The 122,722-nt window shown below is 42.7% G+C and overlaps 4 protein-coding genes across 12 annotated transcripts in view; all 4 read left to right on the top strand.

Moving 5' to 3' along the window:
• The first annotated feature begins 2,686 nt into the window (after positions 1-2,686).
• On the top strand, positions 2,687-52,244 carry cpt1a2b (carnitine palmitoyltransferase 1A2b). Its single transcript, XM_083780993.1, has 19 exons — positions 2,687-2,808; positions 9,360-9,502; positions 11,890-12,029; positions 16,997-17,174; positions 18,811-18,912; positions 19,094-19,231; positions 19,347-19,424; positions 20,856-20,963; positions 21,521-21,608; positions 23,462-23,657; positions 27,477-27,665; positions 27,999-28,104; positions 28,557-28,673; positions 38,854-39,018; positions 40,737-40,865; positions 44,889-45,044; positions 47,207-47,320; positions 47,792-47,884; positions 48,804-52,244. The coding sequence occupies exons 2-19, from the start codon at positions 9,362-9,364 to the stop codon at positions 48,924-48,926; spliced, it is 2,361 nt and encodes a 786-aa protein (XP_083637119.1). The 5' UTR covers positions 2,687-2,808; positions 9,360-9,361; the 3' UTR covers positions 48,927-52,244.
• Positions 52,245-52,951: 707 nt separating this feature from the next.
• Positions 52,952-77,064, top strand: LOC310869997 (uncharacterized protein). 2 transcript variants are annotated; one of them, XM_083780995.1, is made up of 14 exons: positions 52,952-53,086; positions 62,494-62,560; positions 65,412-65,492; positions 67,165-67,230; positions 67,333-67,431; positions 67,897-68,017; positions 68,698-68,721; positions 69,213-69,251; positions 70,819-71,019; positions 72,028-72,228; positions 73,539-73,604; positions 74,006-74,094; positions 74,315-74,345; positions 74,707-77,064. In XM_083780995.1, the coding sequence occupies exons 2-14, from the start codon at positions 62,522-62,524 to the stop codon at positions 74,718-74,720; spliced, it is 1,071 nt and encodes a 356-aa protein (XP_083637121.1). In that variant the 5' UTR covers positions 52,952-53,086; positions 62,494-62,521; the 3' UTR covers positions 74,721-77,064. The 2 variants fall into 2 exon arrangements, with proteins under 2 accessions (XP_083637121.1, XP_083637122.1); XM_083780996.1 differs by lacking the exons at positions 70,819-71,019; positions 72,028-72,228.
• Positions 77,065-92,123: 15,059 nt separating this feature from the next.
• On the top strand, positions 92,124-107,447 carry pih1d1 (PIH1 domain containing 1). 5 transcript variants are annotated; one of them, XM_083780997.1, is made up of 12 exons: positions 92,153-92,188; positions 93,134-93,266; positions 94,461-94,518; positions 95,559-95,747; positions 98,067-98,128; positions 98,591-98,672; positions 99,910-100,006; positions 103,432-103,458; positions 103,570-103,648; positions 104,316-104,459; positions 105,180-105,239; positions 107,419-107,447. In XM_083780997.1, exons 1-11 carry the CDS (start codon positions 92,178-92,180, stop codon positions 105,213-105,215), a joined length of 918 nt encoding a protein of 305 aa, XP_083637123.1. In that variant the 5' UTR covers positions 92,153-92,177; the 3' UTR covers positions 105,216-105,239; positions 107,419-107,447. The 5 variants fall into 5 exon arrangements, with proteins under 5 accessions (XP_083637127.1, XP_083637123.1, XP_083637126.1 ...); XM_083781000.1 differs by having other exon boundaries at positions 104,347-104,459; positions 105,180-105,216; positions 107,419-107,442; XM_083780998.1 differs by having other exon boundaries at positions 105,180-105,216; positions 107,419-107,437.
• An 8,511-nt stretch (positions 107,448-115,958) lies between these two features.
• tnnt1 (troponin T type 1 (skeletal, slow)) overlaps positions 115,959-122,722 on the top strand; it is a 10,662-nt gene continuing 3,898 nt past the window's right edge. Inside the window, exons 1-7 of one of the 4 annotated variants that reach the window (XM_083779880.1) lie at positions 115,959-115,966; positions 116,541-116,606; positions 117,173-117,190; positions 118,952-118,972; positions 119,718-119,738; positions 120,736-120,757; positions 121,694-121,745. The gene's annotated coding sequence lies outside the window, so the exon portion shown is untranslated. Of the gene's footprint in view, positions 115,967-116,540; positions 116,607-117,172; positions 117,191-118,951; positions 118,973-119,717; positions 119,739-120,735; positions 120,758-121,693; positions 121,746-122,722 lie in introns of those variants that run through there. The other 3 variants (XM_083779881.1, XM_083779882.1, XM_083779883.1) reach the window with 3 other exon arrangements.

Here is a 122,722-nt window from a genome sequence, read left to right as displayed (position 1 = left end):
AGAGAGGTGTGAAGTGCGTGCACAGGAAAGAAGGCAGGAGGAAGGAAGGAAGGAAGGAAGGAAGGGAAGAAGGAAAGAAAGAAAGGCAGAAAATAATAACAATAAAACAAATCTAGCAACAATTGATTCTGCTCAAGAATCTGTTCATCAACTCAACAGTAGTCTTGAAAACACAACAGCCATAATGCTCCCCGTTCACACCCACTGTGGCCCATGAGTCCCATTCCCCAGCCTCTCCTTGTACAAAGAAAATCTCTCTTGTCCCTCCCTCCCTCTCTCTCCAGCCATGCCTGCTTTGCAGCCAGTATCTCCCAAGCCATTCAAATGAATTCTCTGCCCCCCACCCGCGAAAACACGTGCACACAGCCTTCCATTCACTCTTTGTACCACCCGAATCCTGAGTATCTGAACTCCACCTGCACCCGTCAGCCTGAAACCCCCCCCATGCACTGAATATACCTCACCCCCCCCCCCTCATATAATCACTCCCATTCACTGTATACTTTTTGATACATTGCATACATCGAAGGCTAGACACTGTATACATTTGTATACACATGCATTACCCATCTTCATCCATTGTATACTGTCTGTATCTACATATATCGATCACTATCTTTTATTCGACACTGTAGTCACCGTGCCACTCTTCTTGTCGTCATCATTATTGTTCATTCATTCTTCTGCACTTAATGATTGTAAAAGACTGTAATCTCATCGGTTACACTTGCCATCCATCCATCCATCCATCCATCCATCCATCCATCCATCCTTTCTCTCATGTGTCCTCCTCTACTATCTTCCCTAGCACCCCCCCCCCCCCCCCCCCTTCCAACTCCTCATACGGTAGAACAAAGTTATTTTCCTTCCTTGGAGGAAAAAGGGAAGACGATTTTTTTCTTTCAAATGGGAAGCTTGAGGGTGTCGAGACATCAGCAAACTTGACAATGATGGCGAGGACAACAACGATGATGATCATAATGATGACGATGAAGAGATATGTCTGTAAAATTCAAAAAAGGAAAAGTGCACTATTATTATGATGAACATTATTGCCTGTGATAAATACTGAACAATAAACAACAGAAATACAAGAGTGGGGTCTGTGGTTTTTCCACTGGAATACGTGGGGAGGAGCAGGTTGTGGGGACAATAGGTCTAGCTGTGTCCCCACCAAAAAGGCTAATAATAAAGGTTAAATATGATTGGACTTCAAGAAGATTATTTAATATTCTTGCGGGTACAGGAGATACTAATGTCTTTAGTTTTGGCTGCTATAGCAAAAAGACAAGAAAAATTTAAAGTACCAATAAAGTAACAAGATAAAAACGAAATATATACAACATAGCACACTGTGAGGTACTAAATTATATGGCTACAGTACACACATGCACGTGCGCACGTGCGCACGTACCACACACACACACACACACACACACACACACACACACACACACACACACACACACACACACACAGTACACCACCTAGTAGTTATTTTGGAAGCAGGCGCTATACCTGTTGGGTAAGTAGGTAAGAGTGTAACGGGTGGGTGTGGACCCATAAATGCCATTCATCATGTCAGGACAGCACTACTGTAGCCTAGCTCTGGTCCATAGCCTTCTACTGCTTCGATTCTACCCTGCAGTAAGGCTATGGGACTTTCAGTTTTAAATCTCGAATCGAAATCAGACCAGCATCTCCTCTTTTGTGGAAATCTCACGAACGTTTGACCTACTCACCAATACAAAGACGGGTTGTGTCAATAGAAAGACTACTTTCCCACTCTGAGCCCCCCACCACACGTATAAACGGTACTTTTTGGCCAGAAAGGGATTTCTTTTCACCGGAGGAAAGATATTCTCTATGAGGCAGTTCTCTGGGCAATATCGGTAGAGGGCGCAGCGGAGTAACTAAAAGTTTTTTTTTTCCGGTGGAAACAAAATCCCTTTTTGGCCAAAAAGTACCGTTTATACGTGTGGTGGGGGGCTCAGAGTGCGTCCAATAAGGAAAGTAGTCTTTCTATTGACACAACCCGTCTTTGTATTGGTGAGTAGGTCAAACGTTCGTGAGATTTCCACAAAAGAGGAGAGGCTGGTCTGATTTCGATTTGAGATTTAAAACTGAAAGTCCCATAGCCTTACTGCAGGGCAGAATCGAAGCAGTAGAAGGCTATGGAGTATGGACCAGAGCTATACTGTATACTGTATTATACTATTAGCATACTACCCTACCTGACGGCTGACCCCCAACATAATCATATTTAAACTGGGAGTGGGGACCCCCACCCTGACAAGCACTTGGACTGGAGTTAAGGTTGAGGCATTCAACAGTTTCACAGATTTATATTTTTTATTTAAAACATTTTTGTCTTTCTTATTATTTGACAATTTTGGCCAATGTTTTATAGATTACTTTTGATGCAGTAAAACCCCATGAACCACTGGCCAGAGGAGAGGAGTGAGTCTCTACTGTAGCTACTTTAGGCCTACAAAGTACAAATCATACATGCTTCCTCTGAGGTTTCCCCCCCGAGATGGGCGGGGTCGCTTTGAAAGAGTGACGTGCGTGAAAGGAGTGCTCGATGCCATTGGCTGTGACTGTTTTTTCTAGAGGCCCCGCCCACTGTGGCAGTGTGTACTGTGTGTACTGTGTAGTGCCAACGTTTTGACTCACTGCCCAAATACTGGAACAATCCACACATGATCTACTGTTTAGAGAGAGATAGAGCTCCTCATCTGATCTCACACACCTTCAACAACAACAACAAACACTGCTTTTAGGCCACACTACACATAGAAGATTCAGGTAAATCTGATTACATCCTATTTAATCCTATTTTCGTAGTTTTATTTCAGAGACTGTCTAAGGTGTGGTCTCTCTACTAGTGCATCATGATTTAGGCTGCTCTGTGTTGCTTGGTTTCATCGTGCGTGCGGTACCACTGCCAGCTAGGGGTTTGTTTTGTTTGTGTGTGTATAATATGTATGTGTGTGTGTGATACATGTAGTCTGCAGAAAATGAAACATAGCGGCTGCCGCTATACGAGCTTTGATGTAGAATAGATAGATGTATATTTACGACGAAAAGCCGGGGCAGGTCGTCGCACGTTTCTGGAGAACGCGCGAAGTGTGTGTGTGTACTGTGTGTGTGTTGGTGGGGGGGGGGGGGGGGGGGGGGTGAAAGTGATAGGGGGTGGGGTGAAAGTGATGGAGAGAAATGCGAGCTGATGGAGAATATCATGATGTAAACATAGAAAGGGGTTAGATTTTCACCCGATCATTTTGAGTTGAGAAGCGCTGAGCAGAGCTGTGTCGCATTCAGAGGAAGTTGCATTAAATTGCGGTTTCAATGTTGTACAATTCAGACGGTTAACTTGTTTCCCGTTTTCTCAAAAAATAAATATAGCAGGCTTTTTTTTTAGCAGGAACGCCTCCATGAATATGATGCGAGGCTAACGTGTTGGGATTCTGCACGCTGTGCATGAATGGATGATTTATGAATGAATAAACGGGTGGATGGACGGATGAATGTTTGCGTAACCGCAGGCGTGCGCGTCGCCCAGTCCGACCTGCCGCGTGACATTTTCAAACATGAAACTCGTCCGTCTTGTTTACTGGATGGATTAAATACTGAAAAGACCGGGTCTTCAATTTCTGTTCTAAGGAGGAACTTAGGAAGTGGTCTTTGTCGTCCAGTTAAGTCTTTTGCATGAGGTTTCATCAAGTAGCCTATATTTTAATTATAGGCTATTCTTGCACTGGTGCTCTACTTTATTCTCTTGTACAGAGTGAGTGTATGAACAGGTTCAGTGAGTGAATTACTCAAGAAGGCTATTCTCCACCCCACATGCTTTGGTGGGGTCTCCAGATGACAATGAAGAGTCGACAATTAATAATTCGTATTTCGTACAAGAAAAAATACCACCATCACTCCATGATCTCCATCAAAAGTAATCAATAAACACAATTTACACAAACTATACTATAAAAAGTAAAAACCTGGTAAAACATTGACCAAATTGTCAAATAGAGGCTAGCTGATCGTGAGGCGTTGTAAGCGTGTAGATCTGGCTATTTTCACTATTTATCTGTGGAACAAAACATGTAAAATGCCTGCTCCAACCCTGCATTCCAAGTGGGGCGGAGGGTCCCCAGTTCAGATATAATTTTTTGGGGGTCTTGAATTGAATTGAATTGAATTGAACCATGTCAAGGACCCCAAATTGATATATGTATTTGTCTGCAGACCCCCATCATAATTGTTTTTGTCAGAGACCCCCCCCCCCCAATACAACAAGTGTTTGTCAAATGCTTCAAATTTAAAAACCTTCAAAATAACATTTTGAAAAAAGGCTGATCTTCAAGCTCACAGGCACGTTATGAGCTTGTAGACCGAGTCCGACTATGTGTGGTTTTGACGCTCAACACATTTTGCGGGTACCCCCTGGAACTCTCAGTGACCCACCGATTTACACGACCACAATGTGAGATGAACATTATTGGAATGAAACGGGACACATTTCAAATAGCCTAGTCAGTCAGTGACTGCATTGTTGAATGACTGTGGACAATAGCTAACTTTCTGCAGCCATTCGTAATGCCTGCTTGTGATAAAGGCAGCGAGGCTTGGCCTCCGCAGAGAGATGGACCACAATAGTGTCTCTCTTCCCGCTCTCAATGCGGCATTTGTTTTCTTTGTGTGCGTGCGTGCGTGTGTGTGTGGTTGTGTGTGTCTGTGTCTGTCTGTTATAGCCGAAGTGCCAGCAGCAATTAACAAACTGTTACCCACTTCCTCCTCCGCACATTCTCTATATCAGTCGATCTGTCACTTACAGTACTCTCATTTTTACACTACTAAAATAAAACTGACACACACACACACACACACACACACACACACACACACACACACACACACACACACACACACACACACACACACACACACACACACACACAGATGCTGTCCCCCTCTACCAGTCTTCCTTAGTCTTCCTCATTATTATACTTTGATTTCTTATTTATGCTTTGTCGCAAGACGGTGTCAGTCTACAAATCTGTAAATTTGCCATATTGTTTTCAGCAAGTGACACTTATGCTTTGTACCGGTGGCGAGTGGTGAAGCATGAGTTGGTCTTTACTGTCACTATTCTCTTCCGTCACATTGCCACTCCCTCTGGCTTGCAAACAGACACACCCAGGCACAACAAACAGAGTACAAACACTCATAGACAGTGACACGGTAGCCTCGGAAACCGTTTTTAGGATAGATATTAGACGGCTAAGAGAGAGATACCGTATATATGATATAGTACTTTATTGTCAGTTTACACTGAAATTTGTCTTGCAACCCAGCAGCCAAGTATGCAGAACACATGTACACATTTGACATAACACAAAGAACAAAACAATTTTACATTCATAAAGACATGAAGACAAGAGCAATGTTTACCCCATGGCTACTACAAAGGTCAAAGGACCTCTTTAGTCTGACCTTATTGTATGCTGGTACACCGATATCTCCTTCCTGAAGGTAGCAAATATATAGCTATATTCTCCATATAACACATGGTAGATGATGGAAAACGGAGGGATAAATATTCTGCAGCAATCACTCAACTGACCAAAGAGGAGCGAGCACGCACACGCACGCACAGAAACATCTCTGGGATTATATGATGACCTACTTTTCATACTCGCTCGCATGTCCATCCATAGTTTGTTTAATCTTGTCTTGATTGAATGCTGTTAATTGTCACACAACAGAGTTAGGAGGACCCAACAATTCCCTAGTAACTGTTCTGGGGTGGTGGTTGTCCAATCATAACTCTTAGTCTTAATATCTTTACATTTATGATGTATGTATTTGATCTGTGATATGGATTATGGATCTCCCTGGGTCTGACAAAGTATTGATTGATTGATTAATATCATGTGCAGTAGCTGTGTTCATCATTGGACAAAGTTCCACTGTACGTAATCAATTGCATTTCACTTTGTTGCTGTATTTCTAGACGTTAATTTCACTGAAGTTATTATATTGATTATTGATTTGATAAATGAAGACATGAAAATGAACGCATGCAGCATGCTAGAAGATTCTAAGAACAGACCGTTACAGCTACAGTATTGTAGCTCTGTAATGAAAGATGAAAGATGACCGATGATATCTTTATCAAAATGAGGAGAAATCTTTGAATATATATTCTTTCAGAAGACCTTTTTTATTTCCTGCCTTCAGGCATGTCTGAAGAACGTTCAGAACATTGCTACGACTCTTAAAATAAACTTCTTGAACCAGCAAGTGGCGGTGTGCGGGTCTCATATAGCATAGTAACATCACATTGACATTCAATTTAGCATGTGGAGAGGAGATGTTGAAAAAGAAGGAAACCTGCATAGGCAAGAAAAACTGTGAGCGCCCCACTGCCAAAGACAGAGATGGGGGATTGTTGACACAGAAAGAGAGAAACTCTAATTTACGAGAAATGTAACAACTGGATATGGTGGTTATTGAATCAAAATGACAACAGAACAGTCATGATGGGAAACAGTTGAACAACAACATGCGCTGACTTCCCTGGCAATGCTGATAAGACCAGTTTAGCAATTGTCAGCCTTGCTGCAAAAGCAAATGTCAACAAACTCAAAATAGTTTTCCCATGTGAGTTTTAGAACACAATTCTATGGCATACTGAAATAATCAATATGCTCCAATACAATTGGGCAGTTTATTGATTTATATAATTAACCCATTTTGGACTGAGGTCGATAAAAAAAAAAGGCTTCAAAATCCTAACATTTTTCTGAAAAACCCATGTTTCTATGTCAGTGATGCTCAACCTTTTTCATGTCTTGTCAAGGACCCCCAGAATTATCTCTAGTGGGCCACAGACCCCTATCTCAAAATGTAGTTCCAGGGACCCCCCAGAAGCCAAATTTTAGTTAAAAATGTTTGCTCTGAAATATATATTAAAAGATTTGCGCCACATTTTTCGACTTTTCAAAAATAGCAGACCTACAAGCTCGTAGCGCGCCACTCGGTGGCGCACTATGAGCTTGTATGAGCTTGTAGATAGATAGAAAATGGTATGGAGGCTGCTTTGCCGCACGGGTGGAACAAAATTGGGAGGTTAAATCCCCCAAAACCCCCGAAATGCATTGATAACTATGTATTTTACCACAGTTATCATACTATAATTCACCGAATGTCTGTGTGTCTGTCTGTCTGTCTGTCTGTCAGAAACAAACACTTATCTCCTCAATGCCTGCACCAATCGCTCCCACTTTTCACACAGGCATTGACCATATGAATATGGAGGATTTGACACATTCATTATTAATAATGAATTTATTAGTGAATTAAAAACGCACCGGGCGCAGTACCCCCCGCGGCCAAATATCGCGGGGGCAAATATCTCACAACGGGTAAGGGCTAGTACCTATAACACACAATCATCTATCATCCAACTATTTTATTTATTTATTTATTTTTCTTTAGTTGTGAGCGACAATATTTGTATCTTGTACAGGGCTTATATTAAGCAAGTAAGCATCAATAATAACATCTGTTGTCTGCTTTTCTGTGAAAGCCCTAACAAATGCTTCCTTTTAAGTTAACATATTTGGATTTTACCAGAAAGATAACGCCATAAATCACTCACAGTGATTTCAACACTTGTCAGTCACTTGGCATAGGCAATCTTGAACTTTAGGTTGTTGATTGTTGTGATATATATAACACAATTCTGTTTGTTTCTGTCCTCAAAAAAGACTACTTAAACAATCTGGACTGTTGAAAATAAGTTTACTAAATCCAGTTTAGTTAAAAAATATATATATTGCTCTGCTCACTCATGTGGTTCATGGTCATAGTCGGGGTGGGTGAGCAGAAGGAGAAGATTGGTGTTTCTAGAGCGGAGGTTGGTGGTGTGAAGAGTTCCTTGAGGTAGGAGGGAGTGTTGCAGTGGCTGCATTGACGGGTTAACAGGTATATTGTATTTCAGCCTGGGAGGACGGGTGTGATGTGCTCGTATTTGCGTGGTCTCATCATTTTATATTTTTTAATTTATAATGGATAATGTTTTCCGTTTTGCTCCCAATGTACAGTTGTAGTCTTAAGTTTACATACACACTTGCAAAGAATGTATTATCTGTCATGGCTGTCTTGACTTTTACTGAGCACAAACTTTGTCACAAAAGAAACTAATCTTGAAGTTTGGCTTCATGAATTTAGTATGGGTCTTTTGAAAATGTGATCAAAACTGCTGGGTCAAAAATATGCATGGATACAGCAATGCTAATATTTGGTTACGTGTTGTCTTGGCGCTTTGGTTGCCAAAAAGGTGACTACCGTAATCTGCAAACGTTTGCAAGCTTCTGTTTGAATCTTTGACCTCTCTTCTCAGTCCAGTTCATGTAAATGTGTTGGCTTTCTGACATGGACTTGTTTCTTCAGCACTGTCTACATGTTCTCGATGTTTAGGTCAGGACTTTGGGCGGGACCAGAGCCATCTAATAGAAGAGCTGCGATGTTGAGGGGGCAGAAACCGAGCGCTCGAGCGCTGTTCATGCAGCCTGAACTGAGACAAGCTGGAGTTGGAAATACATTGTTTTCAACGAGGGCGGCGCAAATAAGAGCTATTTTAAGCACGTGTGCAACATGACAACTGTTTTAAAGTATTGTACAGTAACAACTAAAGCCCCCTTAATGTTTGTTGTATGTTTACTACAAAACAATCTAAAATAAAGGGATTTAAGATCATTAAAGCTGGGCTGTTGCCTGAGTCAAATGCATTTCTGCCTACTTCCGGTCCAGGACTTGTCCCAGTTGGTTGTCCCCATTCTCAATAGAAGTCTATGTAGAGGAGCCGCCATTGGACTAGCCCCATGAAGGGAACTCAGTTTGCGTAACTCTGACTATATCTAAGGCTCTGGGAAGGACATTCTGTATCCACTTCTTGATGTGTGTTTGGTTCATTGTCTCTCATGTTTGTCATCCTACTTCACAAAAGGAAAACTGCATTTTCTGTAGAGATGTCCCGATACTGTATCGGTATCGGAAAAGTATCGGATCGGCCCTTATTTGGTCATATCGGTATCGGCAAATATGCCAGTGTAACCACAGATCCGACACAGAGTAAGCGGTTGACACTATGGCAGAAAAGTGTATTGGGACATCCCTAATTTTCTGTATGCAAAATGTTGGGGTGGGGCAGAAATTGCTTCCTTAGAAATCCACTTTTCAACATATTTAGTCCACCAGAGATACTTTTCTTTCACATTATGAGTTTCAGAGAGCTCCTGTTCTGGTTGTTTCCCTAAGTGTGTGTGTGTGTGTGTGTGTTTTCTCTATAGTGATGGCAGAGGCCCACCAGGCGGTGGCCTTCCAGTTCACCATAACCCCCGAAGGCATCGACCTACAGTTGTCCTACCAGGCCCTCAACCAGATCTACCTGTCTGGTCTCCGCTCCTGGAAGAAACGTTGCAGCCGCATGAGGGTACGTACGACTGAGAGGGGGTGATTGCGACCAAAGGTAGCAGTTAACTATGGAATCGTGCGTTTCCTGTCCGTCAGTGTATCACTCTAAATCCCCAAACATGCCCATATATGGTGCCCAGGTCTCGTGACATCACGTCACGTCATCAGTGATGAAGATCCCTGATGTCGTAGTAAATGCGACCTGCTGTCGCAATTAAGCCCATATATGGAGATCCCTGATGTCATCAATATTTACGTTCTCAACAGGCCTGGGCCCTCATCAAACCCTGTATACTCAAGACACTGCCCCCGCTGTCACCCTTAGATCTCCATATATGTAGCTGACCCGTTCTGACCTCATCAAACGCGGTACACTCAAGTCACGCTCCATATTATGGCCAGTACAGAATTCATTCCACATGTTGATCTGAACCCCCCATGCAAAAGCACCAGCGCTCGCCCAGCAGTCTGCCGTCACCCAGGCTGATATGTTGATCTGACCCCCCCCCCCCCATGCCAAAGCGCTAGCGCTCGCCCAGAGAAGCGCGAGGTCGCTTCTCGCCCTCAGGCATCTTACTGGTCACTTTCTAAGTTTGTTTACTTCAATCTCTGTGAGGACCAGATGTCCTCGCAATGTAAGAACAGAAAGATGAAGGTAAAATAAGCCCTAAGCCCCTAACCACACCAAAAGGTCGAGACGGTTTTAGCGTTGTCCCTGCGGTGTGATATGTCCTGTTGCACGTTGATGCGTGTTGACGCGTGTCGCCCCTAGTGATTCAACGCATGGAATTCAATGGCCCAAACCACACCAAAGGGTCGAGGCGGTTTTAGCGTTAACTCCTTGCAACCGTTTGGACCCAAGGAGTTGCATGGTGACCCTTTGGTGTGGTTAGGGCTTAAGAGTGTTAAAATGGAGTTTGTATAGGAAGGGGCAGTGCAGCTAAAATTAATATCAAATATCTACTGAATCGAGCAACTTAAAAACTGTCTTCACATAAGCCTGAGTAGATGACATTAATATACTCGCTATTTAATGTGAATGGAATATCACTTGTTGTGAGTTGTGGCGGTGTTGTGCGAATCTCAGTAAGAAAAACTGTGATATTTCTGTGTGTGCATGAGCAGATGAACTTCTTTGAGTGGTTTGTGCATGGGATGATGATGGCTCTAGCCAAAGACATAAATGTCAAGGTTAGAATTCCCTTCTGTGTACGTGAAGGCTGCCCTAACATGTACCGACATGTGTTCTTTCTCATTCACTTTTATTCATATTTTTTTGAATTTTCTTTTCACTTCTTTGGTGAAACATGGCATAGAGTAGACGTGTGAATAAAGTATGTGTCGGCCAAGGGAGTACCTCCGTGCCTTTTTCCCCGACAGGTTATATCTTTTTTAAACATTTACAGTGGAAGTGACTGACAGTCACATCAGGCTTAGGCTCGGGAGGAGACTAAGCCTAACTTGCCTCCCACAATTTTCAAATGGTTCAGTCATTCAGTCTGGAGCACAAAAACCCACTTTTATGGGTCACAAGTATAAGATTTGCAACACTATCCTACAAGAAAATGACAATTTCAATTTAAAAACAAATTCCATGAATTAGTTTTACTTTTCAGAAGTAGTAAAAGAAGTAGGTTTGGGAAGAATGCACTGTCATAGATCTATGATTACATGAAGCCACACTGTTATTTAACCCGGTCTTGATTTCTAACACAGTGATTTTCAACCAGTGGTCCTTTAGGGGGTTCCAGGTGGTCTCCAACTAAATGATGGAGAGTTGGAAACCAAATGGACCCTTTGGGCTGTATTTTTGGTGTCTTAAGTACCAGGTCTTAACTTAACTTAAGACCTGGAGGCGTGATCAATTCCATTTGGCTATTCTGAGTGGCCAAAGAGCATTGACCAAACCTCCAGGTCTTAAGTTAAGTAATAATACCTGGTACCGTAATTTCCGGACTATAAGGCGCACCTGAATATATGCCGCACCAGCCAAATTTAGGGAAAATCCCAAATATGTATGTATACAAGCCGCACCGGACTATAAGCCGCAGGTGGCCGTTTCGTTAGCTCAGAGCCTTAGATGGCTCTGCGTTAGCTGTAAAAATCCATAGATTAGCCACACCGTTGTATAAGCCATGGGTAAAAAGTCGTGGCTTATAGTCCGGAAATTACGGTACTTAAGACACGCAAAATATTTGCCAGCCTGTTATCTTTTCTAATGATACCACATCAATACAGCATGGAATTGTGGGCCAAATCTTATCCAATGACAACAATATATTCTAAGTACTGGGTCTGAGAACATTGTAGTTGAACTTTATCAGAAATATTTTTCACGATTCCCTGCTTTTTGTCTAGTATAAACAGCAAGTGTTTAGAACTTTTGTTGTCGTTGTGCGTTAACAGAATCGGGTGATTAAGGGCGTGTACCCTGCTAGCCCCTCCTCCTGGCTCTTTGTCGTCATAGCGATCCTAGCAACCATGTACATGCGCTCAGACCCCAGCATGGGGCTCATTGAGAAGATACAGCAGCACCTGCCTCTGAGGTATGGACGCACGCACGCACGCACGCACACTTTAGTTTCTTTATTTGAATCCACAAATTTCAATTTGTTTTACAGGGAAACAAAATGATTTACGAGGTTGACAGTTCATGGGCACCTAAGGATACACATGGCCTTCACACAGACAAATTGCCCTTCACACAGACAAATTGCCTCTAAAAGCCGAAACAGAGCAGTATTTGGCAAGTCTTTTGGCTTTGCTCTTTGTCATGCCAGCTATTGTTAGGCGGTACATAGTAGAGTTCTCAACAGGCCTGAAAATTAAGGCCCGGCCCTAACTGATCAGGCCCAAGTCCCGACCCGGTCCTAAAACATCGGGTCGGGCTTGCCTTGGTCGGGTTTTGTCAAAGAGTAAAAGTGAAATGCCAGTCAGTTATAATTATTAAAAAAATGCGCTATATATATATATATTATATATATATATATATATATATATATATAAATAAAAAAGGGCAAAAAACTGTGCTACGTGCTAATAAATAAGTTGATGCAGTAAGTTGTCCGTCTCTGTTCCCTGGAGTGTCCAGTCCCTTTTTTGGAAGGTTTTTGCCCTTTTTGATGTCTATGCCTGCTAACTAGACTTGCACCTCCCACGGGTCTTTTTGGATGTGCAGGAGCTGGCCCTACTGATTAGCATCCATTTTAGGCCCAGCCCGAAAATGTCAGGTCGGGTTCGGGCAGAGTTTGAGAACTCTAGTACATAGGGGTGTTACAGTACATTGGTGCCATGACCTGGATCGGGTTTCCTGGAGGGACCAAAGGGTGGTCAATGAGGCACGCACATGTTTCCTTTTTCCAATCCCACACGTGGGAGATCTGGATTTGAATACGTTTGAATCTCATGGTGAACATAGTTTTGGTATTAAAAAAAAAAAGGTTTTGGTAGAACATAGAAAACGGTTGATAAAGAAATATGTGAGTTCCAGTGTTGATTTTGTCGACTAATACTATGACAAAAAAAGTTCTTCCTTTTTTCACAGACGAAAACTAAATGGGACCTAAATGTAAACTAAGCTAAATCTAAGACTAAATATATTGACAATTTCGTCAACAAACAAAGACTAAAGTGGGACTAGTGGACAAGAGATCCAGTATAACGGCCAAGCTACACCAGGCAATTTTGCGCGTGTGCGTATGCGTTTACTGTGCTCGTTTCCTGCGCGCGTACAGTGCGTTTGGATAGGACCAGTATATGTCAATGATACCAGCTACACCAGACGCACGGATACCGCGGGCCACCTATGTGTGCTCTAAAAATATGCGTATGCCCCCATGCGCGCGTATCTATATATCCTCCCGGAAGGTCCCGCACAAATCTGCTGTGCACTACAGATCTGGTGTAGCCGGGGCATTTCGCACGCAGTGCGCTTACGTCAAACGCACACATGCCCGGTGTAGCTTGGCCGTAAGTCATTTTACACTTGGTTGCATGCTGAAAATAGCAGATCTACAAGTCATTTTACACTTGGTTGCATGCTGAAAATAGCAGATCTACAAGCTCACAACATGTTGCAGCGCGACACGTTGTGAGCTTGTAGATCGGCTATTTTCAGCAAGTCTAAAATCAGTCATCCCGACGGCATCAAGGCCAGCCAAAATACATTTTAGTCTAACTGTAGTTTTAGTCGACTAATTTTTTTTGATATTTAGTCGACTAAACTAAACTAAAACAAGAGGGAGGAGAGAGAGAGAGAGCGCCAGTTCTATTATAGAACACCGGTTCCATTATAGAACACCGGTTCCATTATAGAACACCGGTTCCATTATAGAACACCGGTTCCATTATAGAACACCGGTTCCATTATAGAACACCGGTTCCATTATAGAACACCGGTTCCATTATAGAACACCGGTTCCATTATAGAACACTGGTTCCATTATGGAACACCGGTTCCATTATAGAACACCGGTTCCATTATAGAACACCGGTTCCATTATGGAACACCGGTTCCATTATAGAACACTGGTTCCATTATGGAACACCGGTTCTATTATAGAACACCGGTTCCATTATAGAACACCGGTTCCATTATAGAACACTGGTTCCATTATGGAACACCGGTTCCATTATAGAACACCGGTTCCATTATAGAACACCGGTTCCATTATAGAACACTGGTTCCATTATGGAACACCGGTTCCATTATAGAACACCGGTTCCATTATAGAACACCGGTTCCATTATGGAACACCGGTTCCATTATAGAACACTGGTTCCATTATAGAACACCGGTTCCATTATAGAACACCGGTTCCATTATAGAACACCGGTTCCATTATAGAACACCGGTTCCATTATAGAACACCGGTTCCATTATAGAACACCGGTTCCATTATGGAACACCGGTTCCATTATAGAACACTGGTTCCATTATAGAACACCGGTTCCATTATAGAACACCGGTTCCATTATAGAACACCGGTTCCATTATGGAACACCGGTTCCATTATGGAACACCGGTTCCATTATAGAACACCGGTTCCATTATAGAACACCGGTTCCATTATGGAACACCGGTTCCATTATAGAACACTGGTTCCATTATAGAACACCGGTTCCATTATAGAACACTGGTTCCATTATAGAACACCGGTTCCATTATAGAACACCGGTTCCATTATAGAACACCGGTTCCATTATAGAACACCAGTTCCATTATAGAACACCGGTTCCATTATAGAACACTGGTTCCATTATAGAACACCGGTTCCATTATAGAACACCGGTTCCATTATAGAACACCGGTTCCATTATAGAACACCGGTTCCATTATGGAACACCGGTTCCATTATAGAACACCGGTTCCATTATAGAACACCGGTTCCATTATAGAACACCGGTTCTATTATAGAACACCGGTTCCATTATAGAACACCGGTTCCATTATAGAACACTTCCATTATAGAACACCGGTTCCATTATAGAACACCGGTTCCATTATAGAACACCGGTTCCATTGTTGTGCGCTTGTAGATCGGAAATTACTTTCTTCAAATAATTTACTTTAGCATTGATTCATGAAAACGTATGCTTTTTTTTGGGAACGTTTTTTTGAAAATGTTTTGAAATTATAATTACAAAATAAAGTAGGAAACCCAAAAAATAAACGGACCCATAGAAATGTGACCCACAAATGGGTCCCGACCCAGTGTTTGGGAACCAGGAATTCCGTATTGTAATGCTAGTGATGCACTTGACCTCTCCCCCACAGCTGCAGGCCTCCTGTCACTCACAGCCGACTCACTCACTGTTTAATTTGTCCCATTTGTTTGCATGAACGCACACACACACACACACACGCACGCGCGCGCTCGCACACACACACACACACACACACACACACACACACACACACACACACACACACACACACACACACACACACACACACACACACACACACACACACACACACACACACACCTTAATTACCCCACCCAAGTACTTACATTCTTGTGCACATACTACTGTGTAGTGTGTACATAGAGAAGTAGAGTATGTAGGTCGGTAATTTCAGATGCAATTTCCCATGTGGCCAACAGATGTCACTATGTCTCCATCTAAGTGTTCTTCTATCCAGGTCCTTTTAAATTCAAGTACATTATCTATGCATTATCTATACAGTGGTGTGAGATAGTTGAGACAGCTGTTTTGGACACTGGTAAATGCTAATTTATACTGTTTGGCTTTTAGGGATGGGAATTATTGATTATTTCATTATTTATAATATGTTTTCATAACCTTATCGATCTATTAACCGGTTCGTTTAAAAAAAAATCTGAGATACTTCATTTCCCTCAATGTCTAAGATAAAAATCTACATCTTGCTGATATACAGAAAGAATACAAAAGGCATGTTATATTCCTTAATATTTATCTGACCATTTGAGATACAGGGCCAGGCAATAGCGCACCGAAGTCTGACGTCGATATCGGTAGAGGGTGCTAAGTAGGGGGTTCATGTACTTTCTATTTGCATTGTAATTCCCATAGGGGGATTTTAGATCGCCTCATATAAGAACTGTGATTGAAAAATAAGCAAATCATCCCGGCCGTTTTACTTGCTGTATATGGGTATGAAGAATCAACTGACTGAGAGAAAACGCCAAATGTCACTGCTGCTGAATTAGTTAAATTTTCTCTAGAAACAGGCTGACTGACTGTCGTAAACGAGAGACACCTCCCTGACAATATCGCAGAGGCACTTCGTTTCTTTTTGGACCACTATTATATGAGACGATTTTAAGATGACCCCATGTTATTCTCCATCGAGAAAAACGTCCATGAACCAGCGAGTGACGTCAGGACTTAGTTAGGCATCTTTGTATGAGGAATAAAATGAAATGAGAAGTACACTGTCTTGTCTGTCACATCACATGCAAAAGCAGAGACGTTTCTGTGGCTACCAAGGTGGGGGGGGACTTTTGTTAACCGGCTCACATGTGCATGACAGCATTACATTCACAGAAACACGCCTAATGATGGAACCATTTTGATTAATTGTCAACGGCGATTAATCGATTAACTATTAAAAGGAACCCTTGCTAATAACACAAATATGTTCCATAGGGCTGGACCACACAGACATATGACATCATCAACTTGTGACAGGAGCAGTTGCTATTGAGTGAAAGATTCTCTATTTATGAATTTTAGTTATAGAGGGCAAGTATAATGTTTTAAGGCATATTTGTCTTATTAGCCAGGGTTCCTTTTAACATCCCTAGTGTCTTTGAGTTCCTGTTAGCCAGGGTTCCTTTTAACATCCGTGTCTTTGAGTTCCTGTTATATGTTGTTTAATAGTTGTTTAAAAACCTCCTATCATGTTTAATGGGAAACAGAATTTGTTTTGCCATGAGTAGTGTTTATAATGAAGCATTCAATCATGATAAACGGTCAATGTTTTGTTTGTCTGCCTCTAACTCTCCCCTCTCTCTCTCTGTTCCAGTCTCCATGCGACTCTGAGTGCCCAGGGTCAGACCATGCTGTCTGCGCTGCTCTTTAGCACCATCCTGTGGCTCTCTCTCATCCTCACGCTTCGCTTCTGCCTCAAGCTGCTCCTCTCCTACCATCGCTGGATGTTTGAGCTGCACGGCCGCGTGTCCAACACCACCAAAGTCTGGGTGGTAAGTCGTGTGTGTGTGTGTGTGTGTGTGTTTGTGTTTGTTCATGCAAATAAATGGGACAAATTAAACAGTGAGTGAGTCGGCTGTGAGTGACAGGAGGCCTGCAGCTGTGGGGGAGAGGTCAAGTGCATCACTAGCATTACAATACGGAATTCCTGGTGTGTGTGTGTGTGTGTGTGTGTGTGTGTGTGTGTGTGTGTGTGTGTGTGTGTGTGTGTGTGTGTGTGTGTGTGTGTGTGTGTGTGTGTGTGTGTGTGTGTGTGTGTGTGTGTGTGCGCATGTGTAGAGATGTGTTGCATGAACTCGATCAAGGGTTCTCACACATTTTCTAACAATTACACACCCCATGACACCTTGAATTTATAGATTGTTACGTTTTTGTTGCATTCCTAAGCCAATAATTTGATGACAGCCGCAGTCTCAGGTAGGAGACTTACCGTAATTGAGCTGAAAATAAGTATTTTTGGTGGGTGAACTACTCCCTTAAGTCCTATTTCAAAAATATTGAACATAGCTTAGCAGATCTACAAGTTCATAACATGACGACACCATTTTCTTTTTTTCATTTCTGAAAATCCTTTTTCTTTGGGGAGAAAATTACATTTACTAGCGACCCGTAAAACCGGGTCTGTAACCCAACATACTGTCACCACCCTATGTTTGGGAAACATTGAACTAGATGATAACAAGTTATCTTCTGCCATGTCTGCCAGGGATGAAAGCCTGAATACGTTTCAGCCATCAGTGACGGATGTGACTGGACATCTGCAACCAACATGGGGTTGAATAACCACAGTATAGTAGCTCCCACGGCTCAGAGGGCCAAAAGAAGCACCATGTGCTCAAAGACAACATGGGTTTGCGTCCAGCACATGGCCTTTTCTCTCTCTGTGGGCCCAACTGTGGACCCATGTTTTGGGTGTAAAGGAATTTTCCAAACTTCCCACGTTAGTAGTCTGATTCAGTACTCCTTTTTTGTCTGTGAATGTTGCGGAGGGATCCCTCTGTCTCAAGTCTGCTCGGATGCAGACTTGCATGGGACAAAGCTTGCTGTACAGTATGTACAGCAATTCCTCTACAATACCTGTATGCTCAACCCAGTTCCTTTAAATTACCCCCTGGTTCAAAACTTCAAATGCTTCTTTGACCAGTAATTATATGTATACACCAACCATTAAGCTAAATGGTATCAAGTATCAACCCATACCATTATAAAGAGGTTGCATGTGGTGTTTCTTTCTTTTATCATGGCAAAATCTAGCCCCGCTCCTGTTGACTGAGGCTAAAATGACCTATGGTTTCTGTTGTAGTGCTCAATTTGAATTGGTGTGGCACGATTCCTGCTCAACTGTGACACCTGGAGCCAACTACTATGGCTTTAAACAGGCAACATCAAAGTGCTTGACTTAAACCTCTCCTAAAGTAAAACATAAGGCAATTATTCTTGCAAAGAATAACTGAAAGAATAATTAGAAATGTGATCGCAAAGGTGTATCTTGTTTCGATTCATTGTGCAGCACTAGTTCGAATGCCCCTTACGGTCATTGTAAACGTATGATGTACATGCATAGGCCCTATTCAAAAACAAGTTCTCTCTCTCTCTCTCTCTCTCTCTCTCTCTCTCTGTATGTCTTAGACTTTGTTGAGGCTGCTGTCGGGCAGGAAACCACTGTTGTACAGTTACCAGACATCTCTACCTCATCTACCTGTCCCTGCCATCAAGGACACATTGACTAGGGTGAGCACGCACGCAAACTGCATGGGCATATGACCGTGTGCGCTGGTGCAAAATGCATGAGCATATGACAACCTTTTCTCATAATAATACACAAGTCACACAACATGACATAATTTATTTTTTACGACATGCTTTTAACGATCGACAACTAATAGAATTGGTCCCCTTGTGTGTCTCTCAGTACCTAGAGTCCGTACGCCCCCTGCTGACTGAGCCAGGATATGAACGGATGGCCGCACTGGCCGCTCAATTTGAGGCAAACCTGGGGAACCGCCTCCAACGCTACCTCAAACTCAAAGCACTGTGGGCCACCAACTATGTGAGTCGATATATATACAGTACACAACCACACAAATGCATATATATATATATACTGTACACACATAACTACACAAAACCACACAAATACACACATAACTATAGACCTCTTTCAGGTGAGTGATTGGTGGGAGGAGTACATCTACCTGAGAGGCAGAGGTCCCATCATGGTCAACAGTAACTACTATGGCATGGTAAGTACTGCTATTATTACAACTATTTATCCTACTATGGCATGGTAACTACTGCTATTATTACAACTATTTATCCTACTATGGCATGGTAACTACTGCTATTATTACAACTATTGCTCCTACTATGGCATGGTAACTACTACTATTATTACAACTATTGCTCCTACTATGGCATGGTAACTACTACTATTATTACAACTATTGATCCTACTATGGCATGGTAACTACTGCTATTATTACAACTATTTATCCTACTATGGCATGGTAACTACTGCTATTATTACAACTATTTATCCTACTATGGCATGGTAACTACTGCTATTATTACAACTATTGCTCCTACTATGGCATGGTAACTACTGCTATTATTACAACTATTGCTCCTACTATGGCATGGTAACTACTGCTATTATTACAACTATTGCTCCTACTATGGCATGGTACTGTAACTACGTACCAGTAGTAATGATGAGCGTTGCGCCAGTCACAGACGTGCGCAGAGTAAGTTCAGTCAGGAAACTCAGTGCAGTTCTCTGGCAGCCGGCCGCCTCAACTCCACGTCCACATCCACTCATCCAATCACACACACTCATTTCATTCTCAGACCGCTCTATTTCATCTGGAAGTTTGCACTGCTCATTCCTGCTTTGCTGCTGTCATGCTTGCTGCTGCTGCATTCACCACTGCTGTCTTGCTTAAACACTGCTGCTCACCCTGCCACCACCCCAGCTACCACCTGTTGTCTTGGAGCATGCTGTTTATGTACAGGGGGATTCGCCGAGTCTCTATGGCTGGGAGATGCGCTTTATCAGGGTACATAAAAGCAGATCCAATTCATCAACCAAAACCATACGAAATATATTGCTCATTTTATACTCGATAAAAAAAATATTCTATCCATTCAGGAGTTGTCCTGACTGAACTACTACTACTAGATTAGGAACATACTATACCCATTACTTGTAAATGTACTTGGATGTAAAACGTTCTCTCCCTCACTGCTCTGTTCCCCATGTCTCTCTTCCTGTCCTATCCTCTCCTCTCTACGTTGTCTCTGTTCCCCATGTCTCTGTTCCGGTCCTATCCTCTCCTCTCTACATTGTCTCTGTCCCCATGTCTCTCTTCCTGTCCTATCCTCTCCTCTCTACGTTGTCTCTGTCCCCCATGTCTCTGTTCCTGTCCTATCCTCTCCTCTCTACGTTGTCTCTGTCCCCCATGTCTCTGTTCCTGTCCTATCCTCTCCTCTCTACGTTGTCTCTGTCCCCCATGTCTCTGTCTCTGTTCCTGTCCTATCCTCTCCTCTCTACGTTGTCTCTGTCCCCCATGTCTCTGTTCCTGTCCTATCCTCTCCTCTCTACGTTGTCTCTGTCCCCATGTCTCTCTTCCTGTCCTGTCCTCTCCTCTTTACATTGTCTCTGTTCCCCATGTCAGGACTTCTTGTACGTCACCCCCACCTCCATCCAGGCTGCCAGGGCAGGCAACACCATCACAGCCCTGCTGCTCTACAGACGCAAGGTCAACCGAGAGGAGCTGAAACCCGTAAGAGAACACACGCACACGCACACGCGCACACACACACACACACACACACATACACACACAAGATTGTGCAATCGTGGAATGAGCAACTAAACGTTTGGGTATAGCGCCCACAAACGTAGGCGGCAGCCGACCGGAGGGGGAAAAAAAAACCTTTTCTGCCCAAAAAGTGCATTTTATCCTTGTGGTGGGGGGCTCAGAGTGCACCCACCGGGGAAAGTAGTCTTTCTAATGACCAAAACCGTCTTTGTACTGGTGAGTAGCGAAAACGTTCTTTTACATTTTAGCAGAAGTCGAGAGGCTGTGGTGCATTTCATGCGAGGGCTCATAATAATAGCTCTAATGCAACGGCATATTCATACCAAAGACACGGCAAAGACACGGCATATGGGCTATCGACTGCCCCACCAGAGGATTTATCCAGACCTCCCGGTCTCAGGGCGGCCACTAACCACACGGCCACTTAGCTGAAACACACATCCAGGCACAGGTTTATTCATTGATCGTGTTCATCTTCATCATCCCTTTCATCCCCCCCCCCCCCCTCCTCTCCTCAGTCTCGTGTACCTGGTACGGTCATCCCGCTATGTGCTGCTCAGTGTGAGAGGATGTTCAACACAACGCGCACGCCAGGAGAAGAGACTGGTAACACACACACACACACACACACACACACACACACACACACACACACACACATATATGCACATACAGTAAGCGTGTGTGAACATGCAATAATAACCATTATTTTTAAAGGTATACGTGCACATGCAGTCACACAAAGTGTGCATGTGCATATACACACAACATGAATTTTCATTGTGAAGCAAGTTGTCACCATGGTAATATCGTATGGAAATCCTCCCAACGGAACTAACGGAGTCCAATTCAGGTCAGCTTTAGTGCAGGGTTTCCCAAACGTTTCCATGCCAAGGGCCTCCGAAATGGCATTATACCCTTTAAGTTAACAGTTTGACTGCGGAAAACGATTTATCAGACTTTTAATCAACCCCCCTTCACTGCCGAGATTGTTGTATTACCTTTAGAGCATACGCTGAATTATTTGGGCTTTTAATCCGCGAAAATCCAGCAAAAAAAGCTCCCCTGGTTTGTTGTGATCCGATCGTACCAGCCACCATCTTGGTGCACCCGGAAGACGCACACAAGACCCGTCTCCATGAGGCGTTGTACCCCATTCAGTTGCATTGGCCTCAATTTCCCAGAAGCCCTAGCAGCCCACAGCATGTGACGATTTCCGGTCTTTTTATCACAACAGATGCGCCTACTCTCTTTCTCCGCGGCGAAGAAGAATTTTCTTTTTTTTGTTTACATTACGGCGGATTAAACACATAAAACAAAACTCGCGTATGTCCGATATGGCAGCGACATTAACCTGGAGTAATCCATTCAAAGCACGGAAACTGTTAAGACCTGAGGTCGATTCTACAAATGTCTTCATTTGACTTTTGAGTTTTTCAGAAATACCTATGTTTCTATGTCAGTGGTTCTCAAGTGTTGTCATGTAAAGGACCCCAAAACATTATATGAAATTGGCCGTGGACCCCCTTCTGAAATTATGTTGTTCCAGGGACCTCCTCCCCCCCCAGAAGCAAACATTTGAGTTAAAAAACGTTCGCTGTGAAATAATAATATATTCCAAAGTGTTGCGACACTGTTTATCTGCTATTCTGTAGCATATTCTATAGCATAGACATAGACAGTTGTGAACTTGTACTGTACTTGTACTGATGGGCTATTTTCCGTATTTACAAAAACAAACAAAAAACATTTATATTTTCTTTTCTTTAGTTTTTCCTCACCACAAATCTGTGTCTCAGTACGTCGTAGGTTTTCACTTCGAATGTATGTTGTGTAGAAATAGACTTAACCCATTTTGGGAAAAGGGAACCCCTTTTGATGTTAGCATTATGTTATGCTTTAGCTATTGAAAAAGCGCGCCACCGAGTGGTGCGCTACGAGCTTGTAGGTCTGCTATTTTTGAAAAATCGAAGAACCACTGACATGGAAACATAGCTTTTTCAGAAAACTGTCAGGATGTAGAAGACATTTTTAGAACCTGATCTCAGGTCAGAATGGGTTAAACATTATGTTATAATTTAGCTATTGAAAAATAGCAGATCTACAAGCTCATAGCGCGCCACCGAGTGGTCACTAAACTGCCTCCCCCTGGCCAGCCAGGGCGCCTGATGAAGGGGAAAGGAACTCAGGCATGAAGGAAGCATGAGTTCAAGTCCGTTGCTCTCCCCTTGTCCCCCATATATGGGGACTAGGTTGGTGGAGGGTGTGTAGAGCCCAGGATCACATTAGATGATTGACACAGGGGTGAAAAAGGGGTTACAAAATCGTGGGATAAAAAATATATTATAAAAAAAAAGAAAACTGTCAGAATTTAGAAGTTTTTCTTTTTTTCGAGGTCAGGCCTAAATGGGCCGTGGCCATAAATCACTCACTCACCCTCGTCCCCGTCTCCCCTCCAGATGTACTGCAGCACTGGCAGGACAGTGAGTTCGTGGCGGTGTATCACAAGGGACGCTTCTTCCGCCTGTGGGTGTACCGCGCCGGCCGGCTGCTCTGTCCCCGGGAGCTCGAGTACCAGATCCAGAGGATCCTGGACGACCCCTCAGCCCCACAGCCTGGGGAGGAGAAGCTGGGGGCCCTCACCGCAGGAGAAAGGTATATGGGACGGGGGATAGGAGTCTATGGCTTGTTGTACCCTCGGTTAGCCTGACGGTTGATGATTAGCCGACTGAGTGAATGAATGATGCTGTGATGATTCTAAGTTGGCTTTTAACCCATTCTGACCTGAGATCAGATTCTAAAAATGTCTTCTACATCCTGACAGTTTTCTGAAAAAGCTATGTTTCTACGTCAGTCGTTCTTTGATTTTTCAAAAATAGCAGACCTACAAGCTCGTAGCGCGCCACTCGGTGGCGCGCTATGAGCTTGTAGATCTGCTATTTTTCAATAGCTAAAGCATAACATAGTGCTAACACCAACACAAAAATTGTTGATCGATTGGTTACTTTTTGCTAGCTGGCCAGCTAAATGAAAACGGTGGTTTTAACCAATCACAAACGGGACGGCAGTGGCTCAGCGGTAGAGTGGCCGGTAGAACAGCTGGATGGGAACCGGGAGGTTCCCAGTTCGATCCCGGGCTTCCCCATAACCCCAAATTGCTCCTGATGTGCAGGTTGGTGGGGCCTTGCATAGTTTCCATCACTGTATAAATGTGTGTGTGTGTGTGTGTGTGTGTGTGTGTGTGAATGGGTGAATGTAATGCACCCATTCACACACACATTCACCCTTATGTACAGCGCCTTGGATAAAGGCGCTATAAGTGCACAATTTGCCATTTACGAATGTGACCTGTAGCAACCGACCGCCCTGTGCTGTCCCCTCGGGCTATGGGAACAACAGACACGCTGAGCTCATCAGTGCAGCTGTTTGTCTCTCACCAGGAGAGGCAGTGCAGGCTGAGGCTCGTTCATTGACCGTTTTTTCACCTCAAATGTTTTCTGATACATATTTAAGTTTAAAACGAGTAATGCTATTGCCAATGTCATTTTGGGTTGGATAACATGGCAGCCCAACAGTGTCTCCCTGATGATAATCGGGTGCAAAATTCATATCCTATACTAATACTGCCACGAAGACGCCCTGAGGGCGAGAAGCGACCGCATGCGCACGCATCCGCCTGGGTGACGGCAGATTGCTCGGCGAGCGCTGGCGCTTTGGCATGGGGGGTCAGATCAACATACTGTATGGAATATACTGTACGTATTCTGTACTGGCCATATGGAGCGTGTCTTGAGTGTACAGGGTTTGATGTGGTCAGATCAACATATGGAATGTCGGAACAGGTCAGCTTCATATATGGAGATCTAAGGGTGGCAGGCAGCGGGGGCAGTGTCTTGAGTGTACAGGGTTTGATGAGGGCCCAGGTAGGACCGGGCCTTAATTGTTTGGTCCTGTTGAGAACTCTAGTGTTCGCCGGCTGCCGGGCGCGGCTGAAACTAATAACTTTGGGGCAGTCTAAAGTCAAAAGTTTGATTGGCCAGGTATCAGTCAAAAGGGAGACATCGAAGAGGAAGGACGGCTGGGGGTGGATCAACATCTGTAATGTCAGAACAGGTCAGCTCCATATATGGAGATCTAAGGGTTTGTGGTTTGAAGTCAGATGTAGAGTTGCTGGCCGGCTACATATACGCAGATCTAGATGGACGTTCGGACTGACAGGTTTTACAGGTTTTCATAGAATCATAAGAAGGGCTTGCTTATGTCATCACGCAGTACGGCTTGTGTTTGACAGGAAATAATTCAAAATTTCAAATGTGACTTTTAGGAACCTTTGCCTTTAAAAAATACAGAAACATGGATTAGTTTCATTTTTGTTTGGGGCATCTAGGGAGCAAGGATAATCTCTAAAAGTGTGGAAAAACATATTTTTGACACATAAATAAATGATGTGTTTGTCTTAAGTTTAATGTGCACACTAAACTTTCAGCTCCAGTTTGCATCCCAGTGCCTTTATTACCAACCACTAGGTGGCACCCTAGGGCCGATGGTCATCTCCATCTTTGGGCATTGACCTTATTACTAGTCTCGAGACAGACTGTTGAGTCGACTCGCATGTTTTACCTGAGTCTATAATCGATGTGTAATCTAGTCCAGTAGGCGTATATCTATTCTACGTGCGAGCATAAATGAAGGGTTCTGTCTCTTTCTCACTTCCTACTTTTACTTCTCACTTTGATCTGCAACTGCAACACATCATGTGTTGATGATGTCATCGACATGCATGTAAGGAGAGAGAGAGAGAAACGCATCTGTAATTTCTAGGAAATGCTTCTGTGTGTGTGTGTGTGTGTGTGTGTGTGTGTGTGTGTGTGTTCTACTTGTATGGTCTTTGGTCATGCTCACACTGTTGATTCCGTCGACTAAAATTATGACGAATGTCCGTCGACTACCTTTTTTCACTGGGGAAAATGGAATAAATAAGAACTAAGCTATGATGACTAAAACTATGACTAAATATATTGACAATTCCGTCAACAAGTAAAAACGAGACAAAATGTTAAGGAAGGACTAGTGGAGAAGATCTAAAAATCAGAAGTCTAAAATCAGTCATTACAAAACCAAATACATGAATCTACATTTAACTGTAGATTTAGTCGACTAAAATCCTATGATATAATATTTAGTCGACTAAAACTAGACCGACACTAAAACATTTCAGTTGACAAAAATGTGACTAGAACTAAATGAAAATGTATTAAAAGCCTTTGACTAAAACTAAAATTAGCTGTCAAAATCAACACTACCGGTACATAATATTCTGCTTACACAATCCTGGGTCAAAAGTAGCAAAGTATAGTATAGGCCGTCGGGATCGGGCGTCGTCGCGTCGAACCCACGGCACACTGCCAGACTGCCCAGACAGATACGCCAGCCGCCTGGGCCAAACTAAATTGTATTTTGCACGCATGTCTGGATTAGCACCCCCAGGGGAACTACTTGATATGATTGATGGCACTTATCTCTGGAATTGCACTTTGTTTAAGTTATCTTTCGTTTACCTAAGGCTTGCCCCTTGTATTGAGCAGATTTTGTATCACTTACGAATAACAAATAGAAACAAGCTGATTTGTTTTACTACTACCTTTATCCCTCTCTGTCCAACACTACACTCAATGCTTAATGCTTCTTATTAACAATGCTGCCCTTTGTGTGCGTGTTTGTTCATGATAGGTGTGTGAATCTACACACGCGGATACATTCATTAACACTGTCGTGTGAGTGTATAAATAGCTGTGGTGTTAAGTGCATTTACTTAAGTACTGTACTTAAGTACAATTTTGAGGTAATTGTACTTTACTTGAGTATTTCCAATACTTTTGCTTCTACTCCACTACATCTCAGAGGCAAATATTGTAGTTACAATCTGCAATGGTCAAGAGGTGCACGTACATTCACAAACTGTGAACGCGTGCAGGATCCAAAAAAATAACTGAGAAAGGAGAGGAGATCCGCACACCGTTTCAAAAACTCCCAAAATAATGTATTGACAACAGAGCAGACAAAATATACAACATTTCAGCCGAAACTTTGTATTTTAGCTTTTAAAACGGTGTGCGGATCTCCTCTCTACTTCTACAATATCTCAATGTGTCGCAATGCGACGTATTGTGAGCCTGTAGATCTGCTATTTTCGAAAAGATTTTTATACATTAGAAAACTTGAAATGGGACATTCTGCACAATGAGTACTTTTACTTTTGGTACATTTTGATGCCGATACCTTTGTACCTTTTACTCAAGTGCATTTTAAATTCCTGACTTTTACTTGTAACGGAGTACTTCTATATTCCAGTGTATTGATACTTTCACAGTTTCACTTAAGTGAACCACTGATAAATAGCATACTGAATGTGTGTTTACTCACCTACTTCCGTGTGTGTCTGTGTGTCTGTGCGTGCGCGTGCTCCTGGCACAGGATGCCGTGGTGTCAGACTAGGAAGTGCTACTTCAGCTCGGGGGTCAACAAGCGATCGCTGGACTTGATCGAACGGGCCGCCTTCTTCGTGACCCTGGACGACGAGGAGCAAGGCATGATGGGAGACGACCCCGCGGGGAACCTGGACCGCTACGCCAAGTCTCTGCTGCACGGGAGATGCTACGACAGGTGAGGGAGAAAGAGATGGATCGGCTCCCGAGTTCTGAAATTATTCACACTTAACACTCGGGATGTCGAAAGTGACACTGTGTATGTTGTGTGTTTTTAACAAAAAAATACTTACCGGTAATTAATTAATGAATTATTGTAAAGCACTTTGTTACAACTTTGTTGGTATATAAATAAAGGTGGTATGGTATGATACACTAAACCCATCTCTCCATCTCTTCCTCTCTCCTTCCTCTGTCCCTGCCCTGGTATCTCTCTCTCTCTCTCGCTCTCTCTCTCTCTCTCGCTCTCTCTCTCGCTCTCGCTCTCGCTCTCTCTCTCTCTCTCTCTCAGGTGGTTTGACAAGTCCTTCTCCATCGTCATCTATAAAAACGGGAAGAACGGGCTGAATGCAGAGCACTCCTGGGCTGACGCACCGACAGTAGCACACCTCTGGGAGGTGTGTGTGTGTGTGTGTGTGTGACAGTCACATACCTATTATAGTATGCCCCTCTTTAGTGATGTTGGCACGTTTTTGTAACTACAGTGTTGTTAAGTTTGGAATTGAACCGCTTCTCTTGTGAATAAGCCAAGTGTTTTTGCATTCTTTAACCATATGTACAGTATGGACACACATACACACACACACACACACACACACACACACACACACACACACACACAGGTCGGGTAGTTACTGGTCTAGCAGTCCATATATGGGCATATACGCTCCAGATTTGTGCTTTTGGGCATGTCCTGTCCAATAAACTGCATGCTGAATATGGGCCTACAGACAGTAATAAAGGTCTATAATAGGGTGATGCTCTTGAACATGGGTATTAATCCACTTGAAATGTAAATGAAATTGATGGTATCTGTGTGTGCTGCTCTACACCTGTCCCTCTCCTGCAGTTCACTCTGGCCACAGATGCCTTCCAGCTGGGCTACACAGAGGACGGACACTGCAAAGGAGACATCGACCTCTCTCTGCCTCACCCACAGCGCCTCGCATGGGACATCCCCACCGAGGTACCGTACATGTACACTTATACATACATACATACATACACACATACATATGCAGTGCCTCCCCTGGGACATCCCCACCGAGGTACCGTACATGTACATGCCCCAGATGTGGCCCCAGGGTGGTGGGCGGGATTCAGATTTTACGGGGGCCAGTTTCGAATTGCAGCCGTCCGTAGGTGCCCTTTGAGAGCGGTTTTGAAGGAGTCAAGGGATTTGCATGTCTTAATGACTGTTGGTAGGGTGTTCCACATTTTGGTGGCATAGGAGCGAAAATAATTTAGTCCCTTGTTTGTGCCGAATCTGGGTTGTACATGGTTCGTTGCACTACCTCTGGTGTTGTGAACGACAGTCGTTAAAAATTCTTAGAGCCTTTTATTAGGTGCTAAGTATACAGAAATGACAGCTGTTATGTATACTTAGCACCTAATAAAAGGCTCAAAATTTCCGTGCTGCTCCAGTACAGTGTCCTCCTCCTCCTTCTGCAACTTATGTCCCTGTACCTGTGAAGCACCGGATCAGCCGTTTCAGGCTTGAGGCGCGTTGGTATCCTAAATATGTATTGTACATGTCAGTGTCTATGCTTTGCGGAACTGTGCACGTGTGTGTACCAGTGTCGATTTTGTCAGAAAAAACATTGATTTAGTTTTAGTCATAATCTTTTGAATAAAACATTCGTTTTATCAGGCGTATTTTAGTCATCTGAAATATTTTAGTGTTAGTCTAGTTTCTGGCGACTACATACCATACGATTTTAGCCGACTAAATGTACAGTTGATTTAGTGGACTAAATGATTTGTTTGATGGTGTTTGATGGTGTGTAATGGCTCATTTTAGACTTGGTTGCATTGTGGTTTGTAGATTGGCTATTTCCAGCATGCAACCAAGCATAACATCACTTGTCTTTCAGTTCTACTGGATCACTTCTCCACTAGTCCCTCCCTAACATTTTTGTATAGTTTTTATTTGTTGACGAAATTGTCAATAGGTTTTGTCATAGCTTTATTCATCATGGCTTCGTTTTTTTCTAGTTTTTTCTCTCTATGCCTCACTGAGTGTCATGCTGGGTCTCTATGCCTCAATGAGTGTCATGCTGGGTCTCTATGCCACACTGAGTGTCATGCTGGGTCTCTATGCCTCACTGAGTGGCATGCTGGGTCTCTATGCCTCACTGAGTGTCATGCTGGGTCTCTATGCCTCACTGAGTGGCATGCTGGGCCTCTGTGCCTCACTGAGTGTCATGCTGGGCCTCTGTGCCTCACTGAGTGTCATGCTGGGCCTCTGTGCCTCACTGAGTGTCATGCTGGGTCTCTATGCCTCACTGAGTGGCATGCTGGGCCTCTGTGCCTCACTGAGTGTCATGCTGGGTCTCTATGCCTCACTGAGTGGCATGCTGGGCCTCTGTGCCTCACTGAGTGGCATGCTGGGTCTCTATGCCTCACTGAGTGTCATGCTGGGCCTCTGTGCCTCACTGAGTGGCATGCTGGGTCTCTATGCCTCACTGAGTGTCATGCTGGGTCTCTATGCCTCACTGAGTGTCATGCTGGGTCTCTATGCCACACTGAGTGTCATGCTGGGTCTCTATGCCTCACTCAGGGGAAGAAAGGGGTGCCCCACTTCCCTACACTTCCCGTGGTCTGACAGCTGACAGCTCGATGGCGCCGTACTATGGCGACACGCTCAGAGCAGCTCTCGTCTTATTGTTTGTCTTCATGTTTTATGTCTCTGTCTCTTCGTGCATTGTTGTTTATGACCGTAAGACACTACTGGACATAAGATTGGATGTTCCCAGCGATTGGAAGCCGCGGTATTTACCGAGAGAACTTTACAACAACAACAACGCGGATACCCCGCCACAGAGCAGCAACAAACACAGACGGGGGAAGAGAGGTGGCGTCCTAGTGAGGTTACGAGGACGACCTACCAGACCCCCGATCCCCAGTTTGCTGCTCGCTAACGTTCAGTCTCTCGATGAGAACAAGCTGGATGACCTCCACAGCCGCTTACGTTCACAACGGGATATAAAGAACTGCTGTGTGTTTTGCTTCACAGAGTCGTGGTTGAGCTCAAACACACCCGACAGGGCGATACAACCGGAGGGGTTCTCTGTGTTCCGCACTGACCGTTCTAGGACGGTCACGGGCAAGTCAAAGGGAGGTGGTGTTTCCTCATCAATGACACGTGGTGCACCGACGTGGTTATTGCCTCACAGTACTGCTCGCCAGTACTAGAACATCTCACACTAAGGTGCAGACCATTCTATCTCCCCAGGGAGTTCCCCTGTGTATTGCTAACGGCTGTTTACATTCAGCCAGAAGTCAAGGCAGCCGAGGCGTTGGATGAGCTGTATGGCGTCATTAGCAAACAGGAGACTATACACCCGGAGGCCGTATAAATTTTGGCGGGGGACTTTAACCACTGTAACATGAAAACTGTGTTACCAAAGTACTACCAACATGTCAAATGCCCAACCAGAGGGAATAAAACTCTGGATCACTGTTACTCCACCATCAAGGCTGCTTATAGAGCGCTACCGCGCCCTCACTTTGGGAAATCCGACCACCTGGCCGTGCTTCTACTCCCTGCCTTTAAGCAGAAGGTGAAGTGTGAGCAGCCCACAGTGAGATCGGTACAGAGCTGGTCCACAGATCACGTTACCAAACTCCAGGGCTGTCTTGATGCGACAGATTGGACCATTTTCAAGGACTCTGCCACGAGTCTGGATGAATATGCGGATTCTGTCGCCGACTACGTCAAGTTCTGTGTGGATATCTGCATTCCAGTACGTTCCGTTCGCTCCTATCCCAACCAGAAGCCATGGATTAACAGTGACATTCGCATCAAACTGAGGGAGCGCACCATCGCTTTCAAATCCGGGGATGTCGAACTCTATAAGCGATCCAGGTATGAACTGAGAAAGGCTATCAAAGCCGCAAAGAGACAGTACAGAGTCAAATTAGAACTCGACTACAGCGGCTGTGACTCGCGGCGAATGTGGAGCGGACTGCAGGCGGTTACGGGCTATAAACCCAAGTCAGGTAATATCACTGACACCTCCGCGTCTTTACCAGACGAGCTGAATAACTTTTTTGCCCGCTTCGAGGCTCACAACTCAGACCCGGGCACGGCGCAGAGCGCACCTGAGGCGGTGGACCTGCAGGTGACGCAGAGGACTGTGAGTAAAGCGTTCCAAAAAGTTAATGCTCATAAAGCTGCAGGGCCAGACGGGATAGCCTCTCGTGTCCTTAAGACATGCTATAACCAGCTGTCATGGGTTTACACAGACATATTTAACCTGTCCCTGTCATTGTGCGTGGTGCGGCGGTGCCATTGTGTTTTAAAAAAACAATAATTGTACCCATTGCCAAGAAAAAACCTGTTACCTGTCTCAACGATTATCGACCTGTTGCTTTGACATCTGTTCTCATGAAATGCCTGGAGAAAATGGTTATCTCTTATATCAAGAGCATAATTCCTGCTAGTATTGATCCTTTACAGTTTGCTTACTGTGCAAATAGATCTGTGGATGATGCAATCTCTCTTGCTTTACACACTGCCCTGGTACATCTAGAAAAGAAAAGCTCTTATGTCAGACTACTGTTCATAGACTATAGTTCCGCATTTAACACTATTGTACCATCTAAATTAGTGTTGAAACTCAGTGGCCTTGGTGTGGGCAGCTCCATCTGTAACTGGCTATTTGATTTTCTGACGGGTAGGCCCCAGTGTGTTCGCATAGGAGAGAGAAGCTCATCCACAATTCTCACCAGAACCGGTGCGCCCCAAGGCTGCTGCCTCAGTCCTCTGCTGTACAGCTTGTTTACATTTGATTGTGTCGCCAGATACGAGAATAACATCATAATTACATTTGCGGATGATACCACAGTGATCGGACTAATAACCGACGGTGATGAGAGGGCCTATAGGAGGGAGATAGAGGATCTAACTCTATGGTGCGATAACAACAACCTCTCACTTAACACCAATAAGACCAAAGAAATCATTGTAGACTTTAGGAAGTCCAAAGGCATCCACACCCCCATTTCCATCAAAGGGTCATCTGTCGACATAGTTGATAACTTTAAATTCCTGGGCATACATATCACAGACACATTCACATGGTCACTCAACAACGAGTACATCCTCAAGAAGGCGCAGCAGCGACTGTACTTTCTGAGGCGCCTTAAAAAAATTGGCTTAAGTACAAAAGGACTAGTGAACTTTTATCGCTGTATAATTGAAAGGGTCTTAACTGGCTGTATCACAGTGTGGTACGGTAACACGACCACTCAGGATTGCAAGAGGTTGCAGAGGACCATTAAAACAGCAGCTAAAATCATCGGCACTACAGAATTACCCAGTCTCCATAACATCTACACCACTCGCTGTATGAAAAAAGCCCATAACATCATGGAAGACACCAGCCACCCCGCAAATACCCTGTTCAAACTACTCCCCTCCAAAAAACGCTACCAGAGCATCAAATCTCGTACCACCCGTCTCAGTAACAGTTTTTACCCCCAGGCAGTCAGGCTGCTGAACAGCTGACCTTGAACTGTATTGCACTTCACTTCACTTGCACTTTTCTTTTCCTGTTTTTGTCTTTTCTTGCACTATAGATGTTTGTTATGTCCTGTGTATGTAAGACTGAGAGTGCTCTGAGCAAAATAAATTTCATTGTATGTATACTCTGTATCTATACAAATGACAAATAAACCTGAACCTGAACCTGAGTGTCATGCTGGGTCTCTATAGCTAAATTCCACTACCGCAACTTTCACACTCGCTCACTCTCCTCGCGTCCTCCACTCGCTCCTCGGCTCCGCCCCCAGCGAGGAGGAGAGGAGGAGGAGAGGATTCGATGCGAGGACAGAGTAGTGGTCAAATTTTCCTCTAGAATCGGAATGTACTACGCTGTCATTTCAAAGCGACGGCACATTCCGCGATCACTAATGACGTGTATTAATTCAATTCAATTCAAAGGGCTTTATTGGCATGGGAAAACATACGTTTACATTGCCAAAGCAAAAGTGGTGGAACAATACAGTGTCACACAGCTGGATCACTGGAACTCCGAACAGAGCCGTACAGTCAAAATAGACAATTCATCATTTTGTGCATGTAACCGAGGCCAATGTGTATGTATTGGTAACATGTGCAAGGCAAGGCTATTTATTCCTGAAATAGTGCATAAGCGCCAGGATGCGCACACGTATAAATCACCCCCCCTCCTCAGTCAGTCCTCCTCCGACGGTCTTTGCAAATAACGGACACTATAACAGGAATTAGGTATAGTCTCTCTGACTTACATATTCAGTTCAGTCCACATATAAAGAAATAATTTTTTGTCACCGTCATTCATAGCAGTCTGTCAGTCTGTGCATTCAGGCATGCACAGAGATAAATTAACTATAGCTTTTGAAGTGCGCACAATATAGCCGGCCTAATTTATATATCCTACTTTTATTATGCTTATATCACACAACGCAATAAAGCCAGTGGCTTGTTGTGGTCCTTTCACTTTCACATAGCCTATGTAGGCTAGATAGGCTACTTTATCATTCTGAAGCTCTATTCATTCAGCGAAAATGTGTATTTTGAACAAACAGCAAAGCTTTTTAGTGCGTGCATGTGTGTGTTGGGTCAGAGCGACTCGGCCGGTCGGCAGCTAGTGGATGGGGGGGGGGGGGGGGGGTGCATAGATAGTATCGGGATTCAAGCAGTGTTTTCTGTGCCACATGTGGAGGAGGCGGACTTATGTCACTGGAGAAGGAAAAAAACATGTACACGTGATGCGGAAATCCGCTGCGAGGAGACAAAATACCCCACCGAGCCTGCACCTGATGTACACTCGCTCTATGCGGTCTCGGAGAGCCCACTCGGCTCCTCCACTCAACTCCACTCTCCTCCTCGATGGAGCACTTTAACAATTGGAACGTGAACCATTTCCGGGTCACGCTGGAATGACCCCGAGTGACCGAGTGGGAGTGAGCGAGTGGCCGAGATTTTGGGTATTGGAATTTAGCTTATGCCTCACTGAGTGTCATGCTGGGTCTCTATGCCTCACTGAGTGTCATGCTGGGTCTCTATGCCTCACTGAGTGGCATGTTGGGTCTGTCTATTCCTCACTGAGACCCCCCTAGGAAAATATGCAAAAAATAGAAAATATTAAAAAGCTACTACTGTGGAAGGGTTATCATATATTAATTTACTTATATTGATCCTATAAACAATTTAATATACTGTAGGTATAGTTTTTTCCATGAGCACTGGCTCATGGACTAAGAACCAAAAAGAACTGAACCGGTTCCCATTGGGAACCAACCGGTGGAAAAGGGGTCTGAGTGGAATTGCTGGCTCTTTCTATTTCTGCAAAAGACAACGATCTCTCTGTGGTGTCTGTGCACAAATACGGTCTGGAAACATTACCATTAGCACTGGAGACTGGCAGATGTAATGCCACTCCAGAGAAAGAGAGATAACCGTTAGTTTTGTGAACTTGGTGAAATTGAAAGTGAGGTTCTCTTTTTGCTTTATTGCCCTAAATATGATGACATAAGAGAAGCATTTTGTTATGTATGATGTCTTCTATTTGTGGTGATTTCCTTGAGTTAGAGTGATTATGAAAACATTGATATCTGTTTCGTTAAAGGAGCTTTTGTTGTGGCTTATTTTATTTGTCAAGCTTGGGAGTGAAGACGGAACACTCTAATTTACTGTTTTATATGAATATACTGTAAACATGTAAGTGTAAAATGGTGTCTTATAAACCCATGAGGGTTGGGCACTTTGTGTACAGGACACGAAAATAAAAATAATCAATCAATCAATTTATCAATAATATAGTAGCATCTATAGCTGTAGCATATATACGTACTCTTGCCATTTCCTGTCTTTGGCAGTACACCATAAAACCCTGTTAATTTCACCCGTGGGGATATTCTGACAACCATTATTATTGCAATTATACCCTCCCTAAATGGGTCCTTATTTGATTCCATTTGTACACTCAAGGGTTAACCCATTTAGACCTGAGGACGCATCTGGACGCACTTTAACCATTATTTTAAAACTAGCTGTTGGAAAAATAGCAGATCTACAAGCTCATAGCGCGCACTCGGTGCCTGTTATTAGATATTATTAGATCTGTTATTAGATCTGCTATTCTTTTTTGAAAATTAGTGAAAATGTGGCGCAAATCATTGGATATATATTCTTTCACAGTTGGACATTTTCAGATAGGTGTCGGCGGCAGAATACATTTTGGGGCTCCTTGGGGGGGTTTTCAGAAAACTGTCAGTATTTAGAAGACATTCTCAGCACATACATACTTACTTTATTGCGCCACAGGTTGGCTGAGGAACAAGGTTGAATTCTTGAACCTACAGCAAAGCACACGCAGGCCATTGACTCCCGTAGTTGTTTTCATGTCCCTACGGGTCAACTACGGGTCGTATTGTCATTGTTTTCATGTCCCTACGGGTCAACTATGGGTCGTATTGTCATTGCGTGCCCTTTGTCGGTCCGTCCGTTAGCATTTCCTTGACGGCGCTGTCATTCGATGCAGTCCCAATTTGCCTTCACATAGGAGTTTAGTACCGAGATAGCTTGAACCGCTCTGCCCAATCCGATCACTTGAAGCACTATTCCCAAGGTAGTACCAGTGGTGGCAAAAGTACTCTATATTCCTACTTAAGTAAAAGTATCAATACTGTAATATAGAAGTGCTCCGTGACAAGTAAAAGCCCGGAATTCCAAATGTACTTGAGTAAGTACAAAAGTATTGGCATCAAAATGTCCTTAAAGTGCCAAAAGTAAAAGTACTCATTGTGCAGAATGTCCCATTTCAAGTGTATAAACAACTTTTGAAAATAGCAGATCTACAAGCATAAGTACTTACATCAATCAAATGTATTCATTAATCCTGGCGGGCCGGGTAGAGCAGTGGTTCCCAAACTTATCAAGGACCCCCAAATTGACACAGCCCGCGGACCCCCGTTTGAAAAGATGTCAGGGACCCCCATAAGAAAATATGTTTACGGTATAGCAGTGATTCTCAACCCGTTTATTTTCAAGGACCCCCAGTTTGACATGCAGATTAGTCTATAGACCCTCATTTAATGGCATTTCTATCTCTGGGACCCCCATTTATATTGTAAAATCAATGGTAATTTAACTCTGAGAGTGTTCAAATGGACCCGTTACTTCCATTTGTACACTATCAGAGTTACAGACCCATAAGGGTCCATTTGGTTCCAAAGTATCATTTAGCTGGGGACCCCCTGGAACTCCCTCAAGGACCCCTGGGGGTCCCCGGACGCCAGTTTGGTAACCACTGGGGTAGAGGCTTGGGGTGGCCAATGAATCAGACAAGCAGCATGTTTGAGCTACTGTAAATCAGGGAGTGCGAGGCACAGACCCTCCATGGGTAAACAAGAGCAGGCCCTAAGGCGAGACATTAATGTCTTAACCGTTGAGCCATGCGACAGTGAACTGCTGTACAAACGTATAGTAACCACTTAAGCCCACTATACATTTCAGCCAATTGAAAACGGACGATCTACAAGACTTTTTTGCGCTCCTTGGCCGCGTGCGTGCACAGACAGCATTACATGCACAGAAAACCGCCTAATAATCGATTAACTATTAACATCCCTAGTATTGAATGTCAGCAGTGTATGTGACTGACATGCAGGGGGATGTGAGGGAAATTCCTTGTTGCTCACCGATTTTTCAAGGGTGAAAGTGAAAGTAACAGGGAATTTCCCCTCGCATCACCCTCCGTATCGGTCGCTCCCAGACACTCCGTAGATTGGTTTCCTACATTTCTTTCTACATTAGTTTCCTGTGTGTACTTGAGGTCATTTGCAGTCTGATTACTTCACTCTTAACTACTTCCTTCCACATACTTTGAGCTAGAAAAGTTCTGACCTGAGATCAGATTCTATAAATGTCTTCTACATCCTGCATTTCTGAAAAAGCTATGTTTCTATGTCAGTCGTTCTTCGATTTTTCAAAAATAGCAGACCTACAAGCTCGTAGCGTGCCACTCGGTGGCGCGCTATGAGCTTGTAGATCTGCTATTTTTCAATAGCTAAAGCATAGCATAATGCTAACACCAAAAGGGGTTCCCGCCCAAAATGGGTTAAGTGGCATATATACCACTTTTGAAAGTGGTATATATACAGTTTTTGTGGAGTGGTACCAAATACCAAAGACCACTTTTGGAGGTCGCCCTTTATGCGAAAAGGAGCAGTAATGGAAAAAAGACTTGCATTTTGTACTTAAGTAAACATATCAACACTGCAGTGTAGAAATACAAGTAAATGTCCGGAATTCAAAATGTAAAAGTACAAAAGGATTGTCATAAAATATACTTTAAGTACCAAAGTAAAAGTACTCATTGTGCAGAATGTCCCATTTCAAGTTTTTCAAATGTATACAACATCTTTTTGAAAATGGCAGATCTACAATGCGACGCATTGTGAGCTTGTAGATGATTTAACTCTCCACTTGAAATGCCTGCATATACTGTAGCTGGGCCATGGATACAAGTAAAGTACAATTATTTGTAACCTGCATTCATACATTTCCACGGTGGGTGGCTACATAGCTAAAACATATTTTGACCACATGGCTGGTCTTCATCATGGCTTAGTGGTAACTCGTCATAAATCATCGTACAACAGAGAGGAAACTGCCGTGGCTCTCTCTGTGTGCTCTTTCATTAGACACCTCTGCCCTTTGTAATTCTTGTAATTTGGTTGTCTCCCACGCCGTCCTGTTCCATTGCTGCCATTCTTTCCATTGCTGCAACATTGCAATGCATCTGGTTATGGTTATGGTGTGATAAGTCTGAAAGGGTTTTGGTGCCGTCTTGAGTATTTATTGGCGGAAGTCCAGCATCGTTCAAGCATGTGTTCATAAGTCTCACGAACGAACAACATTTGTGGAGCAAAGATGCCATTCAATATGATAGCCTTCAAGATGAGCAGATGTTAATCCTGTTATTCCACGCTACATTAAAAGAAAATGTCTTGTCTGAAGAGTTGTCATTTACAAGATGAGATCACTACAGTCTCTGTGCTATTTCTCCAAAACACCGGTAGAAACTTTCTTTCCCTCTTTCTTCTCTCTCTCTCTCTCTCTCTCTCTCTCTCTCTCTCTCTCTCTCATATCTCAGGTCCAGGCCCAGGTAGCCAGTTCTCTGGCTGTTGCCCAGGCGTTGGCAGATGACGTGGACTGTCATGTTTTCCCGTTCAGGGAGTTTGGCAAGGGGCGCATCAAGAAGCTACGCATCAGTCCCGATGCCTTTATACAACTCAGTCTGCAGCTGGCCTACTACAGAGTGAGACACACACACACACACACACACACACACACACACACACACACACACACACACACACACACACACACACACACACACACACACACACACACACACATTAACAATGTATTTATGTCCACACAGAAGAAATTGCATACAAGGACATAAATAGTTCAGGTGCAGCAAAGTTGCATCCACAAAATCAAGGAATATGTCCTCAGTCATGATACAACAAGCATGTCATGTCACCCAGCATTCCATGGGCACAAGCAGTGTAGGCATCGCATCCTAAGTACGAAAACCCCCTCCAACAACCAGTCCGTGGGCATGTCCCAGGCTGGACCACCAGAGGAAACAATGTCCCAGTCCACTCCTGCATTGCCACCCGGTGTCATATCGTTCTCCGTAGCGTGGCTGATCCCATGGGCCCAAAATCCACCCACTGTTGTTTCGACAGCGGACGGACACACCACTAGAAGGCCAGGTCCAACACCTCTCTTCCAGATAGCTGCTCATGGGAAGGTCCACCAAGCAGCACCGGCTGTCGGTATACTCCCATCGGTGAGCAGTGCCTTGTAGTATGCAATTCAATTCAATTCAAATTTATTATAGTGTCAACTCACAACAAGTTGTCTCAAGACACTTTACAACCAACAAACATTCCACCCAGAGCAAGCAATATTGCGACAATGGTAACGAAAAACTCCCCTTTAGGAAGAAACGTCAGGCAGAACCCGACTCTAGGTTGGGCGGCCATCTGCCTCGACCGTGTCGGGGGAGGGGGGGGGGGTAGAGGGGGAATAGGAAGAAAGAATAGAAGAGATAGACAGGGTGGGGGCTCCGTGGAGGGGCCTGGTCCACATCTGGTCCAGGTCCTGCTCTGTGAGGCCTGGTCCATGGTCACACTTCTTAGATTTTTTTTTTTTTGCGGCTTACGCCTTTTATTGATTTTTGAAGGGACAGACAGTAGGCTGACAGGAAACGGGAGAGAGATGGGGGATGACATGCAGTAAAGGCCGTGTCGGGTCCGGGAGTCGAACCCGCGGCACACTGCGACTGGATTACCAGTCCGGTGCCCAGACCGTTACGCTACGGCCTGGGCCCATGGTCACACTTCTGATGGGTTCCATGAAGAGGCCTGGTCCACGGTCACACTCGGCAGTCAATTGGGGGTTAATATTAGAGGTCCACGGAACTGCGACGGGGAAGACGAGCATGCGACCGTGTTGGAGCACACAGTCCACAGAGGTTGCACATGCATCTTAAATCTGCACCCACTACATTAACGGTGGTAGTTACAACGGAGCAGTTTAATGTCATGCTCAGGACACACACACACACACACAGATCCACCTGCAGCTTTACAGTTTTTGTAATGCGTTACATGTAAACCATTTATTGCATATTTCTACATGTACAAAATTAATTCCATGCAAAACCTTGTCACAGTACCTTGTCACAGTATGTAGTACAAATATCCACATCCCTTTTGTTTGGACACATAAAAAACGCCTATTAAACATGTGTTTTACTTTCCCTCCCCCATTCACTCCTCCATCTTCTCTAACTTCTCCTATCTTCTCCTATTTGTACTTCTTCTTCTTTGCATCTCCTCGTGTCTTTCTGTCTCTCATTTCCTTCTTGCCCTCTCCCTCCTCTCTCCCCTTCTCCCCCTCTTCCTCTGTTCTCCTCCTCCTCCTCTACTCCTCTCCCTCCGCTCCCCTCCTCTCCTCCAGGATCGTGGTGGTTTCTGTCTGACCTACGAGGCCTCCATGACCCGTCTGTTTAGAGAAGGTCGCACAGAGACCGTCCGCTCTTGTTCCAACGAGAGTTGTGCCTTCGTCAAGGCCGTGGATGCTGGAGAGGTAAATGACCCTAACTACTTGTTTCAATTATTTTTTGAATATCGCATCTACAAGCTCACAACACGTCATATGCGTGCGTGCGTGCGTGCGTGCGTGCATGCGCGCACGCATGTTCTGCGACGTGCAACACACAGTCATACTATCATAATGAGATGCAAGACGCATATAGCCTATATTGAACTGTGTGAAGTGGGAGTAGCTAAAATGTGTGTTTCTACTACCCAGACCCCCTCCCCACTCGACCTAATAAAAATATATTTACGAGTCATGTGAGAACATGTCTTACACAGAGACATTCTTGTTGTGTGAAGTGTGAAAGGCCAACATGTTTGTGAAAAGGGCTTGTGAACACATACAAAAGATTTGTGTGAAATGGGACACCAACTATTTAAGCTACGTTGACAAACAAAACTAGTTTAGCCTGTAGAACTTCCTGTCTCCTCATGTCCCCAAGTAACACTGTCCTCTGAAAGGCCATCTGCAATAACCTAATATTAAGTATACTGCGCACCCATTCACCTTTGCAGCTAAGTGTCCCTTTCTCGGACTGCAACTGTAGCCTACTTACTGTATAAGACCCATTTATTGAAATCCCAAACATGGAATATACTTGGACCATGTATTATGCCACATATAATGCCTGTCTCAGGACGGCCACCAGTATACAGTGGATAACTTCCCAGTCTTTCTGGGTAAGTTGGGTAACTATATAGCTACTTTAACCCTGAAATCCCAATTTTGGGCATGTCATTATAGGCTAAGAAGAAAGGACAATTGCTGATCTACAAGGTCACAACATGCCGTAATGTGTTGTGAGCTTGTAGATCGGCTTTTCCCCAAAAATAAGTTTTGATAAATTACTTATTTTAAAATGTGTAGCGCAGTGGAATAGAGTAGACACTATGACACGTCAAGAGTCAATTAGTACTATAGGCTATACATTTGTGTTCTGGTAATATCATTGATCACTTGTTTTGCATGTCCGTGGCAAAAATTCAATATTAATGGAAATGTCCATCACATTCACAAGCTGGCAAAGTGATTTCCCCGGGTGCAGATAGCTGCTGTATTATCATGGTTATTGGTGGTGGCGGCAATATTAATACTTTTAGTCTGGATATATCAAATCCTGTGTTGAGGATCACACAAGAATAGCATCACTTTATGGACAAAATAACACCCAAAAGGGTTCATAATTTCAGTCTGCTTGAGGTGTAATGCAGCTTTAAACAAAATAGCAGACAGTGGCACTGGTACATATCTGAACTCATCTTCTCACAGTGCGTGTCAACCACATAGCCGACACTTCTCAGCTTCAATGATGTTTTTCATACCAATCATTGCATAGAAGCATCATGGTTTTGTTGTGCGTACACACCCATGGTACTGTGCCAAGAGAACTCACAAATCAAACGCACTAACAGTACACGCAGTCAAGTTGTCTACAGTCTACCGATGTTAACCATCTCAAACCCTCACCCTAACCTCCCACGGGGAAGCACACCTAAACCTAACCTAAGAGTCTGTTTAATTATTTAATAATTTAGTTTTATGAAGGTTTACATTTTATACTGTGAATGAATTGCACTAGCAAAGTGTAACATGCAGTGAGGACGGAACGTTTGTTCTACCCCATTGGTTCTCTGGGGTCCTAATATAAGGAGTGTTCTACCCCATTGGTTCTCTGGGGTCCTAATATAAGGAGTCTTCTACCCCATTGGTTCTCTGGGGTCCTAATATAAGGAGTGTTCTACCCCATTGGTTCTCTGGGGTCCTAGTATAAGGAGTGCCGTAACAGAGGCCTGTCATGTCAGCTGTCACTCAACTCAATGAAGGCGTGTTTTGGGCTGTAAAACAATCTGCCCATTTTGACCTATTTAGTTTTTCTTGCAAATATTTGATGCTGCTGCTTTAGATTCTACCAGCATATAAACACAGCAGAGGCCCTTCCAGGGACCCCTGGGTGCCACAGGCACACAGTTTCATTCGACTATGAATGGGCCTTTTGCGCCATGACACAGTACGTGCCCTCTTGCCCTTATATGCTCCAAAGGCTAACTGAGCTGACAGTCCTGGTCCACCTAAATGCTCCGGGGTATGCCCTATAGGTATACCAGGGTCAACTCACATATGTTACCCGAACCTAAAAGTCTATGTACGTGACCTGCCTCGTCTAGAGGCGACACCCAGGACTACGTGAGTCATAGCAAGCTCTGCCACGTCCAGGTTATAGAATCTTGCAAAAAGTTGACGGAGATGACCAACTTGCAACCGTACACACGATATGGTTCAAGAGTTATAAGCCAAAACGTAAAGTGGGCTGTTATAGCGCCACCATGAGGCCGACCGATATAATTATAAGTTAATTAATTTGAGTAATTATTATGAACCTATTATTATGACGAGACAAGACAAGCTGTCAGCCAATTTCATTGGGAAAAAAATGCTGTCTGTATTACACTATACACTATTATACTTATTACACTATTACACTATTATACTTAGTACATTTATTACACTTGCACTTATCGGATTGAGGGAACATAGGGTCTGTTTTGGAATGGGGGAACATAGGGCTGAGGGAACATAGGGCTGAGGGAACATAGGGTCTGTTTTGGAATGGGAGAACATAGGGCTGAGGGAACATAGGGCTGAGGGAACATAGGCATGACCCCCTTTGTTATAGCTAGCATGTTGTTAGCATGCTAATGTGTAGCTAGTAGCCTCAATGTTATGTTAAGTGCAGAAAACGTAATATGGTGTGACACTTTATCATAATGGTGTGACTGTTTTCCTGTCACGCCATGACTTTTGTCACATCATATGATACAAACTGTATTTTCCTACAGATATAACAATAAATAACAAAGTCCCATGCTTCTTTTGTCCATTTAAACATTTTCACCTAAAATCTGCAACTATCCACAATAAATTGTTTAATTTCGTTTTATTCAGTCATTGCCATGTTATTCAATGTTAAAGCAATTTTCCTGTTGCTGTTTTTCCTGAGTAATTGTTAAATCAATCTGTAAAGTTCAGTACTCACTAATAAGTAGGTTAAAACACAGTTTGCTTTGAAAAATAAAGATATGATCATACGGTGTGACACTAAATCATTTGGTGTGACGTTCCAAATAAAAATCATACCTTTATTAATGATGAAACCATTAATGTTCATGGATTACATAGCAAATAGTCTAAGGAAGAGTCACAAATATTTGTGTAATTTTAGAGAAAGTTTTGTCACAATAAATACAAAATATATTGAAAGACTGATAACATGGGCCTCACATTGAGTGTTGATTACGGAAATAATATACAGATTTAATACATTTTCACAAAACTATAGTGGATCACAGGTTAGTTATGATAAAGGACTTTGATAAAGTGAGCAACTTAAGAAAGGTGTACTCCATTTTCATTTTATAAACATTATTGTCATGTCACACCATATGACGATTTTAGGTACAACAAAATGCTGAATAAATTCTGATTCCAATAAAATATCTAAAAACAAAATGTTTCCATAAAGATGAGAGTGAGTAGAACAAAAGTAAATCATTTTTATTCCTGTTATTTAAAGGTTTTTAAAAAACACTTTTTTTGGGGTGTCACGTCACTGACCCATATATATATATATATATATATAAAGAAGTACATTTTGATACGAATACTTGTGTACATTTATTCAAGTATATTTTGAAATCGGGACATTGCAGCATTGATACTTTTACTTCTTCCACCGCTGGTGCTCTGGCTACACAGAGCATTATTCAGTTCTTATCTTCTTTGATCTCATATGAATAATCTAAATACATTTATATCAAATATTTTCAAAATCATATTATCAGATGCTCATACTTACATGCGCGCGTGTGTGTGTGTGTGCGCGCACACACTGATATTGCCATTAAAAAACGCAAATCTACTCCTAGATTCTAGAACTGCAGGGTTTTTGTTTGCATGAATACACACGAGGCTCTCTGTGATGCACCGACTACAGTTTTTTTTTCGGTTCAACAGGGAGCGGAGCGTTGCGGGCAGCTGTTCCGACAAGCGGCGGAGAAACACCAGAACCTCTACCGATTGGCCATGACGGGAGACGGGATTGACAGACACCTGTTCTGTCTGTACGTGGTGTCCAAATATCTGGGGGTGGACTCGCCCTTCCTCAAAGAGGTAAGACAGCGTGGCCATCGGTGGTCTTTCTACTTTTAGCGTTTGGCACCCGATCAAGTCCAGAGAGACGAAATGCGTCGGTCGGGGTAAGTGGCGTGAACCTTTCTAAAATGGTTTAACCCGTTTAGACCTGAGGCCAGATTCTACAAAATGTCTTCTAAATCATGACGGTCTTCTGAAAAACCCATGTTTCTTATATGTTTCAGTGGTTCTCAAACTATTTCATGTCAAGGAGCCCCAGAATTAACTGTAATTGGCCACGGACCCCCATCTGAAAATATGTTGTTCCAGGGACCCTCCCAGAAGCAAAGATTTTAGTTAAATTTGTTCGCTCTGAAAGAATATCTATTGAAAGATTTGCGCCACATTTTCACGATAAAAAAAAAGCAGATCTACAAGCTCATAGCGCCGCACTATGGGAGACTAGTGTTAAGATAGCAAGGATATGCTACAAGTAAGCAGTCGCATACCTAGCATTTTGAGCTTTTAGTGAAATAACATAGGCCTACTGTAACATGTTGCTTCGATATAGGCCACATACTGTAGGCAATGGCCTAGGGCGACAGATTACCAAGGCGGTGAATGGTGAATAACAAGTTTGGCAACATGTACGGTGTGTGATAGATATGGGTCAAACTCAACCCACAAGAGCACAATCTATGCATCCATGTCTATAAATCAGCAGTCAGCAGTCATTTCTCAGCATCTAATCCCAGTAAACGACATACTCGTCTCTGCCATTAGCATGTGGTGTTCTGCCAGGATACACCGTTTTCAAAAGAGCTTTATTGGCATGACAAAATGTATGTTTACTTTGGAAAAGGTAAACATTTGGGTCACTTTTGGGACAATAACATCATCTTCATACAAAAAAGCCTCAGACTGGCCTGGGCCATGGCTCAGCGGTCCAGGCACCTTGGCCGGTAGCCCAAGTCTGGCAGTGTGCCACGGGTTTCGACTCCCGATCCCGATGCCCCCCCATCTCTCTCCCCATTTCCTGTCAGCCTACTGTCTGTCCCTCTATAAAAAATATTAAATAAAGGCGAAAGCCAGAAAAGGCATTAAAAAAAAAGCCTCAGACTTCAAATGTTTATGTGCAGTAGGTCTATGTCTGAGGTCCACGGATAGTGCAGGAAACGCATTGTTTAGTAGTCAAAAATGTTGAGAACCCCTGGCATAAGGCATACCGCGGTATCGAGTTCATAACCGCGATTATTCTTTTTTTTTTATGAAAATTTGTATCCCTTGAATTTGTAACCCATTTTTCATCTGGTGCAAATTGCCTAAACTGCAATCCTGGGCACTACTCTCCCTCTGCCAACCCGGGGAGAGCCCCAAACTGAGCTCATGCTTCCTTCCAATGCATGAGGAGTGAGCAGGCCGCATACTGCACAACCGTGCCCCTTGTTATTAATATTCGTTAATATAACGATTACAGGGGTTAAAGTTTTCCGTCCCCAGGACCGATTTCCGTCTATATACAAAGTAATCTACTCAGGGTTGTTTAGTCCATGATGAACCGCCTCTGTGAAGTAACTGATAGAATCATACCCATTGGGATTGTCCAACAGTGTAGGGATGCAGAATAAGCTTGTGTTGGGCTGCAACAGTTAAACCAGAAAGATGCAATTCTCGAAAATTTGAAAAGTGTGGTTGCCGCAATCGCTAATATAGGCCCCTCCCACAAATTTTGCTAGCCAATAACAATGTCACGTCACCCCTGTGTTTGTTCAAACACTAAAATTGCGTAAATACAAACATTGAAGACGAAGGTGAGGATGCAAATTGTGATTGGCCGGAATGAGATGACGTATGATGATATGAGCTTCACACGGGTTTAGTGTGTTTAGTTGGTGTTGACAACCATTGTTTAGTTAACATCATTGACTGTCTGCCGAGGGCCTCTGGAGGAATTAAGCTTTCCAGTTCTAGCTTATTATACAGTACATTTGGAGGACGTCTTTTGTGTTTCCCTTGATTTATTAGTATAGTTATTTCCAGGGTTTAGTGCTGGTTTCGATATTTTAATACAGCATTTATAAATGGACCAATTCCAACAGTTAATCATCTCTCAGTCCTTTTATGCCCATACTGCATACTCTATTATGGAGATCTCTATACCCCCCCCCCCCCTCTCTCTCCCTCTTTCTCTGTCTCTCCAGGTCCTGTCAGAACCATGGCGTCTCTCCACCAGTCAGACTCCCGTTCAGCAAATGGAACTCTTTGACCTGAAGAACCACCCAGAGTTCATTTCTCTGGGCGGCGGATTTGGACCTGTAAGCTTACGTTTCGTTGTTACAAATTTGGCAGTCACTGGTGCTGAAACACATGGATATTACAGTAATTATTGATACAATGTCAATTTGTAATAACATAGATGCTAACTAAGGTGTGGTTTGGGCCATTGAATTAAACCAGTTGAATCACTTGGGTGGACTTGGGTCAGGTCTTATAATATCACACCGTTTGGACGAACGCTAAAACCCTCTCGTCTCGTCTCGACCCTTTGGTGTGGTTTGGGCTTTAGTATTGCTCAAAAGTAACTCAGTATGATTTGAATCACGCTGCACTGATTGTTTTGTACATATTGAATGTAATTGAAATTCAAGACATAACATTGCTTTCCTTTGATTTGCATTCGAACATTACATTGCATTTTCAATATACGAGTGTTGTTTCATGTACTGATCAGTTTGTATTGTATTCTGCATTCCACTATATTCTCCTTTCCCTTGTGTTCCCATCAGGTGGCTGACGATGGTTATGGCGTGTCCTACATTATTGTGGGAGAGGACATGATCAACTTCCATGTGTCGTCAAAACACTCCTGTACCCATACAGTAAGTAACAAATCACTCAGTTTCTGCCAGTGTGACACCAATTTGGCGAATTGATCACCATAGCCTATCATAACTTAATGTAGTAGGAAAGCACAGCCGCACCTCCAGTTATTCATCTCTAAATAGCAGTTTGATCATGAATATCGAAAGAATAGCCTGCAAGTCTTACCAATCTGATGACCCTGGATAAAATCTATGTCCAGTCTCTATGTAGGACGGTGGATACTATTGTCGTATTTGTTTTTGAAAATCTCTGCATCTAGTCTACATGGCGACGCTTACAAAAGTCTCTCTGTCCACACGACAACGGTAACGTAGTCACTGTCAGTCAAAAATCTACACTTTGGCCGGAGTTTCAAACTTGACACGTTCAGCAGGCAAGGACTCAGGGACTCAAGGACTCAAGGGAGTGCAGTGCCTGCTGTCGAGTAGTTTTGAAATTCAGTTGTCCAGTTTTCTGCCCAATCCATTTTGAAGTTGACTGGGCCAACAATGTGTTAATTTTTCCTTGATTTCGCTTCTCTTCTTAACATTTTGCCGTTCTTGCGTTTGGAATTATGCTACTATACTTTTTCTCTTACTTTCATACCCTTTTTCTATCGCCTACTTTATTGTCCCACCTTTTGTCCACGCTTTTTCTCTTTCTCCCTGTCTTTCACCCATCGCACAGCCCTCTCCTTCCTCCCCACCACCTTTTCTCCCTCACCCCTCCTCTTCTTTCCTCGCCATTTTCACTCCCTCACCCCCATCACCTCCTCCATCTCTCCCTTATCGCAACGCAACAGAAACGGTGACAGCCACTGAAAAAAGACGCATTCGACAAAGAAGCATGCACAAAATACATTCTATACGATTCCTTTCATAGAAACACAAATTGGAACTAATAATTGAGTTGACACAAATACTCCCTTTCCCTCAGGACTCGCACAGGTTTGGGGCCCAGGTCAGTCGTGCTCTCCAGGACATCCTGGCACTCCTTAGCTCTGCTCCCAAAACCACCTCGTCCTCCAGAGGCCCAGGTCAGTCTAAGAAGATCCTCTGAACACGGATGGGACCTTCATACCTCCTGAGACAAAACCATGAAAACACTGAATTGGCATGTGCAAACAACTTCTCTCAACACCACACACAGACACTGCCGCAGGGTTTTCCTCTAGAACAATAATCATTTTGGTATTTTTTTAGAACAAACTGGGAAGCCTCTCAACCACAATCCCAGAAGTATATACGTCTACAGAGCGTTCCGAATATTCAGAGCTGCTTCCGAATGTTGAGTTTCAGATCCTTTTTACCCAACGGACGTCTTAATTGTGTCAAGGTCTTAGAAGTTCTCCTTTATTATCCCCCCACGCCATTCAAAACGTATTCAGTCCACTACCTGTGTGTGTGTGTGTGTGTGTCTGTGTCTGTGTATGTGTCCATGGGAAGAGAGGGGGAGATGAATCTTAATGATGGTGAAAAGAGAAAGACTTGAGAGCTGTTTTGTTGTTTGTTGCCAGGAAATTAGGTGAATGGTGAATTCCACCTTGGTGAGTTTGTGGTTTTCCCCTTTTGATGAGGATTCAGTAATAATAAATATGCCTTTTGAATAGAGAAAAAGAGGAACTAACCAGGTGCTCAACGGAAATAGCAAAACGTGATAATGATCAAAAGGTGCTCACAAAAATGGGATCAAGACATAGATAAAAAGAGAGTATCTGGGCACTACCGGTCTGTATCTGTATCTGTATCAACTATTCAAAAGGCATAGATAAAAAGAGAGGATCCGGGCACTCAAAGTGAAAAACGAGGAAAGCCTTTATTTAATTAAAAAGGCAACTGCTAACATGGTTCGACCAACAAGGTCGAAGAAATGTTGGCAGTTGCCTTTTTAATTCAATCATTTAGTTTGTAGATGATTAAATATTTATTATAAATATTTATGATTCTAAAGTATTACCAATGATTCGTTTCAGGGTCAGGGAAACCAATCAGGGTCCTAGCTTAAATTTGTACGTTTCACATTTTGAGATTATTGTGCCATTTTTCTTTTGTTGCAAAACAACTCAATCCTAGTTCAAGCAGTTTCCAAGACGTTTTGGTGACTGAACTGGAGAGATTTATTTATGACACCCAACGGAAGGATAGATGGAAGAACAGAAGGAGAAGTTCAAATATCTATTTTTAGTATTTTACTTTTTTATATTTTTTTTATCAGGAAACATAATTGGCCTAATTCAGATGTTATATAGATGGCCTAGTTCAGATGTTTAAGATCATTTTGAGGGTGCACTTGATTCTTCTGGTACAGTATGTTTATGTGTTTTATTTAACCTAAGAAGATGATGCATTGTTTCTAGAAGTCATCATAAACCAGAACACCTCAAGGATAATTATGGTCAATTAAGCTGCTGAACTTTGTTGAAGTTTTTGTGGCTTTTCACAGTGGATAAATTTGTTTAGATTTGAATATGACATTTTCATTTTTCTTTTAGCTATATTGGCAGAGGTTCATGGTTGTGGGGAGATGGAATCTTCAAAATGATGAAAACCTTTATCACGTCACAATTTTAACGTATAAAAGAGTGAATGCATTTTTTTCAAAAAGCGCCAGTCTCTGCCTCTGTTGGTCTGAGACGGACACTTGTTTTCCACCACAAAGTCTGGTGTACATTGTAGTATATGATTTCCTTCAATGCAATTCCTTATGGAACCAAATTATTATTATGTTTTAAGTGTATTTTTCCTTTGTTGTAAAAAGAAGTCTTTTAGCTGCTGTTGGTGACATCAGATGATGTTCTTGTGAGCAGCGATGTAGTGGTGCAAAATACCCTAATCAAGTTGAAGGGCCACACGCAGGATTAAAATGTTACATCTGTGAATGAATTATTCATTATAATAAATGCTGCTTAATGTTGTTATAGTATCCCACTCCTTTGCCAAGAAATCAAGGTGGAATGTTGCATACAGTTTTAAGTTAGTTGCCTCGTTTTTCATGGCGCGTTCAGTTAATACGCTTTTGATTCATTAGGGTAGCCGCAAACAAAAGCGTTTTGACAGCTGCTGCTAAATTGCTATTTTTGCTAATGCTTAATTAAATTAAGTCGGCCTTTACTCTCCACTACATCCCTGTTCACATGTGACCAAAGTGTGTTGTATTTCTATTTGTAGAGATTATTATATGAGTTTAGAATCTTAAACACCTCAAATCTCATAGTGGCTACTGTCTATAAACTCAGGTTTAACACAACACATAACTGCTTATTTCCTAATCCGTTGTCTGGTTTGATGTTTCGTTTTACAACCTTAATTTTCATTTAAATCCAATAGATTTGAATCACATTGTAACGGCATGTCATATTTTAATCACATTGTAACGGCATGTCAGATGTGAGGCCATCAAATATGTCAGTAAGTACTGGCAGCAGTACTAAAAAATTTGAAAAATATGCTGCACACAGTGCACACTCAATGTAGCTCCATTTGATTATTTTAATTGCCAACAAGCTGTCTTCACCAGGTTTTTTTTTGCATTTTTTTTTAATAAAGAGCATTCATCATGTCACATAATTTGTGCATCAGATAATCACAAGCTGTGCACAATAAATGTCTTGCACTGTACTGTCTACTGCAACTGGGAATAGATTAAGCTTGATGCACACATCATCTAAGCATGTGACTTGAATAGCCACACAATGCTCTTTAAAAAACAATGCAAATGTTTTCACATTCCCTGATAAAGACCACTTGTCGATTGGTAATTAAATTAATCCAAATTGAGCTACAATAAATGCACAGTACACCATTTGAGCTTATACTGGTGGATCTGTTGGTAAGATTTGGAGATTTCCCCTCTCGATTTCTGTGTTTTGAGGTTTCGATACATACAAACCATCTGACGCTATACTTAAGCATTCCTATTGTTGTACATCTGTGTCTTTAAGACAAAAGCTAATAACCTAATGACAGACAGATTAAAAAAAATGTCTTATGAATTCATCCTTTTGGCATTAGAGCCTTTGCAACTAACATTTAGTAGCAGCTTCAGAATGTTGCTTTGTTTTTTGGGGCTAAAGGTTGAAATGAAGATGTTAATTTTTATGTATATTTTTGTATTTCTTATTTAACCTAAATTGGTACTATTTTCTTTTACATGTGATGCTTAAACATTGTTGATGAATCTATGGGTACTGTAGGTTAATGCCTGTTGAAGTCATCTAATATCCTTTTTTACACTCAAGAAATCTCTTGTAACTATGCTGTCTATCGTTTGGATTTGAATGTTTATTTAAATGTAAATTGTGGACTTTCTGGAATATGCCTTTTAGAAATGGTGGTGATAATGGACTGCATAAATTAAAGATACTTATATCATACTGTTCTTGGGATGTTATTATATTTGATCATTAAAGGTATGAGCAGTTACATGTGGAGGTCGGCAGGTCGCCTAAACTAGAGATTAGAGAAGGGAGCCTGTTCTGACCTGGAACATAATAGAGCTGAAGCTAAAAACAGCAGTCTATTTTTGGCCATCATTTGTATATTTCATATTTATCATGTATGCCCTTTATGGACTTTGTTTGCAAAACACTAAAGGCAAACTAAGAGTGTACAAGTGGAATTAAGACAGTGTGCAGCTCTTGGGAAGTATGAACCATGCAGTTTAGCATTTTGCATGTCTACATGAGGCAGTTTACTGCAAAAAAGCCCTGTAAATGGTAAATGGTGCATTTATATAGCGCCTTTATCCAAGGCGCTTTACATAGATTGTGCATTACATTCACCCATTCATACACCGATGGCAGCGGAAACCATGCAAGGCACCAACTAGCACATCGGGAGCAATTAGGGGTTCAGTGTCTTGCTCAAGGACACTTCGACAGTAACTCTGGGGGAGCCCGGGTTCGAACTGGCAACCTTACGGTTACCATCCAGGCACTCTACCCCCGCCCCTCTCTCCCAGAGAGTCCCCCACCTCAAATTTCTCACAGTCCAATGTTGGGCAGCCTGCCCCTGCTTAATGCTTATTGGTGGAAATGGTGGGATGTCCGTCCGGGGATAAGATCGAGTCGAGAAGAAGGGGAGGAGCGGGCGGAATAAATAGTCTTAAATGTGCGACCTAAATCAAATCGAAAGTAGCGTAGCCCCGGCCCTATAGTGCCCTACTATTCTGTGAGGAGTTGGAGTCTACCCCGGTCCGTCCACACCACGACGTAGCCTACGGTAAGGTCCAGATTAGAATATATTTATATTTCATATAGTTTCGAATCACTCACTGTCTGGAGTTTATGTTCCTATTAGAATTAACCGTGCAGTATTATGTCACTTATGTGCACTGTGTGCACTGTGCAGAGTACCTCAAGAAATGTGGGCTTCAGCCGCAAGCTGCCGCATGGGTAACAAGAAGACTCGCCACATTTACTCTTTTTGGCGAGTTTTCTTGACAACTCGCCAAAACGTGAAGTATGCCAGAATGTGAAGAATGCCAGAATGTGAAGACACTCGCATTCTTCTTAACATTCTGGCGAGTTTACTTCACTTTTCGGGGCACTTTCAGCAGCTGCAGCTGCAAGTTTCTGAATGTTCTCAGAGCCTGCATCTCCGCATGCTGGGGGTGGCTGATCTACAAGCTCACAACGTGTCCGGACGCGACGCGTTGTGAGCTTGTATATCAGCTATTTTCAGCACGGAACACATTGTACGGCAAAGAATAAATCAGGCATCACTGCGCTTCATTCACGGCGATAACCACAGCAATGTTATATTTACGTTCCTTCTCTACAGCTTAAATCAAATGGAAAGTAGTTTCCAAAGTGGGTTATGGGCTAAATGATAGTTTGTACTGTACACTATCAGAGTTAATTAACATTGATTTTACAATATAAATCGGGGGTCCCAGAGACAGAAATGCCAGCAAAGTTTGGGGACCACTGGCCTGTAGTGAGCTTGCAGATCAGCTATTTTCTGGTTGTAATATTTAGGGACATTCCAATTCCTAGGGGGATGATTTATCTCCCTATACAACCTACTGCATCAATAGCACCCAATGGCAGACAATCATGTTTTGCTTTGTTGGCAACTTGGTCATAGATATAATAATAATAATAATAAAACTTTATTTGTATAGCACCTTTCATGACATGAAATGCAGCTCAAAGTGCTTTACAGAACAATGGAGAATAAAAGAAAAGCAAGGCAACGACAAAAAACAAGCAGTAATGCAATACAGTGTGATAGGAATTTTATCCTATCATGATATAAAACAGGCAGGGGAGGACTGTAAAAAAAACCCTGCAAAGACTATGAATTATGATGACAGCTCTCGTTAGCCGAAGAGCTATAAGCTGTGAGTCTCCGAAGCAAAAGCCCAAACTGCCCCGGATGCTCACAGAGTACATTTACTTTAGGAGTAATCCCATTACAATACTTATACTTAACTTTAGCTTTGACCAAAATACTTTAAGTAAATTAGCAAACATGAACAGAGGGATTACTCCATATACCAAAAACATTACCTTATTTTACCCCACAGAGAGACGTCCATAGCAGAGGGAGGTTTTTAGTCGTTTTATATCATCGTTTCAGAGAGAATGGAACATGGACTCACAAACACAGCAACAATAATCAAATACAGAGCCTAGACCCCGTGGGGTCTAGTAGAATGGTTGGGTTCTCTCTCTCTACCGTATCCCAAAATGGAATCCGGTATATATACTTTTACAAAACAAAATGGAGGATCGTACAAAGCGACGTGGCACGACCGAGGAGTATCGGGCACTCAAAGTATGGAAAAGTACTGGAATAGAAAAATACTGGATGAAATGGAAAATTACAAAACACAGAGGTTGTCTCGGTCTCAATGGATCTCGGAAGGGAGGTGCCTGGCTGATAAGACAGCCATGCAGCAAGGCCAAATTCATGTAGGGAGACAGTGAGACAGTGATTCACACTAACAGCGCGAAGTCACTACCAGATTAAAAGGGTCAAAAGGTCAAAGGAAATGGTCAATCAAGCATAAAATATAAACAGATAGAAATTATCTATCAAACCCATCGCATTTTATGCGCGAATGATCATATGACCTTTGACAAAATCAAAACCTCAGGGGAAACTTTACTTTATACTATGGATAAAATGGAACAGAATGGCAATGAAAAATAAAAAACACAATGATTTCAACTTAACTAGGCATAAAATCCTTAATTAAATGGTACTGTGGGAACGAGAAAAAATGGCTTTTCTCTCTTGATGATGATGATGGTGATGAAGATATCTTCGGGGCCTGGCAACCAAACCCAGCAAACCGTTGCAGCCAACCTGGCCGGCGAGATGTGTCATTTGACCACATGAATGTTCATTTTTCAGTTCTTCTGGTTCGCCATCAGTTCGTTGTCAGAACTGAATCTGCGAGAGTTCTTTTTGGCTCGTTTGTCGGAGCCGATTCTTCGCCCCTTCCCCCCCTAATGACAGGTTCACAGATACACTCGATCTCTGCAAACAGACAAGGTTCAAGAGCTGGGAGAGGGGAAACGGGGTATTCTGCATGCGCTCCAGCGCGATGTCGCAACAATGTCTTTGGGAGTCCCTTAAGTACCATAAAAAGGTCAAAATATAGAATCAAGTTGATTCCGGGGTGAATTAAATGCCTAGTCCAATCAAACTCATGATGATAAAAACCAAAATAATAAAATGTAGAAGGAAATGTTCCTATATTGACAATTTTAGGGGAAATATGAAATGACTAAAACCTTTTTATAAAATCAAATGAAATCAACAATAATGTAATACAATTGGAGGTGATTAAACGTAGCTTGGAAAGCGTAAATCAGCAAACAGGAAAGGAAAAAAATAACAACAACCACATAAACATGAAAACAAAAAATTTAATAAATTTGTTCCAAATGGGAAATCTATGGGCAACTAGTTAGACTGTTCTGGGGTTGGGCCTAACCAGTGAATTTAGACGGATCTGCTGGGGGGTCGGGTCTGGGGCCAAACCTTGTCTACAAGAATGGAATTTCGAAGTCCACAATCAACCACAAACACTTTTCCGAGACCTCCATCGCATTTGTGGGCTTTGAAATTCTCGGCCTGTCCACCGACCGACTCCCACCTGCAGCAGTCCTTTATCTGTAGATAACAGAACAAAAACAAAGTACAAACTGGTGAATGACATGAAAAACCACATTATATATCTATTCACCTCACTCTTAACCCGCCACAATCTATATCACTGAACTTTTATGGAGGGAGAGCATCTTTAGAACAACAGGTGTTGATCTTAATTTACGTATATCACAGTTTATTATCAGGCGAGTGGCAGGAGAATAATAAATGAACAAAACTGGTTCTAAACAAAAATAACATGTATCAAATAAAGATCTAGATAGAGGAGCAAAGTATGCATATTTCAAATTTTCAACTTCGACAAACATGTGGGCCTACGTTGGCAACACATGGTACAGAGAGTTAGAGAGAGATTGTCTTCTTGTAGTCAGAGAGAGAGAGTGATAGCTAGATCATTATTTGTCGGTAGACCCCCAAGTTTCTCCGTATCTAAGAGATCTATTTTACCCACCAAACATGTGTCTGTCTTCTGCTTCGATCAATACTCGTGATTTCAAAAAGGATAAGAGAGAGAGATGGAGTAAGATAGAGAGGTTTGCGACCGTTGAATCCTAAACTATACATGTTATGTTTCAAACCACTGACGCCTCGAAACATTACGATGACTCGCTATGTGCCCGTGGCTTGACTACTGCCGCACACAGACAAATCACCTTTACAACAAATAGCGGCAGTCACGTCCGCTCCAGAGGTTGGCACACTAATCTGAGACACTAGTGGTACACTGTATTAAATCTAAATTGTTGCATATACTAGAAAAATGGCGAAGAGACACCCGAAAAGTCTCCCGACCTTCATCGGAAACACAGATTATTATGATACTATGTGTGGCCAAAAAAGGAAATGCCAAAATAATGAATAATTTAACTAATTTGACTATCAACTTGACTAAGAATGTTCATGATTCAAAATCTACATCTCTCTCCTCGTGTACACTCAAGGCAGAAACGAGATCTTGAAAAGGTAGAAAAACGATAAATTTATTGCCTTCTACTCACATACTTCAGAAAAGCTATGTTCCAGTAAAATGCGGGCAAGATATCGGAAATTCGACCTCTATAATGAACATTGATTAGCAACATGAGAAAACAGAAACCCAGAGCAGGCGTTCACAATGGAAACCTCGTAACAGACACGTTTCCAGACAGACAGAGAGAGAGCATGGAGGAAAGATCACCCCCCCCCCCTCACACACACACACACAGGCACAGAGAATGACTCCAAACAGGAAACTTTTTCACACAGGCAGGGAGAGGGAGAATGGAAGAACAGAGAGGTCCCCCCCCCCTCCCCACAATCTAGTTGATAGGAATTTTATCCTATCATGATATAAAACAGGCAGGGGAGGACTGTAAAAAAAACCCTGCAAAGACTATGAATTATGATGACAGCTCTCGTTAGCCGAAGAGCTATAAGCTGTGAGTCTCCGAAGCAAAAGCCCAAACTGCCCCGGATGCTCACAGAGTACATTTACTTTAGGAGTAATCCCATTACAATACTTATACTTAACTTTAGCTTTGACCAAAATACTTTAAGTAAATTAGCAAACATGAACAGAGGGATTACTCCATATACCAAAAACATTACCTTATTTTACCCCACAGAGAGACGTCCATAGCAGAGGGAGGTTTTTAGTCGTTTTATATCATCGTTTCAGAGAGAATGGAACATGGACTCACAAACACAGCAACAATAATCAAATACAGAGCCTAGACCCCGTGGGGTCTAGTAGAATGGTTGGGTTCTCTCTCTCTACCGTATCCCAAAATGGAATCCGGTATATATACTTTTACAAAACAAAATGGAGGATCGTACAAAGCGACGTGGCACGACCGAGGAGTATCGGGCACTCAAAGTATGGAAAAGTACTGGAATAGAAAAATACTGGATGAAATGGAAAATTACAAAACACAGAGGTTGTCTCGGTCTCAATGGATCTCGGAAGGGAGGTGCCTGGCTGATAAGACAGCCATGCAGCAAGGCCAAATTCATGTAGGGAGACAGTGAGACAGTGATTCACACTAACAGCGCGAAGTCACTACCAGATTAAAAGGGTCAAAAGGTCAAAGGAAATGGTCAATCAAGCATAAAATATAAACAGATAGAAATTATCTATCACAGTGAGGACATGAATAACAAAAAATAATAAAAATAAAATAAAAGATCAATTAAAAGCAATGTTGTAGAAGTGGGTCTTGAGCTGAGCTTTAAAAATGTCTACAGAGGCTGCCTGACGAAGGTACAGTGGGAGCTTGTTCCATGCCGACGGCCCGTAGAAGCAAAAAGCTGCTTCCCCGTATTTTTTAGTTGCCATTTTTTTAGGCAAAGCGAGCAGGCCAGCAGTGGAAGACCTTAGGGGGCGGTTTGGGACATATTTAGGCAGGCAGTCATTTAGGTAGGAAGGTGCGAGACCATTGAGAGCTTTATAGACAAGTAAAATAATTTTAAAATCAATCCTAAAAACAACCGGAAGCCAGTGCAGTGATGCCAAAACTGGAGTAATATGTTCTCTCATCTTAGTTCTAGTTAAAACTCTGGCTGCTGCATTTTGGACAAGTTGTAATCTGTCAGTTGTTTTCTTAGGCAGTCCTGAAAAAAGTGCATTGCAGTAATCAAGCCGAGAAAAAACATTTTTTTTTATTTCATTCAAGTCATGATGAAGGAATGAGTTGAATGCTGCTGCTTAATGCTGTGCCTGTGGCCCTGATGGTATATGGTCTTCGCTCTTAGCATTTTATTGAAGAAGACTTGAATCGGGTGTGATACAGCATATGAAAGCAAACTTCCCACGGATTATGGAGATGTTTTTATTTATTTTTAAGGTTGAGAAATGAAAGAATTATGGCCGTTTCTAATCTCAACATTTTACAAAAAAAGGACGCAAAAGAGGCTGTCTCATAGAAACAAGTAAATAGGTCTATAAAAATAAGCGCATATAACAGGGGTCTGTAACCTATTTTAAATGAAGTGCCATGTTTTTATTTTCTAGATAGTGAGTCTGCCATATCCAGATTAATTTTAATGACACCACATTAAAATAAAAAAACATATTTTGATTGTCCACAAATATAAAGTTCTTCCTTCTTTTTAAATATGTTCTTGCACATTGTTATAATGATCATTATATATATCCCCCTGCAGTCAGAGTTCATAGTTTTAATGAATAAATGTGATGCATTGTGAGCTGGTATAGATCTGCTATTTTCAAAAGTAATCTTGGAAAATTTTAATTTAATTTTTGGATTAGCCGTCCTTAGTTGGGCAAATGCATTCATCTGGGGATCCTTGACATGGGAATGTGCTGTGTGAGGATCACTGGTTTAAACAACATTAGGAGAAAAGCCCAAATAACCACTTTAGAAACAAGAAAAGCAACCACAAATAGTACAACTACCAATATTTACAAGCAACTTTACAGAAAAAGAAGCCGCTTATAATAAACAGACATGGCAACACTCTAGCAGCCTCCCAGAGCCGCTCAAGTGTACAATCAAACAGTGCTTTTTGCGTTTATGAGGTGGTCAGACCCACGTCTAATCGTTATGCGCTGAGTGTTTTTAGGTCAAGGGGCTTAATAAATCAGGCATCACTGCGCTTCATTCACTGTGGAAGAGAGATGTCTTTTGTTGGCCGTTCGTGGCGATATTATGGACACGTACCTCCTCGACGCGATAATAACCAACTAAGCTATTGGAAGCTATTTTTCGTGGCACATTATGTTTAATCAAACAACAAGTTCCCTCAGTGTTTGTGTTAGGAGTTGGGACAGTGTCTGTCAGCGTGCATGATCATCATGCAGTAGTTAGATGCGCGCTCCAGTGGCGAGATTTCTTCCCCTTTTGGCGAATCTTCTTCACTTTCGCCAAAAGGGGAAGAAATCTCGCCAAAGGTGAAGCAGACTCGCCGGGTCGAGTCTTCTCGTATTCGTGTATACTAGTCTACTCTATAGCCCAGTGGTTCCCAAAGTGGGGTCCGGGGACCCCTAGGGGTACTTGAGGGAGTTCCAGGGGGTACCTAGCTCAATTAGAGATAGTTAGGAACCAAATGGACCCTTATGGGTCTGTAACTCTGAGAGTGTAGCCTACACATGGACCTGGACCCTAACAGGTCCGTTCCATTTGCATACTCTCAGAGTTAAATTAACAGTGGTTTTACAATATAAATTGCCAGGGGTACCAGAGATAGAAATGCCATTAAATCGTGTGAAACTGGGGGTCCATGAAATTAATATGTTTCGGAATCATGAAGCGAGCCGTCACTGGCATATGTTTTCAAATGGGGGGTCTATAGTGTTCTCATGCAGTGTAGAGAACTGTCACTAAACACCGAGTTAAACCGCAGCCAATGAAGACAGAGACGAAGTAAGATTTGACCATTTACTGTTGCTCTTTCTCATGACATGACGGTGAAAACTGCGAACATAACAATACAAACAGGGTTTGTTCTTAATTGACGTCATTTCACAGTAAAAAGAAAGCAGGTGAGTAGCTAAATGACCTACACACACCAAGGCAATTAGCAGGATGCCCTACACCTGTGCACTCTAGGCTATTATGCTCTGCAAACAGCAGCAAACATTGTTAAATAAATAACTTTCCTCTTACAAATAAACATGTACACAAATTCACAAAGTTGTACAGAAAGTTAAAGGGACACTTCACCCTTTTTGCAAAAAAATATATGTTAATGACATTTAGGAACTTTCCTGGGGGTCTTTATGTGTGTAATATGTGGTTTTAGATATTTTAGATTGTATCAGTGAGCCCAGTGTATCTGATGTCATGGACCACTTACTTCCTGGACTACATGTGTACTCAGTAAGACAGACCTCCCCTATCCACAAGGAGGAGCAGTGCACCAAAGTATTTTGGGAATTGTAGTCCAGGAAGGAAGTGAGACCAGTGTCCATGACATCAGAGACACTGGGCTCACTGCTACAATCTAAAATATCTAAAACCACATATTACACACATAAAGACCCCCGGGAAAGTGTTCTAAAGCTTCAAAACGTCATTAACATATATTTTTTTGCAAAAAGGGTGAAGTGTCCCTTTAACTGAAATCAACACAACAACTTACGGCATTGCCTCTAAAATGCTTCCAAGTGGGTTAGATGGGATTCTAGGCTCACAGCTCTGAACAGCCTGTGATCTCTGTGCACTGCTGACAGGAAATGACTCTCATTAAATACAAAGAGTTTTCAAAACAAAAGCACTTCAAAATAAAGTACTCAAAGCCCTTCTAAGGTAAACAGAAATTCAACCACGTACCATTAATTAATATACAGAAAAATAGAACATTTGCCTTAAAGGCAACACAGGGTCTGTGGCCTAATACATGTTGATTTGGGGATCCTTGACATGAAAAAGTTTGGGAACCACATCTGTCCAATAGAGTAATTGCATGTGCTCTGGTGGTGGATTTCGGGAGTTTGATAGCCTACTTCAGTGATACGCAATTTTGACTGGCCCGCCAATCAAATGTCATCAATTTCATGTATGTATCCAACAAGCTTTAAACTGAGCAGATTGTACCTTGCGTGCAGAAACCAACAATCTTCATTTTTCATAGAGTTAGGTGGTTTGTCCCCCATTAGCCTCGGAAACCCAGACGTTTTTATTTCCACATGGCTGGACATAGCTGATTTCTGCCCGACAGCATATTAATAGTAGGGCATAGGGACATCACTGCATGAAAAGAGGAGTTCATGGGCACTAGATTTGCCCGTAAACCTCAAGTTTAGCAGGCATATGATATTATACATACATTATGCATACATAGAGGCATTACCTTTAATCCACCCGACACTGAATGCTATTATATAAATGCCTATATGTAATTTGTAAGTTGATGTAGTATACTGTGGTTACTTGGGTTGTTTTATGATTTGAGAGTGATGTAATGAAGATATGTACCAATGCTCTCGATGGTGATGTAATAAAGTTAGGTTGATGTCAGAACAGGCCAGCTTGTGGAGTTCCGTGTCAGGCATGCCCAAATATGGAGCGTTGTGATCAGAACAGGCCAGATATATGGACCCTGGGCAGGGGCACAACCGTGGGTCCGACCGACTCAACACCGGGCACTGCACTATCACGAACGGTTCTCTCGGACATACAGACGTACAGAGACTTGGTGCATTTATAGTTAGATGAAACAGAGTCCAGACTGCATGCTGATGTGCACAGTTCACTGTGTGTGGAGATAAATATGTAGAAACGCACTCAAATACAAACACACAAAACACAATGAATGTACTCCATGCATTCGGCATGAAATATATTTAAATATATGTCACTCATTCCCCCTTCCTCCTCCCTCTCCTCTTGCTCCTCATCTTCTCTAGCCTGGTTTCCAGCCCATAGACCCCGCCCACTCCACTGAGCACACTGGAGGCTCAGAGTCTGTCAATCAGGCTACATCTTCTCATTATCTCACTTTTTCTCTCGCCCTGTAGCTCTCTTTCAATTAAATTCCTCCCCTGTCTCTCTGTCTTATCTCAGTTCAAGCCCTGATGAAGACCGTGACAACATGTCCACATGGGGAGTCCTGAAGTTCGTGTTTCTTTATGTAAGTCAGGAAGAAGGTAGGCAGTCCGCACACCGTTCGCTCCCATCAATTTTATTAAGGTAACAGGAATCAACATTTCGACCCCTCCGGGTCTTCATCAGGAATGAATATACAAAGTAGACGTGTTTTATATACAGGTCGACAAGCTGTCTTTGCAATGAAGGTAATCAGAGTAGTCACCCCCCCCCCCCCCCCACATCTACTGACATAAGCTAACATAAATTTGTAGAGCATATAGTCAAGTAGAGATATTATTATATTAAGGCACAAAGGCCAATTGTAGACCCAATAAATATGAAATAGTCTAGGGTGGGCTGAAACAATGGTGCAGGAAAATAGATAATTAACTGCAAACCAATAAATATCAGAAAAGCAAAGAAACAACTAAGCCTACAAATAATAACCATAAAAAATCCAATAATTCAGGTTAAGGTACAGCAATTGCAGTACAAACTAGAAAAAGTGTCCTTCTGGAGGAGAGGAGTGTGTGTGATGTTTGGCAAAATGTTTAGGAGTAATATAAACATGTTTTTTGTTTGTTTGTTTCTTGCAACAATTTTCTGCAAGCTGATTCTGACAGTTTATGGAATCAGGAAAACTCATGCGGTTTCATTTTTAATAATGCGTTGAGTAAAAAAAACTATGTGATTGGACCAAAACTGTACACCACTTCCTTATTGGAAACGACAGGGATGTGAACAAATGGATTTGATCTCGTCCGCTTGTCATTAAAAACATACACAATGGACGTGTTTGAGGGAGACACTTTAGAAGAAGTGTGTAAAGTGTCTGTGTCTGGGATTGCTCATATGCAAGGCTGCAGCTGGGTGCATCTCAAACAGCGTGGACTCCGTGGAGACTTCTGTTTACAAACGAAACCTCACAAGACGTCCCCACGACAGTTGGGAACGCCTTAGTACTGCTTCAGTCTATCTCCGACTAAAATAGTAACTTTATACATCTTATCTTAATAAACTGTCAGAATCAGCTTTTGTTGCGTTCGACTTTGAGAGCCGTTTCCCCGTTACATTGGAAGTCAATGGACCCTATTTTTTATTTCTTAAATTGCTAATAAACAACACAACGGAGCGAAATAACTCATGGAATGGACTAGTTTGCCTATAATAAGGTAAGAAAACAACCCAAACCTCTCAAAAAGTGGTCTTACCCTTTAAAGGAGAATTCCATACTAAAAGGCTTTCTTACCTTTCTTTGTAGTTGTTACATCCCCACCAAAGAGGTCCAGGCGTTATTTTGTGCAAAAGCTCCTTATTGGCTATTTCCCCTACCCTAAATGAATTGCATTGAATTGAATGGGAATTGAATGGGGCTATGGGGTGTTGTGCTAATTCGCTTATTTCCATTGCTCAAAATTATTATTATTTTGCATATATCCTCTCTTCATAATGTAAATAATATCCCAATGAAGTGGCACACTTTACTACTTATTTCGATGGAAATAAGCGAATTAGCACAACACCCCATAGCCCCATTCAATTCATTGAGGGCTTATAGTAGGGGAAATAGCCAATAAGGAGTTTTTGCACAAAAAAAACACCCGGACCTCTTTGGTGGGGATGTAACGACTACAAAGAAATGTAAGAAAGGTAAAAAAGTCTTCTAGCATGGAATTCTCCTTAAATGCAATCAGACAGGATCTGTTTGGATGGGCTGTCAAGGCCAGAAAGTAGTTTTTTGCCACTCAGTGGGCGTTCCCACATAAGTTACGATGATGTCACGCGCATACCCTCTATACTCATTCCTGATGAAGACCCGGAGGGGTCGAAACGTTGATTCCTGATCCCTTAATAAAATTGACGGTGTGCGGACTTCCTACCTTCTTAAGTTCTTCCAGTATATGTATATTTTTGTCCTGCACCTGTCGACATTTGGGAACCCTGACATTTTTTAGATGTGCGTGCTTCCCGTTTGGATGTTCTTTATGTAAGTCACACATGCGGCTAGCCCTACAAGCAGAACCCAATGCTACTGCAGTTTCTGACATTTTTTAGACCCAGAGCATGGGGTCCTATTCCACCTCCACCCTGCCACCGGGTATGCACACATAAATAAACGTAAACACCTTCGGATAAGTCCTTTTGCGCTCTTTGAGGACTTTTTTTTGTGTGAGTGCTTCTGAATGTGTGAACTTTAAGTATACTGCTGCGAATATCTCCTGTGGCGCGGAAGCCGTTAAGTATTTTTAACCGATTGTTTGACCGATTTGGTCGCTTTGATTCTTCTCTTCCTTCCTTGTTTATTGACACCTCATTGTACCGCCTATCTGGCTAGCTAGTGGCGCTATAGCTATGACAGAGCAGATCAGAGGCAGGAACGTAGCCGGCACAAGCCAACCGCACATCGGGAGGCGGTACAATAAACGGTAAATAAACAAGAAGAATCAAAGCGACCAAATCGGTCAAACAAAGATTAAAAATACTTAACGGCTTCCGCGACACGAGAATTCGCAGTGGTATATATAGGTACTTATAGTTGACACCTTCAGAATAACGCAAACGAAAAGAAGACGTCAAACGGCGCAGACTCGATGTTACCGAGGATATTTATGTCCACGTTCCAACATTCCCATACGAAAATATAGATACGTACAGGGACCCTACGCAAAGTTACATCCAAATTTCAGAAAAGCTTTACGGAGGGTTCCGAGAGGGGCTAACATGCAACCATGCAGCACTCAAAGCTAATTCATACTGCAACACAAAGTTGAGAGATGACAATGTTGGAGAGAGCAAGGGATGGAAACAGAGACAAGAAAACAATAGATAAAGAAAAATGTTTTGATGTTTGATGGGCAACTTTAAAATGTCTTTCCGTGTGTTGTTTCGACCAGGTGTTTCTTATGAAGATTTACTCCTCAGAGGGAGACTGTGCTGATTACTTTGAGCCAGAGGACTCAGACTTTGAATACTGGGTACGTCTTCTTTGCCTTGCTTCTTGCCTCTATCTTCAAGCCTTAAAGGTAGTAAGTGATTTTCGTAAGTGTTAAAAAGCTCTATATTGGATTTTGATAGTACTCATTGCTAAAATAAGTGTCCAAAAGCTCTACACTGTGATGTACTCATTGCTATAGTGTTTAAGTGGAGGAGTCTCTGCATGTCTCTCAAGCTTTTTATTAAACAGAAAAAAAACATTTTCAGTAACTGAAACTGGGATACCAATTTTATCCAATCAGGATAGAGAATGCAGTCAGGATACAGATTTAAACAAATGTAATTGTTTTTGATGATGACACAAAGAAATCTGCAGACAAAATTGGAACTGGAACACTATAAAAATGTAAGCTCATAAATAGTTAATCTCTCCAGGTAGGTGCCATTTCGTCACCTACCTGAAAATGTATTTTCTAATTATTATAGAGCTGGAGAGACTGGGCCTGTTACTGAACAAACTCTATAGATTAGATTCTATCAGAATACCTTTTAACAAAAACCTTTGTTTTAACCAAAGAAAATCACCTCCACTACCTCTAAAGATGGAGTGCCGTCACCCCCCCCCCCCCCCCCCCAACAAAAAACAAGAGTTTTTCAAAAAAGTGTACAGAAAGTGTTACAATTATGTTTTTTATGGCCACACCCACCAGTTCATTAAGCAGTGGTGTGCACATATAAGTAGACACTGGGGGGTATAGCACCACCTGCCCTTGCCCTCTGGACAGTAATGTGCCCTTTTGGAAAGAATAAATAAATAAAAAGCTTCTAATATATTATTTATGCCCCAAAATCTATAAATCTCACACTATTAAGGCTCATACATAGTCTGGAATTTCGGTGGTGGGGTGACCACCGAACTACAACATGACGTCACGAGCCACGGTGAAGAGCAAACCACCGCCACCGCTCCAGCCCTTCTCTCTGTTTTTACTCACCACCGCTCAACGTTATTTCAGCTCCGGTGGTCAGCTCACCACCGGAGCGGTGGTCACCTCACCACCGAAAATCCAGACTATGAATAGGCCTTTAGAAGGACCACTTCACCACTTTTCAACCCATTATCTTCATATAATAGGTCCTCACTAATAATCATGATAAAATGGCACAATTTATTTCTGTCTCATAGGAGGGCATTGGGCAGTTTAGAAACCGTCCTCCAGTGACATCATCATTAGGCAGATTTTTTGTTTGTTTTTGTTTTCAACTTTTCAGGACTAGAAAGCTTGCAATTTCTATTAGCTTGTATTCCCCATTGATGATGTCACTGGAGGACGCATACTGAGTAGAAAAAAATTGCGCCATTTTTTCATGATTATTAGTTAGGATCTATGAAGATAGATTGAAAAGTGGTGAAGTGGGGGGCGGGGGGGGGGGGGGGGGGGGGGTGCATATGGACCCATTTGAGTACTAAACCGTTTTTTGTATGGGTTCTAGTTTGCATATTTAGGAGTAGGCTTAGCACTAATACCATTAACAATGCCTAAACACATTGACGCTCAGAACATAGATATGGACACTATATTTGTCCGTTTTATGCAAAGAAATTAGAAGGTTAAAAACTAAAACAAATCACTTGGGGACCATGTTTTTCAGATTCAGCACCCTTGAATTATGTGAAATAGGCTCAAGTGCAATAACATTCACATTTTTCAGAAATCCAACTTGTCCATACCTGAGGAATACCTGAGGTTTCCTGTTAGTAAACAGAGCAGGGGAAAGGTATCTATCTATCTGTCTGTCAGTCTGTCTGTCCGTCTTTAATCAATAAATAAATAAATGAATTAGCATTGTATCAATGGTAAATTCTGTTACTGTATACAGGCTGATGTAATCTACATCCTGAACACGTTATGCTGTAGAAAGCAGGAGAAAGAAAGAAAATACAATCTCATGTGTAAAATGCTACGAACCTGCTTCAAGGTGAGACAGGAGTGTCTGTCTGTCTGTCTGTCTGTGAAAGCATATGTGTGCGAGACTGGGTGGGGTGGAGCTCTTTCTTTGTTTCACTCTCAGCTGAATGAATAATGGTTTTATATGCAGTACTTTTAATAGAAAAATACGCCCGCACAAGCGCACACTATATCTGCTCAGTACAAGAGGACAAATTTATTGAGGGCAACGTTTTGGTCCCCACGGACCTTCTTCAGACATGTAGGGGCCGAAATGTTGCCCTCAACAATGTGTCCTCCCCGTTACTGAGCAGATATTACTTACTCTAGGTGTGCGAAAGCTTTTCTCTACATATGCATTACTTTTTGACATCACTATTAAAGCAAGGTTTGTGAGGTGCATTAGTATTCAAATCTTTTAATTTTGTCACTCAGAAGCTCATCTTTGTGTGTGTGTGTGTGTGTGCACGCGTGCGTTTTATTACTTAATTCCCAGCTGAAAGAAAACTGCTCTTTGGATGATGCTGCCATGCATAAAAGTGAAGTTTATGTGAGTCTCTCTGACCTCCCCTGTATGATTGCTGAATCTGCTGAGCCTGTGATTAATGATATTGAAGGTAAAGAAGATTTAATCATATTCATATATTCATTGATTTGTATAGACTCAGAGCATAGCAGTGGGCGTGGTTGGTTTTCTGGACTCACTGAAAAATATTTGTATCAATTATTTTAAGCCTTTAGAATCAAGCCTAGTGAATCATGACCGTAACACCTTTGATTATGTGAAGAGAGAAAAATGAAAACGGCTAAACAAAGAGTATTTATTAAATGTAGTAGTAATCATATAATTTATTTATTATTCATACATTTCTTTTCACAGAATCAAAGGCTTTATGGTCATGAATCACCAGGATCCTGGATGGCTTGACTCTAGGCTTAAAATAATTCAGTGGGTCCAGAAAACCACGCCCATATAGTCAGGAACATAACACTTTCTATTTACAACCCATCCTGATTACCAGCGAGCGATCTGGTGACGTGTTCTGGCTCGCCTCGCTGTATGTCAGGATGGGGTGTAATGAGTGCTTGTAATGAGGCCGCTAAACCATACTACTTGGCTGATATTAATGTTATTAGTTCTATTGCAGATACAACTAGAAAAGTGTTTTTTTTTTTGCTTTCTATTTAGGCCTACCAGGTATTTCCTGGCGCACACTGTATAATGAAATATGTAAGGAATTTAATTAATATCTTTTACTTTCACTGACTGTATAATGTTACTTTTGTTCCTGCTTAGGTTGCCATAACCGTAACCCTGACAGTGAGTATGTATCTAGCTCTCTTTTCTTCCTTGTGTGTCTCTCCTCCTGTAAGTGCTTCTGTCTGTCTGCATGCGTGTGTGTGTGTGTGTGTGTGTTTTTACTAGTTGACTAGTTGCCTAGTTTACTAGTCGACTAGTTGTTTTAACTACCTATTATGTAACAAAAATAAATATTTGTACATTTAAAAACTGTGTACATTGGTGACTAAGTCTATAACTATAATCTACCTGATACTGTTGCCTACAAAATCGGGGAAATTAAGAATGTCGACTAGTGAATTTACTAGTCGACTAGTTAAATAGTCGACTAGTTGCTTAATGCCCTAGTGAGCACTGCATACAAATATTTATATATTGGTCAATTCCTGCAATATCAACATTAGATCTGTACTGTAGTTCACAGAACAACTGATTTAGTACATTCAGCAAACCACACTTAACTAGTCAGTCTTATATATTGTAAGTTGTAACTTGGACCTTATCTTTTGCAGAGAACCTTTTTCGGTGCACTGAAGTAACATCTACCACCCGTGAGTACCTCTCTTATAAATATGAATAAATGCATTTTTGTATTATCTCTGCACAACTTCAGTAGCAATGATCCTACTAAAATGTTTAACTTATTTATTTATTTATTTACTACCATTAAAGGGACACTATCCAGATTTTCAACATTGTTTGAAAATGTAGAGTTATTTGATGTCAAATTATATATATGTATCATGGGAAATGTAGGAATATAGAAAGAGGCTGAATTAGACAGAAACAGGATTTTTCTGGATTGCACTGTAAATAATGTTTCGATAAGCAATGAGCCTGAGTTCATTACTGGCCACATGATGGCCAATACACTCCCACTAGTGAGCTTAAGATTTAGAGTCCCATAAAACAATTATTGTCTGCCCAGCTCCTGAGATCATGTGTCCACTACCACAAAGGCCTAGAGAACATCTAAATGTTAAAGGACCTATAACATCAAATGAAACTTTTCCAATTTCTGTTGTTTTTTTATGTGTTTTCTATCCCCACAAATAACCAATTTTGAACAATCAGGCTTTCATATCATATGGGTGCTTTAATGGAAATTGCTCTCAGGAACAGCTCAACTGATTTTGGTCTCATCGTGATGTCATCAGTGTCACCCTACTTTGTATAATTCCTCCTCTTCTTTAGTCTTGAGTTCCAAATTTGCATTTCCGCTTTGTTTACAATGTCCACCATTGTTGATTTTCCAAGCTGGCATGGAATGGAAACAAGCCTGGTTTTATCTAGCATCAGTATTATAATGACTCAAATATGAAATAATCTGCATATCAGCACCCCCACCACCTCAGGACATTGTGGTACTACAGCTAAAACTGCTTTCAAAGTCCAGAAAGAAATGACAAGGACTGGTTATAGAGTGGTGATTGAGGCTCAAACCATTAGAAATAACTTTGAGGGACATAGACAATATGATATTAAATATTAAAAGCAGTTTTAAAATGCATGTTATTTGCGCTTTTTAAAAAATGTTAAATTCTGGACCCCTCTCCTCCATTCTACCCATCCACCCTCATGGTATCATGATGAGCCCATTCTGACGTTCTTCCCAGGAGTATACGCACTATGCCCACATGAGGGCACTCCTACGCCAGCAGCACGCACGTGCACACATAGACCCAAAGTTTTTGTGTGGTCCTGCCTGACCGTCCTGGTCTAGTGTGTTTATGTCCATTTTTTGTGTTTACTGTTTTTTGGGAAAATGTCAAATCGCCAGCGCTTGCCCAGCAGTCTGCCGTCAACGAGGCGGATGCGTGCACGCGACCTCGCCCTAAGGACATCTTACTGGTTACTTTTCCAGTATATTCCTAGTGTTCATTTAAAATAAAATATTCCTCTAAATCTGGGTAGAAATGTATGTCTGCCCTTATATTCTTATTCTTATTTTATTTTTTCTATGATCTCCTCAGGCAATCAATGTTCATAACTTGCTCAAAACTGAGAGTATAGATTTGTACTGATTGACTCTGTGAATAGGGCTTTATCTTTTTTCACTTTTTATGCTTATTTATTTATTTTAGCTCGTACCGCCTAACATAACATCTTTTACTTTAGGTCCACCTACACCTGCGTCAAGTGTGCCTCACCCCACACCCTCACTGACCACAACAACACAAGCAGCAAAACAGACCACATCAACTCAACCTTTTAAAATGACAGGTCTTGTTGTTTCAACAACAGAGACGACAACAACAGAGACAACAACAGAGACGACAACAACAGAGACATCAACACACATACAGACCGGTGACAACTGTGAGCAATTTAATTTATATATAATAAAATCACACCCGTATGAAGTGAGGAGGTTAGAGCGACCTGCCCGCAGAGTGACAGACTTAACCGCCAATCACAGCACACAATCCATACCCGTTCGGGGATATGACATACCCGATCCCTACCTCTCCCGCGGCTCCCTCTCTCCCTGGTTTTATCTAGCATCAGTATTATAATGACTCAAATATGAAATAATCTGCATATCAGCACCCCCACCACCTCAGGACATTGTGGTACTACAGCTAAAACTGCTTTCAAAGTCCAGAAAGAAATGACAAGGACTGGTTATAGAGTGGTGATTGAGGCTCAAACCATTAGAAATAACTTTGAGGGACATAGACAATATGATATTAAATATTAAAAGCAGTTTTAAAATGCATGTTATTTGCGCTTTTTAAAAAATGTTAAATTCTGGACCCCTCTCCTCCATTCTACCCATCCACCCTCACGGTATCATGATGAGCCCATTCTGACGTTCTTCCCAGGAGTATACGCACTATGCCCACATGAGGGCACTCCTACGCCAGCAGCACGCACGTGCACACATAGACCCAAAGTTTTTGTGTGGTCCTGCCTGACCGTCCTGGTCTAGTGTGTTTATGTCCATTTTTTGTGTTTACTGTTTTTTGGGAAAATGTCAAATCGCCAGCGCTTGCCCAGCAGTCTGCCGTCAACGAGGCGGATGCGTGCACGCGACCTCGCCCTAAGGACATCTTACTGGTTACTTTTCCAGTATATTCCTAGTGTTCATTTAAAATAAAATATTCCTCTAAATCTGGGTAGAAATGTATGTCTGCCCTTATATTCTTATTCTTATTTTATTTTTTCTATGATCTCCTCAGGCAATCAATGTTCATAACTTGCTCAAAACTGAGAGTATAGATTTGTACTGATTGACTCTGTGAATAGGGCTTTATCTTTTTTCACTTTTTATGCTTATTTATTTATTTTAGCTCGTACCGCCTAACATAACATCTTTTACTTTAGGTCCACCTACACCTGCGTCAAGTGTGCCTCACCCCACACCCTCACTGACCACAACAACACAAGCAGCAAAACAGACCACATCAACTCAACCTTTTAAAATGACAGGTCTTGTTGTTTCAACAACAGAGACGACAACAACAGAGACAACAACAGAGACGACAACAACAGAGACATCAACACACATACAGACCGGTGACAACTGTGAGCAATTTAATTTATATATAATAAAATCACACCCGTATGAAGTGAGGAGGTTAGAGCGACCTGCCCGCTGTCAGAGAAAGAATAGTCACATATATCGCATAAGAGAATAATTAATTAATAATAATAATATTAATAATAACTAGTCCATACCAGTTTGGGGGTATGACCCAAAGTATGTGCAGAGTTTCTCCCTACCAGTGTTGATTTTGATAGCAATTTTAGTCATCTGAAATGGTTTAGTGTTAGTCTAGTTTTAGTCGACTAAATCAACAGTTCATTTTGTCGACTACAATGTATATTGGCAGGCCTTGATGGACTGAATGATTAACTACCCCAAAAATATAGTTTACATTTTACCACTACTATTAACTTAAAACAGAATGCTTAATATTGTAAGCATAATGATATTGTCACATTGTGATATTTGGCCATAACTCCCTCCTCTGAGGGAGCTACCTTTGGGGAAGGGGGTTGTTGTCCAGACAGGGGCCAGACTGGTGAACTGTGGGTCATGGGTTCAATAGTGGGTGAAACGTTACAATGGTAATATCTAATATGTTGTAAAACAATTAGTAATGGTAATATTTAGTGGTAATATCCGCCAATTCTGAGCCTCGCTTGGCTTTAGTGGAACGGAATAAACCAGGCTGTAAAGACCAGGATTGAAAAAGCCTGGTTTTGGCCTAGTTAATCCAATTTTCGTGAAACAGGCCCCTGCAAATGTAACCAGCGCTGCTGGTGGCTGCTTTCTGCAATTTGCATGGGGAAAGATTTTGTTTCGTCGGCAGACTGGTTTTGTGCAGATAAAAAAAATGCTAGTCTGTTGCAATCTGGTAGTTTTAAGTAGTAACTGAACAAGTTTGTTTGGTCTGAAGTAACCTTTAGGGTTAATTATAGCTTGGCTTCCAGCCAATAACAGCGCAGAGTGACAGACTTAACCGCCAATCACAGCACACAATCCATACCCGTTCGGGGATATGACATACCCGATCCCTACCTCTCCCGCGGCTCCCTCTCTCTCACCCCTTCTGTCTTTCTCCCAGTATGTTGGCACACCCGTTATGCGATGCTCAACCAATCACAGCACAGAATGACACACCTTCCTGCCAATCACAGCATGCAATATGTGTATCAATACGTGTATCATTATCCATACATGGGCATAAAAGGGCGCCAATTCCGACACAATTACAAAAAAAAAGAAATTGTTAAGATTATTAGTTCGATTAGCTATAATGTAATTTGCCTATGTTATAGTGAATGCAAAATGTTTTCATCTTTTCTATGTATTTTCCTGTTTCCTAAAGTGCCCAAAGATGGAGGTGCTGATCGTTTAAAGATTGAGCCAAAGCCAGTTGCCTTCACCACTGCTGGTAAAAGATAGTTATTTAATAATTGTTGTTAATTATTTAATAATTTAATAATTGTTCCCAGGTCTTGCATTACTATTAAATCATCCATTATTATTATCATTAATATTATTATTATTATTATTATTATTATTAATCATTCTTTTCTATGAAGCACATTGAGTTGCAACTATTGAATAAAAGGCTCTATAAATAAAGTTTGATTGAGTGCAAGAAAGTACAAGATGTACAATGGAGCTCGTGAGAGATCAGATGCCAATACTTGTGTACTTTCACTCAAGTGAATTCCAGACTTTTACTTGTAGTGGAGTATAAAGTAAAAAATGTGAGGGCTTTTTCCACCACTGCATAATAGGATATTACCGTAATGATAACAGGTGTCTGGTGTCTTTGTTTTTTGGCAGTGTCCATTTTTCTTATCCTCTCTCTGATCCTCAACGTTTTCCTGGGGGCGTATGTGATTCGTCAGAAGATACAATCCCGCAATTGCAAGGTGATTGTGTGTTTGTGCACGCGCGGCGAGTGTGTGTGTTGTTTATGCGAATGTGTGCGTAAAGCACGTGTGCCCGAATCGGAGTGTATGGGAGAAAGACTCCATGTGAAAAATAAATAAAATAAAAATGCCTTTATAAAAGCGTGTTACAGTGTGCATTACATTCACACACACGCATTCACTGATCATGCCTGATTCATGCTTGTAATTTTTCTTTCAGCGCTATGGAACAGCTGTCCCACTAGAAGATGGTAATGGTCAAACTGTTCAGTTGCATTGTGTGTGTGTGTGTGTGTGTGTGTGTGTGTGTGTGTGTGTGTGTGTGTGTGTGTGTGTGTGTGTGTGTTGCCCCCAGATAGGAACGCTCAGTTTGTGGATGTGGATAAAGACATGAAAAGGCATTGTTACTATTAACGTCTAGGACTGGGCCAAATCTATTCAGGCTTCAGATAAACCATTAACTTGATTGCTACCAGCTTTGGTGTGTGTGTGTGTGTGTGTGTGTGAGAAAATGTTACTGCTGCTTGCTGTACCTTTAGATGTTGACCTCCTTCACCCTTTCCTTCACCCTTTCTTTTTTCCTATCTGTCTCTTTTCTTTAATTCCATTCAGATGAACGGCGATGATCATAATGACAAAGATGTCTGATGACAACAAAGTTTGACGACGTGTTAAGTTTCTCCTCGTCCTGACCAACAATCTCCACATAGATCTGCTTCCATCATCCGTTACACCTCCATTACGGTTCATCAGCTTGTGGATTTCACAATCTCTTTGGCTCAAGCCTCCTGTACTGGTCCTGGATGATACCAAAGCGTGATTGATTGATACGACAAACGATGTTACGTTATTGGAGACTATTCTTGTGACCGCAAATGCCTGGTGTTGACTGAGCAGAGATATGTCGTGGGACTGACGGAACAAGACAGGGCATGTCATGGGTTTTTGGCTGCAGTATAGGAGATGAAATTTAGTTTTCCACCAACAGTGCCACACGATAAGTGAAAACATGTTGAAACATTGAGGGCCCAATTATATAGGTGATATAATATTACTAAACCCATGCGGTAATACAGAATTTGGCCTCGCTCTGCGCCCTTTCGTATTATGGAAGCCGTGTTGAACGCACACACATAGGGGGAGTGGGGGAGTGTCCATGTTAATTTTATTCGCTTTGCGCTATTAGGCCCCTTGACCTAAAAACACGCATAACGATTCCACCTGGGTCTGACCACCTCTTAAATGCAAAAAGCACTTTTTGATTTTACACTTGAGCAGCTCTGTGGCTGCTCTGGAGTGTTGCCATGTCTGTTTATTTACAAGTGACTTTGGGCTTCTTTTTCTGTAAAGTTGCTTGTAAATATTGGTAGTTGTGGTTGCTTTTCTTGTTTCTAAAGTGCTTATTTGGGCTTTTCTCCTAATGTTGTTTAAACCAGTGATCCTCACACAGCGATATTCCCATGTCAAGAACCCCCAGATGAATGCATTTGCCCAACTAAGGATGGCTATTATCCAAAAATATTTTGGGCCAGTGACCCCCATGACAGATTTGTGTTTTTAAATGTTTCAATAAAATGTTTAAAGAATATTCCACAATAGTGTCGCAGTCCCGCCCCCTCGAGAGACCCGGAAAATAAATCCCCGTTCATTTTCCTCATAGACTTTTCAGAAAGTATTTATTTAAAGACGTTTACGCCGCGAACAAAGCCAACTCTTGTCGTGACCAATCATGACAACAAACGCAATTTTTCGGGCCAAACAAAGAATTTGAAAGTAGAATAAAATGGCAGGTTACTTTTTTTTGTTGTTTTTCTTCTTTGTAATTATTTGTTTGGCCCGAAGAATTGTGTGTCTTGTCATGATTTGTCACGACAAGAGTTGGCTTCGTACGGCGCTTAAAAGGTCTTTAAATAAATTAAATAAGAAATGCCTATGGGAGAATGCAAGGGGGAGGGATTGCGACGCTCTATAGACCTATATAATTGGGCCCTGAGTCTTTTTTTAAGTGGTGCAACCACTTCTACATCCAGCTTACAATGTCCGTGTGCCTGTTTGTGTGTGTGTGTGTGTGTACCCATGAGCATGAGTGGTGTGCGCATGCGTGAAATTGGAACGAGAGAAGTATGTGACATGGCTGCCACCTGCTGGACGCAAACGATACAGAGAAGAAAATGAAACAATACAGAGAAGAAATTGGAATGATACAAATTGGAACGATACAGAGAACCAGCGACGTAGAGTCTGTGGGGGCCACGGGGCCATGGCCCCCATGAAGAATCCTAGGGCCCCTTTCGGCCCCCATGAAGATTTTCGTGGACATTTTACATTTACATTACATATTTTCTGGGAATTCCAAACATTTTGGACCTCTCCGCCGGCAATCTGAGAATCCCATCGTCAAATATTCGGGAAAACAGCGCCTCCCCTGTTGTTCCTCAGGCAACAGTCTGTCTTGAGAGACACCGGCCGTCCAAGAGGTGTTAAAAAGTGCTAATCGGGTTTCTTTTGTAGTTGTTCTTGAGGCGTGACATAATAACACTGATCAAGAATTCACCAAAGAGACCTAACCACAGACTAGTGAGACTACACACTGACTCGAGAAAAGACCCATATCGTCCAAAATAGGCTGATCAGTCGCTGTCTGTGTATAGGCTAATTCATTGGTAAAAGTATGCTAAAGAACTCATTTTTAGACCATTTGGGAAATAAATAAATCCGCGGCGGCGGCAGCAATCCGCGGCGGCAATCCCCAACGCAATTCTGTAGCCTACCCAAAGGTAAAACGCACCCGCCGCCTATGATCTCTCTCTCTCTCCCTCCGTATCTCTCTATATCTCCCTCTCTCTCTCTCTCCCTCTCTCTCTCTCTCTCTCTCTCTCTCTCTCTCATAATAATAATAATATAGTCCTGAAAGTCCTCACCTTGGCTTGGACATTGGCCTATAGAAGCTGCTTTAAAAGTACCAGCGAAAACAACTTATTTTTTTCCGCGCTGCGGCTGGGGGGGGGGGGGGGGGGGGGGGTGCGGGGAGGCGGGGCTGCGGGGGGGGGGGGGGGGGGGCTTGAGGATTGATCAAACTCTTCGGCTCTGCAGAGAACCAATAGATGGGAGTTGCACCACTTGGTTCACACTGACACTGGTGTGATTTTTTGTATTCAATCAAGAAGTTGCATGACAGAAAATGGCAGTAATTAAGGTTCACTCTGTGGCAGCACCAGGGAGTTGCAGTACAATGCTCTAGGTTTTTATACTAGGCTATAGTTTCGTGATTACTTTTGATGCAAGAAATGGTCTTTTTTCTTTATTTCTTTTTTGAGTTATTAAAAAGGTTTTAAAAGTCCTTGTCACTTCACTGTCATCTGGATCATGTGGTGACCCTCCTGGGGGTCCCGACCACAGTTTGAGAACCACTGGTCTTTTGTGTAGACCAGTGGTTCTGTGTAAGCTATAGGCTACCCTATACTCAACAATAGAATAGTCCATAATATAGGTGCAAAAGTATCTTTAATGTCATACACCATATAAATACAGAAACGATCCATTAGTCTAAAACTATAGGAGTATATAATGACAATGCTAAACACAGTTAACTTTAACTACTGTATAATTAAAAGGGCTACTGAACAGAGTCAGAGCAGCAGCTGCCGCAGGGTCGCAGCTCGATCACGGCTGCGGCAGCGGCGCCTAAACCGGTAGGCCTACTTTGTGATTGACTGTGAATTTCTCTTGCTTTTATTTTGAAAAGAGATTCGGTCTCAAGGCTCTGACGTCAGAGTAATCAGGAAATACAGTACCCACATGAGTGTGTGAGGGCTCCGTCTTTTGAGCTAATTTAGAACTTCCTGTCTGAGAGCTAGCTAATTTAAGACATCCGGTTGCCTTCAGAATAAAATAAGGTTATTTAATTAATAATTATTACATTAAATTATTAGTATTATTATTACATTACAGTTATTGTAAAGACACACATTATGTTTCTGTGTAAAAATAAGTAATTAAATAACATCAAAAAGTTATCTAAATGGATAAATGCTATTCACTGGAGTGAATATTCTATTATATTCTAAAAACGACTTATAAATCCTAAAGCCTTGTTAATACTTCACTGTGCAACGGTCCTATGCTGGACAATAGCAGATATGCAAACTCACAGCACATCTCATTCAAGACACTGAACTTGCAGATCTGCTATTTTTGAACACACTATAAAGTTAACCATTTATCATGCTGCTCTACGTGGCACTGCATTCTGTGACATTAAACCAAATGGCATTTTCCACTCTATGGGCCTGATTCTTCAACGTGTTTCCGCTGATATATTGCCGTGACGCTGGCGGAAAGGCATTTACGTGGATTTCCCACATTAATTTGGAATTCATGGAAATGGCCGTGAACTTGACGCTGACTTTGGTTCGTCGGTAACTCCGCTAAATCCTCCGCCACCTCTTTAGGTGGCGGAGAAATTTGCGGAAGCATACACTTGCAAATAGATTTATTCAGAAGGCTTTAGTCTTCATGCTGAATCAATAAATAGTCCCCAAATCTCAGATAAAATATGTAGGCATGTGCCCCCAACATATTGGTCGATCAGCACAAAAAATCAGCACAAAAAACGATATATATATATATATATAAAAGCCGAGTGCACTTGTATGCCTAAATGCATGCATTATAGGCAAGTTAGCCTATAGAGTCCCATATACAGAAACTGCCCCGCAAGCCGACACCTTTTTATTTATTTATTAGGATATTTATATCATGCGCGATTGGGGATGCTCACTCGGCAGCCTTCTACTCGAAGTGCAACGGTTGTGAGCTTGTAGATCGGATCTCGCGGACTCGCGCTGCATGTTAAAAAACAAATTCACAGTTATAATAAGAACATAGGCTTATCTGCATTCTGCACTGTACGAATCCAACATAGTTTAGTGTAGACAGTAATGCCTGCAGTAGGCGGCGGCAGGCCTAATGAAATTGTTTTGTTACGGAGACTGTCGGTGTGTGTGTGTGTGTGTGTGTGTGTGTGTGTGTGTGTGTGGGGGGGGGGGGGGGGGTGCGTGTGTGTGTGTGTGTGTGTGTGTGTGTGTGTGTGTGTGTGTGTGTGTGTGTGTGTGTGTGTGTGTGTGTGTGTGTGTGTGTGTGTGTGTGTGTGTGTGTGTGTGTGTGGCGGAGGGCAGACAGCAGCGTACTGCCGATCCGATTCACATTGGAAAATGAATAGGGCTAATTAGCCCTATATAAAAAAATAGAAGACCAATATTAGCCTAATGAATGCAGCGTGTTTGAAAGTCGGCCAGTCATATCAGTTTTAAACCAGCTCACCTCCACTCGTGAACATGACGGACACACAGACAGAATTTATAATAATGTATATTTATATTGATCACTGCCACACACAGAATAGTTTAACTCACTGGATAAACTCACTGGATTATAATTTCTTCAGACAAGAGGATCCCAGGCCTACGAGGTAGGCCTAGGCCTATAATATATTTACTTATGAATGTATGGGCTACTGTTCTTTATCGCGCAACAGTGTCGAGGGCCCATGCAGCCCCCCTCCCTCTCTCGTCTCTCTCTCTCTCTCGCTCTCTCTGAAAATACGACTTTTGCATTGACATATCCGATATTTTCAATATCGGATATGTTTTACCTCTGCAAAGGTGTGAGTGAACACCCGCCTTGGTCCCGAACTTAATTAAATAAATTATAATTATATTGCTTCAGCGGAGCACGCACCATTGTAAGCTTGGATATAGCAGTGACCGCGGCTGTGATCTCAGACAAACTGCTGTCTGCTGAGTCATGCTTGAAGCCTTTTATGGTACGATATGGGGCGTGGATCAATGCAGATGAGGTTGTCGGTTGCTTTTCCGATCACTTTGCACCCGCTGCTTTCAGTATGACATACACCTGCGATACGCCAGCGCACCTGTGGTACACACCACTCTCTGAATAACACGTCATCTCAACGTAGCTTGATCGGACGGATAAATACGATATCTGTTTCCGTCACCGTTACACTCTGGCGCATTTCGTTTTTGAAGAATCAGGACCTATGACACTACTGTTCTACATTTTTGTCTAATAAAATAGGCTATTAATTTAATCAATCAAACTGCATTAACTAACAGAGATACTACTAACCAAGCTATCCATGTCAACATGCTCTATAGGAGTCTCAATAACAGGTATAAGTAACGTTTAATGTTTAGTAATGTTTAATGTAGCAGAAGAGGCCATTCATTGAACAGAGTTTTGCACAATTTTAACATCCCAGATCGATTGAAATATGAATCTACTGTGCTGTGCTACACCATGATATATTAAGAGTACAATAACATTCCATTGTGAATAAAAACCTATTAACCACAGTGTAATGCTAAAGGTTTCATCACAGGGCTGTCTGCTTCATGTAATATCATTAAAAGTGTTGTTGGTGACAGTTATATGAGTTGGAAGCATTAAGACCCATTTTAACCCTCAATGGCTTCCTTTCTGACAAATAACGTTATTGTAAAAAAAAAAAAAGATTCACGCGTTCATATGTAGCTATTTTGCATTAGAAGCGGATGGGACCAAGGGACCCGGATGTAACGTAAGAGGACTACAATAGATTCGCGGTAAATCTCGCGGGCGTGGCCTCACACCGGAAGGAAGTGCCGCCGCCCTCAAATACGGAAGAGACGCGTGGAGGTAGGTTTGGTCAGTGTTTGTTTGGAACGTGCCACGTCACCATCGCGGGTCCTTCTTCGGAGCAAGTAAGTGATTAAATGTTATTTAATACTTAACGCTGTTGTTGTTTGTGTGTTCAAACGTCTATCACTTGAAGTTACTTGTTATGATGTTTATATATGATGTTTGTACGAAACTGTAAAACAGTGTTTCAGTAGCCGAATGGTTAGTGTCGAAGGTTTATAAACAACTATGCCCGGCCTCAATGTTTACTAACCGTCGACAGTACCCACTCGACTACCGAAACACGGCTTTAAAGAGTAGTATTTACATATCTAAACACAACAAGTAACTTCAAAAGTGATAACATGTTTGAGCCACGGACCACCATTTCACATTAATAGACTCTCACAATGGTGGTCAGTGGCTCAAATGGGTCTGAGAGACTAGATGGCCTCAAATGGTGGTCCGTGGCTCAAACGCTGAATAAATAATCGACTAGAGGTGAAAATAGTATTGTTTGGTAGGTAAAAGGACAAACATTCTGTGAAAATTGGCACGAAGCAACAAACATTCTTTGAAATTGGTGGGAAACGATCCCGGGCACTCATGTTAACAAAGCTCAGTCACTAACCACTATGCTACAATCAGCATTATATAATCAAAGGATCAAAAGTAGCAATCTTCTACATTCTCTAATTGTGTAGTTTTTTTGGAAATTAAGCAGATGCTTAACAACAATTGAACTATTGAGAGTGTAAAGATCTACTATTGGGGTCAATTTGGTTACCTAAATTAAATTGCTCTGTATTGTGACAGTAATCATTGCTATAGTGTGTGTTCAGTAACAGTGTTAAATAGCTCTATAGTGTGACAGTAATCATTGCTATAGTGTGTGTTCAGTAACAGTGTTAAATAGCTCTATATTGTGACAGTAATCATTGCTATAGTGTGTGTGTTCAGTAACAGTGTTAAATAGCTCTATATTGTGACAGTAATCATTGCTATAGTGTGTGTGTTCAGTAACAGTGTTAAATAGCTCTATATTGTGACAGTAATCATTGCTATAGTGTGTGTTCAGTAACAGTGTTAAATAGCTCTATAGTGTGACAGTAATCATTGCTATAGTGTGTGTTCAGTAACTTGCAACACAGCAGCCAAGTATATGCAGAACACATATACACGCATTTGACATAACACAAACAACAAGACAATTTACATACATAAAGACATGAAGAAAAGAGCAATATCCACCGCTTAGATTATCCTGTGGCTACTACAACTCCTGATTAAACCCTTTTCTATTTATTAAAGAGCTGGAGAGACAGGAATATTCCTGTTACTGAACACACACTATAGCAATTATTACTGTCACAATAACTTTGTACTTTTGCTACTGATGTTTGTGTGCAACATTTGAGCTGGTGTCAAGTCACCTTAATTCAAGTGATAGATTATATACAGGGGCATGCCATATGGTCTACCTGCACAGCCTTTGTGATTACTGGTAGATCACGATGTACCTTTTGGGCACCCCTGCAATACAGGATTCCTGTCCAGAATTGTTTTTTATTAAATATAGAGGGTTTAAGTGTAGGGTTTGTCATGTTGGTGTTCTCTATAACTTTTCGTCCTGGGCATGACGTTAAACTGTCCAGTGTAACTCCAAGTTACATGGGGTGGGTATGGTTTGAGAGTTTGTGATGCTCAGTTCTTTTTTTGCGTCTCGGTTCCTCAGGTGGAAGCTGCATAGTTGGGTTTTTGATGGGTTGGGTTTCAAGTGGCTGGTCGTTTGTTTAGATATTGAAAAGGAGGGGGGCGAGCGCGCTACCTTGTGGGAGGCCGTTCTTTTCGGCTTTCCATTTACTCCTCTGGTCATTTAACTGAACATAGAAGCGCCTGTTGTTGAGGAGGCTTTTCCTGACCATTGTGCGGTGTTGGACAGTGTCGTAGGCAGCAGAGAGATCTCTGAATGCTGCTCCAGTTATTTGTTTCCCCTCAAACCCATCCTCAATGTGTTGGGTGAGGTTGAGCTCTGTCCAGCACAGGAGCGGCTGGGACGGAAACCAGCTTGGCCTTTAGTCAGCTTGGTATCTATGAGTGGCAACAAGGCGTTGGAGTAGCAGCTTCTCATATAGCCTTGTAGGTGATGCAGAGGGAAATGGGTCGGTAGCTCTTTGTGGATAATGGGTCTATGCCAGGTTTAGGGATTGCAACCACGTTGGCCTTTTCCCAGACAGAAGGGATGGTTTTCTGTGCTATGCATGTGTTCAGCATCCCCACAAGCCAGGTCTTTGCGTTGGGTCCCAGGTGCTGTAACATTTCTGCCAGTAGGTCATCAATCCCTGCTGCTTTTCCGGGTTTCAACTTTCCCATTGCAGTTTCAAGTTCTTCTAGGTCGAAGGGTTTGGTTTGAGGGCTGGCTGATTGTGGTTGGTCTGATACCACTGTGCGATGGTATTCTCCTGTGGGTCGGTGGCGGTCTTGGTCACAACTGGTGGCCAACAGTTGTAACCAACACCGCCACCGACCCACATAGAATACCATCGCACAGTGGTATCAGACCAACCACAATCAGCCAGCCCTCAAACCAAACCCTTCGACTTAGAAGAACGTGAAACTGCAATGGGAAAGTTGAAACCCGGAAAAGCAGCAGGGATTGATGACCTACTGGCAGAAATGTTACAGCACCTGGGACCCAACGCAAAGACCTGGCTTGTGGGGATGCTGAACACATGCATAGCACAGAAAACCATCCCTTCTGTTTGGAAAAAGGCTGGAGTAGTTGCAATCCCTAAACCTGGCAAAGACCCATTATCCCCGAAGAGCTACCGACCCATTTCCCTCCTCTGCATCACCTACAAGCTCTATGAGAGGCACTACAATTTCTGAACAGACTATATTTACATCAATATGTCTGGGTCCCCACCTACTCACTCAGGGTTGACGTGTCACACCTGCAGTGATGGGAGGGGCACCAAAATGTGGTATTTTGATTGTTTAATGGGGGCACTCCCTTAGTATAAAAGTGTATGTTTTGTGTACACATGACCTGATGAAGATCAAATGGATCGAAACGCTGTCAGTATTTCAACAAAGAACGTCTTTCTTATACCTGTGGTGTGCGGGCTCCATCCAATACCTACACCAGTTGTGATGCAACAGAGTTTGCTGTGACCGTTGTGAATTATGGGTGGTGTGGTTTTTGCCAAGACGGTGGATTGTGGCCCATGCCTTCCTGCTGTTATTTGACATGTTGGTGTTCTCTATATCTTTTCGTCCTGGGCATGACGTTAAACTGTTCCGTTCGAGAGGACCAGCGACCCTCGAATGTAAACGGCCACGAAAGGAAATTATGTGTGTGTGAGGTGTTCTCTATAGGTTGGGTTTCAGGTGGTTGTATTGTAGTAGCTTGACATTTCTTGGAGGGCACTTTCAAGGACAGACTCAATCTTCTGGAAGTCTGCTTGTTGGGTCGTAATGCAGAGGTTGTCGGCGTAGATGAAACGCTGGCATTAGGCATTGGGTAGTGGCTGGTCGTTTGTGTAGATATTGAAAAGGAGGGGGGCAAGCACGCTACCTTGTTGGAGGCCGTTCTTTTGGGCTTTCCATTTACTCCTCTGGTCATTTAACTGGACATAGAAGCGCCTGTTGTTGAGGAGGCTTTTCCTGACCATTGTGCGGTGTTGGACAGTGTCGTAGGCAGCAGAGAGATCTCTGAATGCTGCTCCAGTTATTTGTTTCCCCTCAAACCCATCCTCAATGTGTTGGGTGAGGTTGAGCTCTGTCCAGCACAGGAGCGGCTGGGACGGAAACCAGCTTGGTCTTTAGTCAGCTTGGTATCTATGAGTGGCAACAAGGCGTTGGAGTAGCAGCTTCTCATATAGCCTTGTAGGTGATGCAGAGGGAAATGGGTCGGTAGCTCTTTGTGGATAATGGGTCTTTGCCAGGTTTAGGGATTGCAACCACTTTGGCCTTTTCCCAGACAGAAGGGATGGTTTTCTGTGCTATGCATGTGTTCAGCATCCCCACAAGCCAGGTCTTTGCGTTGGGTCCCAGGTGCTGTAACATTTCTGCCAGTAGGTCATCAATCCCTGCTGCTTTTCCAGGTTTCAACTTTCCCATTGCAGTTTCAAGTTCTTCTAGGTCGAAGGGTTTGGTTTGAGGGCTGGCTGATTGTGGTTGGTCTGATACCACTGTGCGATGGTATTCTCCTGTGGGTCGGTGGCGGTCTTGGTCACAACTGGTGGCCAACAGTTGTAACCAACACCGCCACCGACCCACATAGAATACCATCGCACAGTGGTATCAGACCAACCACAATCAGCCAGCCCTCAAACCAAACCCTTCGACTTAGAAGAACGTGAAACTGCAATGGGAAAGTTGAAACCCGGAAAAGCAGCAGGGATTGATGGCATACTTGCAGAAATGATACAGCACCTGGGACCTATCGCAAGGACCTGGCTTGTGGGGATGCTGAACACATGCATAGCACAGAAAACCATCCCTTCTGTTTGGAAAAAGGCTGGAGTAGTTGCAATCCCTAAACCTGGCAAAGACCCATTATCCCCGAAGAGCTACCGACCCATTTCCCTCCTCTGCATCACGTCTTTCTTATACCTGTGGTGTGCGGGCTCCATCCAATACCTACACCAGTTGTGATGCAACAGAGTTTGCTGTGACCGTTGTGAATTATGGGTGGTGTGGTCTTTGCCAAGACGGTGGATTGTGGCCCATGCCTTCCTGCTGTTATTTGTCATTATGGTGTTCTCTATATCTTTTCGTCCTGGGCATGACGTTAAACTGTTCCGTTCGAGAGGACCGGCGACCCTCGAATGTAAACGGCCACGAAAGGAAACTGTGTGTGTGAGGTGTTCTCTATCATTTCATTCCAGACTTCACTGTCTATCTCCTGTGTTTTCCATTCATCTTGAGCGTTACACAGTCGTCTGATGTGCGGGGGGAGGTGCCGGCTAGCGCATAAAGGCACGGACGGGACAGGTGTTGTCTTGACCCATCCCGTGATGATGCGACAGGTGTCATTTAGGGCTGTGTCGACCAATTTGGTGTGACGTGATCGGCTCCAGCTTGAGCAGGCATACTCTGCTGTAGAGAAAGACAGGGCCATGGCAGTTGCACGGATTGTTTGTGGGTCTGCACCCCACTTGGGAGTTCACTAGTTTTCACAGGATGTTATTGTGGGTGTTGACCGTGGCTTTTGTGTTCTCCAGGTGTTTTTTTGAAGAAGAGTGTCCTGTCCAGTGTAACTCCAAGATACATGGGGTGGGTATGGTTGGAGAGTTTGTGACCATCCCAAGTGACGCTCAGTTCTTTTCTCGCGTCTCGGTTCCTCAGGTGGAAGCTGCATAGTTGGGTTTGTGTGTCTTTCTTTTTCTGTCTTTCTTTCTTAGGACGGAGATCAAGGTAGACGCCATAGGAAGGCTCAACACTAGCCGATGCCCCTAGAGATCCATCCCAAAGCTTCCCTCAGGGAGCACAGCAAGCCAGCTAGCCAGCAAGCCTGCCCAGTCAGCCAACGCAGCCAGTCAGCTCCGCCAGTCAGCCAGTGTAGAAAGTCAGGCTGCCAAGCCAGAGCATATCAGCCCTTGCAGTCAGCCATTGCAGCCATACCAGCCTTGCTCAGTCAGCTCAGCCAGGCCTCTCTTGAGGCCTGGCTCTCTGTCTGCCTGGCCCGGTCTGCCCTGCCCTGCCTTGCAGCAACAGAACCAGCCTTTCTGGAAAGCCAGCCAGCTCAGAATGCGAGCTGAGCAAGCCAGTGCAGCAGCAAGCCCAGACTAGGTTACCGCAGCCTTACTGTGCAGCCACAGCCACTCAGTCTAGACCAGCAGGAGCTGGCCAGGCTCCAACCCTTGCAGCGCAGCCTTAGGCCGGACAGTCCCCCTGCCTGCACTTTGTTGCCTTCCTGGCCTGTCTGCCTGCCTAGGCGCCTCGGTCTTCCTGTCTGTCTGCCTTGGCCTGCCAGTCTGAAACTGGTTTAGACTAACTGCGTGCTTGCCAGCTGCGCTGGCTTGCTGAGCTCGTATTCTGAGCTGGCTGGCTTGCCAGCAAGGCTGGTTCTGTTGCTGCAAGGCAGGGCGGGGCAGACCGGGCCAGGCAGACAGAGAGCCAGGCCTCGAGAGAGGCCTGGCTGAGCTGACTGAGCAAGGCTGGTATGGCTACAATGGTTGACTGCAAGGGCTGATGTGCGCTGGCTTGGCAGCCTGACTTTCTACACTGGCTGACTGGCGGAGCTGGCTGGCTGCGTTGGCTGACTGGGCGGGCTTGCTGGCTAGCTGGCTTGCTGGACTCCCTGAGGGAAGCTTTGGGATGGATCTCTAGGGGCATCGGCTTGTGTTGAGCCTTCCAACGGCGTCTACCTTGATCTTCGTCCTAAGAAAGAAAGACAGAAAAAGAAACACACACACAAACTCAACTATGCAGCTTCCACATGAGGAAGGCAGGCAGGCACGCAGGCAGGCACAAGCTGCCTGCGTGCTTGCTTCGCCCTCCAGTTGCTGCTCCAGTTATTTGTTTTCCCTCAAACCCATCCTCAATGTGTTGGGTGAGGTTGAGCTCTGTCCAGCACAGGACGGGACGGAAACCAGCTTGGTCTTTAGTCAGCTTGGTGTCTATGAGTGGTATGAGGCGTTGGAGTAGCAGCATCTCTTGTAGGTGATGCAGAGGAGGGAAATGGGTCGGTAGCTCTTTGAGGATGATGGGTCTTTGCCAGGTTTGGGGATTGCAACCACTTTGGCTTTTCTCCAGACAGAAGGGATGGTTTTCTGTGCCATGCATGTGTTCAGCATCCCCACGAGCCAGGTCTTTGCGTTAGGTTCCAGGTGCTGTATAATTTCTGCCAGTATGTCATCAATCCCTGCTGCTTTTCCGGGTTTCAACTTTCCCATTGCAGTTTTGAGTTCTTCTAGGTCGAAGGGTTTGGTTTGAGGGCTGGCTGATTGTGGTTGGTCTGATACCACTGTGCGATGGTATTCTCCTGTGGGTCGTGGCGGTGTTGGTTACGACTGTTGGCCACCAGTTGTGATGCAACAGAGTTCGCTGTGACCGTTGTGAATTATGGGTGGCTCCCTGAGGTCCTTGATCGCCATTGGGTCCAACAGTGGTCATTGAAGCGTGCACACACATGCACACATGCACCTACACACACAGGGGCACATGCGTATGCACACCTGGACCTTTAAATGAACAACAACACAAAAACTAAGGCACTGGTGTCGGACTTCTGGTTTACCGGAACGGGGTTCAACTCCCTGCAGTGCCCTGCTCAATGTGTTGTATTTCATTAATTGGTCCATGGTCTCAGTTCATTGAGCGGCGCGCTATAGTGTGCGATTCTTCATCATTGTTGAGGATTTTTTAAAGGTGAAAATCAAGGAAAAGCAAAAGGCTATAGTCCATGGTCACGGACCGCATACTGGTCAAGGTCATTTATACTGGTGAAGATCATTTACTAGTCTTCTAAAGGTCATTTATACTGGTGAAGATCATTTACTAGTCTTCTAAAGGTCATTTATACTGGTCAAGGTCATTTACTAGTCTCATGAAGGTAATTTATACTGGTCAGTCATATACTGGTCACGGTCATTTATACTGGTCAAGGTCATTTGTACTTGTCAAGGTCATTTATACTGGTCAAGGTCATTTACTAGTCTTATTGAAGGTCATTTATACTGCTCAAGGTTATTGATCAATATCAATGACCTTGATGACCCCAAGGTCATTAAGTGGCATGCTATAGTGCGCGATTCTTCATCATTGTTCACGATTTGAAAAAAGGTTAAATCGCGGAAAAGCGAAAGGCTATAGTCCATAGTCTCGGAGGGCATACAAAAATGTGTGGTGCTATACAGGCCGTTCTGGAAAATTTGGGACAGAGGTTCATCGTTGGCATCCAGGGAGTGTGTGTGCAAAATTTGGCATCGACCGGGTTAATGGTGCTGGAGATTAGCTGTTAACAAACTGACGGACACACACACACACACACACTCACTCAGAGTGCAAAACATACTCTATCCCCATGGCTTTGGCCTGGTGCCATACCGTTATTAATTATTGCCTACAATGTCAATTGTGAAATTACTTTACCGTTGCAATGCAAAATTTACATTTCAGTAGAAGGTCTGCTGCCGTGAATTTTACACCTCTCCCACTTAGCGGAGAGTGGGGTGTGGTACAGGACATCTCCCCGAACGCGTGGGTATACTGCATCTACAAGTAGTACAAGATAAATTGAAACCATTGACACCTACTTCGATGGTTCAGTTGTCATCTATGCCGGGGAATTTAGCAGCTCTCATTCAAGCGTTTTTTCAAAATCCAGGTCACACATTTGATTGCAAAACAATCTGTGGTGTCACTCAACAACTAGTGAATAGCATCTTACTTGGCCTTAGGAATGCACAATGACCCATTAGAATTTATACACAAACTAGTAGTTTGGTTGAGTATGTGTGGTGTCCACACAGTTGTTCAAGCAAAACATACAGACATCTGTACATTCTGTGCCTGGACAGTTGAAAGCAATTAACAGAACAATAACGGAGGACAATTTGGAAGAAGATGATGATGATGTGGTTTTATGCAATGAAAGTCTAAATGACAATATGTGTGAAGCTATACCATTACCAATTCTAACATTTCTACAACAGACATCTGCTATCAAAAAATGTCACACACGGCTTGAAGAAGCAGCAGCGCAGGACTCAACATTTAGACGGAAACTTGAGAAATTCAATCTAGCCAACACATCAGTGTCATTAGTGTCTCAGAAATGTTCTAGGACAGAAGTATGCACCATATTAAATAGATTTGTAGAATACACACTTCGGTCTCCTTTCCTTGGAGATGACCTGCTTTGCCTGAAAAGTCTTAGTCTGTATAGTTGTACTCAATGTGGTGACAAGGCCTTACCATCTACAAAGAACATGTCACAATTCATAGTGCAGCCACTTGACGTGTCACAAAAAGGCATCTTAGACACTATTGCACAAATATTACCTGCTCAATCTGAACAATGTGAAACATGTCAGCAGGAAAAGAGCTTATCAACATATGAAGTAATTAACAGCCCACAGACCTTACTTCTCCTGTTAAGAGCTGGCACAAAAATTCCAAAAACGTTCAATTTATCCTGTCTGTACCACCAAAATGAGTATGCTTTGACCAGTATGTGTGTATTTTTCGACAGGCCACCATATGCGTCATTGTACATCCTTAAAGATCATAAATGGCATATCTGGACAAATGAATCGAATGACACAGCAGGCTATACCTTTGAGCTGATGCAAAGAACATCCGCTCGACAGCACACAAAGACAGTAGTCACAGGTAGTTTCTATGTCGTGTCATACGAGAAAATAAACAGTCGAGAAATAATCAAGTTTCGTCAGGACAAACAAATGCATAAATGCACAGACAGATGCAATCAACGCACACAAGTGACACCCATTCCAAAGCTAGAGGTAACTCCTTGACCTGACTTAGCTTGCGTAGAGAAAGTGATTTCATGTCAATGCCCCAAGGCACAGCACTTTTTTGAGCGTTGACCCCAGTAGAAGGTCTGCTGCTGTGAATTTTACACCTCTCTCGCTTAGCGGAGAGTGGGGTGTGGTAGAGGACATCTCCCCGAACACGTGGGTATGTCCAGATAGTTGCCTCGCGGAGGCCTCTTTGTCCAGTGTCCATTCTGGGTCCGGAAACGGTACTTTTTGTCAGCATTGACCCCAGTAGAAGGTCTGCTGCTGTGAATTTTACACCTCTCCCGCTTAGCGGAGAGTGTGGTGTGGTAGAGGACATCTCCCCGAACGCGTGGGTATGTCCAGATAGTTGCCTCGCGGAGGCCTCTTTGTCCAGTGTCCATTCTGGGTCCGGAAACGGTACTTTTTTCAGCGTTGACCACAGTAGAAGGTCTGCTGCTGTGAATTTTACACCTCTCCCGCTTAGCGGAGAGTGGGGTGTGGTACAGGACATCTCCCCGAACGCGTGGGTATGTCCAGATAGTTGCCTCGCGGAGCCGTCTTTTGTCCAGTGTCCATTCTGGGTCCGGAAACGGTACTTTTTGTCAGCCTTGACCCCAGTAGAAGGTCTGCTGCTGTGAATTTTACACCTCTCCCGCTTAGCGGAGAGTGTGGTGTGGTAGAGGACATCTCCCCGAACGTGTGGGTATGTCCAGATAGTTGCCTCGCGGAGGCCTCTTTGTCCAGTGTCTATTCTGGGTCCGGAAACGGTACTTTTTGTCAGCATTGACCCCAGTAGAAGGTCTGCTGCTGTGAATTTTACACCTCTCCCGCTTAGCGGAGAGTGGGGTGTGGTACAGGACATCTCCCCGAACGCGTGGGTATGTCCAGATAGTTGCCTCGCGGAGCCGTCTTTTGTCCAGTGTCCATTCTGGGTCCGGAAACGGTACTTTTTGTCAGCCTTGACCCCAGTAGAAGGTCTGCTGCTGTGAATTTTACACCTCTCCCGCTTAGCGGAGAGTGTGGTGTGGTAGAGGACATCTCCCCGAACGTGTGGGTATGTCCAGATAGTTGCCTCGCGGAGGCCTCTTTGTCCAGTGTCCATTCTGGGTCCGGAAACGGTACTTTTTGTCAGCATTGACCCCAGTAGAAGGTCTGCTGCTGTGAATTTTACACCTCTCCCGCTTAGCGGAGAGTGTGGTGTGGTAGAGGACATCTCCCCGAACGTGTGGGTATGTCCAGATAGTTGCCTCGCGGAGGCCTCTTTGTCCAGTGTCCATTCTGGGTCCGGAAACGGTACTTTTTTCAGCGTTGACCACAGTAGAAGGTCTGCTGCTGTGAATTTTACACCTCTCCCGCTTAGCGGAGAGTGGGGTGTGGTACAGGACATCTCCCCGAACGCGTGGGTATGTCCAGATAGTTGCCTCGCGGAGCCGTCTTTTGTCCAGTGTCCATTCTGGGTCCGGAAACGGTACTTTTTGTCAGCCTTGACCCCAGTAGAAGGTCTGCTACTGTGAATTTTACACCTCTCCCGCTTAGCGGAGAGTGGGGTGTGGTATAGGACATCTCCCCGAACGCGTGGGTATGTCCAGATAGTTGCCTTGCGGAGCCGTCTTTTGTCCAGTGTCCACTTTATAAAGTCCATGCACTCCAGTGAATAGCATTTATCCATTTAGATAACTTTATTATTATTATTATAAGGATTTAATTACTTATTCTTACACAGAAACATAATGTGTGTCTTATAGCATCATATAGCATCATTTAAATGCTTAATTTGTAGTTTTAATGTGCAAATTAAACTTTTTTTCAATACTCTAGAGGGTACTCTTATTTTGAAGAGATCGTCCACCGGAAGTCTTAAATTAGCTCACTAGATTAGCTCACTAGACGCTGCCGTGTGTGGCAGAGAGGAACAGCTTTCAACAGCAACTTATGAGTGGAAGGTAATACAAACAGACAGTGCTTTATGGAGTTGAGTTGGTGGGTGGAATAACAAAAGACAACTTATTTTTATAAAAGATAGCCTGCTAGCATGACCTAAAGTTATATATAATCTAAAATTAGACTGGCTAATAGTGGCTATAAACATCTCACGTCGCCATGAGCAACAATTCCCATAGTAACGCGCATTCAAATAACCCTATAGGGCTAGGCTATGGTCCAAATCCGCGTCCTTGCGGCCTGGACACACATTTTACACAAATGGTTTTGATTTTGAATGTAGAAAATGTCATAGAGACGTACGTAGCTCTGGTTCATATAGGCCTAATGCCCTTTGCATTAGAGCTATGGACCAGCGGTAATAGAGACGTTAACTTGCAGTCAGTCATCTCTCTGTGAGAGGTAGCCCTCCAAGCAGAACCATGTAGGGTCCCGAAAGGGGCTATGTGAGAGGCAACTGTGTAACTGTGTTTACTTCGTCTTGTTCATGTTGTTATTTGTCAGACTTGGATTTAAAGGACCCAAATGCGATCCCATGTGGACGATACATGTAAATGTTGCATTATCACATCTATCATTCTTGGGTAACAATAAGGATCCTGAAATTAAGGTGATAGGGCCGGGGGTAGCCCAGCCTTTATGGCTACTGTACTACTGGTGATGATATTGGTTCTGTTCTTTTACTATATAGAAGTGTCTATTTGTATGTCTCTAAATGTTTTGATAAATTGAACATGGTGGACCCTCTTGTAAACAAGTGTAATGCTTAATTGGCTCGTCCACTCACAGTTAACAGTCTTTGTATTGAGTTTGTGCTTGTAATGTACTGTAATTATGTTAATAAATATTTCAATCAATCAAAAGATCGACAGGGTGCTACGACAGTGATAATATTTATTACACAGAATCACCTCTATCTAAGATTGAGAGTTAACATGTTTGTTTAGATTGAGCGACGGATCCATTGATTGTTTGGACCTGTTTTTGTCAGTCGTCGCCATGACCACAGATTCCTCCCTCCTTGGTTCTGAGTTGGACTATGAGCAGCAAGAGGAGCTCTACCAGCAGCTGCTTTTACAGGTAGGTGGGGTCCAGGGACCCCTAGGGGTCCTTGAAGGAGTTCCAGGGGGTCCCCAGCTAAATTAACAAATACAAGTATAGCATATTGACAGTTACCACTTTCTAACTCTATTTTATACCTCGGATATTGAGATATATCTGCTATTTTTAACCCTTGAACACTAAACATATTTTTTTGTTACACCAAAACACGGGTATATTTTACCCAATATGAAATATTCCATAACAAATATTTCTCATCAAAATATATTGCAGTACAGCAATACATGGCAATTTGTACTCTTCTTTAATGTTTCATCATGACTTTTCACAAAAAAACAAAATAGATATCATGAAAAACGTGCATATTATTTTTAAAGGATTCCTAAAAAAAGAGAAATGAAGCTGGGAACTTCTCCTTTGGTCCACCCATTCCTAAGTGAGAATGTGAGAATGGTCCGGTGAAGAAAACCACCCGAACACCTGCCTAAAACCAGGGATGTGGGCAGGGAAACAAACCTACCTTCTATGATGTCACTGAAGGTACTGAAAGACCCACCCACCTCAGACATCAGCAACTTTATGAAAATTGCAAAAATATAATCGTCCGGGTGAAAATCACCCATGTTTAGTGTTCTAGGGCTCCCATTGGTAGCTCAAGTTCGCTTGAGACGGCGCCCCTCCGTCGCGGTTAATGGGGAGGATTTCACTGTAATATGTACAGATTTGGGGGTTTTCTAGTAGTGTGTGTATGTACAGTATGTACGGATGCTAATCCCTGGCTGTTATTTCACCGTGTTTGGGTGAGATGGGGTTGATGACTGAGAGTGAGATGATGAGCTCATGTGTTTGTGTGTGTTGTGTGCCCTGGCCCTGCTGCATATTTTCATACCCAATCGGACTTTTCATGAAGTAGCCTACTTCAATGAGATGATCACCATCACCTTCTCAGCAGAGAAGGGGACACAGCACTGCTCAAATGGTGTCTACTGTCTAGCTATGTGAAAGACAGAGCGAAAAACGGATAAAATCGACCCCAGTCTGAAAACGTTTTATACGGACGCAATATGCAAACGTGATTGACATTAAGCAAGGTCGATTATTTTTCTCCGTGCTCCGACACTCGAAAAAACGCACTCTGTGTGCAAACACCTTAATGTTTGTAGAAAATAAATAAATAAATGAAACAACCCAGTGAATGTACTTTCCTTTCAGACAATGGGAAAGATACAAAGTGAGAATCCTGACTCCACAGTGATCCGACCTCAACCTGGTGAGTGTTGTTTTCCCACGGCCGCTCTCTTAACATGTGAGGCATCGGAATGGCATGGAATGGCATTTCCAGATACTGGTCTGGTAATGGTATCGGTACAACTGTAACAAAAGCTTTGGCTTTGATATCGCTTTCACCCAACAACTCACGGCTCAAGAAGCTGACACAGTTGACTCCCTCCAAGCTGCTCCGCTGAGTACTATAAAAAAAATCACACCCGTGTGAAGTGAGGGGCGCTCTTATCATCGTACATCATGATGTACGGTAAAATACTATGACACTATGCTCTATTTGCTCACACACTGGTAACATTCTCCATTCATTGTCAATGGGAATTAAATGTTTGTGTAGGACGAAAATACAAAATAGACACTAAGCAGATTTGCTCAGACTTTATGACATACAATTCTCCAGTCATTGTCATTGGTAATTTAATGTTTGTGTAGGACAGAAATCTACACTAATGGCTGAATACGCCCCTCAAAAATCACTAGGGATAATCAAAGAGTTTTGCTTGTCTAACTATGACCCATATACACAGAGCTATGCGGGATATTCTACAAATGGTGATGCCATTTTCCAAGAGAATTGAATGGTCATTTGTCTTTTGTCTTTTTAACTTTTAAGCATGTTGCTGCTCAGTTATGTGTTTAGGTGGGCAGCACTGAGCACAGAGTAAGTCACCAATCACCATGGCAGTGTACTCTGGGTAAACACAGAGTAAAGGTGGTTTCACACTGGATGCATTATTCGGAAAACCGACAAAGAAACGCAGCTAAAAATCTGAAACCATGCTCTGTGTGCAGGGACCTTTAGTCACCATGGCAGTGTACTCCGGGTAAAACGTGAACCGCCGTCATAACCCTGAAATACTGAAGTTACCTACTCTAACCCCAAATCCTGCTTCGTGGTACAGGCCACTAGTCTCAAACTAACGGTATTCTGAAAGATCTCAGTGTCTTCATCTCTTCATCTCATTCCATCTGTCTCACCCATCCCCTCTCATTCCCTTTTTCTCTCGCTCTCTCTGTCTTTCTCAGGCATATGTGTCAAGACCCTGTCCCAGGTGGATCAGCAGAAGATGTTCGTAAACATCTGCCAATCAGCCTCAGTCCCTCCCCCTCCGGAGCTCTCAAGGGAGGAGCTTATGGAACTCCTCCAATCAGAAGACCCTGCCAGCTACAGAGTTCCCATGAGCCTTGGCGAGCCGCACACAGAGATCGACAACAGTGAGTTGTGGTGGGTTCCAGGGGATTCCCAGCCAAATCTGTTAATATAGTATCAACATTTGTTTTACCACTTTAACCATTTCACTAAGTCTAGAGTCAAATCAAACTTTATTTATAGAGCACATTTAAAACAACCGAAATTTACCAAAGTGCTGTACAGATCAGAAGCAAAACAACCGAGCAAGAAACACAGTAGTGTGATGATCAAGTGTGATGATCCCAAATACACGATTTAAAAAAAAGAAAAGAAAAAAAAATCTAACTCAGATTTCTCCTGTGTCACTAACTATTCTGTTATCTGAATCAATTTTGTCTTTATTCATACTGCATCCGGTCTGCTATCTGAACCGCTCTATTTTATGCCATTTGAATACATATTTACGAGCTAACACATGTAAATAGTAAACATTCATCTGAACTGCTCATGAAACGTTGTGCTACTTTATATAACTTTATATAGTGCTTCTAGCAAGTGTATAACTTTGTAAATGCAAGACGCAGCTAAGTGAAGTGAAACAAAATGAAAATTCAGGCTGAGTGTCAGGCTATCCAATTGTAGTAGAAGTAAACTTTAAAATTGGTGAGGGGTCGGTTGAGTTGAAATACAATCATTTCTACACAATCTCTCTGTTCCAGACCCATATAATAATCTCCATATAGACTATAATATGGAGATGTTGCGTTACATGTTGACAGTGCATGTTAACAGTGGTAATTGCCGATTAGCCCCCCAAGAGAAGGGAGAGAAGAGGAAACCTGAAGAAAAATTATCATTAAAATTGTGTCATGTCAATTTAAATGACAACTTAAATATTCTTGGTTTAGAGATCTCACACCTAGATGGATAAGCGGAATACAGCCAAGAAGAGACAGGTAGTCTTAGGTCACATTCTCACCTAATACTTCGGTAGACTCAATGCGTATGGGACGAAGAATTTGGGATTCTTGCATATTTAATTTGCTGTGGTTTGTCTTCACACTGTCATCCGCAGTAATTGGAAACGCAGCTGGGGGGACCTTTATCAATGTGTTCCATTCATAAACTAGCCTACACAGTGAAATCTATGGTGATAAAATTATACTCATAACGTGCATGTGTCGTGCCGTCTGGGACTGGACCCCCCTTCTCTCTCTCTCTCTCTCTCTCTCTCTCTCTCTCTCTCTCTCTCTCTCTCTCACTATACGCACGCACTTCTACTGTAGCTATCAACAACACTCTCACGGTCTCACCACTTAAACACTCTACACTCCGTAAACTTAAACACTCTACACTCCGTAAACTTAGACCGTGGTTTCACAAACGATCTACAACGCCTCGTAGTGTGAGGTGTGAGCTCCATTTATCTGTTTCTGCCTCTCTTAGGTCACATTCTCACCTAATACTTCGGTAGACTCGATACGTATGGGAGGGGAAATTGAGGTTCTTGCATATTTAATTTGCTGCGGTTTGCCTTCACACTGTCTGTCATCCACAGCAATTGGAAACGCAGCAGGGGGGGCTTTATCAATGTGTTCCATTCATAAACTAGCCTACACAGTGAAATCTATGGTGATAAAATTATACTCATAAGTTGTCATAATGTCCATGCAGCATGTGTCGTGCCGTCTGGGACTGGACCCCCCCCTCTCTCTCTCTCTCTCTCTCTCTCTCTCTCTCGCTCTCTCACTATACGCATGCAGCCACGCACTGTTCTTTTGGGCATGGAGGCACAGCGCTGAGTGCACTGATATAACAGACAGCAGCGCAAAATGTTATCGAGATGAAAGTCCCTACTCCCCAGTCCCCACACAGTGACAGCACTCCATGTTTACGGCACGCACAGACAGACAGAATATTCTGTAAGCTATAATACACTGCAGTGTTTTTATGTGTTTTCTTAAGTAATTGATTAATGTACTCGTCCTCATTTCGATCAGGGCTTCAGTCTCCTCATTCGACCACGTCTATCCACGGTAACGGGACATCTTTGCGCTGCGTAAAATATGCCTTCTCCGTCTCCAACTGTGTTCAGCTCCTCACCCGCCACATTGTTTGCTTCATTTCCTTTATTTACTGCGGATTGCATTCACACCTGCACCGAATCGTAATCAAGTGCGATTGGAAGCGAAGCGAAACCCCCGTTTTTGCTCGGAGTAGAATGCGGATCTTTGATACGCATTAGGATTCGAATGAGCCTTCACACCTGCCAAACGAAGTGCACTTTCTGAAAATGCGCAGCAGGATTCGTTTTAATCGCAGCAAAGCTCTCTTGTGTGAATGTGACCTTACACTCTAATCTCCTCTCTCTCTCTCTCTCTCTCTCTCTCTCTCTCTCTCAGGTTCCCAGGGTTGTACAGCCTATGATGTCGTCATCAACCAAGAGTTCTTCCAGAAGTGCCAGGTGCATATTTGTGTGTTCATATTTGTTATTTTGGGGGGGGGGGGGGGGTGGGGGGTGTATGTGGGTTCCCAAAATGCATTTTGTGCTCAAACACGAAGATTAAGGTATATGATATATGTGTGCACAGTAATGAGCATGATAACATGATGTCTAGACAGGTATACCCTATCTTAGAATAGATGTAGACCTATTTGACAGTGCATATAAACATAATTGCCTTGACATTAACAAGCATCAACGAGCACCAGCTGAACACACACGACTACCACTATGAGAGGAGCACGTAACTTTGGGACTTTTGGGAGTGTCATAGTAGCGTGTGTGTGTGTGTGTGTGTGTGTGTGTGTGTGTGTGTGTGTGTGTGTGTGTGTGTGTGTGTGTGTGTGTGTGTGTGTGTGTGTGTGTGTGTGTGTGTGTGTGTGTGTGTGTGTGTGTGTGTGTGTGTGTGTCCTCGTTTTCCAGAAAGATACTCTGTTTCAGCAGTTCCTCATTCTAGTCTCCTTAGAGGGATTAGAGAATAAATACAACCTGGAGCTCAGCAGAGGTACAGTAGGACTTTCATGCACATGCTTGACACAGTTTGTTTATACTGTACCTAAGGGATCACAGCTGAGACGCATCACTACAGCCGCGGAATTGATGATTGATTACATAAACGCCATGGCAAAGCTGCACCTCTGGCTGAACAGTGTGGTGCACTTGCGGAGCGGAATCACAGTTGTATTTGTAACAGGGTGGGTGATCAAAATGATGAGTCACTGGGAAAGATTCTTGAGTACTTGAGTCTTGAGTATAACCTGAAATTTTCATTGGTGAAAAACAACGGGACACGTAGCGCAATTGAAGAACGCCCAGTGATGTGTTTCTAGCAACGCATCTCTGTGTGATCGTATGATTGGTACAGGGTGGCACGGTGGCACAGTTGGTAGTGCTGTCGCCTCACAGCTAGAAGGTCCTGGGTTCGATTCCCGCTGGGGACGCTGTGGGCACTGGCGGAGTGTTCCCTCCTCCGCGTCATCAGTGCCCATACCCGAGGCGGGTGTTGGTGATAGGGCCTTTCTGTGTGGAGTTTGCATGTTCTCCCCGTGTCCCCTAGGGTAGATACCCTCACAAAAACATGCCGTAATCCTGGTCTCTAAAACTACCTCCCTCTGGCCAGCCGGGGCGCCTGATGGAGGGGAAAGGAACTGGTCGGAATAACGTGTCCCTTCCACGCGCTACGTCCGGCCGGGGAAATTCCCCTCTGTCAGGTGAAAAGAAGCAGCTTGGACTCCTCATGCCCTCATGAGGTCAGTCCGCTGCCCCCCCAGGTTGGCAGAGGAAGTGTAGCGCCCAGGATTACATTAGATAATTGGCACTGGGTGAAAAGAAAACTGGGTTACAAAATCGTGGGATAAAAAATTTAAGTAAAAAAAAAAAAGATTGTTACAGTACGATTAATACAATGAATAATAATACACTTTATTTGTATAGTGCTTTTCAAAACACAACACGACATATATAAAATGAGGAAGAATATGCATTGAAGGGCCACTTAATGTGTGTTTTAAGAAGCAATTTAAAACAAGGCTCACAAGACTCGAAACGAAACTGGTCTCCACCTGTGTGGGTTCTACAAGTATTGATTAAAGCATGTGTGTGTGTGTGTGTGTGTGTGTGTGTGTGTGTGTGTGTGTGTGTGTGTGTGTGTGTGTGTGTGTGTGTGTGTGTGTGTGTCTGTGTCTGTGTCTGTGTCTGTGTCTGTGTCTGTGTCTGTGTCTGTGTCTGTCTGTCCTGTGCAGAGTGGAAGATTCTGAAGAACAGGAAGTTCCTTGGCTCTGTGAACGAGCAGAACATCCGCACCAAGAGCCGACCTGTTATTCAAGAACTACCTGCACGGTAGGTCCTTCTCTCTGTTTTCAGCGGCAGGGCTCTAAGGCAGGGCAGGGATAAAAATATATATATATAAAAAAAAGTTCAATCATGCAGTATGATTTATTGCACACCGTATATGTAATTATCTGCCTCACAAGTCATACTCGCACTTTCCTTGTGTGCTAGCTAGAGTGTGAGTAAATGTTGATGTTTCAGTAGAATTAAGCTGCTTTATTTTAGCGGTCGAGGCTGATTTATGAACGGCAGTTATTCCTGATGAACTCAGCAACTATTGTTAGCTATTTGAATTGTATTGTTTTATGTTTGGCCAGTATATTGAACTCCAACCTCCCCCGTCAAATCAAAATCAGCTTCTTCTATGCAACAGTCTGTTCTCCTATATGGCAGTGAATGCTGGACCCTGAGGCCCTCATTTATCAATCGAGTGTAAAATCTGCCACAGATTCGAGTGCAGGTTTCGTAGTACACCCACGTCGCCACGGCATTTATAAAGTGATTTATAACGTTCTGACGTTAATAAATGTCACGGCTGAAATCTATCTGGCACGCCCTATTAAATCTAGCCTCGCCCTCGTTTTTGCGACATGAACAACGGCAATACGTTTCCTGAAACCATGGTTACATGAAAAAATAGGTTTCTCCCGTGCCTTGCTGCCCGCCTCACCCCCCTCTCTCATACACACGCACAGCATGCACACGCAACTTGCAAGCCCAACTAACTGGTGTGTTGTTAAACAAATAAAGAACGAACACCTGCATGAATTAAATAAAGTTGTAGGCCTACCCTGTGACATGGTAGGCCTACAACTTTATTTAATTCATGCAGGGCCCCTGTCTGTTTCCCTCTCACCTCGCTTGCCTTGCTGTCATGCACGCACGCACCTACATGACACATTAAATAAAGCTGTCTGTTTCTCCTCTCGCTTCGCTTCCCTTGCTGCCCGCCTCACCCCCCGCACGCACGCACGCACATATCGCTATTTGCAAGCAACTGTCTCTCTCTATCACAGTGGTCCGTCCGTGACCAACTGACCAAGTGACCATGCACGTTCGACAGTCTATTTAGATTGCCTCGCAGTCGTTAGTCACCGCAGTGGCCGGGCTGTCAACTGTCATTATGAATGTGCAGCCAAAACCGTATATAGCCTCATGTGTGGCTGGTGGTGGGCTGGCTGGGTAATATACATATCTCCGATGCAGTTCCCACTTGCGCTGGCAGCCTGGCACGGTACATTTGGCATTCGAGCAACGCGTCGGGTTTATTATATTGCACATATACCGTAACTCCAGAAAGACATCGGCCTGCTGTAGATTAGGCTACAGTAGGCTATACCACGTTGGGACTCTCCGCAGCTGAGCTGCAGCACTGCTGCACTATACTCTCCAACGTCCCGTCATGGAAATATTTCAGCACAGACAGCCCAAATCCTTGCATGTATGCGCTCATGCAAAACACTGTTTAAATGGCTTAAGCATCTCTTGCAACATTGTTTTTAATTGCGCGATTTTATCTCCTACTAATTTCATATGACACATGTATTCCTTAACATTTTTATTTATTTATTTTTTACATGTAGCCCATATACATTATACATTTTTATATAAACATTTTAGGAGTGAATACATATATGTTTAGATGCCTGTGACAGCCTCTCAGCTGGTCAAACAATGCTGCTCCGACAGAAAAACAGCCAAGGACAAAGCTACGCCAGCTGCCGAGCAGACATGGGTTTTGAACGTTGTCACGTTCAATTTCAAGCTTTGCCGGAAATGTTAAATGCCGAAAATGTCGGCGTGCGCCCATATTTTGGTGTACGCACGGTTGATAAATGAGGGCCTGAGTCTCTAGGCGGGTGCTACACCAGAATGTTGTGTGCAGTAATTAACATCAGCAAGAGTACACATGTTTCCAACAAGAATCTGTATGATGGAATGCCAAGGGCCAAGGTCAAAAACTAGTAGCTAGCAGAATGAGACTAGCAGGATACTGCCAAAGACACCCAGAGCTGGGATGACTGGAAGTGTCAATGTACTGTAGGGTAGGGCTGGGTGCAATAACCGCAATACCGCCGGTATGTAACGCATACCGCGGTATCGGGTTCATTACCGCGGTTAAAAAAATAATAAAAATGAAATGATTTTCTTTTATTTTTTTTATGAAATAAAGTGTATCATAATAAACAGTGACGCTCAGTCAGTCTAATCATGCCAGCAACACAACAACACCAGAGGGAGTTCAAAAAACCATGTGCAACCCAGATTCGGCACAAACAAGGATTGATTGATTGATTGATTGATTAAAATATTTATTAACAGTTTGCAGAATTACACTACATTTCAAGCACAACTCAAATTAATACAAAGACTGTTAACTGTGAGTGGACACTTGTTTACAAGAGGGTCCACCTAAATTCATTTCACTCCTATGCCACAAAAATGTGGAACGCCCTACCAACTGTCATTAAGATGTAAATCCCTTGACTCCACCCACCCCTTTCCCCCCTCACTGTATACGTTTTCCCCCTTTTTACCTCCTTTATGATGATTTCCTGTTTTTGGCTTTATAGAAGTGCATAGTGTACAAAATGATATGATGAATTGAAAATGGTGGACCCTCTTGTAAACAAGTGTAATGCTTTATGGCAGGGGTATTCAATTAGATTAGGCCTCCTATGTGACACAGACCGAGTAGAAAGAAACGTGCCATTTTATCATGACTATTAGTGAGGACCTATTATATGAAGATAGGTTCAAAAGTGGTCCTTTAATGATTACCGTCATTATGGTAATCTCACAATTAATATCGCACACACCATACCTGTAACTTTTATTAGCCCTCTTATTATTCCGGTAATAACCGCCATACCGGCGGTATGGGGGCCGGCAATAACCGCGGTAATAAAAATCCCATACCGCCCCAGTCCTACTGTAGGGCTCGCCTGAGGACGAGGACGAACGCACCTTTCCTGCCATAGTAGGCCTAAATCGCCGCCCTGACCTCCCTGCTATTTCAATACATTTAATAGAGCATTTAACAGAGCAGTCCCTCCGAGTTTAGTTGTTGTTCAAATACAGCGGAGCCCTGTCGGTAAGTAACACATTGATCGATTGTTTGGAGAAGGAGGTAATTTGAGGTAACTTGTCACCTGACTCGCTTGTATGAATTATTGATACAACTGTTCTGAAAATGTTATGAATTACAATGTTACACTGATACCTTGAACTGCCATCCTGTTGTATCGTTCTATGTGTACTATGTGCCTTTTTACTGTGTTTTTGTGTTTCATGTTACCTGCCTGTGTTATGCCTTGCTGTAAACCAAATCGCCCCACGGGGACAAACAAATAAATGAATGTGAACCTGTTCTGAGTGACCTTCTGTAACAAATTGAGTTTGTTGAATTGTATCATTGTCTCTCCACTTCCCAGGGACACCCCTCCTGCCCTGGCGAAAAGGTAACCTCTCCTCTCCTCTCGCTCCAAATATCAAAGCCACATTTTCAACCTCTCTCGACCTACATTCATCATCATGTTGTTGCTCTTCTCCCTGTTCGTCAACCCATCCAGACCTGAATTCACTTTGTTAGTGGAGCCTCCTGCTGGTGAACCAGAGTACATCATTGCTGAGATACAACTGCCAGGCGTGGTAAGACACGCACGCACAAACACACAAGCGAACAATACATACGCACACAAAGTACACATACACACAAAAAAGTTGTTGGTTTCTTCCCAAGGCCCCACTATACAGGAGTGGATAATAGTAAAGTACATTACACTTACAGAATGTAGTAAATTACAATGTCATTAAAGTATATCATTACAGTATGTCACTGTACATGAGTGGATACATAGTAAATTACATTACAGCATATTGTGGAAAGGAACACGTTTTCTCTCCGTCTTCAAAAAGATGGGTTCTAGGCTAATCAAAATTGTACGATTTGTACGCTTGCCACTGTCTGGCCAAAAAAAAAGAAATATTATTCTCACACACAATCACTAATGCGCACACACTGTCACAGTCACACACACACTCTCTCACACACGACCCAATGTACATGCATACACACTGTCACAGTCGCACACGCACTCTCTCACACACGACCTAATGTACATGCATACACACGCAACATTACCAATTATTTCCATGGATGACGTCTAAATTATTTTGCATCTCTTCCTGTCCTCCCTTCCTCACCCTTCATATCTTATATTCTTTCTCCTTTCCTGCACCATTCCTCTTTTTCCATCTCTCTCTGACCTCAAATGTATTCCACCCTTCCCCCTCCCCCCTCCCACTCCCTCTCCAGTCTTCATGTCGTTCTCTGGTCCTGGATGTAGGTGAGGATCGTCTTGTTCTATCAGCGCGTCCTTCTCTCTTCCACCTGGACATCTTCCATCCTCTCCTCGTTGACCAGGAGAACAGCCTCGCCCAGTACAACACACACACACAGGTTAGCGTGCACACACACGCACGCACACACGCATGCACGTCACAAAGTTACCAATACAAAAGTACAGTATCACAACGTCCCCTAGCCCCGATACCTTATCAGTCCCTATACGCTCATTCTGTAGCTCCAAGATGAGGTCCCCTCCCTCTCCGTCTCAGAAACGGAGCATGGTTTCCACCACGAACGCTGCTTACCCTTTTCTGCACATCGTGTCCAAAAAGTGAAGGTCCAATTATTAGCTAAACTAATTTTAATTTAGGAGCGGCCAAGAAAATCCAAGTTATGGGTTGAAAGGAGCGTTTAAATTGCTTAGTTTAATTGTTTAGTCAGCCGCTTCCATGTTTTTCAAGGAAGTTGAAAAGCTGACCTCAACCCTTCCTCAAGTACAATAGAAGAGGAAGACAGCATTAAAGGCAATGCTGCTGTTGCCTGTAATGTTCACTTTGGAGCACCAGGGGGCACAATTGACAGCCCAGGTAATTAAGTGGCACTGGTTGGGTAGGTACCAAGTCATGGTACCTACCTGAACCTGAGCACATCAAAATGTGAAGCAGTGCAGTGGTAGCATCCATTCATTAGGGACAGACCATGGAAAGAGGGTGGGGGGAATCCCACGGGGGCTTCCCCATTAGTAGAAAGCTACAAAACAATTGTCTAAAAACTGTTCAGTCATCATATGATATCTTCTTTCTATCAATCACTTCTCTCTTTGTCTTTCAGATTCTGACAGTTACCATGCCAGTCGTGTCTTCATGAGGTCTGGTTGTCTATTCGCATTAGGTTGTTAACTTGTCGTGGAAATAAAAGTGATTTTGTCTGTATGAAAGAAAAGCCTCTGCATATGTTTGTTTAAAGTTTAAATTAATATTGGCACCAGTGGTCATTGTGAAGCCTGATTTATACCCAACCCTTTATATACTTCTAGCAATGTGTTATGAACTTGAAGGTACTAACGTCTCTATGTTAACCTTCCTCACCAGCCCGTTTAGCCTGCTGGTTACTTTGTCATTCGCTCTGTTGTGCACCCCCCCCCCCCCCCCCCCCTCAGCAAGCTAACTTTGACAGCCCTAAACACAATACTAATTTAGCCAGTGATTATCACATTAGCAGCGGAGTGACTCCTCCTGTAAGAGTAAGGTTCAAATCCTGTTTGTGAACCAGGTCATGTATCTCTCCATGTCTTGACTCTTTATGTCTCTCTGTCTGTCCACTCCAAGAAAGTCCTAAATATAATCTAAAACTGATAGGGCTCCATCTTGCGCCATCCTTATCCCAAAAAGTATTTGCCATTTTTTACTATTTTGAAAAAACATTTTAAAATAGTTAATCTAGCCGATCTACATCGAGACACTTGTGAGCTTGTAAATCGGCTATTTGAACTATTTTAAAAGTCTGTCTGTCTGTCTGTCTGTCGCAAAAACCCTTCATGGAAACCGGGAATGAAATAGTCACTTCTATTTCGGGATGTGCAGTTGTGCACTACTCATCCGTCCATCTGTCTGACGCCTGATCCCTCATCCCTCCCTCGCTTCACCTCCCTATAGCCAAATTCCAATGCCCAAAATCTCGGCCACTCACACTTGGTCACTCCAGCATGGCTGTGTTATGGTGAAATTGGTGACCTGCCGAAATATGTGACCATCCTGTGGACTTCACACAATTTACATGGAGGTCTTTAAATATGTGGCCTAAATACTCTGCTAATAAACAACCTGAAACATTCGGATACTGACATTATGTGATTGTCTACACAATTGTCACATATTTCAGCAGGTCACCAATTCGACCAACCCGAGATTTGGGGTATTGTAATTTGGCGTATGGGTCCTTCCACTCCATCTCCTGAATAGAGCGTCGCAGTCCCGCCCCCTCGAGAGACCCGGAAAATAAATCAAGAACAAACAATTTTTCAGGCCAAACAAAGAATTAGAAAGTAATTATTTGTTTGGTCCAAAATATTGTGTGTGTTGTCATGATTTGTCACGACAAGAGTTGGCTTCGTACGACGCTTAAAAGGTCTTTAAATAAATACGTTTTGAAATGTCTATGGGAAAAATGCATTGGGATTCATTTCCTGGGGCAGGCGTCTTCATGAAAGGGGGCGGGACTGCGACGCTCTATAGAGCATGTATCCATGATGAGACCTCTTATCTGTATGCCCGTCAGTCTGCCTCTGATTGCCAAGACCCTTCTCTCTCCCGCTTTCTATTCTCTTTGCATCCATAGCCTGTATACTGTACTCTCTCTCCAGCACAATGTACTGTACGTAATGTAATGTCTCAATCTCATGAAGTACCGGTATGTCTTTGTCCTACCACACTCTTTCTCTCTCCACACACACACACACACACCTCTGGTCTGTCAGCCCCAACTCCACCTGTGCTGTTCACGGCTGCATTTGTTCGGTGAGGTCATCCTTCTGTTTCCCTTTAATCCTGGATGATGCTCGTCTATCTCCACCACTGTTGTGCGCCTAATCCAGCCAGAGCCCCCATCCCTGTGCGTGCGTGCGTGCGTGCGTGCACGCACGAGCGCGCGCGCGCACACACACACACACACACACACACACTCGCACAGATTCATATTTACAAGATGCAATCACACAATTGTTCTATCAACACTGATTATGCGCAGTATGCGCATTAATCAGAAATGTTTCTAACCGTGCACACACAGATACAACATGCACTTAAACCACAGGCACACAACCATTCTTAAAACACATTTTGCGTGCACGCACTCATGAGACATGAGATCATCCGTCCAATATGACACAAGTACCCACACAAAGCTTATGGGAAACAATACAATACCCACACAGATCTGGCTATTCTTGTCATGCACACACAAACACACGCACACACACACAGTATACCAACCCCTTTCCCCCTGTATAAAGCTCCTATTGCTTCTACTATAACCATTCTTTTGTGTGTTACTCCTGTCTGTGTCTGTTCAGCCTTTATCTCTTACAGGGCAACAACTCACACCTTAACCCCAGGTATGTCCGTCTGTCCATCATTCTTTCCGCTTGTTTTCTGTGTTTTCCTTGCTGTGTTGAGTGGTCAAGTGTATTGCCCAACAAGGGCGTCATTGTTAGTCACTGCTGGAGGGAGATTCTCGTATACATGTCACCCAGCCATTCTAGGGATTCAAACTAGCAACCTTCCAGTCATACACTTGCATTTGGTGATCCTGTTAGTTAATATATCGGATGTTTTCAGGTGTGTAAGTGCTTTTGAAACTTGCCTCATCTCTTATTCTTTCCTTAGTAAAAATAATAATAATGATAATAAACTAAACTAAATATTTCTCTTTTACCTTTGCTGCCAGCACCTTCATTTTTCGGTGTGCGGTAGATTATTCTGTATAATCCTAATCAAAAAGGGATCCTATCTTCCACCTGAAACAACTTTGCAGATTTTGTAGACGCTAACCATTGCCAGATAATATGAAGAATGAATTGAATCTGTCTGCGTTGTATTCTACCTATATGGAGTTCCACATTATATAGCCTACTATCTGCCGTTGCTGTCGGGAGGAAACCACCTAACTCCATTTTTTTAATGTTTTTTTTTACATAAATCAGTGCTATTGAACACCCTTTATGTCTGTGTGTTGGTTAAAAATCACACCCGTGTGAAGTGAGGGGCGCTATATTAAAGTCTAACCCATGTTGATTAGGTGATGTAATGGTGATGTAAAACAAACGGTGCCAACACAAACATTAAACGCCATTAACAATAAAGAGACAATATGACGTAAACGACAAATTATGATTTGTCGTTTACATTTTCCCTTTATTGTCAAAGTGTTTACTAAACAAACTTTGAACTAAAGACAGACATTAAACCTGTGTATAGGAGTGGCTAGCGACCCTCAAAAATATCACAACCTGTGTGAAGTGAGGGGCGCTCTTATCATCATACATCATCTCATTCTGGCCAATCACAATTTGCATCCTCACTTTTGTGTTCAATGTTTGTTTACACAAACCCGTAAAGCTGGACAACATAGGAGGGACTAGCGCCCCTAAAAAAAGTTGAACCAATGAAAAGTTGTAAAAAGCGCTACGGACAAAACCTCTTAAAGTAGTATAGACAACATTTAAGCCTAAATTCAAAATATATGTATATTTAAATATTTCGCATTTTTTCACTCTTATCATCCACTATATGAATGTGCTGGGGTGTTTTCCTGCAGCAAGACGTGTCCCTCTGGTTGTATTTTGGTTTTGTTCCAATGTTTATGTTGACATTCATCCCTTGACAGGGACCTCTGTCTGTCTATTTCCTGAAAAATGAAAATGTTGGAGTTAGGTGGTTTCTTCCCAACAGCAGAGTTATACAGTATATTTCCAACCCTAGTGTAAAGTGAGAGACGGAAATTAAAAGTATGTATGTATGTATGGCCTACAAGTGTGCTCACCACTGCTGGTACCACTGCTGCTCTGAGTCATAGAGCTCTCTGCTGTCTGTCTGGGTACGACTGCTGCTCTGAGTCCTAGAGCTGTCTGCTGTCTGTCTGGGTACGACTGCTGCTCTGAGTCCTAGAGCTGTCTGCTGTCTGTCTGGGTACGACTGCTGCTCTGAGTCCTAGAGCTGTCTGCTGTCTGTCTGGGTACGACTGCTGCTCTGAGTCCTAGAGCTCTCTGCTGTCTGGATACGACTGCTGCTCTGAGTCCTAGAGCTCTGCTGTCTGGATACGACTGCTGCTCTGAGTCCTAGCGCTCTCTGCTATTCTAAATACTTTAGACCCGTTATTGACCTTATTATCACCAACCTTGAAACTACCATAGTTGCGTCACTCACCAAGAATGGTGGTCCCTTATTGACCGGTGGCGTACTCAGTCTGTACATACCCAGCCGATCGCAGTACTTGTGCGCTCTGCTTGCGAAAGTAACATGTAATGATGCACCCATTACAACACAACTCTCTACAGGCACGCCATACAAACACACTCTTACCTAAACACGCATACACAAACATTCAACAGAGCCCCGGACTAAAATTACCCCATTACAATGCTCCAGTTAATGCCTGTGTGCGCGTGCGGGTGTAACTGGACTCTTCTCCTGAATCCCCTGAATCCTGAATCTCTGCCCCGTCCTCATGGATCATTACCGATGGCCCCAACCATTGGGATGAAAAGCACCCTGCATTATAGTCATACTGTGTAACCTTTCCAATGAAACAGAGGTTAACAAGAACCATTCCACATACTGTAACACTATTAAACATTTTTGTTCAGCCAAATTGATATAGGACCTTTAAAGGACCACTTCACCACTCAACCTATCGTCATATAATTGGTCCTCATTAATGTTCATGATAACATACCACAATTTCTTTCTACTCGGTCTGTGTCTCATAGGAGTGACATCATCGTTACAACGGCGAGCGACACATGAATTTCATTGGCTATCGCCCGATGTCGTCCAAAAGATACATTATTTCCATCTTTTTGGGCGACGTTCCTCCACTTTATGACCATCGCCTGTTCGCCTGCTATCACCAGTAGTTGCCGGGTCCCATTGACAAATAACGCATTATATTTAGATTTTTATTATCGTGAGAACGATGGCTTCAATTTTCGCATTGCAACTTTTCAGGAATAGAAAGCCTGCCGTTTCTATTGGCTTGGATTCTCCATCAATGATGTCACTGGTGGACGGCCTGTGTTTCTGAACTGCCATATATTTATTTGATGTCATGTGTTCTGTCTGTCATCCTGCCTTTTAAATGAAAGCTTTCATACATACAGTAAGTAACACCTTAAAAACTCAAAATAACACTACAGTAAGACCAAAAAAAGCCAGTCTATTCTAAACTAAAACTATTTCTGCTCTCGCGAAACTAACTAAAACTACAATGAGAACAAACACCAAACTGGAACAAATTAAAAGTAAGACTAATGAATTTGAAAATTTTATTAACTTTGATCCACCCACCACAACATCACCCTCCCTGTCCATCTATCCATTACCCCCTTCGTCTCTACACCACAATAAAACCCTTTGTTGTTAGCAAAGGGTGTTAATTTAACCTGAAAGCATATACATTGGCCTGCAGAGTTTTAATTTAACTTTGAATTGCCTTTGAGCAAGGCATTTTAAGTTGCTGCTTGGTGGCCAACAGTAGGATAGAGTGTGTGTGTGTGTGTGTGTGTCCAATACATGCATATTTTGCCTTTATTATCTTTACAAATGGACAAAAGTAACAGAATGTAGGCTATTTATTCATGATTTTATGCTATTCTGTTATTACATAAAATTACTGTAATTATATTTGTAGGACAGCGAGTGATACGTTGTCATTTTTGTGGCAGTAGTGTTGGGATGGGGAAAGTGACTTCATATTCTCATTGAAGCCAGTTCATCTGTCCATCTGACCTCATGTCCATCTCTGTACATCTCTCATGTGCCTATCTCTGTGGCATTCAGAAAGTTTTGTGGCTTAACACTGACTAGAGAGAGAGAGTGTGTGACTGACCAACTGCCAGCAAAAGCCACTTGCATATTCTATCCCAAATGTGATAGACAAAAGCAGTAGAAGAGAGTGAGAGATTTAGGGCAGAAAGAATAGAACAGACACAGACAAATAGAATGATCAAGCAAATTATCTTTTGTACATGCATTTTCAATTGAAGACTACTGCCAGTCGTGCGATGCATTTAGCAGAGTGAGAATGAGAGCACTTCAGAAAGGGGTAGAGAAGCACAGCATGGTTATTATCTGTTGAAAGCTCTTTGGATATCCATTTCTCTGCCTGTGGAGTCCTGGCGAGACAACGGTGAGGATGGAAGAGGAAGGACAGCCGATGACAGTTGCAGTCGCTATAAATTCACAGAGTCAACAATGAGATATAAATAATATAAATCGTTACAGATGACAGAAGATGGAGATAACTCGGGGGGGGGGGGTTGAGTGAAGGGAGACATTAATGCACAAAGGGTTTGAACAGTAGGCCTAGCCCTAGTACATGTGAGGCAAGACAAAAATCTGACTTCTATGATGTGCAAGGGACAGTTATTTAAAATAAATGTCCCGTGGACATCAAATAATTATTTTTAGTTAGGACATGGGTTTTCACACAGGTTTACAATTAATTGTTCTCTGTTTGTTTGAGAAAAACATCTAATTGTGGTGCTTTTCTGTTTAGCAATATTCCCACTCTTGTTGGAGGATAGGAAAGTAACAGGAATAATCACACATGCATGGAAACTATGATATCATCATATCACTTTATGATCTATCCATGCCCTCTGTTATGGTCTGAACCTTCTATTGTGCACATTTTGCGAGCCGTCGGACCGTCACAGTCTCTCCCTCCACCTCGCTATCGAAAAGAAAATGGGAACTTTGGACTTTACATTCAAACTTTACATTGAAACAGGAAAGAGAAAGACATTATCTATTTATTTCTCTTTAAACCTTGTCACATTCTCACCTGTTGAGTCTTCTTGTCTCAATCCCTGCCAAGAAGATGTCACCAACGAGAGAGACTGTGTGTGCGTGTCCTATTGTTTGTGGGTACTGTACGTGTGCACTTGGCTGAACTGTGGATGCTTGTATGGATTTGTCCACACAATGCCCTCAGAGAAGGTCATAGCCATTGGTGGTACAGTATATGTGTACTGTGTATAGTGTATACATGTCTCAATAGTCAATACCTTATCTGTATTTTGTGTCTGACCAATCATGTATTGGTACCAAAATAGCACTGTCCTCTGTATCCATACCTATACATTAATGTGTGTGTCACTGAATCGGACAAAAGACACATCCATGGATGCAGTTTTAGTCTTAATAGTTTTGTGCTGATTTCAGTTTAACTTGTTTGGTGTTTTTTGAGAAATGGTGCTTGACATTATTTGCTATCTACTGTATGTATTCAACCTATAGTAGTCCTCTTTAGAGTAATGGAGGTTTTACATAAGCTGCTCGCTGATCAGCATGATAGGTTTCAAAGTTTGATTTGCTGTAAATCGCAATAACACAGCAATATAGAGTGTGTGATGAACGATTTAAGAGTCCTGGTTGTCCACCCCCCCTGGTGCCAATCTGAGAAACCATCGGTTCCCCTCTTTACCCGCTCTTTTGCTTTGAATTTCCCTTGTGCTGGTCGTGGCTGCAATTGGAGGTTGAAATCTAGATTAAACGACAAAAGCACAATCATGTTCCCTCTATCATATGGGATCTTTTCAAGGGGGAAAAAAATCATGCATTACCTGCCACAAAGAAATAAACTATGCAAGAGCAGCTATTGCTGGCACTTTGCAAAACTGCAACTGCACACGAAGAAAGTCTAGGATATGATGCCATAATGACATAATGAGTGGTCAGCAAGTTTTTAAAAACGGGTGGGTTGCGCACATCCAGTAGATACAGTTTAAAAGATGGCAGGCCGCACACAGCTCTGCTCCACAACACTGGTCTATCCACCCAGAGAGGGTAGACACTGGACCCTGCTGTTGTCCTTGCTCACGCATTCTTGTCCCCTTTTGTCACACTTGTAGTTGTGCACTGTCATGATCCCTGGAGGAACAGCCATACTGAGTCTGTTCACCCCATATGGCCTTTCATCTATCGCCAACATCATGCCAAAATAAAAAAATATGATTCCCGGATATCCATGAAACTTGTACAGTCATCCTCTTCAAAGCATGACCGCTAATGATTTTGGTGACATGGCCTATCTTCTAGCCCAAACCTTAGGCCATATACGTTCCAGTTTGCAAAAACATTATCTCTAATGAGCATATTGACATGTCATTGCCTACATACATCCTTTCACTGCGAGACTGTAGTCTGTATATTTATACATAGGCCTACATACATGTAGGTTGTTTTTTGATTGATTGATTGATTTATTAACAGTTTGCAGAATTACAGTACATTTCAAGCACAAACTCAATACAAAGACTGTTAACTGTGAGTGGACGACCCAATTAAGCATTACACTTGTTTACAAGAGGGTCCACCATGTTCAATTCATCAAAACATTTAGAGACGTACAAATAGACACTTCCATATAGTCAAAGAACAGAACAGGAATTCATCATAAAGGAAACGAAACATATACAGTGAGGGGAAAAAGGGGGGGGGATTCAGATTTTACGGGGGCCAGTTTCGAATTGCAGCCGTCCGTAGGTGCCCTTTGAGAGCGGTTTTGAAGGAGTCAAGGGATTCACACGTCTTAATGACTGTTGGTAGGGCGTTCCACATTTTGGTGGCATAGGATAGGTTACATATAACAGTATTTATTATGTAACCTACAAGTCCCAAAAGTGCAGTAGCCTGCAGTAAAGTGAACAGTGCAATATAATATTGTTCCTGACTGGACAGTTCAGAAACCCGCCTACCAGTGACATCATCATCGATGGGGAATCCAAGCCATAGAGTATTAAAAGGATAGAGACTGATCTGGCGTGAAGCTCCGCCCCCTCCGCTATTCATGTCAGTGGAAGTTGCTCAGTGGCGTTTTGAAGCACCCGGAAGGACCGTCTACTTCCGCATTTGGGCACCCAAATTTGGTGCCAAATTGAGGAAGTGCAACCGAGCACTCAATGTTAAAGGTATATTCAGTGATTTCACTCAAAAAACCTTAGGTTTCGTTTTTGGCTGTGGGACCCAGCCTTTCGTCCAATCAGGATAGAGTCAAAAACGAAACCTAAGGTTTTTTGACCCCCAGGGGTTAACTGGGGACAGGGAGGAACTCTTTATATGGCCAGCACACTCTATAGTAGGGAGGATTATCACAACAAAACAAAAAAATAAGTGATATTTGAATTAAGTGAAATCACTGAATATACCTTTAAAGCCCAGCTGCACGGGTTTCCTCGTCATGAATCCACGGGTCCGCCTGCAGTCCTTCCTCTTACCACTAGGGCCCAGTGCTTCAACGTTGGAGCGCCCTACTGGCCCCTTGATCCAAGCTAATTAGAAATTGCAGGTTTTCTATTAATGAAAGGCTAGCATGCTATAATGGAAGCCATTGTTCTCACGTTAATAAAACAATAAAAAATAAAGTGAGGGGCGCTAATATATTAAAGTCTATCTCATGTTGATTAGGTGATGTAATGGTGATGTAAAACAAACGGTGCAAATACAAACATTAAACGCCATTAACAATAAAGAGACAATATGACGTAAACGACACGTTATGACTACATTTTCAAATTTTTCCTTCATCGTCAATGGGTTTTACAAAACAAACATTGAACTAAAGACGAGCATTAAACCTGTGTATAGGAGGGGCCCCTCAAAATCTTATTGAAATCTAAACAAGAATAAAAATCACACCTGTATGAAGTGAGGGGCGCTCTTATCATCATGCATATCATGACGTAAAATAGACACTCTATTAAGTCTATTTGCTCAGACACTGACATAAAATTATACTAAAAAATAAACGATAAACGATTATTTCACTGGTAGGCAGGTTTCTGAACTGTCCACATAGCCCATATTATCATCAGCATTAGTGAGGAGAACCAAATAATATGATGGGTTGAAAATGGGTGAAGTTGTCCTACTATGGATGCACATGTGATTCTGCCTGCATGTGTTGATGGTGTCTGGGAGTCCATGTGATTCTGCCTGCATGTGTGATGGTGTCTGGGAGTCCATGTGATTCTGCCTGCTTGTGTGATGGTGTCTGGGAGTCCATGTGATTCTGCCTGCTTGTGTGATGGTGTCTGGGAATCCATGTGATTCTGCCTGCATGTGTGATGGTGTCTGGGAGTCCATGTGATTCTGCCTGCTTGTGTGATGGTGTCTGGGAGTCCATGTGATTCTGCCTGCTTGTGTGATGGTGTCTGGGAGTCCATGTGATTCTGCCTGCTTGTGTGATGGTGTCTGGGAGTCCATGTGATTCTGCCTGCATGTGTTGATGGTGTCTGGGAGTCCATGTGATTCTGCCTGCTTGTGTGATGGTGTCTGGGAGTCCATGTGATTCTGCCTGCTTGTGTGATGGTGTCTGGGAGTCCATGCATGTGATTCTGCCTGCATGTGTCATTGTGTCTGGGAGTCCTCATGTGATTCTGCCTGCATTTGTGATGGTGTCTGGGAGTCCTCATGTGATTCTGCCTGCATTTGTGATGGTGTCTGGGAGTCCTCATGTGATTCTGCCTGCATGTGTGATGGTGTCTGGGAGTCCTCATGTCACAGTTTTGAGTTCAGCAGTCTCAGGAACCAGGAATATAAACACTCCCATAGCCCTGGTGCACTGGTACCGTTTGCCTAATGGTTCTCAAACTGTGGGTCGAGACCCCAAGGGGGACTGGGCTTTTACCAAAGTTCTTCATCTTAATGGTTGAATTCATGTTTTGTTTTTTTGTTGCAGCCATGTCGGATATAGAAGAGGTGTCCGAGTCCGAGTACGAGTGAGTACCATGCTCTCTTGTTACCATGATTTCAGTGTTTTGTAAAAAGAAATGGCAATAAATTACACATTTTTCTTACACTTTCTTTTCATCCTCTGTGACTTTAGGGAGCAGACAGAGGGTAAGTTAAATGGAATTTATCGCTTACTCTCAAACTCACGTTGTCTTTCACGTGTACAAGCTCTCTACAGGTATTTCACCACTGCGTCTATGACCATGCATGCAGACAATGCTTGCTTTCAAAGCACTGTAGTCATATCTCCACCTGATTAACCTTTTTCATGCTGATTGTAGAAAAGGCAGTGGGCGTGACATTTCACACTTAAGTGCACATAACATCTGAACAGATTAACTTAACATCACATCACAATACTGATAAAAGCTGTATCATGGAACCAAGAAGGACTGATTCACTGGTCGCATGCATCAGGAAGTTAATAGGCAAGCTGGCCTGGTGGAGAGCAGATGCTTCCGAGGCATATAACTCACATCTGTTGGTGGAGACCTGTCCTGTATTCCGAGAAGCGCACTTTTTTTATTTTGTATTGTAATTTTTGTTATTAATTGTAATTGCCCAGTGTATAGCGAATAGCATGCATTAAACTAAACTAAATCTAAACTAAGCCTTGTAGACAAACTGGCTTAATCTGTCTCCTTTTTGCTCCATCTATCTTCACTGTCTCTCTTTGTATCAGAGCCAGAGGAAGACACAGAGATCCAAGAGGAGGAAGAGGCAGAGCAGGCTGAGGAAGATGGAGGAGGTAAGAAGGAGTTCCACATCATGTCGTCCTCCAAGACCTACCAGTGGACGCCTCTGGGTGTCCAGTAAATGATCTTACTTTGACATGATTACAGCCATTTTTGTAGTTTTCAGGAAGAAAAGGGTCAAAATGACGTCATGGTCGTTGGGAGGCACTTGAGCATCATGGTGTTAATTTCCAGTGATTAGAAGCACTGCCCTGTGACCAAAAGGTCCCACGTTTCGTTTGAGCCCCATAATGGGTGACATTGCCAACCATTTCACTTGTCCTTGAGTATTAAAGACATCGTTCAGCTCATGCTCATGCTACGTACGTAGCTCTGGGTAAAATTGTGAGCTAAATGTCTAAAATGTAAGTGTAGGGAAGTGTGAGCTCCCTGGGATTCACCAAAGGAATGCATTACTTAACACGACACTTCATATTCAGAATCTGAAACAGTTAGACTCAGGGGTTGCAAAACAGTGATTAATATGCTATGCTGCATTAACTCTCACCTCATGTCAATGTCTTATCTCTTCTGTCCTGCTTTCACAATGGCCAATATCTGTGCACGTCCCGCCTATAAGAGCTGCAAGAGTATGAAGGTAGGGTGAGAGCTCCGTTTGCAGTGCCAAATCCCAACGTTTGCAAACTTTGTATAATGTGTGTGTGTATATACTGTATATTATGTGGAATTTTATCCAACATGCTGCAAGTATTTCTTACAGCTTATCGCATTGCTCGCTATTGCTTCTGATTCCTTTAAAGGGGAAATTCACCCTGAAACAGGATCCAGGTACAGGATACTCTTATGATCTTAGGCAGTTCAGTTAATTTCACTGTATTCACGAGACCCAATAACAACCACGAGTTTTCTCGGGATGGACGTGGTACAGTATAACAGCATGTTGCAGTGCACGCCTCTGAACAACAATGCAGACATTAAATAAGGCCTCAGTGAGGCGCATGAGGCATGCGCTCAAGTGAGCCAGTATCTGCGAGTGAGTGCCTGTACCCAGCAGCTGATGGCCTCGCTCACCGTCATCAGCTGCTGGGCTCGACTATCGACTGTCTCGACAGCCCATCTGAGTTGCATACTGGTGGTGGGAATCAGCTATAATCTATTTTGAAATTGTATAGTTTAACGTTCAATGTGGCTAGCTTATGCTGCGTTCACACGGGCAGATGCAAAGGTAACACTTAAGAATTCTTTAGAGTTGGTTTTGCCAGTTGTAATGCTGCATTTGATTCATATGTACATTTGCGATTACACTCTATGTACATTGGCCATGTACATATGTAATTATGAATGTTATGAAGAGTTTCTCAAAATTACATTTCCCTTTACCTTACACCAGCTGCTGCATATTAGTCATATGGAGTGGCCCGTGATTGCTTGATGGGAAATTGTAGTTTTCTGAGCCTGCTGGCTTTATATCATTAACTTGTTCTCCTTTCATCCTTCCACCCTTCTCTCATCCTTCTTTCCCCTTAACTGTTTTTGTTTTGTTTGTTTCACTTTGTCTGCCTTCTTCTTTCTATTTTATGTTCCTCTAACCGCCATGCTGTATGTATATCCTTCATTGATCCACCTTGCTTCTTTGTTTTGTCTCATCTTCCTTAAAGGGTAAGACCACTTTTTTTGAGGTTTGGGTTGTGTAGTTACTTTGCCATGATGCAACTCCAAATGTGGACAATAAATTAAAAATAACTGCTCCAGTGATTAGAAATTGATCATTCAAAATATGCTCCTCATTGACTTACATTGTAGCTAAAACAACTCTCAAAGTCACTCTTTTAGTACGTAAACAAACACAAACAATTCAGACAATATAGACTCTATATTGTCGAAAAAATAAAACCACATGAGTTTTGGTGATGCTCTATATTATAGAGCATCACCAAAACTCATGTGGTTTTATTTTTTCATAAAAATATTATCTTCCTGTTGATTTGTCCATTTTATTGGGAAGAAAACCCGGACTGGATCCGTGGATTCGGATCCAGATCTTCAAATAGTAAAATCAACAGGAATCTAACATTTTTATGAAAAAATAAAACCACATGAGTTTTGGTGATGCTCTATATTGAATCAACTTTGTTTGTGTTTGTTTACGTACTAAAAGAGTGACTTTTGAGAGCTGTTTTAGCTACAATGTAAGTCAATGAGGAGCATATTTTGAATTATCAATTAGTAATCACTGGAGCAGTATTTTTTTATTTCTTGTCCACATTTGGAGTTGCATCATGGCAAAGTAACTACACAACCCAAACCTCAAAAAAAGTGGTCTTACCCTTTAACTTTTCCTAATTCATCCACAACCTTCATTTGTCTCCCGCCTGTCCATTTGTCGTTCTTGTGCCAGAGCCAGTCGACCAGGAGGAAGGTGAGACGTAGTGTGAGGATGAGAATTGTTCTATTTATCCCACTTTATATCTTTTTTCCATTTATCATGTTCTCCCCAAATGTAATTGTTATGCCACTTATTAATATAATACCTTAGAGCAATTATATAACTGATGAGAATATTGGTAATTCAGGATCATTTCCATGTAACCTAAGCTGTTCATTTTAGTTGACCAAAAATGAACCTCACAATAGGAACATGAACAAGTGAATACTTATTAAAGCTCTTTAAATGAGACATAATTTCAGCATTCTCATTCAGCAAGCATCAAATATGCATGCTATGCAGCGATCTGTTCAACATTTACTCACCAATTTCTGACTTTCCCTCCTTTTGCATTTAGTTGTGTGAATCCAAAACATTGTGGTATGTTCATCTCCTTCCCTTAACCCATTCTGACCTGAGATCAGATTAAAAAAATGTCTTCTACATCCTGACAGTTTTCATTTTGACCTGAGATCAGATTCTAAAAATGTCTTCTATGTCAGTCGCTCTTCGATTTTTCAAGAATAGCAGACCTACAAGCTCGTAGATCTGCTATTTTTAAATAGCTGAAGCACGACATGATGCTAACACCAAAATGGGTTCCTGTTCCTCCCATTCTTTACCATCCACTAAGGTAATCCCACCATTCCTGTATCCTCCCTCTCTCTCTCTCTCTCTCTCTCTCTCTCTCTCTCCCTCTCTCTCCATCCATCAATTTGTTCTTTGGGTGGCCATTCAGATCAAGATGCCCAGGAGGAAGGTGAGCGATTGTGTTTTACTCACATTATAGGCTACAGCGCACTCTACTACTTTTGTTTATATTTCGTCCCAAAAGCCTTTCAAAAATTGCATTTATCTTGTGGTGGAGCAAAGGGTGATGAGATAGTGGCATTCCCTGACTGTGTCAGACTCAATGTACCAGTAGATACTATAATAATTCACTTAGAGATTCAGGGGCATTAAATCCTAGACTGATTTTTTTAGTTTTTTTTGGTTCAGGATAAAATAATACAGAAGGCTAAACACGTATCAGTTTGCATAAGGCTGCCCTTACAGTTCTCCTCAATGTAAGCAACACGGCTGCAGCTAATTAACACAATAATGCTCTTGTACAATAACGGCCGTGTACAATAACGGTCGTGTCCCAACTAAGATATCTTGAAATCTGCTGGCTAGGCTGCCATGGCATTTGTACTGATTTTGGTGATCCCATGGCCTTTCCTCTAGCTCCTCCCTCAGGCCCAAATGCCAAAAGACGCTGACCGTGTACAATCCTGGCCTTTTCTTTAGTAGCCTCCTTCAGTGATAATGCAACACACTTACTTGCATGTATTATCACTAGTAATACGACCTGTATTTCATCTTCAAAGTTGTGTTTACTTTGTCGTATGTTAATCTCATATAGTAGCCTATCCTGTTAACTTTGCCAGTTTGAAACTCTTTTCTATAATGTGCATGATATGGTTTATATTTACTCATTGGTCTCTGAACAGGATCAACTAGGATGGATTAAACTCCCAGCTGGTTTTCACATAGCTAAGGGGGAAATACATTTTGAGTCATTTATTAATATATTTTCTCCCTCCCTTGCTCTCCCATCTTGACTCTTTCTATTTTCTCTCTCATTTCTTCTTTCTCACTTCTTTCTCTTATTGCTCTCTCCCCTTCTCTCTATCCACCCCCCCCCCCCCTCTCTCTCTCTCTCTCTCTCTCTCTCTCTCTCTCTCACACACTCTCACACACACACACACACACAGAAGAGGAACGCCCTAAGCCCAAGTACGTCCATGTGTGCTCTTTGCTTTCATGTTTGGCTGTGTGGTTGTCTCCACCATGACGTTTCACATGAATAATGATATTGCATAATGAAGTCGGAGAAATCTGAATTCTTGATGCAACCTGAAGAGACAACGGTTAGCAACACAAGTGGCTGGCTTTGTTTAAAAAAAAAACACAATGCCCTGGTACTCAATGGGGCAGCGGTGGCCGAACGGTTTGCGGAGCGGTCTTGATATCGGAAGGTCGCTAGTTCGTATCCCCGGACCGGCACGTTAAAATTACCACCGCTGAAGTGCCCTTGAGCAAGGCATTGAACCCCTACCATGAAATGTTCTATGAGCAGGGCCTGGCTGTATACAAGTTCTTGAGCTTAGTCCAGTTACCCTGGGTAAATATAGTAACTTTGCTTTGCTTTGCCAGTTTTGAAGATGTGAAATAATTTCCTTAAAGGTTTTCTGTCTTCTTTCTCGTGTAGAGGAATCGGTTTGTTGCTGATTCCTACAAAACTACAACGCGCTACGAAGGCACTATTGTCCAGACTATTTTACCATTTCTTGACTATACCTACTTTGTCTGCCCTAGTCCTTCATACGTAGTTCCAGCAACAAACTCCCTCCAAAGTTAAAAATGTTTGCAGTTTTACTACATAAAAATGCTTTAACTTACTCCATTTCAACTAAAATGTTCATCTACTTTAGGACTGGATTTAAGCATGTACCTTTTTGATGTCTTATACTTTCTGAGCTTTTGATGAGGACATTCTAGTTTTTCTAGTTTTCTTTTGGTGCTTGATGAAATTTCAACTGGAAAATAATGAATCATTATTCTGCAGAATAATGATTCAGATAAATAGCCTTTTCTTCATGAGTGAATTAAACACTACATGTAGTGGTTTCTTCATGAGTGAGTTTTCCGTTTCTTTCATCCTTTCCATAGACCCTTGATACCTTCTCTAAAGATACCCGAGGGGGACAGAGTTGATTTTGATGTGAGTTACCAGAAGAGATCCGTTGGTCTTCCTCCTATCTTCTAGGACCGGTTGCAGCATGTACAGTAGTCCTGTCCCTCTCTTCTGTACTTCTGTGCTGTATCACCCTCTCTATCCTCTGCTCTACCTACAGTATCTGCCCTACTGGTCTCTCATAATCAATTCACTGTACTACACGCAAGTGTTATTTTGACAGCACATTTTTTATTTAGTTTTAGTCATAGACGTTTGAATAAAATGAATAATAATAATACATTTTGTTTTAGTTAGATTTTAGTTTAGTTTGTTTTAGATTTGGTCTAGTTTTAGTCGATTGTAGTAAATGTACAGTTTTTGGCAGGCCTTGATGGCGTCATAATGCCTGATTTTACACTTGGTTGCATGCTGAAAATAGCAGATCTACAAGCTCAGAACGCATCGCAGCGTGTTGTAACACCTGACATCAACACCTGAGCTCAACCGAACATAAAACAAAAAAACTCATTTGTATTTGTTGACAAAATTGACAATATATTTAGTCTTAATTTTAAGTCATCATACCTAATTTTGATTCAGTTTTCGTCAGTGAAAATAGGTAGTCAACGGACATTTTTCATCATAGTTTTAGTCGACGAAATGAACACTGCCACACTTCATTCTTTAAAGATGAAGTGCTGTGATTTGTTTGACTTTTTCTGTTTTGTATGTGTCTATGGAGTTGACATTACTCTAATAGACCCCCAGGTGTGGTTATAATATGCAAATATGTCTTCCCTGTGTATTTTTGGTTTCTTCCTGAAAGCTGAAAGCCTTTGAGTCAAAAGGCCCAATCGTAATACCACCACTTTCGTGACATAATAAAATCTCCCCCATTGTCATACAACAGCTGTGGGCGAGGCTTACGTTCAGGTGGGTGGTGCTAAGGTGAAAACCGGGTATAGGCCTACTTAATGAACTGGTGGGTTCAGTTTCTGTACACTTCTTTGAAAAACATCTTC

This window comes from Protomyctophum parallelum (genome assembly GCF_964188405.1).
Source record: "Protomyctophum parallelum genome assembly, chromosome: 13".
In the NCBI taxonomy this organism is placed as follows: Eukaryota; Metazoa; Chordata; class Actinopteri; order Myctophiformes; family Myctophidae; genus Protomyctophum; species Protomyctophum parallelum.
The sequence above is the reverse complement of the archived record's forward strand: the minus strand, read 5'-3'. Positions and strand labels throughout refer to the sequence as shown.

Excerpts from the sequence above, each read along its gene's own strand:
- cpt1a2b (XM_083780993.1), top strand. The coding sequence starts at position 9,362 with ATGGCAGAGGCCCACCAGGCGGTGGCCTTCCAGTTCACCATAACCCCC. Across the intron at positions 28,105-28,556 it reads CAGTAGCACACCTCTGGGAG|TTCACTCTGGCCACAGATGC; the intron begins GTGTGTGTGTGT and ends CCTCTCCTGCAG. Across the intron at positions 40,866-44,888 it reads AGGCCGTGGATGCTGGAGAG|GGAGCGGAGCGTTGCGGGCA; the intron begins GTAAATGACCCT and ends TCGGTTCAACAG.
- LOC310869997 (XM_083780995.1), top strand. The coding sequence starts at position 62,522 with ATGTCCACATGGGGAGTCCTGAAGTTCGTGTTTCTTTAT. Across the intron at positions 62,561-65,411 it reads TGAAGTTCGTGTTTCTTTAT|GTGTTTCTTATGAAGATTTA; the intron begins GTAAGTCAGGAA and ends TGTTTCGACCAG. Across the intron at positions 67,432-67,896 it reads TGCTACGAACCTGCTTCAAG|CTGAAAGAAAACTGCTCTTT; the intron begins GTGAGACAGGAG and ends CTTAATTCCCAG.
- pih1d1 (XM_083780997.1), top strand. Across the intron at positions 94,519-95,558 it reads AGTGATCCGACCTCAACCTG|GCATATGTGTCAAGACCCTG; the intron begins GTGAGTGTTGTT and ends TGTCTTTCTCAG. Across the intron at positions 100,007-103,431 it reads ATTCAAGAACTACCTGCACG|GGACACCCCTCCTGCCCTGG; the intron begins GTAGGTCCTTCT and ends TCCACTTCCCAG.